Source organism: Erigeron canadensis, chromosome 2 (genome assembly GCF_010389155.1).
Source record: "Erigeron canadensis isolate Cc75 chromosome 2, C_canadensis_v1, whole genome shotgun sequence".
In the NCBI taxonomy this organism is placed as follows: Eukaryota; Viridiplantae; Streptophyta; class Magnoliopsida; order Asterales; family Asteraceae; genus Erigeron; species Erigeron canadensis.
In genome coordinates, this window is record NC_057762.1 from 8,166,546 (window position 1) to 8,310,724 (window position 144,179).

At 32.7% G+C, this 144,179-nt stretch overlaps 9 protein-coding genes and 2 non-coding genes across 14 annotated transcripts; 7 read left to right on the forward strand and 4 right to left on the reverse strand.

The window, feature by feature from the left end:
• The first annotated feature begins 14,548 nt into the window (after positions 1-14,548).
• LOC122589540 (ribonucleoside-diphosphate reductase small chain) lies at positions 14,549-15,746 on the forward strand. Its single transcript, XM_043761838.1, has one exon. It carries the CDS (start codon positions 14,598-14,600, stop codon positions 15,585-15,587), a length of 990 nt encoding a protein of 329 aa, XP_043617773.1. The 5' UTR covers positions 14,549-14,597; the 3' UTR covers positions 15,588-15,746.
• A 10,499-nt stretch (positions 15,747-26,245) lies between these two features.
• On the forward strand, positions 26,246-27,297 carry LOC122587640 (F-box protein At5g65850-like). The gene is made up of 2 exons (XM_043759812.1): positions 26,246-26,705; positions 26,831-27,297. The coding sequence occupies exons 1-2, from the start codon at positions 26,246-26,248 to the stop codon at positions 27,295-27,297; spliced, it is 927 nt and encodes a 308-aa protein (XP_043615747.1).
• Positions 27,298-29,805: 2,508 nt separating this feature from the next.
• TRNAL-AAG lies at positions 29,806-29,886 on the forward strand. The gene has a single exon. It is a non-coding gene; the product is annotated as a tRNA-Leu (tRNA).
• Positions 29,887-31,318: 1,432 nt separating this feature from the next.
• Positions 31,319-31,400, forward strand: TRNAS-UGA. Its single transcript has one exon. It is a non-coding gene; the product is annotated as a tRNA-Ser (tRNA).
• A 1,608-nt stretch (positions 31,401-33,008) lies between these two features.
• Positions 33,009-35,781, forward strand: LOC122588842 (nuclear transport factor 2B). Its single transcript, XM_043761054.1, has 2 exons — positions 33,009-33,384; positions 35,438-35,781. Exons 1-2 carry the CDS (start codon positions 33,088-33,090, stop codon positions 35,510-35,512), a joined length of 372 nt encoding a protein of 123 aa, XP_043616989.1. The 5' UTR covers positions 33,009-33,087; the 3' UTR covers positions 35,513-35,781.
• Positions 35,782-48,291: 12,510 nt separating this feature from the next.
• Positions 48,292-51,626, reverse strand: LOC122588614 (squamosa promoter-binding-like protein 13A). Of its 4 annotated transcripts, XM_043760764.1 has the most exons (5): positions 51,173-51,626; positions 50,329-50,691; positions 49,991-50,127; positions 49,327-49,896; positions 48,621-48,710 (listed from the first exon to the last, which is right to left on the reverse strand). In XM_043760764.1, the coding sequence occupies exons 2-4, from the start codon at positions 50,676-50,678 to the stop codon at positions 49,361-49,363; spliced, it is 1,023 nt and encodes a 340-aa protein (XP_043616699.1). In that variant the 5' UTR covers positions 50,679-50,691; positions 51,173-51,626; the 3' UTR covers positions 48,621-48,710; positions 49,327-49,360. The 4 variants fall into 4 exon arrangements, with proteins under 4 accessions (XP_043616700.1, XP_043616701.1, XP_043616702.1 ...); XM_043760765.1 differs by lacking the exons at positions 49,991-50,127; positions 50,329-50,691; positions 51,173-51,626 and having other exon boundaries at positions 48,292-48,710; positions 49,327-49,409; XM_043760766.1 differs by lacking the exons at positions 49,327-49,896; positions 49,991-50,127; positions 50,329-50,691; positions 51,173-51,626 and adding an exon at positions 48,808-48,863 and having other exon boundaries at positions 48,292-48,710.
• Positions 51,627-70,260: 18,634 nt separating this feature from the next.
• Positions 70,261-73,202, reverse strand: LOC122589814. The gene is made up of 9 exons (XM_043762136.1): positions 73,098-73,202; positions 72,787-73,016; positions 72,063-72,483; positions 71,885-71,976; positions 71,686-71,797; positions 71,528-71,601; positions 71,328-71,442; positions 71,135-71,226; positions 70,261-71,038 (listed from the first exon to the last, which is right to left on the reverse strand). The coding sequence occupies exons 5-9, from the start codon at positions 71,768-71,770 to the stop codon at positions 70,610-70,612; spliced, it is 795 nt and encodes a 264-aa protein (XP_043618071.1). The 5' UTR covers positions 71,771-71,797; positions 71,885-71,976; positions 72,063-72,483; positions 72,787-73,016; positions 73,098-73,202; the 3' UTR covers positions 70,261-70,609.
• LOC122587642 lies at positions 71,876-74,990 on the reverse strand. Its single transcript, XM_043759813.1, has 9 exons — positions 74,746-74,990; positions 73,847-74,054; positions 73,668-73,756; positions 73,461-73,584; positions 73,295-73,368; positions 73,183-73,210; positions 72,925-73,016; positions 72,096-72,483; positions 71,876-71,976 (listed from the first exon to the last, which is right to left on the reverse strand). Exons 1-9 carry the CDS (start codon positions 74,884-74,886, stop codon positions 71,876-71,878), a joined length of 1,245 nt encoding a protein of 414 aa, XP_043615748.1. The 5' UTR covers positions 74,887-74,990.
• An 11,013-nt stretch (positions 74,991-86,003) lies between these two features.
• Positions 86,004-88,851, forward strand: LOC122589629 (probable metal-nicotianamine transporter YSL6). The gene is made up of 7 exons (XM_043761943.1): positions 86,004-86,410; positions 86,675-86,847; positions 86,926-87,023; positions 87,169-87,306; positions 87,396-87,585; positions 87,705-87,834; positions 87,917-88,851. Exons 1-7 carry the CDS (start codon positions 86,032-86,034, stop codon positions 88,849-88,851), a joined length of 2,043 nt encoding a protein of 680 aa, XP_043617878.1. The 5' UTR covers positions 86,004-86,031.
• Positions 88,852-93,961: 5,110 nt separating this feature from the next.
• On the reverse strand, positions 93,962-95,225 carry LOC122587643 (protein ALP1-like). The gene is made up of 2 exons (XM_043759814.1): positions 94,840-95,225; positions 93,962-94,739 (listed from the first exon to the last, which is right to left on the reverse strand). Exons 1-2 carry the CDS (start codon positions 95,223-95,225, stop codon positions 93,962-93,964), a joined length of 1,164 nt encoding a protein of 387 aa, XP_043615749.1.
• A 7,082-nt stretch (positions 95,226-102,307) lies between these two features.
• Positions 102,308-103,865, forward strand: LOC122588993 (transcription factor TCP20-like). Its single transcript, XM_043761221.1, has one exon. It carries the CDS (start codon positions 102,346-102,348, stop codon positions 103,396-103,398), a length of 1,053 nt encoding a protein of 350 aa, XP_043617156.1. The 5' UTR covers positions 102,308-102,345; the 3' UTR covers positions 103,399-103,865.
• The last annotated feature ends 40,314 nt before the right edge of the window (positions 103,866-144,179 follow it).

The following is a 144,179-nucleotide window of genomic DNA, read 5'->3' on the forward strand; positions in this document are numbered from 1 at the left end:
TATGGGATTTCTATTACTTGGATTTCAATAGTTTAGGAATTAGATATTTGATATTCCTAAACGTAGATGACTATAATTATCCCCGTAATTTCTAGACGCGTAGTTGTTAGTCATATTTATTTATAGACTTTGATAAATCTCTATACACTACTAAGTGGGTTAAAGTCTATAATCATCAAATAAATGATTATATGTAGTAGAAATAATAACATTTTCTACTTATAAGTTAAATAGATAAATAATTAAAACAATTAAAAAGATCATATGCAATTAATCTTATATCAAATATCAATACACATTTTTAAAAACCTCATGGCATGATTACGGCTAAAGGGATGACAATCCCATCCCATTTACAATTCTTGTATATAGTAATTTATCAATTCTAATTACAAGTCAATTCAAACACTTATACACATATAAAGTATAGGCAATCTTAATTATTAACAATTTAAAACAAAACTCATCCTATCTTTGCTCTGCCGTCGAAAAGAGGAAAACACCACCACAAAAACAAAGTTTTTATCACACCATTCATCTCAAAGATTTTTAGAAGTTTGGTAAGTAAATATAATTTTCATTATGATTTTTTTTTAAGAGGATCTTTTATATAACAATCTACGGTTAAAATTCTTATCGATTATATTTTATTTTGTTAAGGTATCTAAGGAGTGATCATCTATCTTGGGGTAAAAAAAAAATTACTTATCTTTTCTTTTCATATATATATATATATATATATATATATATATATATTTTTGATCTTTTATTATAAGTAACCTATTTGATGTATATATATTTATTATGGCAAAATATATAATAATGAATGAAAGGTGTTTTTTTTAGGGTTAAATCAAAAGCTTGAAGTATAAATCATATTAATGTTAAAAGTTTATGTATTTATTGTATTATAATAATTAATGTAATTAGAGAAATTCAATTATGAAGGCATGAAAATCATAATAACAGATGTAAATAGGTGTTGGAAAGATTTGAAAGTTTATATATGAATATTAGTTATAGTAGTCTTTAAAACAGTAAGTTTGGGTTATTTTTGAATCTGGACAGATTCGGTTTGTTAACTTTGAAAGGTCGTATCTTGGTCATGGAAGATGGTTAAGTCATGTTTTTGGTGTCTAAAATTAAATTCAGGAAGTCTACTTTATGATGAAATTAGTTTCGTGTAAAAATATGAAGTTTAAGGTTGTCAAACGAATTTTATAACAAAACTGCGCAAAGCTGAGTTTTCCGAACAGATTTAGGTCAACTTCAAACAGTCATATCTTGGTCGATTTTATGAACTGGAAGATTATTTTTTTTCAGAAACATTTTTAAGATGTTAAGAGTGTACGAAATAAATTAAGTAAAAATTCATGTAAGTTTATAACACTCTAAGGTTACAGTAGTTAAGATTTGAAAACTTGAATTGTTTGTCTCATCTTAATAAAAAAAAAAATAGATAAGGTTATCAAAAATTTCAGCGAATAAGAGCTTGTAGAACTAAATCATATATCATTAAAAACAAATACTCTATATTAAGTTATGTGACTTGTAACTTAATAATAGATGACAAATCAGTTGGGAATATTTTGAAAGTAGCCATATATGTATATATCATCAAATACGGGTTACAATGGATGGTTCTTGACCATGTCCATAATTGTAACTTGTTCATATATATGTTGTGTAGATTCTAGCGACCTTGTTGGACTTTGCATAACTACTTGCTTGTTGAGGTGAGTTTCGTGGCCCCTTTTTATATTATTTCTTTGGGGGAAAATGATGCTCAAAACACTTTTCATTTCTTTACTAGCTGTGCCAAAACTTGTTTGTTTTCATGGACAAATACGTGTAATTATGAAATTGTGTATGCTAGCTTGCTTGTATTGATTTCTTTGATGCAATAGATGTTTGTTGATATCTATTGAAGACTATTTGATATCTATCGACCAACTATATACTACAGCTGGTAGTTGTTGGTATTTAAAGCATGATTGAGTTGTTGGTAGGAGTGATGAGGATTGTGTTGTTGGATAACTATGATGGCATTGATCAGTATTTGGATTGCATACAAGCTGCTACATGTTTATATTTACACTATTGTCCAAACCTCATATATATCATGCACAGCAAATTCATTTGTATTACTTTAAACCTACGAACTCACCAACATTATGTTGACATTTTCGAGCATTCATTTTCAGGTAATAACAATGCTTAAGGAGATTGAGCATAAGGACTTTAGGAAGACTAATAAAGAGATCCTTCATGGACTCCTAGTTGCATTTAATCATTGAACTCTATTTGCTATTTGTTACATCTTTTGATATTTGAGGCGTGTTGCCTAGACTTATCCCGCTTGTGGGAATTACATTTATTTTGATTTCATTTAGTATGACTCTATTGTAAAGTCCATGTGCTATTGCTATATTTTTTTGTCATATCCTACGATTCCGCCTAAGATGGGGTGTGATAAATTAAAATATAAACATACTTGTAATCATGCACTTGACATTCAAGTATATGTCTTTGTTTATAATATGGGCCCATAACACGAATATGTTATTTTCAATCACTTGTTCTATGATAAATAGATAACAAATAGGATTGTTTTCAGTTCTTTGATAACAATTAAAACTCTTGATTTGAGTGACAATTGTAACTTTAAACATTAATATGCAAACCTAATATATAAAAAGGGAGAAATTTTTATACCTTTTTGTTTGAGAGATAGAATGAATCTTGAATGAAGTTCATATTGATTTGGATTTAGTATTCAAGTCAACCTCTGTTGTAAATCGTGTTTTGTTTAGTGATCGTCTCATGTTCTGCGAAATCTATTGTGTTTAAGATAAGGATGTTGTATATCGTCATTTGTTATTGTGTTTGGATAGGTATCTAGGGTTCATTTGTGTTTATATTAAATATTAAGTATAATAATATTTATAATTTATAAAAATATGATCTAATATATTATTAAATTGGACGAATTATCAAAATTGTATTGACATACATCTATAGGTATCAATTTATACTATTTTATAATATTTACTTATAAATTAATATTTATCTTTAGTCATGTTGTCGACATGGATATGTATATGTGTACACATTTATTTATAAGATAAAAAGTTAATAAAAGTCAAAATTACATTAAATACATATACTGTATTTCATCTTTTGAATTAACTTTTTATAGACTATTTTATATGTTAATTTTTTTAAAAATTATTTAATTGATTAAAATCTTCTTAAGTTGATGGCTAAAAATAAATATAAATTAAGTATTTATGACTAAAAAGTGTAAATTATTGATAGAAAACAAAAATGTGTAAAATAATGAGACTTTTTTACAAATATTAATATAAATTCTAGAGTAATTAGAAGAGAGTATTAAGCCTAAAAAGAGATTTTAATTGTGTCAGGTGTACCTCCAATTTCATTTTTTAGTTATATTATAGATATCCATTATTAAATATTTTAAAGTTTTTTGCGTCAATTTTCATGAATTGTCATCCATCTATTTTAAAGTTCTTTCTCAAACTCAGCCCCCATCACCATCATCGTCACCTGTCGTCGCCTCCACTATCCTTACCGCCATCATATTTTACAGGCATACGTATAGTATTTTCATAAATTTCTCAATTGATTACTTCCAATTGTTTTTTTTTTAAAGTTTGTTTAAAATATTGCTGGAAATTAAAGTGCAACAATGTTTTTAGTCACATACAATTAACAAACAAACAAATTAATTGTTACTAGTACTTGTATTTGCTTATTATTTATGCATGACTTACAAACCTACTTATTGTAATCTCATTAAAGGCGAGCCCAATGAACAGTGCCACGTGCCACGTGGCACTGTTCTATTGGTCCACCTGTACCTCGCATTTTTTCCCCAGATTTTGTCATATTGGATTCCGTTAAAGTTATTTTTTGTTCGGTTTTTCTTGGTTTCCTACATAGTTTTTTTTCTTTTGTGTTTTCTTTCTATTGGTCCACCTATACCCCTCGTTTTTTCAGATTTTGCCATATCAGATCTCGTGTACATTATATACGAATGAGTATGACATAACAAAATGACATTCTTGTCTATTACTTGTAAAAACACCCTACTACTTGTAAAAATATTAGATGTCGCACGATGTAAAGATGATGGCATTATACATAATAAGCAACTAGATTAATACCCGGTCGGTGACCGGGTTACCAAGTAAATTTAAAAACTTTTTACTTAAAACCCATTTGACTTTAAACCAACCGTCAACCCATATGACCCGAGACCAGTCCACAAACTCATTTAACACGCCAACCTAACAGCCTATATGACCTGAAATCACCAACCCATCTAACTCTTAAACCCGATTTTTTTTTTTGGGTTGGTGGTTTGGTTTAGGTTGATGGATTGACGGGTTTTGGTTGAGATTTCGAAGTCGATTTTCATATCAAGTCGAGTTCGGGTTGAGTATTTCAACCCGCTAACCCGGACCCGTTAGCGTAACCCCGTTATAACTATATTATAATTAAACTTATGCATCTTAGTTATTGATCTATAAAAAGTTATTTACCCGCGCATTCAATATTTTAAAATCAACGATTGATGAAGTGGACTGTTGTCACCCACCCATTTTCTCAAATACACCTAGATAAGAGTACGAATAATAACTTTAATTCTATAAAACATGAAATTGTTAGTGGGTTGACTTAATGTCAGAGAGTCTTAACCCAATATCTGAACCCCGAGTCAACCTGATTGATGGTTATACTCTAAGGTACAATATATGAATCGTAACTTTCAAATCCTTAATATAATAATTTTACCATATTAACCCCCCATACCCCCACCTTACTTTTTTTTTTCTTTCTATATTATATATTATTTATACAATTTATTTTACATATTTATTTTTATTTTTAAATACTTCACCAACAAATATCTATTTATATTATGTATTCAATTTTATTTTACATAATTATTTTTATCTTTAAATATTTCATCAACAAATATCTATTTATATCTATTGAAGTCTAAAACTAACTAACGACACATTACCTATTTTTTTAAAAGGCTAATAGACGACCCAAGTCGAACACAGTGGTGTTAGGTGACCACCTCACCAACATACAATATTGATCTAATTTTTACCATAAACATTTTTGGATTTGTAAATTTAAAAGTTCCAATATAAGCTTGTATTACAATTGTATTATGGTAAAAAATTATAATGAGTACATAAAATGAGAAAAAAAACTTGTATTACAATTGAAAAATCAATCTAAGCTTTATAACTTTCGACAACATTTTTCGTATATTCATTACTCACCATTTTTAAGGCATGCGAGATAAATTGAGAATTCCATGTATGTGATTGCTGTTGTTTTTAGATCAATGTCCAAATATAGATAGCATAAAAATGCTTTTCGGTACAATTGTAATAGAGGTTTATAATTAATAATAGCATTAAAACTACCATTTCCAAGTTTATATAGCCATAATTGACTTTCATTTTTTACGTTCAAGATTGATTTGTGTTTTAATTTCAATGATTTAGATTAAAATGATTTGTATTTTTTTCCTCTTAGTTCTACCAACAAAATATATATATATATATAATAACCTTATACCAATATTATTACCCTAATTGAGAATTCCATGTATGTGATTGCTGTTGTTTTTAGATCAATGTCCAAATATAGATAGCATAAAAATGCTTTTCGGTACAATTGTAATAGAGGTTTATAATTAATAATAGCATTAAAACTACCATTTCCAAGTTTATAATAGCCATAATTAACTTTCCTTTTTTACGTTCAAGATTGATCTGTGTTTTAATTTCAATGATTTAGATTAAAATTATTTGTATTTTTTTCCTCTTAGTTCTACCAACAAAAAATATATATATATATAATAACCTTATACCAATATTATTACCCTAATTAATTTCGTAGAAAATGTTATTATACATGATATTGTTTTATAGCAAAATTTTGCCTTCTAATCTATCAAGAAAGTCGTACGCTTTTCAAAACCACCTAAAAGCGAAATGGATGAAATGTGGAAGTGGTCATTTATTTATTATTTTGTAAGTTTATTTACTTCTACTTTTTTTTTTAACAACTTTTACTTCTACTTTAGTACATGTGGACATGAATCTTTAATTTGTTAAATTATTAAGCACACCAACTATCGATCGATACTATGGTGTAAAAACACTTTGTTTCTCATTCTTATAATTTTAGAAACTTGTAATGTCCCAAATATCTTCTTATTATATTATTATCCCTCCTTTAAAAGACCTATACTATCATCATTTTTATCGGTGTAATATCGTAAAAATGAAACTCTTATTATGCATCTATGAATAACTAAAACAATTCACTCTACCCAAATCTCGCAGTCGCCTCCGTAACCAGTCATCACTCACCTCACAGGCTCACATATCTTGTCGTTGCCCTCTATCACTGTGAATTTTGATTGTTTTGTCGCATTACATGGTGACTTGCTAGTTTTTTGAATTCTTACAAGTCATTATTGCATTTCTTCACCTAATCTTCTTCCGATCCATTACAACAACAACAACAACAACAGGACCCAATCCCTGCGCGGGGTATGGGGGGGTAAGCTGTAGACAGTCTTACCTCTACACAAAGGTAGAGAGACTGTTTCCATAGGGACCTCCGGCCACAAAGGAGTGCAAGACGGAAAATGAGAAATGTTTAGAAAATCATACCTGTCTGCCGAGAATCTGAAAAGCAGAAATACCTGTCCGCTGGGTCCGGTTACTATGAGGGTCGAATGTTTATCAATCATGCGTCCTACCGATATCTTAGAAACATGTTTGACAATACAAATACCAATACGAAAGCAACCATATTAGGCATATTAAACAACATAAAAGTAGCAAACTACTACCTAACTCGAACCATTCTTAAGGTTTATTTGAACTCTTACACGTCATTTTTGGCTGTTTTCCATCATTTTACATCCAATGAACCTAGGGCCGTCTCAAAAAATGTTAAAAATATTTGAGGCCGTCTCCAAAAATGTTAAAATTTCAATTGGAAGCTTTTCAAATCTATATGATTTCATAATAACTTTGTGAAAAAATAAACGTAACTAATCTTATGATCGTAAAGGATATTAAAATAAACATACTTGGAATATAGAACTAACATACTTGATGCACAAATCTATATTGACCGTGGTAATAATGGAAGTCTTTTTGCTATGTTATAGATTTTTTGGTACATCGCTAGTACAACTTAGTTATTTATGGACTTAACTATAGCTAATACCCGTACGATGTACGGTAACTATATAATTTGTATCATAAAGAAATTCGAATATGCCTCATACATGATTCGTGAGTATGAAATTAATTGTAGTTAAAAATTAACCGATGATCGAAGCTAAAATTTTAAACCGAGCGTACGGCTAAGACATTTGACTATCATACTCTATAACTTGACCTATCACCCCCACCATCTTACCGTCACAACGCACAGACACTGTTGCTCGTAGATTATAAAGTGCAAGGAATAACTTGTCCTTGACTGAGTACACAATATTGATATTCAAACAATAATTCTCTTAAATCGTGGTTTCTACTATCCATCATGCATGCTTTTCAAAAACGACAAATTATATTGTCAGTTATTTATTTTGTTGTGGTTTAAATACTTGTTGCAACTGCAATAGAAAGTTGTGATCTAAAATACGTAAATTGATAATTAATTATAGTGTTTTTGGGTAAAAGAAAACAAAAAAAAATGTGACTGCTTAATAACCAATAAATTATACGAATGTGTAGGATGCATGAAAATTATGGTTGCGTTTAGTTGAAAAAAACATTTTTGTATATTCATTTGCATTTTTCAGAAAAACATAAAATCAAAAAACACAATCGAATAAACATAGTTTTTATATATACTTTCTTTACTCTCTTATAAAGAAAACAACCTCTTTTTATTTTAGGTACTTCTACATTTGAATTACCAGAATTACTCATAACTTTTTATGTTTTGGCCTTAATAAATTATAATTTACACTCTAAACCTTTATTTTAATAATTAACACTTTAAACCTATATCTTTTAAAAATTACCACTATCACAATTACATCAACCTACACCACTTGACACCGCCACCACCACCAATAGTACCATCACCGACACCATTAGACCGCCTTCCGCACCACCATCGCCGCATTGCGTAGGTACCATGCTCGTTTAAAAAAATATAGAAAACACTGTGTTTTACTTTTCAATGAAAAATTAGAATTTTTTTTTAATATTGGTTTTCACTTTTCTTTTCCATTTTAGAAATCTCGGATATATTAACTTCCCCGACCCCGTCCTACACCACCAAACAGATTAAACATGTATTTTAATATGAAAATTGAAAAAAATTATTTTTTAGCTTTGAACGCGTTTTCAATTTTCATATTAAAAACATGTTTTAATATGTTTGGTGGTATGGGGCGGGGGCGGGGAAGTTAACATATTTGAGGTTTTCAAATTTTGAAACGGTAAAAGAAAAGTGAAAGATTAAAAAAAAAACTTTGAAAACGTGTACCCGTTTTGGAAACTCTATGGGAACAGAAACGCATGTGAAACAGTATGAAACGTATCTTTGAATTTTTCTATACCTTTTCTAATTAATATTAGGGTTTTAATAAGTTTTTCTATTCCAAAACCGATTGCTATCTTAATACTATACATATATCTTCCAACCCGAATCAACTATATCATACCATTCGATCACCATCAGGCTTTCTATTCCAAACCAATTAGTATATCACCATGAAGCATATATTAATATATTATACAATTGATTTGGGTGAATTGATTTGGGAAGATTCAAATGGGAAGGAAAGGAAGTTCTCTACTACTATGGTTTGGGATACAATCCGTGTTCGTGTTATAGAGATTGACAGGGTTAATCTGGTTTGGTTTCCTCAAGCCATTCCTAAACATGCACTCACCATGTGGCTCATTATGAAGGAAAAACTCAAAACTCAGGATCGTCTCAAGCTTTGGGAAGTTGGTAGCGCAACCAAGCCTATTGACTTTTGTGCTGCTTGTTATGCAAGCATGGACCAGACTCTCCTAACCACTTATTCTTTGAATGTTCTTTCTCTAGGCATGTTTGGGATCTCGTTAAACTTTTAGCAGGCATGCAGTGGGTTTCACATCAATGGAAAGATATAGTTGATTGGCTTAATTCTATCTCGAAGTCGGCCTCAATCAAAAGCGTGATTGGAAGGTTATTAGTGCCCGCTACAACTTATGTCATTTGGCAAGAAATAAACACTCGTCTGTTCTCCAACAAAAAAAGAAATGCAACTCAAATTAAAGAAATCATTGTCAACACAGTTCGTATGAAGCTGGCAACCATTACATTCAAGTGCACCGCTAAGGATGCTTCTCTTCTTTCATATTGGCATATTCCAGATGTTTCCAAGACTTAGGGGGTGCATGGTAGATGGTATTTGGGGGTGGGGAATGGGTTTTATTATAATAGATTACGGTTGGTTAAAAATAAAAGAGGTAATCAATACCAAAAATAGGTAATACCCCATTATAGACTAAATTGGGGAGAATGGTAATCGATATCCCGCTAATTTTCCCGCACAATCGTCTTTCCCCCATTATAATCCATCATTATCTTCTCCCTACCTTTTATTTTATCTCTTATCTATCAATCTATTCTTCCTTCTTTAAAGTAAAAGATCATCATAGTATACATCGAATCAAACATCACCCTCAAGGTAGATCCATCGATTCTAGCAAGAAAACTACTACAAATCCTTCCAGGTATGTCTTATTTTATAACTTATCTCTATCATTTTTTTATTTATTTTTATTGTTTGAGTTTTATCACAATATTATATTTTGCAATTGTTTTTAAGAATGACTTGATTATAAGTATTATTCTAGAAATAATAGTTCCTGAAATACAAGTTATACAACAAAGTATTAACATGTAGTTTTTGTGGTTTCATGATTAGAATTATTTCTTTTTTTCTTGTTATTATATACATATATTTATATATATGAATATAAATGGATATTGCAATTGAAGGTTACATCAGTCTGAAGTTTTGATTTCAATATTACATGTGAATTAGTTGATTGTTGATCGATCTGTAGCTTTATAAATTTAAGCAAGTTTCATTTTCATTTATTCTAGTGTTTGCAATGTAAAATACTCATGCTTTGCTTTTTCCATTCTATTAAATATGTATTTTTGCGTAGCATATGATGATGGCAGTTTAACTATACTTTTGTAGAGCAAAATGCCTCGTCGTCTTATAAACAAAAAACAACGCAAATTAAGGAAACTTTTGTTGATTCATCAAATAACGTCTACTGTGATGGTGTTAATATTTTCTTTTTACTATTTTATTATTTCTTCATCCTTTCTAGCTAAAATTTGTGGCATTAAGACAAAGGAAGAAAAAAGGATAGAACGGATGAATTTGATGTTGATCTTGACTCAACAAAGTGACCGTGTGTGCATTAGTGAGCTTCGTATGGATAGAGCTACTTTTAGAGTGCTATGTGATATGGTAAGAGACATCGGTGGTTTGAAGCCTACTAGAAACACAACCATAGAAGAAGTAGTAGCAATGTTCTTGTATACTTTGGCTCACCACAAAAAGAGTAGGTCGATTGGATATCTTTTTTTACGCAGTAGGGAGACGGTGAGTCGGCAATTCCATCAAGTTCTTTTATCCATTTTGAAATTACATCATATATTATTAAAGAAACCCGTCCCTATTACCGAAGATTGCCAAGATGGAAAATGGAGATGTTTTCAGGTATAATAATTCAGTAGCTCATCTACTAAGTTAATACATGGGCTGATCTAAGCATAAGATAATAAATAATCTTTACATTTTCTTTAAACTTGTAGGGCTGTTTAGGAGCTTTGGATGGAACTTTAATAAAAGTTACACCCCCTAGTGATGAGAAGTCTAGATACCGCACAAGAAAGGGTTGCATCTCAACTAATATTTTAGGTGTTTGTTGTCCGAATATGCAATTCATATATGTATTGCCTGGTTGGGAAGGTTCAGCACATGATGGTCGTGTGCTTCGAGATGCAATCTCAAGGAATCAAGGTCTAAGAGTCCCTCTCGGTTGTTATTATCTAGTTGATTCTGCTTATTGCAATGCAAATGGATTTCTTGCTCCATACCGAGGACAACGATATCACCTTAAAGAGTTTGATGGTCATCAACCAGAGACTCCTCAAGAATATTTCAACATGAAACACTCCAAGGCAAGGAATGTGATGGAGAGATGTTTTGGATTGTTAAAAGGAAGATGGAAGATCCTTGCATCCCCTTCTTTTTTCTCAATCCAAACTCAAGTTCGAGTTATCATGGCATGTTGTTTGTTACACAATCTGATCCGTAAATATATGAGCCATGATCCTCAAGAAGATGAGGAGGAAGAGGAAGAAGAAGAATCAGAAACGGAGGACGAAAGTGAGGATATGGAATACGTTACCAACATTAGTCCAAGCGATGAGTGGTCGGAATTTAGAAATAATTTGTCAACCAATATGTTCAATGAATGGAGAAATAGATAGATTTATCTACACTTGTTTACTTTTATTTTAGTTTTTGCTATTGTATTAAAGTTCGTAACATGGTTTCTTGTATGTTTTCAAAGTGCAACTTTGCAAATAATATAAACACCTATTGATGCATGCATAGTCACTTTCTACTTTACATATAATATTTCATGATCTTGTGCTTATGTATCTTTTCTTTTTTATCTGTCAAATTTTATCAAATGGGTACCACTAATATTTCCTTGAACATTTTCAGTGAGAAATGGCTACATCTTCATGTGGTGACCGTGGTAGGGGAAAAAACAAGCAATATTGGAAGGATGAGGAAGTTGATGTTTTGGTCGATGTATTGCAAGAACTTGCTTCTGATCCTTTATAGAAGGTAGATGGAGGATTTAGGAATAACTACATGGTTGAAGTAAAAAAAAGGATGGTCAAAAAGATTCCTAATTTTGATAAAGACGTTAATCCTCATATCGACTCTAAGATCAAATATCTTAGAAACAAGTACAATCCAATTTCAGAGATGTTGATGCAAAGTGGATGTCAATGGGATTCCGTTGAGTGCAAAATTGCTTGTGAGAGGCAATGGTACGATGACTGGTGTAAGGTATGCACATTTTTTTTCTCTGAATTGTGACATTGTAGTCTGTTTGCACTATATATATATATATTTGCTATATTATATACAATTAGGATCTCACATTCATCCCTGATTACTAATAGTAGCTTTACACTTAACTCATTAACTCAAAGTTGTTTTTTATACAGAATCATAAAAATGCAGCTGGTTTATGGAACTTCAAGTTCCCGTATCTACAGAAATTGGACTCCGTGTGGGGTAGAGATCGGGCAACAGGGCTACAAGCTGAAGATATATCAGAAGCATGTGACGATGCTAATAACAAAACAGATGTAGTGTTATCCTCTTCCTCTGATAGTGAAGATGAAGTTGTGAAAGTCACAAATACACCGATCATTCCAAGCATAAAGAAACGGAAAAGAGTATCACCTCCAACAGAAAGTTCTCACAAGAAAAAGAAACCAACGACTCTTCAAGAGACCATGGAAACAAAGTTAGATTCATTTGCTTCTGATTTCAAGTCTGTTTGTGGTGAAATGGTAGAAAAGATTGGTGTTGCTGCTAATGCTTTGATTGTAGACAATAATAAATCTGAATCGGTGACTGAAGAAAAGATGCAAGAGGTAATGAATGAACTCCTCAACATCGGAATTTCCCACTTGGATGTTGGCAAGGTTGTTGAGGCTTGCTACAACGACCCCATTAAAGTGAAGACCTTGTTCACCTTGCCAACATATATGAGGAAAGCATACGTTCTGGGGTTCTTACATCCTCAAGTTTAGTTCACGAGTCGTAATTTGTTTTATGTTTTTCTAGCATAAAAGACGCCTTATGGTTTTCTTGTAAGTTGCATTATGGATGTTATTTTATGTCTTTTTAACTTTGGGGATCTTTGTAAGGTGGTTTGGAGTGATTACTTGCAGCTGGATTTTTTTGGTTTGATGCATTCACTAGGTGAGAATGACACTGGATTTTTTTTGGTCTGATGCATTCAATAAGTGAAAATGACACTGATATGTTGTTTGGAGTGATTACTTGCAGCTGGATTTTTTGCTGTTGTTAATGTTCCAACTGAAATGGAATGTTGCTTTTAGAGGCTAAGCGATAGCACTGATGTGTTGATAATAGCTTTTTCTTGCTTTTCTTATGCTTGTATATATATTATATTATTACTCATATTACATAGGAACTTTCTACATCTGTAACTAATGATTTTTAAATTGCACGTGGAGAAAAGTGCAACACTCTTTACGCCAGAAGTGATAATTGGATTGTTGCAAGTGGGTGTTATTGAATTTTTGGTATTTCATCATGGAAGCAACAATTATAAATTTATCAATAATAATAATAATAACTATAAGTTGCATAAATGTGATAAATTTATGATTTGTCGGAGAAAATTGAGAAAAAATAAGCTTACATATATTATAGTATATTTTTAAGAACCAAGCAGTATCAATGACAACGATAATGATTGTCTTGTATGAACCAAGCAATAATAATGCAATGGTAGTATTCCCTAGTAATTCATTCCATTCCCTTTCCCATTCCCTTTTCTATTCCCTAATGTGAACCAGACACACCCTTACCATTAGTGCTGTTTTTTTTCCTATGCTATGATCAATCACTTATAGTGTAAGATATGGATTTTCTTATTGGTCATGCTAGATAGCTTGTTTATTGTAACCTCACATGCATCATGTTGCATGGTAACTAGTGTGGTATATCAGCCACATTACTTGTACTTTATTATTTGGGTGTTATAAAATTTATAGGTATAATAACCATTTTCCAAAAAAAATTAATTTATTATACAATTATAAATATACAATTCAATATATTTTTATTTTAAATAACTTTTTTATTGTCGTATTTTTGCCGTGTCTATATCTTAAATTTTTTAATTTTTCCTTTTTTTGTTTTTATATTGTTCTTGTACCCCCTGGTCGACCCGTTTTGGTGCTATATAACTCTCACTCTCTAACCAAAAAAATCTCAAATTGTACGTTAAACAAAAATAGATTGTATTGGTATCGATTAATTCAGTGTAATTTTCAACTATATTTCGACAACCAATTAACCAGAAAGTTAACAAAGATGGCAAAAATGTCACAATCGATAGGACTCTTTCCCGAATTTGAATTTTAAATTGATTCAATAACTAAATATTTAAAATTCAATTCAAATCAAAATCAAACCATACATACAAACAAAAAACAAAAAAGCGGCAAATCGAATAAATTGAAAAAATTGGCCCCAAAAAATTTGCAATTGAATTCTCCCGCAAGCTTCCCCTAAATTTCAAATTCTCCCGCTTTTCAAATTTCCATTTAAATACACCTTCAATTCCTCTCTCATTTCTCACCCCCAATTCTCCCCCAAATCAATTCTCTCAAAAACAAACCCTAATTTTTTCAATCAAATCAAAATCATGCCTTCAATTCCTGAAGAACCACTTTTGGCACCAAACCCAGATCGATTCTGTATGTTCCCAATTCAATACCCACAAATCTGGGAAATGTATAAAAAAGCCGAAGCCTCATTTTGGACCGCTGAAGAAGTCGATTTATCCGAAGATCAACGTCACTGGGACGCCTTAACCGACGGCGAACGCCACTTCATTACTCACGTCCTCGCTTTTTTCGCCGCGTCAGACGGCATCGTTCTCGAAAACCTCGCTGGTCGGTTTATGAAAGAAGTCCAAGTCGCCGAGGCGCGTGCGTTTTACGGATTCCAAATCGCGATTGAGAATATTCATTCTGAAATGTATAGTTTGTTGTTGGAATCTTATATTAAAGATTCTAATGAAAAAAACCGGTTATTTCGGGCTATTGAAACGATTCCTTGTGTTGAGAAAAAAGCCAACTGGGCTTTGAAATGGATTGATGGATCCGAAACTTTCGCAGAACGGATTATCGCGTTTGCTTGCGTTGAAGGGATATTTTTTTCGGGGAGTTTTTGCGCCATTTTTTGGTTGAAAAAACGTGGGTTAATGCCGGGTTTAACGTTTTCAAACGAGTTGATATCGAGAGACGAGGGTTTACATTGCGATTTTGCGTGTTTGTTATACAGTTTGTTGAAAATGAAGTTGAGTGAGGAACGCGTAAAAGGGATTATCGCAGACGCTGTAAACATCGAAAGGGAGTTCGTTTGCGAGGCGTTGCCGTGTGCTTTGGTTGGGATGAATGGGGATTTGATGAGTGTTTATATTGAGTATGTCGCGGATAGGTTGTTGGGGGCGTTGGGTTATTCGAAAATGTATAATGTGCAGAATCCGTTTGATTGGATGGAGTTGATCTCGTTGCAGGGGAAGACTAATTTTTTTGAGAAAAGGGTTGGGGAGTATCAGAAAGCGTCGGTGATGTCGAATTTGAATGGGAATGGAGATGGGCATGTATTCAAGATGGATGAAGATTTCTAGATTGTTTTTTTATTTTTTTATTTTTTTTTTATTTTTTATTGTGTAGATTAGTTTAGGTTAACGTTTTATTACGGTTTTTATCATAAGTGTTTGTTATGTTGTGGTTTCTGAATTTACTATTTGTATGTTATCAATATGATATGCAGTTGTTTTAACAAATGGATGGATTTTCAATTCTGAAGTTTTTATGTAATAATTTTAAGATATTCAGTTTAAACTTGATCTATATATATACATCTGTTACATGTTTCATTTGTATAAGTTTTTTGGTAACTTTGTTTTGTGAAATCTTTTGCGGTACTAATGTAACTATGAGCCTGACTACTGTCATGTTTGTTTCTGTAAGATGAAAGAACAATTTCATGCCCATCTTATTTCATATTCATGTCTGTTTCCGTTTAGTGTGTGTCGTTTCTGTATAACCGGGACAGATAGAGATGAAATTTGCTAAAAGAATGGCCTCTAAGCCTATTGACCTTATGCTATGCTGCCTATTGACATCTGCAACTGCTGAACCAATATGGGCGTGTGATTCTGTTTGTCTTAGCATAAATTGTTGATAAGAGTTTGAAAGAGCCTTACTTGTATAACTATGAGTCTGACTATTGCTTATTGTGTTTGCAGTCATGCCAACTGATGAAGTAAACTAATTTGAGAGTGAGCCATCACTTTAGTCAATGTAGCAGAACGGGCATTGTTCAAAATGATTATTTGGTGCCTAAATTTATCTCAAGTTAGCTGAGTTGTTGGAGCTGTTGTTTCACCTCTTCAATCATTTTTAACTTCTCATCTCTCAACCTGGTATTGTTTATCTTTTATCTGACGAGCTACAGTTTAAGTTACTGAAATGTAATCTATGTTTAAAATGCTTTAAGATGTTAAAAAATCGCATTGCAGAGATTGTACCTCCTAACTTGGTTTCAAACATAATCAGGCAATCCTCTTCCTTATCTATTATCTTGTTAATTAGTTTCAAACTTAAGCTTCTTCATCAGCTTGCAGTTAATACTTCAAGTGGTTACATAATCTTTTAAAGTCAATGTTAATTGTGCCTACTTTAGTTTTTTAGACTAGGACACAGTCACAATAAGCAAACTTTTACTAAAAACTAGCCTCATAATATTGGAAATTAAAACAAATTGTTAGGCTGTCAACAATTCACTAATACTTACTTTGTAAATTGAAACCCCTTTAGTCCAAAATGATACCCCATCTTGAATTTCATTGATACATTGAAATTACTAATGGTGAATCAGACACCACTTTCTTCCTTCCAAATGTCTGCCCTTTTGTGTAGCATATGGGTCTTACACGGTTCTTATAAGTACTTATATATGCACTTGCATATGGGACAACCAATTCATGTCACTTTTTTCACGCAAATTTATGCAGTTTCATTGTACTTATCGACGGCTCAAACTTTGACTTTGGCAAACTCATCTCTTATGATTTGGCCTATTTTCGTCTACAGGGCAAATTTGGTGTCAGAAATGTTTTCTAGTAAAGGTTTTCATGGTATCTATATTTGTGCCATTATCATAACCTGATGTAGATCTAGTCCTCCTTTGACTGTTCTTAAAGTTTCGAAAAATATCTTCATCTCATTATTTGTTAGTTCTCCTATAAGTGACCTTTCTGTTGGACACCATATGATCACTTAATGTGGCATATTATTGATATCCCTGTTCCCACTGATTTTCAAAGAACATTACTCGTCAAAATTGCATATCCTTGTAACGGATATTACTGAAGTACACTGCTTTCTGCTTTTGAAGTTATGTGAAGTGGGTGGACAAAACGAATATTCAGAGTGCTGTAATAGTTCACTTGATCTGTTACATGTTTCGTTTATTTAACTGTTTTGGTAACTTTGTTTTGTGAAATCTTTTGCAATACTTGTGTAAGTATGACTGGTATACTATATTACTATGCTATGACCACAGATGTAAATCATATTCAAGTATTGCTTATAAAACTTGTATGACATTTAGACAATAATTGTAGTCTCTTTGATAGTTTGATTGATTTCCATTTTGTAAGGATGGTTAGAAAGCATGAAACAGGACTATGTCGTACAAGCGGAATCGTAAGTTATTGCATGAGCTGTTAGAAAGCTCTATGTTTTACTGTGTAACATACTTGACAGTTAAGTTAGGTTTGCTAATGGAAACAAAGCTTTCTGCTGTCATGTTTGTTTATGTAAGGTAAAAGACCAATTTTCATGTCCTTTTTATTTCGTATTCATGTATTTCGTATTCATGTCCATTTCCATTTCCATTTTGTATGTGTCTTTTCTGTAAAACCAGGACACATGGAGATGAAATGGGCTAAAAGAATGGCCAATAAGCCTATTGACTTTATGTTGTGCTGCATATTGAAATCTGCAACTGCTGAACCAAAATGGGCATGCAATTCGTTGTCTTGGCATAATGTTGATAAGAGTTTGATAGAAGCTGACTGTCATATTTGCACTGGAACTGCAACATGAAACTTCCATAAGCAGGTATGTTAATAGGTTTGGGGTCGGTAAAGCTTGACTATCACAATTTCCGTGGCTAGTGAAGAAAAATAAAATTTCAATATGTCGGTTTGGACAGGACTTGTACTTGCACTAATTAGAGATTTTGAATGACATGCATGACTTTCATCAGGATTGACCAATTTGTGATCTTGGAGATGTTTATGAACTTATATTTGATTCTGTTGATTCATTGCACGTAACCACCCTAATGGGTAATGGTTTCTCATATAGTCATATTGAATTCTCTTGTGAAAGAACTTGTAGGATGACCATCAAATAGTATAGGAAGCTGTACTGCTATTCAAAGGAAGTATTTCAGGAGATCAGAATTGGTAATACAGTTTTCTTTGATTGTCCAGACTCCAGATAAGATGGATAGCAATAAACTGGAACTAGTTACTAGAAATGTGTTCATCTAAGTATTACACATTTAAAAAGACCCCCGACTACACCCTTTTAATTAGCACTTATAAATGCGTTTGCATATGGTGCTACTGGTTCTGTTTTCCTACAGATGTCACTTCTATCATCAGAGCTACACAATTTAGTGGTATCTGTCCGCATCTCATTTTTTTTTATATTAATTCTCTTTGTTGTACACCACATAGCTTTAGCACCAGATAAGAGGAGGGGAGGGGGACTTATTTTTGCTGCAAGTAGAGATGTTGAAACACGCACGAGTATTTAGTTCCATATCGGTGAATGCTCCAATTATATTATCACCATCACTATATATTACATATACTTCAGATACTTGATTACTAATAAAGTAACTAAATGAAGATTACAAGTAAATGCTCACATTATATTATCAGAAGGCATCTGTATGCCAAATTTGAAGTGGAATGGAGATGTACATGTGTTCAATATGGTTTGACTTCATGTGTAGCTGCTTAACCATTGGTGATGGTTGTTATCTACTCTTCATATTTATGTGTGAAAAACCTTATAGGTTATTGTATTTGATTTGTGATTAATGAGGGTTACAAGAGGTTGTATTTATAGAGTCTATTAACCTAATACATGGAAACTAATAATTTGTAAACTAACTAATATGGAAACTAATACTATCTTAATACGCCCCCTCAAGCTAAGGCCGTTGTGCGACTCTTAGCTTAGATCGCAATAGCATGAACCGATCTGAAGATAAGGCCTTTGTAAAAACATCCGCAATCTGATCATGTGAAGATATGAACTTTACTGACAAATTTCCTTGAGCAACCTTTTCTCGTACAAAATGAAAGTCAATTTCCACATGCTTTGTGCGTGCATGAAAGACGGGATTAGCTGACAAATAAGTAGCGCCTAGATTGTCACACCACAATGTTGGAGTAGTCCGTATAGGAATGCGCAATTCATGAAGTAGAGATTGAAGCCATGTAAGTTCGGCGACAGTGTCAGCCATAGCCTTGTACTCAGCCTCTGTGGATGACCGAGATACAGTGCGTTGTTTTCTAGCAGACCAAGAGACAATATTAGATCCTAGATATATAGCAAATCCCTTCGTGGATCGACGGTCATCTGGGCAACCAGCCCAATCAGCATCAGAGTAGGCATTAATATCATTGAAGGAGGCATCTGCATAAGCATGTAACTGAGTTGAGGAGTTGCTAGAGATGCGTAATCCGTAACTGGATGTCCCTTGTAAGTAACGGAGAATACGCTTAACAGCGGACCAATGATTCTCAGTCGGGGAATGCATGTATTGACAAACTTTGTTCACAGCAAATGCAATATCAGGCCTAGAAAGAGTAGCATACTGGAGACCCCCAACAATACTCCGGTATTTTACTGGATCTGAGAAAGCAGTGCTATCACCATTAGACAACACGACAGATGTAGAAAGTGGAGATGGAACTGGTTTGGCATTGGACAAATTTGCACGTTCCAAGAGGTCTGTAATATATTTGGATTGAGATAGAAACAAATCTGAACCTGTACGTGTGATTTCCACACCCAGAAAATAGGACAGATGCCCCATGTCTTGAATCGCGAAGGCACGGCTAAGCTGATGAACAACCCTATCAAGCATCAAAAGGTTGTTACCTGTCAAAATAATATCATCAACGTACACTAGCATATATAGCACTGTACCACGAGCACAATAGATAAAAAGCAAGGGATCGGTTTTGGAATCCCTTATACCAATGCGATAAAGAGCCTGAGAGAGCCGATGAAACCACGCTCTCGGTGCTTGCTTTAGACCGTACAATGATTTGTGCAATAAACACACATGATCAGGTTTTGACCTGTCAACAAAACCTGGCGGTTGTTGTAGGTACACTGTTTCCTTAAGATCACCATGTAAGAAAGCATTCTGGACATCTAATTGTCTCAAGGGCCAATGGTTAGCTGTAGCAATAGATAAAACAACCCGGATAGTGGTATCTTTGACAACAGGGCTAAAGGTGTCAGTATAGTCAATGCCTGGCTGCTGGTGAAACCCCTTAGCAACAAGTCTTGCTTTATAGCGAGTGATAATTCCCCGTTGATCACGTTTAACTTTATATACCCATTTGCAATCAACAACATTTTTTCCTAGAACACGTGGCACTAATGACCATGTGTCGTTTCTCATGAGAGCTGAATATTCATCCTCTATGGCTTTGCGCCATAGAGGGTTCTTGTTAGCAATAGCAAAGGTAGCGGGTTCAGATTCAGAAAGAGATGTAGAGGTATGATTCGCGGATGGATCAAAAATTTTTGTTTTAGGAGGATTTTGGCGAAAATTTGAAGGACGTGCGCGTGTAGTGGGTTGGGGTGGTGATGATGGTCTAGAAGAGGGAATATGATCGATGAGTTGTGCGGGTTCGGATGAATGTTGTACTGGTTGGAGAGGAGGAACGAACGTAGTTGTGGGCTCAGGTGAAGGAGGTGAATCAACATTTACAGCTGACTCATTGGAAACTGGGTTGATCGTAGGAGGTGGAGGTGATGGATAAGACGAGAAGTATTCGTCTGGTTGGGAGGTAGGTGTCGGTGGCGAGGTGGGTTGACGAAATGGGAAGAAGTGTTCATTAAAGCGGACATGACGAGCAATATAGAGACGTTCAGACTCTTGGTCAAAACACCGATACCCATGATGGGAGGTGCTATACCCCAAGAATGTGCAAGGAGTAGACCAAAAATCCATTTTGTGTGGATTATAGGATCGTAGGTGGGGAAAACATTGACAACCAAAAACACGAAGAAAAGTGTAATTGGGTGTCCGTTTGAACAAAAACTCGAAGGGAGAGGTGCGTGATGTGTTTGAAGAGGGCATGCGATTGATAAGGTAGATTGCAGTGTCAAAAGCAAAATGCCAGTATTTAGATGGGACACCGGATTGAGAAAGAAGAGTGAGACCAGTTTCAACGACATGTCGGTGTCGTCTTTCAACAAGGCCATTTTGTTCACTTGTGTGAGGACAAGAGAATCTGTGGATGATTCCTAGATTTGAGAAAAAAAGAGACAATTTGCGAAATTCACCCCCACCATCGGTTTGGACTGATTTCAGTTTTGTTTTAAATTGACGTTCTGCCATAGCAACAAATTGAGTAAATATATGATAAACATCAGATTTACGTTTCAAGGGAAAGAACCACATGTAACGTGAAAAGGCATCAACACACAACAAAAAATAAGAATGACCATCAAAAGAAGGTACGGGTGAAGGACCCCAAACATCACAATAAATAAGATCAAGAATATTTGAAGCTTTATTTCGAGATAATGGTAAATGCAGTTTAGAAGACTTGCCAATAGAGCAAGCAGTACAATGACTTAAAAAACTATTACTAGAAAGCGGTAAATTAAATCTTGATAACTTAGAAGAAAATAATTTTGAATGAGGGTGACCCAGTCTTTGATGCCACACGTCCGGAGAGACTCGAACAGTGGTGAACACAAATTTTTGGATAGGTTGGTAGCTCGGTAGACAAAATGAGTAGAGACCTCCATTACTTAGACCAGTGAGGAGGGCAGAACGGGTGACTTTGTCCTTTATAGAAAAGAAAGTTGCATGAAATTCAAAAAACACATTGTTGTCTAAGCAAAACTTTTGAACGGAAAGAAGATTTTGTTTAATTTCAAGGACATGAAGGATATCTCGTAAAGAAAATCTTTTATTAGGTGAATAAAACGTTGAAGAGCCAATATGTAAAATAGGAAGACCCTTACCATTGCCAACATGAACATTGTCATCTCCAAAGTACGGCTGAAACGTGTCAAAACTAGAAAGACTAGGAGTAACATGGAAATTAGAACCTGAGTCAGGAAGTTATGAAGTTGATGCAGGAGAGCGAGAATATGCAGCATAGTTCGTCTGAGCAAAGTTAGCATACGGCTGCCTATTACGCATTGTAGAGGGGTCCCGATTTGGGCATTGTGACGGGAGATGACTAATTCCACACTTGTTACAAGTACCATATATAGTGTTTTGATTAGTTGCCCAAGAAAATAGATTTCGATTACCTCCACCGTGATTTTGGGAATTCTGATAATTTCCGCGGGCTCTACGGTTGTTTTGATTGTTACCTCGGTTATTGTTCGACCTATTTGATACAAAGCTTGTAGCGATTGGTTGGATGATGGCTGAAGTTGAAAACCAAGACGAGCAACTAGTTGTTGAAGGGCTTCCATAATATCACTGGGAAGCGAAGATGAATTTCCACTAGTGCTCGAAGATTGTGGCAATGTAGCAGTCGAGAAAGTTTGAGCAGGTGTTTAATCGGCCACAGGTTTCTTCACCATGTAGTCAAGATCTAAGAGAAGCCCGTGCAGTTCGGAGAATGCCAAGGGGGTCGGCCGGCCAAGTATTGTTGATTTCAAGTTGTTGTAATCATCAGGAAGACCTGTAATAACATGCATCACAAGATCTTTGTCTTTCACTAGTTCGCCAATATTTGCAAGGGCATCAGCATACTCTTGTGCTCGAGTAAGATAATTAGACGTTGATTCACCTTCCTTTATCTGAAGTCGAAAAAGTTGAGATTTAAGGGTATATTCCCGAGATGAGGTTTGTGGGGCATATGCGCGAGCAAGGGATAACCATAGTTCACGTGAAGTACTTCCTTGTACATGTTGGTATATTCCCGAGACGAGGTTTGTGGGGCATATGCGCGAGCATGCGTATATGGGCATCATTAGATGACCAAATCGGATGATTCGGGTTTGGTTGTGAAGTGGAAGCAACATCTTTGTCTTTGTCATTGTCTTTTTCTTGTATTGTTGGAGACGGACACGGAATTGTGCCATTTATGTACCCAAAAAGACCATGTGTGGTGAAGAAAGCCTCAAGCATGGATTTCCAATATCCATAATTCGTTGGTGATAATTTGAAAGCAAACTTGTGAGAATTGTGAGTTGTTTTCTCTTGTTGAGTAATGGAAGCAAGCATTGCCATGGGATTTTTGTAATGGCTTTTTTTTTATAAAAGGTTTGAATTCTGGAAAAAAAAAAAATTTGGAAAAATTAGGGTTTCGGCGACGGCAGTCAACGGCGGTCAATGGTGGTCAACGGCGGTCAATGGTGGTCAACGGCAGTCAACGGCGGCGAATGTAAAATCAAATTGGTGGGTTTTGACCGGAATTCTTCAAGGATAACAGTGGTGGTGGCGGTGAGGGATGAATTGCCGGAATTTGGGAGTAATTGCCGAATTAATGAAAATTCCGGCGGGGATGATGGCGGCGCGTGGAGGCGTGTGGGTGGTCCGACGGCTGAGAAATTTTGTAGGGTTTATCGGATTGTTATTCCGAAGCTAATGGTGGTGGAGGTGTTATCTAATTCGACGATTAAAGAAGAAAATTAAAGAGTGACAGATTGTATATAAATTTAGGGTTTTGGTGACCGGAATTGTGGCCGGAATTTTGGTGGTCGGATTATGGCTCTGATACCATGAAAAACCTTATAGATTATTGTATTTGATTTGTGATTAATGAGGGTTACAAGAGGTTGTATTTATAGAGTCTATTAACCTAATACATGGAAATTAATAATTTGTAAACTAACTAATATGGAAACTAATACTATCTTAATAATGTGATATGAATTTAACCAGTTCACGAATTTTCAATATTGAAGTTGTTAGTAATGATTTGGGAGTATTTGATGGAAACTTGCTCTGTATACGTGTCACATTTTTAATTTTTATTTGTCTTTTTGGCATATTTCTTTGTGTTCTATAACTTGTATAGACTTTTTGAGATTTCTTGTGTAAGTATTCGATGCATATTGGCATTTTTAAGGACTTCAGATGATAATCAGGTAATCATTTTCCTATTTTTCTTAGCTTTCAAACTTAAGTTTCTTCATCAGCTTGCAGTTAATTCATAAAGTGGTTACATAATCTTTCGAAGTTAATGTTAATCGTGTCTACTTTAGTTTTTTCGACTAGGACACAGTCACAATAAGCAACTTTTACTAACAATTAGCCTCATAATATAGGAAAATAAATTGTTGGTCGTCTGTCAATATTTCACTTATTCTTACTTTGTAAATTGTAACCCCTTTAGTCGGAAATGGTACCTCATTTTGAATTTCATGGATATACATATCTTTTAAATATATCATATTATAATTCGAATTATATTCGGTAAAGATAATACTACCATCTAAAAATCAAAAAACATTTTAGCTAAAAAATAGATTGAAAGACGATCAAGGATTATATATAGTTTTCAAACTTAGCAAAATAAAAAAAAGAAGAAGTTAAACTCTAATTATATAAAAGGGCTATTTGATTGGAAAATACTTCAACTTGTTCCGAATTTTTTTTTTAGGACCGAACTTTTAAAATATCTATTCAAAGGATTCAAACCGGCAAAAACTTCTATTCAGAGACTTTACCGGATAAACGCTGATGTGGAGCAGGTTATTGCTTATATGGCAACCATGTGTCTTAGGACCCCATTTAAATATAATATATATCAATATCAGTTCAATCTATACCCGTAAATCTATGCATATTTATGTGTGGAAAAATAAAAAGTGATCCATTAATCATCATACATTTTGATATCCTCATGTCTTCACAATCTCTTCCACAAAAGATATCCAGATTCGCACATATATATGTGTTTAGATTAGATCTTTTATCACTCCCAAAATAATCACTCACCAAATAATATCATTCCTAAATTTCAATTTTTCTAACAAAAAATCTTATCATTAAAACAATAATCATTCAAATTAATACTCGTATTAGTTGTATATGATACAATCTATGAATTCTCATTAAATCGAGATCTCATGAAATAAACAAAATCTCATTAAAACCCACTATTTGTTGTGGGTTTCCATCCCCAATATTAATATTAAACAAGAAAAAGAAGAGAAGATGAAAGATAACCAGAAGGGAAGGGATGATGGTGATGATGGTTGGGCCGACGGCGGTGGTTATGGTGGTGGCAACGGTGGTTTATGGTGGCGGAGGTTGGGCCTGCAGAAAATGATGGTGGTGGCATTTGTTGAGCCAACAATGGTTATGGTGGTGGTGGTAAGGTTGGGAAGGAGATGGTGATGATGACATTGTTGAAGTGGGTTTATCAAAAAATAAAATCTTGATGTGCGTGTTTGTGTGGAGATGATGATGATGATGATGAGATTGTCGAAATATATTGTGATGGTGCAAATTGTATTGTGATGTTTTCTTCTCTTCACTGTTTGTCAGGGATTCATTGGCAATAAAACAAGTTAATTACTCGTATGTTGACTTGGGATTAGTTAAACAAGCTAACATTTATTGGTGCTGCAAGTGCAAGCGAAAAATGATTAAATATGATATAATGACATGGAATATCCACATAAGTAATAATAAAAATAGAAAATGAAATTAAAAATAAAAGATAACCGGCTACTTGATCACGGGCCCGTTTTTGCCGGTTTGAACCCTTTAAATAGACATTTTAAAAGTTCGGTCCTAAAAAAGATATCCGGAGCAATTTGGAGTACTTTCCAATCAAATAGCCGTGTATAAAACATAGAAGATAATCAAAGTTTATCAAAAGAAACAATAATCTTATCTTATTATTATTAAAGATATCAAATCTTAACTAATCGTATGATAAACAATCCGACGCATCCTATTTAACAGGATTTAATTTTGAACTTCAGAGAAATTAACCGTAAAACAAGAAGAGCAAAAACCACCTTTTGAACTATGACAAATGATGATCATGATGATCAACAACCACCTCAAAAAACAGCAAAAAATTCAATACCAATGCCAACCGAAATCATCGAAGAGATTGTGTTAAGACTCCCTGTCAAATCCATTCTCCGATTCAGCGCAGTTTCGAAACAATGGCTATCGTTCATATCCCATCCATCTTTCGCTGAACTCCACTTCACTCGCAAAAGCAACCACACATCTCTCTTAATTACTGCTTACGACTGCACAAGCAAACGACACTATCTCCAGACTGCCCCTCATAACGGTGGACCGGTCATTGACTTCTTGACCGATTATTGCATTCCTAACAGGTCTGAATCCCAACATCTGAATGGTTTAGTCTTATTTACTAGCAACAAGACTCCCCATGCCAATTACCCTTATGTTATCAATCCTAGCACGCGTAAATCTTACGAGCTGACTTTCCCTTATAGCACTTACGATACTCGTACTTTATATTTTTTTGGTTTCGACGAGTCCATAAACAAGCATAAGATTTTGAACTATGTGCAATCAAATACCTCACCGCCTGAGTTTATGGTATACTCTTTTTCAAATTATTCGTGGGAAAAGATCAATCTTTTCCCACGAATAATTTGAAAAAGCTTCCTGTTGGTATGACTGCAAAGATGCATTGCTTCCCTGAATCTATAAATAGTGTTTGTGTCAATAATGTAATACATATGACAATGTTCATGGGACTTCGTGTAATCTTAGCGTTTGACTTGAGAACAGAGACTTTTTCTGTAATGAACGTTCCACGTGAATTGGATTTGGAGGAGGGTAATGTGATACAACCATACCTCATGAACATCAATGGCTTGTTAGGAGTTGTTTGTTTTCGTAAAACCAATGAATTACATATTTGGATGTTACAAGACTATGAAAATCGTACTTGGGTCAGAGAAATTGTTCCTCTATACGTGCCATGGAATAGTACTTTGGGTTGCCGCCCTTACCCATTAGGCTCTACTAATTTGGAAGAGATTGTGTTTTCCCAGATTATGTGTTTTCCCAGACTAGATGTACTAAGTGGGTAAAATTCACTCTTGGTGATGAATTTCGACATTACAACAGTGTTGTAATATTCGATCAAGTTAAAAGTTATGTTGAAAGCATGTTTCCTGTAAGAGAGGAATGAAACAAGGACTAATTAGCGTCCTACATTATAAGGTATTCCATCAGCAAATGATCAACTGCTAATTAAGGAGGGTTCTCAAAGTACCTAACTAATTTGCTGTCAAGTTTTCATCTTGTTTGATTAGATATTGTTTTAATAAGATGATACTGAGTCTTAATTATTAAATCATGTTTTATTTGAACTTTTTAATATTTGAGGATTAAATATAAGATGATTTTCTTGGAATAATTACAATATGTATTTTTGGGTTTGCGCTTTAACTCCTCTGCTCTTACCAACAGGTATGTTACTTACACCCTCTTACTTAACGTTTTTTCCCATTTTGGCCAGAGGTCCTATGGAAGTAGCCTCTCTACCTACCTTCTAGGTAGGGGCAAGACTTTCTACGTCGTACCTCCCCCATACCGCGATTGCAGGGATTGGGCCTTGTTGTTGTTGTTGTCGCACGTGTATATCTAAAATATAAGATAATTAATCTGCATCTCGGAGTTTTATATTTGATTATGGGTTTTGTTCATCTGTTTGCTTATTGGTAACATATTTACAAACTTGTTCACAATGAGATTTGCAAGCACAACTTTTTGGTTTCACGATTACCTCGAACAATGCTAGACCAAAGTCCCTTCGGTCCTACGCTACCTTTGAGATATCAACTCAATGAAATCGATACAAATGCTACAGAATGAAATCTCACCATAGCAAAAGACTTTTGGCTAATGTCGAGCAAGAAGTCTTTGAAGGCGACATATCCTTAATGGCCTTACTTTTCACCTACCAGACGTCTTATATCCGAAAAATATGTCCCTTCTTCATTGTCAAAGGAGCTTCCAAGAAAAATACAGAACAACAAAGTCACTTTCTTCATTCTTCTAACATACATGTCCTTTTCTTCTGTGGCCTTTTAATTTCTTAATTATTATTATTATCACTTTTGATACTTTGCCTTTATATCTTTCACTTACAAATTATTAAGAACTATTTTGCTTTTGTTGTAAACCCTAGCACTCGTAAGGTTTACAAACTTCCTGATTTGACTTCTGTGTATGGTGAGGTGCATATATGTTACTTCTTTGGATTCCGTGAGTGATAAAAATGAACATAAGATTTTGAATATCAGAATGCTTGGGATTTAATCCTTAAGACCTTTTAAATTGACTACTATAAGATAATGATTCTCTATGTCAAACCATTCATGGAGAAAGATAGATGTGGATCTTCCTTTTGATGTTATGTTAGTGGTGAGCATTGGTACCAAACATAGTATTTAAGAAAATGAATCTGCCTCCGAATGCCATTCCTCGTGAAATGTTGAAACAATACTCTAAGAAAGGTATGAATTTGGTGAAATCCAACCAGCCCTTTCCTCATGAAAATCAATGGCTTATTACTTATCAGGAGTAGTTTGTCATGATCGTGTGAGGGAAACCACGAATAGCATATTTTCTCCAACTCTTGGTTTTTATTAGATGGCCCTTTCCCGTTAAAATCTAATGTTACCGAAGGACATTATATATCACAATGGTCGATTGACTACGGATGTGACCAATGTACCTATCTATGATATGGAGAATAGAAGTATGAAGCAATTGGTGTTCATTCTCGGCCATCAAGTTCTCCACTCTTTTAGCCTTCGGTTTGATCTTGTTAGGAGTTATGTCGAACGCATCTGGCCTTTATAGAGGACTTCATGATCCACTATAGGTTCATCCATCTAATCAATCAATCAGATAAAACGTTTGTAGTTCTTAGTTGTAATATTGTTGTTTGTCAAGGCAACTAATCCAAGTTATCCGCATTTTAAGTTTTAGATATATTAGTCTATTACCCATTTTTTGGAGGGGGCCAGATTGTAAGTTTTAAACTTTATTATACTAAATTACCTTTTTTACCTTGAACTATTGAAAGTGTCGGAAAAATTTTCACCCTTGTGAAGAAAATTTCGTTGCGAAAAATGTGTCGCAGAAAAGTGGACGCAAAAATCTTGCGATGAATTTTGCGACTAAACTTTCATGGGTCCCACTTTTTGCAAGAAAATGGGAAAAAAAAATGAAAATACTTTGCGTCGCATAGCTAATTGCAGATCCGTTCACCTTGTCATTGTTCATGCCATCTCTATTCAAGTCGTCGATATTGTAGCCCCTTTTGTATATCCACGTTTATATTGTCTTGTTTTATAGATGTAGATAAATTTATCTTTTGGAGATGGTTGAAGTATCCAAATGGTGATTGATGAAATTTCAAAAGTGGATCAGAAACAAGGTCACTAGTTAACATTAAAAGTTAGTTTAAGTATCGTTTTGACAGCTTTTCATACTCTAATTCAATTTTTACACGTTGCGTTTCATAGGTTCAACTTGCTATACTCAAGACTGTTCATATGTAATCTCTTTAAAGAAACTAATAAAAAGTCGAGATGGCCGAGTTGGTCTAAGGCGCCAGATTAAGGTTCTGGTCCGAAAGGGCGTGGGTTCAAATCCCACTCTCGACAAACAATTTTGTCTAGCTATATTGTTTCCGATAGCTTCCATTGTATAAATTGATTAATCTCTTTTTATGATTCTACTCTTTTATATCTTGTGTGATTAAACTTTTATGTCTATCCCTTTTATGTGACAACATTCTTATCTTCACGACTAGATCACGTACTAAATTTATTTCTCTTTTTAATCTCTATCGATATTTCATTATTTTTTCATCAAATAGTTATCCCGTTTATTTTTCAAAAATAGAGAGATACTTTTGCATTTTTGTTAAAACCAATAATTACATATTAAAAAGAGTATTTTAAACATCTTATCGAATAACTTTATCTAAGCTACAATACGAATAAAGTAAAAACAATTTATTTTTTGATTGATGAATTAAATTGACAGTTACAAAAGAAATAACAATTTATATGCAATGAGCCAATGAGTCATTTTATTCCAAGTTATATCATATAAAACAAACATGTTTGTTTTCCGTTGTAATATATAATTGGTGGTAGAACCAGACTCAAAGCAACTCGTATCATGATTTCTTTACCACTAGCGATGTATCGGTGTAAACTAAAGATAATGACTACATTATTACGTTTTTAGCAATTTTTTAGGATTTTTGGCCTTATTTAACGGTTTTAAGAGTATTTGACACTTTTGATCATTTATTTATCTCAAATGGTTGCACAAGTACATCTTTATAACTTTTGTACTTAGAAAATCTTTCAAAGTTTTAGTTACATTGACACGTATCACATTTTTGCTTGACTAGTAAAACTAATAAAAAATACATTATTTTCAAAAGAAAAAGTTAAACTAAATGGAAATAACTAACCCGTAGTCCAGTCTACCCCTATATATATGCTATGTAGTTTCGACATTAATAATAACTTTTTCCATACTACTTTTATTGCCACATTGGGATGACATTCGGTATTGAATCTAAGTAAACCTTACCGATACTGTTTAGTACTAATCCCAAATTATCACCAAACTCAAAGCCAATACCGAACTAATTAGACAGGTTCTATACCATTGTTTTTAGGTGCTATACTGTTTTGTACCTAAGTTCCCGTTCATACGGATACGAAGTTGTAAACTCCATAACATGAATAAACCACCATAAACAGGAATGGAAGAACTGAACCAAATACCAACAATATTAATATCGGCTTGGTTTTATAATTTGGGATTTTCACTTATCCCTACCATATATGAGATTATTTCAACAGCCACTAATAATTTGTAATTTTCTGTGTCAAAATAATTTATTGTGAAAAAGCTATTTAACTTCATTTAATACGAAAAATAAATGATTATAATTATCCTTACATGTGTAAAAGGTTAATCTTCTAACCAATAATTGGACATAACGACTTGAACAAAAGTTATGGTCCTTTTCAGTCAATAAGATAATTTAGTTTTCACTATGGAATCAACAAAGTCGATATGTCCGAGTGGTTAAGGAGACAGACTTGAAATCTGTTGGGCTTCGCCCGCGCAGGTTCGAACCCTGCTGTCGACGTTTTCTTTTAAAAACTGTCATTTTCCATTTTCATAATTCCCATCTCATCTTTTAATTATGAAAAATTTGTTTAAAAGTAATTTCTTTACTTTAAAAAACTTTTGCATTTTCTCAGTATACTTTACATCATCATGTTTTATCCACCTAATAACGTATTCTAATTTAATTATGTTTCTAATCAAATTGTGTGAAGTAGTACACATATTATTCATGTGACATATGGTATAACAATCCACTGATGATTAATTATAAAATAACTTCTAACTTTCTAAGCAAACCTATGCAATCGAACACTCTATACAACAAATCAGAAAATAACATAACTAAACTTAAACTGTCATTAACATATGAAAAAAAATATTACTAAATAAATTACGTCAATTATGCATTATGTGCGGATGATCTTTAGTTCATAAGTTGATGTTTATTAAATTATCATGTTGACCATACCTTAGCCGGGCAGTCAGCTGGCTACTACAACCTCTGGCTTCGTGTGATGGTCGAAATTATCAAATCGTTGATTGTTGTTTATCGTACGGATAAGATTCATAAATATAGAATGAGAGATAATAAACATAACACCGTTTTAAATTTATTTATTATGATATATACATTTTAAAGTACTTGTTGTATCTTTGAAATCTAACATCTTGCTGTATGGTCGCTTTTAATAATATCTTTTACATCGTTTAAAGAAAAAAAAAAGCTAACTATACAAAACGATTTTACATGATTGTAATATAAATTTTTATTAATAGTTAAGTATTTAACAGTAAATTTGAGTTCAACAATTCTTTTTCCCCATATATACAACTTAAATTGTAGAAGAAACTTAACTATTTTCAAAAGACTCTTGTCTTGATTTCGGATAATATTCGACTCACATGCATATAAATTTGAAAATGTTTTAAGTTCTTACAAATATCAGTTTAATAATGATTATCTTACACACATCACTTTCCATATATCACCTTTCATATATAATTTCCAAGAAGCATATAAAGAGTCCGGATTCCGGAAATATGACGGTTAAATAAAAAAAATGATAATGTTTGTTAAACAATCTTTTGATGTTATTATAACATTTGATGGAATCAAAAGCTATAATTAAGATAGAAAATAAGTAAATTATACTTGTTAGCTTTTAACGTTTTCAAAAAGCTAATTATTAGAAGAATATATAATTTTTTTAAAGGATTAGTACTTCTAAATGTAAACAACTTTACATGGATTGTATGTATTCAACTTTTATCATATGTTGTAATAAACTTTCAAATTTTGTGCATTGTATGTATTCAATCAATCAAAGATTTATAAACAGCAACTAATGTGATTGTCACATATACTCAAATACATATAATGCACAACATTTGAAAGTTTGTTATATATAATGTAGTTGTTTATATTTTGAAGTAATAATCCTTAGAAAAAAAAAAATATAAAAACAAACATAACAAAGAGTAGAATAGTGGGCATGAGTAAATAAAAAGAGGACCCACAGCCAACTCAGCCTCACTTCACCTCAAAATCAAATCAGGGTTAGCTTATTTTTTCAGCCAAGTTTTTACATACACACATATACATACAACATATATATATTATATACAGAGAGAAGAGAGGGGGGAGGGAAAAGGGCAGAGGGGGAGTTCAACTGTAAGGCGAAAAATTCCAAAAAAATCAAAGGGGGATGGATCCAGACGCGTTATCGAAAGCATTCGTGGAACATTACTACTCAACATTCGACACAAATCGGGTTGGGTTGGGTAACCTGTACCAGGATGCTTCAATGTTGACTTTTGAAGGTCAAAAGATCCAAGGGTCAGCAAACATCGTCGCCAAGCTAACTTCCCTTCCTTTCCAGCAATGTAAACATAACATCACGACCGTTGATTGCCAGCCATCTGGTCCCGCTGGTGGTATGCTTGTTTTCGTTAGTGGTAATCTTCAACTCGCCGGTGAACAACACGCTCTTAACTTCAGCCAGGTATTTCACTCTTCTTATACATTTTTTTTTTTTTTGTTTGCGATTTTGATCTGATAAATTTCTTACTATTATTATTATTATTGAATATTTATGGTATTTGCTAGATGTTTAGGACTAGTGGCCAGAATTTTATATGTTAGACTCGATTAAGTTTTCGGTATAATGAGATTGTATATAATTATATACAATAACAAAAACTGTACCCAAAACCATGTAGCGGGGTATGGGGTAGTGACACTGCTTCCAGAAGGACCTTCGGCCAGAATAATGTATGTGTGTGCAAGTGCGTTTGGGTGAAAGTGGTAAAAAGCGGAAATGAAGTATATGACAAAAATGGAATAAAAGTATCCTCGGCGCACTTTATTGTTTGTAAATAAATGTGGCTGAATTTTTGTTTCTGTTACAAGTCACCAACGTTTCTATATATGAATGACCGCTCAAATCTATTTGTTTTTTGATGGATTGGCAATCTCATTGACTAGCCTTAATGTGGTATTTACTTACTGTTACGTGTTCTTAGAACTTAGAAGGACCCACCGGTAGACTAATTTCATCTGTAAAGGCTTGCTAGGATTTCCATAATAGTATAATATGGGAATGGTGGCTCTGAAATGGGTTGTATCGTCAGACATATGAACTGTAGTTTTGGGAGAATGATGAGCCTTTTTGAGCTGCCTTAGATAGCTTTAGATATTTATGCTTTTGTCTTTTTGAGGTGTGGTATGTTGTAAAGTGATCATTTAGAGCTTGTCAAAGTATCAAACACTTAATAATTTTGTCCATTGATACACATCTGTTGATTAGTCCAGACTCCATATTAATATTTAAGTTATGGATAATGTGATATTGCTCATTGATTACCATACACGAAGAAAATGTTTTCCAGCATACTATATATAGAGACGTGTAGTCCTGTTTTTGCTATTGTGTCTACTGCCCGCTATTGTGCACATTGACAAATATTTTTAATACATCTGTTTAATTCTGTATCATCAAAGTTTGGAATTGTTTTCATTGTATGGCCCTGCTGACAATATTAGCAGCAGCAGCCGCCACCCGCCAGTTTAGGCAGTTACAGATAGTCAGATACCAAGGAGTTTAGGCATTAGACTAATGTTGGTGGAAGGATCAGAGGTGTTGCCAAAAAATCACATACTCATTGCAAAAGAAACTTTAGTCGCATTACTAGATGAATTTGGTTACTAAATTGATATACTGTGTTTGTTATGTTGAATTTCTTGTTTGGTTCCAAACATTTTTTGGGTCCTATGCCTCAATACTGTGATAATTAGTATACTGTTTATATTGAAATGGATGTGACAGAAGAAAGACGGTCAAAGTAACACTCCTTTTACATTTGTATACTGTTCATCATGATTTTACATTTGTAATTTGCATGAGTGCGGAATAAAGTTAGCGGCTATTGTTAGCTATTGACCTATTGTGGTACTTTCATTCCTGATAACTTAATTAGTATCAAGTTGCAACGTCATTAAATTATGTCGTTTGCTGATATCATTTGATAAATCTTGGAATGGTGTGCATGTTATTACTGGTATATTGAGCTGTTATATGTTCCCCCTTTTCAAATTGTTTTCTTGACAAATGCAAGATTAAAAGGTGAACCAGCCATTGTATCAGTCGTCATTTTAGACCAACAACCTATGTCCAGTTGTCCACCAAAAGATTAGCCATCGATATGCTATAATAGAATTAGATTTTAGCATATACTCTTTGTTATGGCTTATGATAGACTCTTGAGGATATTGTTATTTGAGTTTCCTGTTAAAGTTTGTTTATTAAATGATCTTGATTAACAAATGGCCATATGCCTGATCTCTTCCCAGAGATTACCCGAAACTTTATTTATTTAATAATTTAAAGAGATTACAGTATGTTTATCTTCATCTCATATTCACTCCTTGATACGAGAATAGAAGAAGTCATATGTGACAAATGACAACAGTAACATGGATTAGGAAGTTGTATATATGCAGCTGATGCTTCTAAACTTCTAGTTTTATAACCTTTTATGTATCATTGTTATGTGCAGATGTTCCATTTGATGCCTACACCACAAGGAAGCTTTTATGTTTACAATGACGTATTCCGCCTGAACTATGCATGAGGAGAGGTGTGTCCTTACAACTACAGTGTGTTGGTTAAACACAAAACGTGCTTGTCAACATTTGTTTACCTTTTCGTGTTAAAATATTTTAAATCATTTGAATGCTGCTTTGCCTTTCCCTCCTTGATAACAAGGAAATGGTGTTTCTTGCTAAGAAATATCCTTATGACTAGCTATATTGATTGTCTGATATTTGTAATTGGATGGATTGGTTGTATATGGCAGATTGGCATCTTAAAAATGTCGATTAAAAATTTAAAATTGAGCTATAAGCCTGTGATGTCCTATATGATTACTTCCTTGGCCCTTCATAAGTCTCCTTTAAGCCAGGAACTTGGTACCACAGTGAATGAAGTAATGCAGCCATCATTATTTGACTGAACGCTTTCATGCTCTCATAACTGGCCTTGGTTTTTCCATAATTGAAGGCTTGAAGCTCCATCTGCAATTCTGCACAACTACATGATAGGCATGAAAAGATGAAATTTATCTTGGTCTATCATGTGTAATTTTTTAAGGAGAATTTGTTAAAGATGAACCATCTTGGGGAGTTGCTTCCATCATTGTTCTTTGAAATTACCCCTCCAGCAAGGGATGGGATCTTGTTAGTAGAGATTAAAACAAGGCTATATCAAATTTAGAGCACTCAGCATTGCTCGCTTAAAGCTCGTATGTTCGTGAGGGAGAGTGCCCATGACGTTTGCTCTTATATCTTAATGCGTATCATGTCTCACTATCTGCTGTGCATCTGATAACTAGCCTAATATATATGTTGCACAAATCACCACACATTTGAGAATTGGGGAACTCCATATTCATCTTATGGGGGAGAACTCAAACTCTTAATTACCTCTTCATCCATTCGACCTCCCGATCTCATCTTCATCTTCACATCTCTTTCTCATTACTCGAAAATATAATGTTAATCCAGTTTCAAGATATTGATTAATCACTATTTCTTAGTGAGGATTAGTGATAACAGTAATAGTCTTCAAGTTATTATATATATATATATGGCTATAGCCAAGAGAAAAAAAATCATTTTAAGAGTAGATCTTGACCATTGAAAATATAAATAAAAACAATTTAAGTCATTGAAATAAAAGTGAAAGTCAATGTTATATAAATGCAGAAACTTTGTCAACTTATACACAACTTTAACTCATACGCATACAATCTAACTCAATGTCTTAGTGCCACGAGATTGACCCCTCCAAATAGAAAATTCAATTGCAATTTTTATCAATATAAGACAACTATAATTTTGGTTACAAATATTAATTGTAAACGCGTATATATTCTTGCAGACAACCATACATGCTAATGATAATTATGTAATTAATTCCCATTCCCATTATAATATATAATATATAATATTATACGAGTATTATTTTGCAATTTGCACTATAAAAAGCACCATCTTTCTTCTCATTTGAATGCAACATATTTTTTAACCAAAAGATCAAGAAATTTTCAAGCAACAAAATGAAGAATATAATGTGTTTTTACATTCATAAGATGTTACTCATGTTTTTTTATAGGACTCCGCAAACATCGACGACATAAAAAATGAAAAGAAAAATGAAGATTCATTTGATTTTAATGAAAACATCCTGAACGACGACACCAACTTTTTGAAGAATGATCATTTAAATAAGAAATCGAGGGTTCATTACAAGACAAATTAAGAAACCGTGATGCAAACCTCGAATCAATGAAATTGCAACAAATCGTCAATGTTAAGGATCGAGGCGATGAAAAGGTAACATTATATAAACTAATACTTTTAGTAAAAAAGAATAATGTGTAACTTAGTTTTTTATCCTTTCTTTTGTAGGATGAGGTTGATCGTCATAAGATTTTAGATGAACATTCTTATGTAAAATGTATCTAATTCTTTATTATCTCTCTTACTTTTATATGATGATTTTGATTGGGATTCGCTTTCAGATGATGATCATATTCCATTGATCAAACGTAAGAACAATAAGCTCAAGAGGAAGAATGTATTCCGCCTAATAGACGAAGACTAATATATCATTTTTTATGTTAATTAATAAGTTTGTTAACTTTTGATTTCATATTGTTTTTGATTTTTTTATTGTTGATGGTTTAATTTTTTAAGTATTTTTATTTTCAATGAAACAAAGTTTGGCTGTTTTAGTATCTTAATTTTTAATGCTCTAATGATTTTTATGTAATATATTTTAAGCATTTGTTGTTTCCTTTATATATTTATATATCATTCTAATTTGATCCGTGTAACAAGATTCATAAACATTTACAAGCCAAGTAGAGAAAGAAAATAACCCCATTATTGAAAGTTACATGACAGAAATTGTCTAAAATGTCTTTAATGGTTTAATTACACTATGAGTCCTTTATCTTTTAAAATATATCAAGTAATCATTTACATCATCAATTATCTACACCACTCGACGTCGTCTCTACCACCAACAGTCACCTCCACCACCACACCCTCGCCGCCATAACCACTGCCGCATTGCGCGGGTAACGTGTCAATATATACTAATTAACTTTAGAAGTCAACTTAAGTTTGATTTAGAAATCATGCCATGTACAACGTAATAATGGATAGTAAAAATCAATTAATTTGTTATTTAAATGATGATTGTATTTAATACACTTTGTTAATTACAGAAAATAGTTGAATAAAATATATTTAATACATACATCCTTATTTACACAAAAAGTTGAATAAAATATATCACATCCATTCTAAATTCAAATCGAACCATTATTTTCTTTAAAATATCTAAATTTATTTACGTCCACTTTACGTATAATACAAACATTGTATTGATAACAACAAAACATAGACAACATAAAAGATATTAATTTAAAATTATGTTTTTTTACACTTGAAAGATTTTATCTAAACGTTAATAAAATACCTATAGGCAAAATTCTTATAAATCTATTTAATGTCTACAACATTTTTAGAAATTATTTACATCAATGTAATTGACATCTACATTCAAAAAAGAGTCAACGTTACCAAAACAAACAATATAAAAATACTGTCAATAAATTTACTATATTTAAATAAATTAGACAACTATACTATGAAATCCATATTTCAAATAAAATCAATTATCTTATTAATTACTTCATCCGTCCCAATTTAAATGTCCAATTTTGACTTTTGAAGTCTTTCTTTCATAATTTTGACTGTAAATTGTTTCGTGTGTGTTATACCATAATTGATGTAAAATATATGAATAGATTAAGTTTTAGATGTACTTTTCGTTGATATAACTTTTATTAAGTATTATATTATACAAACAAAAATACTTACGGTCAAAATTAGAAAATAAAGACTCAACAAGTCAAATTTAGACATTTAAATTAGGACGCAAGAGTAGAAAATATGTACCTTAACTAAACAATTGGTTTTACGACAATTCCTGCTTCAATTAAAATCAAAATTACACTAATACAATTAGTCAATACATGTAGTCAATTAGTAAAAGTGTTCCCACCAAAAAATTTTATTTACTACAAAGTAAAAATTTCCCACCACAAGGTTATATATATATTGTGTTAATTCATTTTTATATTTACTTATCAATAAAGACTGTCATTCTCTTTCAAGCTTTAAGCACCAAAGCTCATATTCATTTACAATTAAAGTTCTTTTTTATAACTGATTTTTATCAAATGTTTAAATGCTATTTTGATATGTATGACATTGCAAAATTGTAATTTTTTTCATAAGGTTAGTGTTTCTTTACATCTAAGTTTCTTTTTTAAACTTTATTTCTATACATAACATTTGTAATAAGTTTTTGTGGGAATACCATCTATATGTTACCATTGTAATTGTAAAAAGTGATATCATTTAAGAATTGAAAATATGTATATGTATATGTATAACATGTTAGACTTTACTACTTACATGAACGAGTTGAACATCTTTTAGACACTTAGATTACTAATTAAAATTGCAAAGATTGTCATTATGTGAAATACGACAACTTTTTAATTATATTATTAATTAATCAAATTTTAAAGGTAACTTTGTATTTATTAATCATTTAATAAGATCGGTGAATGTACATGATTAGTAATGTTACTATGGAAGGTGAAAATTCATATGTTGGAGATATTATTGACGATATAGATAATAAGATAATTGATGATGCTAATGATTCCATGGTTGAAGTTACTATAGAAGTTGGCGGTTCTAATGATATGCTTGAAAGTACGTAGCCTTATATATTTTTCATTTACTTTTTGCACCGTCAATTTATTTGTTTGAACTTCTATAATTTATATGTTTTTCACTCATCTTACGTTTGGGTGTGCAACGTTTTATGTTACGCGTTATTAATAAAAGTTGGATCTTTACATTTTTGTTATTTATTTCATATTTATATATAAAGTTCAATATGTTTTGTCTACTCTTAACTATATATAATTATATATTGTTTCGAACCCGGTCAACGACCGGGTATAGATCTAGTTGATCAAGCTTGAAGGTCTAATTTGATGAAGTTACTACTTCAACCTCCCACGTCAAAAGTGGCTGAAGAGTTGGTGACTTGGTCTTTCCTACGTATCAGAGGATCCCTATTATCATGTTTATTTTATGCATTATTTATGTTTTGAATAAGTATTCTAGTTAGTGGAGTAGTAGGCCTCTTTTTAAGGATAGACAATTACATTATCTTATTATAAATAGGGACTCTATATTACGTTTTTTCAATTAAGCAATAAAATCATAAAATCATTCCACCATTACTTCATTCCTTCAAACTATAACTTTTATTAGTTGCAAATTCTAAACTATCATAATTAAGGGGTCTTTGGATCATAATTAAGGATAAAGTAAAGGATTAAGAACTTGGATTTTGTTATTGCCATATCCATTGGAGTAAAATCCGTAACCTTGTTAAGCTATGATCATAATTCATATAAATTATATTATGAGGAAGTTGAATATGGGTTGTCCCTCATTCAAGCTTAGATGATAAATCATTCACAATCCGATATTTTTATCGTAAAATTCATGGGGGTCTATCGGGGGTCATAAAATTCATGTGCAATTCTGTACAAGCTGACATGTGAGGTTCTTCATCAAACTTTGAATAAGGGACAACCTCATATTCACATTTGCCTTATATTTTTGTGTTTTGCTAAATATATATAATTAATGATAATGATAATGATTATGAAAAAAGTATTGTCGGCTTAATATAATCAACTTTTATAGCCGATAAAGAATGATATTATGAGATGATTTGATAAGCCAAACACAATAGTACATTTGGTATACATAGGGTTGGGCTAGTGAAATTCAGATTGCATGAATTAGATGACTTCATGACTTAGAATGTGTTGATAGGTGTTTTGGAAAAGAGATTGTATAGAGATATACTCCGTATTACCTTTATTTCCCCATTGTCACTGCAAGTACTAATTATGGTTCGTTATTGTCAATTGAGCTATTGTGTTTGCCATGTGGGCTATTGTTGCCTTTTGGGCTTTTGTTATATTTGTACGGTCTATTATTGCCATACAGGCTATTGATGCAGATTTATCATTTTCTTTTGTGTTTTATTGATGGGCTTGAGTGTTTTCTCTTTCTTGGGCTGAGTTGTCTTATTTTGGGCTTGCTTCAGTTTACATATATAACGAGATACGTTATCCGGGCAACATTATATTTATTGTATTCCGTACTATGTAAAAATTATTACATGCTTTTAGAAACATTATATAGTTCAAAACCTGAGTTGATATTGATTTTTTAATGAGTAAGCAATTATAAATTAGAAAAAATCGACAGTATAATTTTATAACAGATTAATATATTATATAAATTCTAAAAGATAATAAGTATGAACGTAAAATATTTAAAATAAAAAAGCAAATTAATAATACAAACATAATTAAAGCTAATTTCCCAAATCATTGAAAATAAAAAGTGAAACAAAAATAATCCATAATAATAAAACATCAACCGAAATAAACATCGAAACTAATAAGTATTGCAAACAAATTTTTCGGAGATGGTTAGGTGTATATATTCAAAACATACACCTTATTGTTATGTATATATATACTATGTAATAGTTCACTTGTAATAAGATGAGATAATCTTAAAAATGTTACAAACTTAAAAAATAATAATATACAATTAAAATAAGTGATCTTTTGTAAACAAATTGAAAGCAATTTAAAAGATCAAAACATAATTTGTCAAGCCCAAAACATAAGAAAATCAAGTGGCCCATTAAGAAAATGAAAACGGGCCCAAAGAAATAAAATGGCCCGTTACTATTCTTTGCACGTATTTCCGTACCTTTGTTTTTAATATATATATTAATGTATCAAAATTGATGAAAAATTTCTTGAAATGGTAAATTTTACCATCACTTTTGTCAAACAAGTTTTCACCAAATTTTTTTTTATGAAATATGATAATCTGGCAGTGCCAAGGCCGGACTCGCTATTTTTAAGCGAGTCCGGCCTTGGCAATGCCGGATTACCCTATTTCATAAATTTTTTTGGTTGAAAACTTGTTTGACAAAAGTGATGATAAAATTTACTATTTCAAGAAATTTTTCCTAAATTGATAGAGTGGCGCTACCTTTGTCACTCATACCGTCCTATAACGTACGTTGGATCAGCCATATATCCGCCTTTTCTCTGGACGTTAGGATTACTTTCATATTTAATGATTGTTAGTATTTACTAAGCTTAATCATGATATTAACCTGTCGATCAGTAGAGATTGTTAGTCTTAAGTAGCTAGGGCCCTTTTTTTTTTATATATATATATAAATGTATATTCAACTTGAGTGTACGTGTTGGATTCATTTTGATTGATTGGTGATTTATTTTTTGACTTTTAAATCTAACTAGTTGGTGTTTTCCTCATATATATATGTTCTGTATTGTATGCGCAGGCACCTTGAAGAATCATATTCATATTCATGGCGGGTTCCCGAGGTTTGTATTAATCTGTATTCATCTCCATTCCTTTCTAGCTTTTTATAATTATGATTCATGCTATCAATCAATTTCAAATTAAAAACAATACTGTATATCTATATATATGTACGCAGGGTGTTTTTGATTCTATTAACCGTGCCCCTTTCTCAGGAATAACTTTCGGACAAGGTGAGTTGAACCTTAGTCGTGGGTTAGCATTTTCCCGCCTTCCTCTTCTACGTTGGATTGATCTCCCGGATAAAAGTACACTGTTGAGTCTCACGACTGTCATACACAAACAAGGATTCTTCTTTTTGTTGGAGGGTATGTATTTCTTATTACGAGTATTTATATAGCGTGCGTGTGTCTCTGTATATATTCTATTAATCTTATATATTCTGAATTGGGCCCTAAACAAGCATCTTTCGTTCTGTGATGTATTTCGTGGTTTGGAGTGTACATGATCAACCTCCATGCATCGTGTGAGCACACATTGTCACACCCCGACTAAGGCGGAAAAATCGGGATGCGACGGATAGTACACGCGTCATGGATATTACATAGGAAGACTAAATGAAACCACAAAAATAGTCGAATTCTTAACATAGATTAACATAAGCATTCAACATCAATCCAACACAAATAAAACATAATCCAACTCCCACGTAGGGGATTAAGGGTTAGGCATAATGCCATACTAACACAAAAGAGATTATAAGATAACATAGCAGCAACAAGGAATCCTAGAGTCCAAAGTCTGCTATAAGGGCTCCATGCTACTCTTCTCAGCCACCTCTAGCCTGTGCACCTGAAAGGATACTTAAAAACGTCAACACAATGGTTGGTGGGTTCATAGGTTTGTTGTCAATGTTATCAGGTTAGCGTGATGCAATTCATGTATACTCAATGTGGCCATGTCACAATGTTGCCATAATCACAAGGTTGCCATGGACTTATCAAGGTTGACTATGTAGGGCCTTACGGTTCAATAACCAGCCAATGCATTTAGTGTAGTCAGGACTTACAGTTCAATAACCAGCCGATGCATCTAGTGTAGTCAAATGTCAGGCCTTACGGTTTAACAACCTGCCGATGCTCAAGAACATGTATCCAATGCATCCAAATGTACCCATAATGTAAATCAACAAGTATTCAAGTTATGAAATCATATATGTATCTTGTATCCAAAATATGCTATCAATCATGTATTCAAAATAGGTCGTCACAATATCATATCAAATAAATACAGTTTTACAAGAAAACATTTCGTATCCTTTCAGCCCCAAGAAAACATGTAAAAAGGAGACTACAAAGCTCACCTGAATGCTAGCAACAAGGTGAAGCTACGCAAGATATCAGAAAGCATGTAACCGACACGCAACAATCTGTTTCAAGTTATCACAATTAGGTATGTGTTCATTATAGGTAAACGTGCTCATAACGTGCCGCCAAGTGTTGACTATGTTGTCCAAAAGCATACTAGTTTGTATTTGACCAAATTTTACAAGTTTGACCAATTAGGTATGTGTTCATTATAGGTAAACTTGCTCATAACGTGCCGCTAAGTGTTGACTATGTTGTCCAAAAGCATACTAGTTTGTCTTTGACCAAATTTTATAAGTTTGACCCATGTTGACCAAATTACGAGTTTGACTAAGTTGACCAACTCGACTAAAGTTGACGAAAGTTGACGACCAAAGTTGACCAAGGTTGACCAAATCGAGGTAGTAATCGAAGTCCGAGGTCTCAATTGAATATTGAGGTCTTAAATTGAATATGGAGTCTTATTTCACTAAAAGACAAAATTGAAATTGAGAGATTATATTTGAGAGGCTAAATTTGAGAGACTAGTAAATCTGGGGTCTCAATTGGAAATACAAGGTCACAAATGAAATACTAGGTCACATTTGATATACGAGGTAAAATTTGAAATACGAGATCACAAATGAAATACGATGTCACGTTTGAAATACGAGGCCACATCTGAAATACGAGGTCGCAAATTGGCGGGGTCGCAAACTGAGCTGTTCTTCCCCAAAATTCATTCTAGAAAACCCTATCGTTTCTTTCAATCTGAAAGGTGTTTTTAGCATCAGATTGTACTTTTAGACCCACAAATGTGATAGAAAAACAATACTAAAGTTGGAAACTTGGAAACGGACTTAAACTCGAAAACCCATTTGAACAAAGTTTATAAAAAGTGTACAAAAATTCTTATATCTCAAAGATTTTGTTAACGAAATCACACGAAACTTTAACAAAGGTTGTAGTAAATGATTCTAAACGTTTTGGACGTAAAAAGTTTGATACTTGGTGGGTGTAGTGTGTGTATTAAGAGAAAAGCCGAAAATATTCAAAAGAAGAGCAAAAAAGGGTCTGATTCTTACATCAAATCCGACCAAAATAGATGTTTGTAATGATGTTAAGATGGTAGAAACTCAGTTTTTGACACTAAATTTAAATAAAGTAAGGTTGGATTTCATTAAAACTTGATATTTATGGGGTAGCAAAGGTGAGGTAGTAAAGTGAGATAGCAAATATGGGGTAGCAAAAGCCAAAAGGGGAGGTAGTAAGAGTATATGTGTGTTTTGCTTAGAGGCTAAGTTGGTGGAATGAGGAATTGTGAAAGAAAAAGAGTATTTATATGTAGGGTAAAATAGAAGATTCCATACAAGGCTTTATTACTAGGCCGTCCCAAATACGAGGCGGCTAACCGAAATACCAGGCCAACTCCAAATACGAGGCTACTCCAAATACGATGCCAAAACTAATTTATGATGCCGAATTAAAATTACAGTGTTGACTTAAAATACGAGGCTGAAAACGATTTACGAGGTCGTGTTTACTGAAAGGTTTATTTTGACTCGAAAGCTTAAATGGTCAACTCACGGGTGTTACACACATCTAGTTTAAATTTTGTGTATATGTATAGATAAACATTTTTGCTAACTAATTTTGTGCATTTTTTGGCTCTGCCAGTCTTACAAATATGAGTAAAGATGATGCTGAAGTATTTGCAGAAGAATTAAGCAAGTTGGGTGTCGCTGTTGATATTGTCAACTTCTATCTAGGTGAAACCCTCGATCGAGGAGAATAGAAAGAAGATTGTTGATGGTTATTACTGATATGGGAGGAGTGAGCTTTATGAGTTTTTTAAATTCTGCAATAAGAAAAGCCACTTTTTAGACGTTTAACCCAGATCTTCTGATATTTGTCAACAAATATCTGATACCATGTTTGAAAAGACACTGCGAAGTTTCTCCGAGAAACAGAATGATAATGTTGAAGAGTTGGAGCCATCTTGCAAGAAAAATCGCCTCTCCGAGAAACAGAATGATACTCGTAAGTCGTAATGTTGAAGAGTTGGAGCAGTCTTGCAACAAAAGTCACCTAGAAGTCACTATAGATGATGAAATGTGGTTTTCCGATAATGTTGAAGAGTTGGAGTCGTCTTGCAAGGAGGAAAGTGGCTGAGTAACCGTCATAGATGCTGATATGTGGTATAATGATGATTAGATTAAATTTATGTTGATGTTTATCTGAATTGTTTATGTTAGAGCAGTATTAAGTGTATGCTGCTGAATTGTTTATGTTTTGTCGCATCATTATATTCATCAATCACTGTAGTTTGTCTTGTTATCATCACATAGGATACTTTTGTACCTCCATGAATTTGTAAACTTGCCAGGATAATATGGAAGTCGAAGTATCACATACTAAGATTCAGATTTTAGTAATCAGACTGTATCTTGCTGTTGAAGCCTACATCTATCTTTCATGCTGAACTTCTCATATGTATTGAATGTTATCAATTAAAAATTGGTCATATGCCCGATCTCTTCCCAAAGATTACCAGAAACTTTAACTATATTATAATGGCATAATCTTTATTTTCTTTTCACGTTCACACTTTTATATGAGAATAAATGAAGCATTGAAGGCATATTGGACAAATGAAAACACGAACATGGTCACAGAAGTTTTAGATGCTTCATAATTTATTTACTTTTTTCTTCTTTCCATTTTTGGGTGCAGAGCTTCCATTTGATGCTGACACCACAAGGAAGCTTTTGTGTGTATGATGATGTATTCCGCCTGAACTATGCTTGAGGAGAGGTGTGTTTCTACAACTAAGGGCCTTGGTTACACACAGGATGTGCTTGCCAAGATTTGTTTACCTTGTCGTGTTAAAAGATTTTAATCCATTTGAATGCTGCTTTGGCTTTCCCCTCCTTGATATCAAATAAATGGAGTTTCTTGCTAAGAAATGTTGTTATGATTGTTTGATAAGTATAATTGGATGGAATGGTTGTTTCTGGTATCTTAAATGTTGATTAAGTTTGAGCTATAAGCCTGCGATTTCTCTCTTTTCCCCCAATACATTGTGCTATGTGATAAGTTCCTTTGTCCTTTACGAGTCTTCTTTCAGCCATGAAGGCAGGAACTTGGTACTACAGTGAATGTAATATATGCAGTGATAATTGTCTGACAGAACAGCCTATTAGGCTGTTTGGAGTGGGGGCCCCTTCAGCCCGCCGCCGCCGTCTACACCGCCTCGGCGGGCGGAAAATGCCAAAAACACCCCCTTCCGATCAATATTGATCGCTTGGTTGTGTGGGTTTTTCAAAAAAATGTGCCGTTCCACGGCTACTTTTTCATAAAAACTTTGATTTTTTTTTTAATTAAACCGTTCCCATACATTATATACCACTTACTCACTTCTCATTTTTTATACTTCTTTCTTTCATTTTTCTCTCTACAATTATAAAAATCACTCAAATGACATGAGTTTAGACCCAGTCCGAAGAAATAAATTTGGCACGAGCTTGGGTCGATGTGTCAAACGACTCGTTGTGGGGGAACTATCAAAGGGATCTTACGTTCTGGGCGAAAGTAACCCGTCTTTTTCTCGCATATGAAAACCAACCATCGACATATCGAGATTCTGATGCGGTGGCCGCTAAATGGCGCTGCATGCGCACAAGCATTCACGTATTCCATATGATGTTTATCCGTGTGAACCAAGGTCACGACGATGGACACGATGCAATGGTTGCAAGGGCTTTGATCGAGTACAATGCGGTATCTCGACACAACGGTTTTCAATACTTGGAGGAGTGGGAATTGGTCCGAGACCATCCGAAATTTAGAGATAATTAGTCGTTTAGTTGTGTTGTGTGTTTTTATGTTTTATTTTGTGACGTTTGGAATAATTTTTAGTTGTGTTGTTTGTTTTTTATTTGAAATAAAGTGTTGAAAAGTGTTTTTTATATTTTAGTATATGTTTTTTATATATAAATTTACAAAACTAAAAAAAATAATAATAATAATAAAATAAGGGGAGGGCTGGAGCCTCACTCCCACAAAAAGGAGGGCTCCCTTAGGGAGCCTCCGCCACGTGTCACATGCCGCCCCCAATTGTTGGTTCAGAACTTCAGATTCATATGTCACCAATTGTTGGTGCCAATAACATTTCTGGGTTTGAGCCATTATCTGATAACCTTGGATTTTATGTCTCAACTATAAAATGGCATTCATACACCATCTAGCAAGATCAACATTAGTGTTACTCAAGAAGGAAAAAAAACGGATCTTATTTTCTTCTTGTAAGTTTTAATCTGTTGGGAACTCTCAGTTTCAGAGTTGTCTTTACTTTATTCACTTTTAGACATTTTATTCTACTGGCTTTTTGGGCAAAAAATGTTGACCTTTTTTTATTATTAGTAAAATTTCTCCGAATGATAGTTCTGTGTGTGGGTGGCATAGATTGAGTTGAAGCAAATATAGCCTCAACACTTGCTCCTGAAGAGATGTACAACTTGTAATCGTAGTTGGCCTAAGAATTTGATTAGCATATATAGATGTAAGGCCAGGGTTGGGAGTTTATATCTGTAGCAAAAGAAAATAACACGCAAACAAAAATGGATTTAAGGTACTAAGTTGATATCAAAGTTGCAAAAACATGAAACTAAATCTTGAGCGACTACATAGAAGTCTGAATACTAACCATAAATATGTATATCCAGTATTACAAGAAGCAAAATAAGGAACAAACCATAGAGCACTGTGTGCAGTAACATGGAGATTACACTTGTTTTCATATTCAAGAAACCAATCGGCGAGTCATTTCCAGGCATCTGAAACACAAGTCCTGGTGCTAGAAACGCAAACAGTGCTGAAGCTATGATCGGAGCCGCCCAGTCTTGCATTTCCTTGTCTGATAATAAGAAAAATAGCTAGTCTGCAGAAGAAAGATGAAGAAAATGGCTTAGATGCTACTTCAAAGATGAGGGAATTTAATTCTCATAAAGCTATAGAATAAAAGCACCAACGTTTACATGTTTTATGGTGGTAGGATAAGGCATTATCTGTCAAAAGCATCAATTTGGGACAAAAGGTGCCTTTTTTTTCTTTATCTTTTTTGCTACTTACAATTTTTTAGTTAGTGATGCATTCGACATAAAACGTCGGCATCAGAAAGCATACTAAGTGACTAGTTGGGCCCTCTAGTTCTTTTCCCACTACCCCCCAGATTTCTTTTCAAATCAAATCACTAGTATTATAATATACAGATAACAGCATCATGCATGATTCTATGTTTTATGGCAGTTTCCATTGGTCATAAATCTTGAAAATCAAGTGTCATCCACCTGAAAATGACCCCATAATCTTCTAGGAACCAATCAAATGATCACATATACAATCAAACTAAATACTAAATGGTAAATACAGCTAATAAGTTGAAACATCAGTTATTTAGCTATCTTGCCTGCTTCTAATTACGATTAACCGTCATCAAAACTACATAACAAAAGAGAAATGATTTAATTTGATAGTTTCAATTTACAAGCTCTCACTTTTGAGGGCAGTAGCCAAGTTTTGAGACAATGATTATTCCCAAGAAAAAGAAAGAACTTCTGCTGCTTCATTTTCCAACAACCCTTTGGCCCGAACATGAATCATTCCAATCATATGATTATTGGTGTGGCTACTATTCAGTCGTGTTACATCTCTTAATGGAAGATCTGAATACGAATGCTGACTCAATGAACTATTGAACTGCAGAGTGGTCCTTGAAGGCTGCACCAAGTTTGTCGGGCCAGAATATGAAGTATGTTGTGTTGTGTGTTTTGACAGAAGAGAGAGAGCGCCCGTGGGTTCAACCAGAAGATAGGCCGATTCATCTGCGCTGATAACCCCTTGCTGAAAAGAGGCTTCAGAGAATGTTTGGTTGACTTTTTCAGAGTCATTGTCCAACAGAAATGGGAACTTTCTTTCCCTTGCGCTACGATAATGGGTGTACGAGTGTGATGGTATGCTCTGTTCAACTGTAAGATGCAATTTTTGGTTCAACCTTTTGTTATCGGGCCAGGTCCCGAATGTAGTCATGTGCGTTGGTGAACCACCAAAGCTCAGCAGTTTGGTACCTAAAGTATATACCACGGTATATCAAATATCATTAAACCATCTGCAACTTTTAAAAAACATAGATATAATATGTCTTAGAGTTCGATCACAAACCTTGATCACTTGTGAAAAAGCTCCCATAATTCAGGTACATGGGTTCAGCCCTAGGTTTTCTTCTACGCCTGTTGTGTCCATCAAGACGTTTCCTGCAACTCCTCTTCACTTCATCAAACTCCCCAAGTGAATGAAACCTATCAAAATGGCTTAACGGGTTAAAGACCATGCTTGTAATTAACAAAAGTAAACGTTTTATTAAACAAGTCTCTGACTCAACTCTCATTGGTGAAAGTGACTATCCCTCTAGTGTAGTAAGCATACAAATTATCAAAAACTGATCAAGTTTGATTTAAACACAATATTTATATCTAACTAAAGGAATAATGAGAGCATACCTACTGCATTGTTGGCAAAACCTTTGTTCTTTGCCATCAATAGTGACAACCGGAGTTTTAGAATGAGTTTCACAAACCCTATGGCGGCGATGATAGTCTCTGCAACCATTAAGGTCTGTTCTGCACCCGTCCACTAAACAAGATACACGTGCCTCACTAGCAATCCCCCGTTGCTTCTTGGATGAACCAGAAGGAGAAGATGACATTGTAGGAAGTTTTTGCTCACTCCAGTTATTCATTGTCCCTATATCCGCCTCCATAGATTGATTCTTTCCCATGATGACATTATCATCCAGCACATCGAGTCCAGTCAAGTCCCATGGCGATGAAGCATTGAAAACCCAATCCATAATCTCTTGCCTTCTACGAGTATATCACAACTCACAAGGAGGTTAGTTAAACTATATTAATAATACTTACATAAACATTCAATATTACAGTAGTAATATATAAACTACTAATAGTTATAAACTAAGATATGTTTACCTTCTATTTCTATGTTTTATTTTATATTAGTAATAAACTAAGATAGACAAACATGAGAATAATCAATTAAACAACAGTACAAAACACAATAGAATCTCATCTAATATGATTATCACATGGTAGCTACGGCACGCCCACAATCAGCAACCCACACGGGTGGTGCTAGACACATTGTTAGAAGAACAGAACACCCTTTTATGTGTATGCATATGTGTAAACTAACATCTAAGGAAAAAAAAGCTGGAAAAGGCAAAAACTAGCTAGAGAACATGGGAGCAACTAATAAAAGTAGACAATCAGAAATTGAAAAAATAAAATCAACTTTGCTTTGTAACAAAAGGAGCCATAAAGCACTTACATAAGCAAAGGAAAGTTGGTTTTGGCAGTTGATTCTTTATTGAAAACTGGTAATTAACAACACCACCTGACATGGATTTCCATAACACAAAGACAATGGACTATTTAATAAGGTCTCGACTCAATGATGGGTTGTGATTACCAACATATTTTTAATGTAACAACATGCAGAAGAAGGTTGAAGGAGGACCATTTTGAGAAAGAGATTTTTGTAATGTTGTTCTCTGTCTTCCAAAAAATGGTCCCCCTTATTCTATGGTGATTCACAAGCAGTTTATAGATGGTGATGTTAATGATTATCAAAAGCAACACTCAAACACAAAAACACACACATACACACACACAATTGAATTCACAAAAAGGTGAAAACTTTGATCATCTTTTTCCACAAAGACCAAGTCCCATTTTCAGAAATCTATTCTTTACCGAACCCTTTTGTGGTTATGATTTTATATATGATCTCTATACAATATGACCCTTTTGATTAAGATGACTAGACAACTGATCTAGTATATATTATCTGATTTTCTTAATTTACAAGTATTTATTACAATAAATTCTTGGAAGATATGATACTAGTGCAAAAAGACAGAAACTAATCAATCTCTGATCTCACTCCAACTCAGTTGTCCTCCACTTGCTTACTTGGTGTCCTTGTCAATGTCATGATCAACAACATAAATAACAAACAGAAAGATTGCAACAAAATACGTCTTTGCCTCTTCCTATTAAACATATTTTACTTTTCTAAATAGGATTTCGTTAACGGGATAAGTTGTACACGGTGGTCGATAATTATTTTTAGTATGCCATTATTCAAATTTACTAATCACCGGCGGTAATAGCCCACAACCGCCACTTCCTGAGTTCGAGTCTTGCCAAAGGCAAATTTAAGATAATCAAGGATTATGAGTTAGTTGAGATTCACTTGGATACTAGCCCGGGGGATTAATGAGTACCAAATAACAAACGGAATCAAAGGGTTCCTATCTAATTACCTTATTTATTTATTTATTTAAATTTAATAATACTTTTAGATGTGTTAACTACAGCCTAAAGAGCTGTGGTTATAAACATGGGTACTACAGTTAGGGGTGTTCATCAGTTCGGTTTTCAGTTATTTGATTTATTTGGTTCGGTTTTTTCGGGTTTTTTATTTTTATTTTTCAAAACCAAAACCTAATTCAAAATAGAAAAACCAAACCGAAAACCAAATTAGAATTCGGTTTGATTTTGGTTTAAAACCGAAAAACCAAATATGAAAAACACAAATTTACCATTTCTTTTTGTCTAAGTTGTGTTTAACCAAAATAGGTTCATAATTTCAATTTTCACTAAAGTAGTAAATTTAAACTTCAAGCACCATATGGATAAAACAAATAACATAAGTGAAACAACTAAACTCTTGTTTGACATCGTTATTAAAAATTATTCATCAAAATTGAATTTATCTAATTTCAGAAAAATGTTACTCATAATAAATAAACAAATAGACATAAAAAGTAAAAAATACATTAATAGTTGTCCATAAAAAAAGATATGAATTAAATATTTTTAATACTACATAATAGTAATACTAAATTTTAGACCCGTGTCCAACACTGGACACGAGACTTACGACATTATTAAAAATAGATATTAATACATGTAACTCATAAAAGCTTATATGTTCAAAGTTGAAGATATATGTAGATTTTATGTGTTTAAATCAAATGTCAAGAATGTTAAGCTAATAGAAAGAAAACTAATGTAAAAAAATAATATTGGAAGCATGTAGCCTCATTCGGTAGTTGAAAAACTTTTTTATAGACGAAATTTATTGTAATGTCTTTTCTCTTCTCATATTTGTCACATATTAACACCTTAGACCCCTTCTCGACTTAACTCGAGATACTGCGATGTACAATTATTCTTGTGTGAAAGCTGGACTTTGTAGATAGAAACCAATTTTAATAACATTGTAAAATAACTATTTTAGTTATTTGTTTTTTTTTTAATTAAATAAAATTATATAAAAAACTAAATGGTGACATTATCGAGAGTCAATTTGATGAAATCGAGCGATATAATTGGCTAATAAGTCATAAGTTCAACTGTGTCTATTAATATTAAAATATTACAATTAGTCAATTACTATTAAGATCTTGATATATTTACATTAAATTTAATTTATTATTAATTATATATATATATATATATATATATAATATAATAGAACATATTATTGGATATATATTAGTTATTATTTTATTGAATAATATTAGATATTATTCTATCGGATATATATTAGATATTATTATTTATTTATTATATCGAAATTATTGGGTAAAAAGTGTAAATTTGTTATAGAAAACAAAAAAGTGTAAATTAAAGTCAAAATTGAAAATAAAAGTCAACATTAAGAAATCGAGAGCTATGATTGGTCGATAAATTATTAGAGCAACTATGCTTTAGTATAATAAAAGATAAGTTATTCGGTTTTTTCGGTTTAATCAAATTCATTATCCTTTACCCATGACCAACCAAAAACCGAATATATAATTCGGTTTTGGTTACAAACCAAACCTAAAACCAAATTCAAAAATGGTTTGGTCTTTTTAGATTTTTTAAACGGTTCGGTTTACAGTTTAACCGGGTAAAAACCAAACCGCGAACACCCCTAACTACAGTACTAGATGGTCAAGAGTTACAATAAGATTGTTTAGTATGGAACATTTACTCACACCACTAGTTTATAATCTAATTATCTTTAATCTAATTGACCCAAAAGAGGTACAATACTTTGATTCTTATATACTTGTTCAAATCATACCTCATTCGCATCATCTTCAAATCTAACAAATTAATTCCTGTCATACATTTTCAAATGTTAGGGTGATATGCTCATTCCTCCAATCAAACACCCTAAACTAACAACAGTTCTTTACCATTCTTCGATCACATTTATTCAAGAGTCAAGACTGGTATGATGTCAACCCTTCTTGTCTTAGAAGCCTGTACCTCCAAAAGTTCACAGTAGATAATGTAATTTAAAGTAAAGTTTGAGGACTAATATGTAATATAAGTTAAAATGAAACTTACAACCTGACCCGTCCAAAAAATGGATAATACGCTTGGGCCTTGCAAAAAATGGATAATACGCTTGGGCCTTGCAATAAATTATTGATTACATCTAAATTGTTATGATTTTTTAAAAATAATTTCTATCTTGACATGTTTAAAGAGTTTTTGCACATTTGGTCGTATTCATTTCACATTTGCACAAAAACATGTTTATAAGTTATATTGATAAAAAAAAACCTTTTGAAAGTTTAAAGTTAATTACATTGACCGGTATTTCATATTTATTTCACCGATAACACCAACAAAAAATACATTATTTTTCAAAAGATTTACAATAAAAAATTTTAGTGAACCCGTAGCTCGGTCTACCTCTCATTTGTATGTGGTTCTAATAGTGATAGTGATAGTGATGTGAACAAATTTGATCACGAATACTATTTCACATATAAACATTAAATTATAATTTAAAGGTTCTTGTAGTTCTTTCATTCAAATGGTAATCACATAAACTTTTTCCCTATAAATACAATATAAAAATTTGAGCACAATGTTAAATAGATACTTATTTTTAATATTTGAAATTACTACTTTAGTTTTACTCTAGCAAAATCTTGACTATTACTTATCTTATATATTTTGTCAACTTTCACGTCTTAAATATTAATTAAATATATACTTTATTATACTTTTTATTTCTATAATTATATTTGTTTACAACGAATTGTTATACGATATATCTAAATCCGTCACATTTCAGCAGTAAAAACTGAAGCGAAACACATTCACACTGAATAACAATGTGAAAATATTGGAAACTCAATATGTATGCAAAAGTCAAAATATTCCTCCCTTCATTCCACTAAAAATATCATGTTTTGAATTTTCAAAGTTTAACGATTGCAACTTTGACATTAAATATTTTTTTTTTTGTGTTAGATGATACTTGATGAAAGTTACATGAATCTATTGTGTTTTAGAAGTATTTTTCAATGATATAATTTTCATCAAATTTTATATAACACAAAAAAATATATTTAAGGTCAAAGTTTAAAGATTAAGACTTTGAATATTCAAAGTAAGACATTTGTAATAAGATGAAGGCGGAAGGGAGTAATGTTTTTTATCCAAACTAACTTGTATGTATGTTTTTTTATTAATTATTTATTGATAGGCTTCACACTATTAGTTTTTATATTAATGTGTGTGTGGCTTGAATCCCTCTACGTACTGTAGTCCAAGTTTGATTGAAAACTCGCTTTTCTTTTTTCCAATACATATTTTTTTTCTCTAAGGGAAGAGCGCTTGAGATGGTTTGGCCATGTTAGGAGAAAGGATGAAACTGCACCACTAAGGAGAGCGGAGTCTATTCATGTGGACGGCATACGAAGAAGGGGACGACCAAAGATGAGGTGGGAGGATCGATTAGCGAAGGATCTAATTGAACTTGGTCTGTCGGAGGACATGACATCGGATAGGACGGCATGGAGAACTAGGATTAGAGTAGAATAGTAGGTTTAGGTAGGACTTTTGGACGACCTAGATAGTCTTCTTTTCCCATATTGCCTTGCCAAAGGAGGTTTGTGAGGGTTTGGCCTAGAGAAATGGCTTAGCTACGCTACAGAGGACTTTGACGTGACAGGAAGAGTGGTAGGTAGATGGAGGTGGAAGTACGGAATTCCGAATGCGTTAGAGGAGCTTCCAGGTAAATGTAGTGGAATGAGAGGGTAAGGCATATGGGTTTTAGATTAAGTAGACTTTTTATTTAGATTTTGGTTCTCTGTGACCTTTCGTAGGGGTTTTTGGCCTTGAGTCTCGAGAGGCCTAAACCGAGGGGGGAGGTTACTCTTGTGTTTGTTTCCCCCAAGATGGCTGTCGGAGGACATGACCAATGAGAGTTTATCTAGAGGACCAGGGGTTTAGGACTAGTTTATTGGTTTAGAAGAGCAGGTGAGAGGATTAGGATTAGGATAGCTAGGTGGCCTAAGGTCCTTTTTTCCATAGGTTGTTTAGAAGTAGTTACTGCCTTGGCTCAATCGGGATCTTTTCAGGTTTTGTCTTTTCTTATTTATTTGTATGTTTGTCTTGTTGTTTCCCACTACTTGTTCGAGTTACGTATTAGTTTGCTACTTTTATGTTGTTTAATATGCCTAATATGGTTGCTTTCGTATTTGTATTTGTATTGTCAAACATGTTTATAAGATATCAGTAGGACGCATGAGTGATAAACGTTCGACCCGCATAGTAGCCGGACCCAACAGACAGGTATTGCTTCTTTTCAGATTCTCGGCAGACAGGTATGATTTTCTAAACATTTCTCATTTTCCGTCTTGCACTCCTTTGTGACCGGAGGTCCCTATGGAAGCAGTCTCTCTACCTTTGTGTTTGAGGTAAGACTGTCTACAGCTTACCTCCCCCATACCCCGCGCAGAGATTGGGTCCTGTTGTTGTTGTTGTGATATTTTTTTCTCTAGTTCTTAGTTATCTTTTGTGTCAACAAGTTAGTAATAAAAATCTTATGAGTTATAAGGTTTTTATCTAATGTTCCACCACATACTTCGCTATTAATTTTGTAGATTCTTCTAGTTATGGTAATGATTATTCAGCTAAATTGGTTGAAAAAATTTGGGTTAATTGATTTAGCTGGTTGAAATACGTGAAAGACTAAAGAAACTGTTTCGAAAAAAGTCTGCAAATCGGTATGATATATAATGTTAACTTTGACTAGTGTTAGAGATCAAACCAACAGATTTGTGTATGTCAAACCCAAGTGTTACGTACGGTGGCCCATAGCTCAAAGAGTTTTTAGTGTGTAGACTCGAGTTCAACCCGTTGTATCTTTAATATGGCTCGAGTTTGGCTCGGAAAGCTCGAAAAAGGCTCAAGTTTAACTTATGTTTATAAACATGACTCGAGCTCGGCTCGATAAGCTCGGAAATATATATACAATACAATTTAAATAAATCATATCTTAAAAAATCAAAACAAAGTGTCAGACATATTAGAGTTAACATATTAAATATATCAAGTATAACAAAATTTGTATAATAGCCTTGTAAAATTAGAAATTTACTATTTAAGAATTATATATAAAAATTTACATAATATATAGAAAGCTTGAAAAACTCGATAAGTATTCGAGACGAGCTATGTAAAGCTCGAGTTCGACACGATAATTATTTCGAGCCTGGATTTAGGGCTTGGTTTGGGACTCGTGCTTGATAATAGTTCGACTCGATCGAGTCAAGCTCAAGTTGCTCAAAAAAAGCTCGACTCGATGGCAGCCAGCCATAAGCCCATAATGATACCAAGAAAAATCAAGATTCAAAACAAACATCCCCTAAATTGACTTTTCAAATTGACTTTTATATACCGTAAAAAAACAAAAGATTTTTCAAAAAAATAGTCATTTCCTATAATTATAGTAGCTAATTACACCCGAGTAATACTTGGATACTTTTAAAATATGTTGTCATATTACAATATAAAAGAATAGTGGTAAATAAAATTTGATAAACTATTTATATCTATATCTGTATCTATACTACTCTATAAAGCAAAAAGAAATGTTGACTCATATTTTACAAACGGTTTCTTACTAACTGACGTGGAAACTTGTGTGGCCCATCCACATCATCCAGTATTAACTAAATAAGATTAACCTAGGTGAAATAACCCTACACTAATTTTCCCTCTAATAATATGGGTTACAGCATAATGGTCGACACAAATTTACCTATCAACATGAATCACGCTTCAACTCTTTCTTCTCCGTTACATGATGAAGAGCTATTATCGGATTGCTCATCCTTTCTTTCTTCCCCCGTTAGATGATGATCATGGGTTGTTAACAGGTTTCGATAAAGGATTATTTTTGGATTCTGATCAAGAGATATTAACTGATTGTTGGTGCATTTCCGGGTGACAACTTCATTATAAAAGTTTATCTTGAGTCATTTGTATATGTAATTATTAAACGTTTTGTTTTGTATGTAATAAGGTCAAAAACGACCAAATTAATCGAAACGGTAACTAGATCGGTCTAGGATGATCTAGGTTGGTCTAGGTCGACCTTGGAGGTCTAGCTAGACCTCAATGGGCCGAAATATTCATGGATTCGTGTCTTGAGGTATAGGTTCGGTCCATATTAGATTAGTATAAATAGGAGATTAAAACTTATGCTTAACGTGAATCTCTCTAGTTCGTTTTTTCGGTATTTTGTAAGCTCGTGTGTTAATTGTAATCGGTATTACCGAATTAATACAAGGCTTTGTTTTTATCATTCGTATATTGTTCATTGTTCGTGTATTCGGTTTACCGATTATTGTTGATTGGTAGTGTTCGAGATTTTCCGCACTCAAACACTAGTTATCTAATCTCGTAGATCCGGTGGCTAAGGGACTTTCAATTGGTATCAGAGCTTCAGATCGTGTATTGGTTCGGGGTAAGAATTTCAACAATAGTGAGCCGCTCGTACAAACTCAAGTTCGACCAAGGTTTAGCTCGTGCTAGGTCTAGCTCGACCAAGGTCTAGCTCGACCTTCTTGCCGATCAAGTTATCTTCCTTTCGATTCCTTGTCCTATATATACTAATCGACTCATTTTGTAATTTCTTTAGAAGGTTTGGTTTAAGTTAAAATCTTTGAAACTCTTAGACTTGGTTTTTAAATTCAAAACTTTCTTGAGTTCGGATTTGAAGCTTCGTCTTTCGAATTTTGAACTTGTGTACTTAAACAATCTTAAGTTCTTACAACGTTACGGTTTTTATGTTTCGGTTTTTATGGTATGTTCGACCAAGGTCTAGCTAGACCAAGGTCTAGCTTGACCGAGGTCTAGCTCGACCAAGGTCCAGTTCGGTTTAATTGGCTAATGAATCTTTCGGTTTTGCTCAAGTTTAGGTCTGAAATTCTCCGACTATTTTCTTGAACTCATAAACTCACATGAGTTAAGGTTTGAAATGTGTCTTTTGAGTTTTGGACATGTAAACTTGAACATCGTTACGTTCTGAAATTATCCTTGAATTGAGGAACTTGTAATCTTGGTTAGCTTAGGTCAAACTTGTTTGAGTTTTAAACTTGAAAACTCATTTGAGTTTTGGTTTGAAACTTTGTATTCGAGTTTGGGACTTGTAAGCTTGGTCAAGTTTAGGTTCTAAACTTATCCTTTTAAATCATTGATGGCTCGAGGTCTATCTTCAATAGAAGATTCTAGGAAATCTCAGAGAAAAATCAAGATCAGGCCAAAAAGGTTGTTCTGACAAGTAGCTACTGGGTTACCTCTTGATTACATATGTGAACAACCATGGGAAGATAAGAATGAGAGATCAGCTGAAACCAAAAACAAACATACTGGTTGTTTTAAGAATTTTGTAGAGAAAATGGGGGGGGGGGATAAAAATTTATAATCTTCCATGTTTTTTATACAAAATTTTGGTTGTTAATTTGAAATAAAGAAGATCATGAAGTTTTGACAGAGTTCAATCATGGTATCTTTCTGGTTTTGAATTCGTGTGACATGTGTCTGACCTAATTTTTGGATCAAAGGCGCCTGATTATAGATTAGGTGATTCAGATGAAGATTGAAGACAAGGGTTGAAAGTCGATTAAACTGTAGATGATCTTTGTTGAGCTTGTGTTTAGGATTTTGTCTTAGAGCTTTTGGGATGAAATTAATCATATGTAGCCAAGTAGTTGATGATCAAACCTTTAATTTATGCCAATGATGTAGAGATGATTAATCTGGGAACTGTGAAGGGGTTGCAGATTAAGTGGTTCTGTATGTATTTTGGAGATGCTTACCTCGAGGGGGAGATTTGATACAAAAGACGTCAGGTGATTGGTGGATTCGTGAAGTTACAAGACAAAGTCAGACACTATGGGTTGAAGACATAGATCTTGTGAGTGTTGCGTATCTGAATTTCAGGTTACGAAATTACTTATCTTTGTGGGAGCTGATTAAATTCCATACTGATTGTTAGAGATTCAACTTCTCTGTCATATGCCGGTTAAGCTTGAAGATCAAATGGATTGAGCTATGTTGTCTTGCATGATATTTGTTATTGCTCGAAGAATTGATGATATCTGGATTGCTTGGAAGCAATGATTTATGGATTACTTTGAAGTAATGATATTTGGCATGATAATATTGCTTGGAGCTTACATTGGAGGAGGTTACAGTTGAGGGGGAGAGTTACAATCTGTGTATTGGATTTGTTAGTTGTCATAAGGATACAAAAATTTTGTAGTTTGAAGATTAGTGTGCAGCGCAAGAAGATTAAGTCTTACCGAAAAAAAAGGCCTGATATCATTGGTTAAATGGAAGTCTGTTGATGCAGATTTTTTAACTAATGATTGTCAGAATTGGTGTCCGTTTCTGTTATTATTGCTTATGCATTACAAGTGAAGACTTTGAAGATCGATAAAACTTCTAAATGCTGATGTCAAGGGGGAGTTTGTTGGTGCATTTCCGGGTGACAACATCATTATAGAAGTTTATCTTGAGTCATTTGTATATATAATTATTAAACATTTTGTTTTGTATGTAATAAGGTCAAAAACGATCAAATTAATCAAAACGGTAACTAGATCGGTCTAGGATGATCTAGGTTGGTCTAGGTCGACCTTGGAGGTCTAGCTAGACCTCAATGGGCCGAAATATTCATGGATTCGTGTCTTGAGGTATAGGTTCGGTCCATATTAGATTAGTATAATTAGGAGATTAAACCTTATGCTTAAGGTGAATCTCTCTAGTTCGTTTTTTCGGTATTTTGTAAGCTCGTGTGTTAATTGTAATCAGTATTACCGAATTAATACAAGGCTTTGTTTTTATCATTCGTATATTGTTCATTGTTCGTGTATTCGGTTTACCGAATATTGTTGATTGCTAGTGTTCGAGATTTTCCGCACTCAAACACTAGTTATCTTATCTCGTAGATCCAGTGGCTAAGAGACTTTCACTGATCAAGGGTTACAGCATGATGATCGAGCACCAATATCAGAGTTGTCATCAAAAGTTAAGAATATTCAGAACTTTGAGGATGATACTGAGTTAGTTATATCAATTGTTTTGAACGGAAGTTATATCTATTATAGGCTGCTGTTGAATTATTATCAATAAAAATATTGTAGCTTTAGATTAAAAATGCATATGAAAGATTCGTGTTAAAAAAAACTTGTTTTATATAATACTGAGTAATGTCACAACGTTGAAATGGGCTAGATTTTTCTTCGTTTGATCATAATTTAAATGTTTTAATTCTTGTTGGTTGTAAGCAAAAAGAAACCAACTGTGATTTTACTTTAGATGAAGGCAAATATCGTGAAAACGTGTTTTCCCCCACTTAAGGTTAAAGTAACTTATAGTGATTGGGTTGGTTTAGATGAGGGTCGTCATTATGATAGAATGTGTAGTGCTTTCTCACAAGTGGCGGACTTGGCATCTGAATTAAAAGAAAAATGTAGTCTTGTACTTAACCGAGTCAGTGAAATAATGAGTGAAGTTACAGGCAAAAAAAGTGTTCCTGATAGCTTCATATGTACCCCAGGGCGTAGTAATTCTACTAAGAATAGCATAAAGATTCTCGATCCCTTGGTAGCTAGTGTGAAGAAAAGGTCGTCCTTCGAGTAAGAGATTCAAGTCCAATGTTTGAAGAAATGATTAAAAAAAGCCGAAAAGAAGAAGGTATGTTAGTAAATCATGTATATTTCACTTTCAAAGAATAAGAGTATCTTTTGATTATGTCCGATTATGATTTCAGAATTTGAAAGATGCTGAAAATGAGGAATTTGGTTGTGAAGTTGATAATATAGCAAATAAAAAGCGTTCGGGGAAGAAAAAAAAGGGTAATCATGTTAAACTAATATTTAATTAAAAAGTTGTGTGATTAATATGTACATTTAAGCAATAATTTTTTCAAGTATCTAAGGGGTACTATTTTTCTTGTAGGAAATTCATAATGAGAATGCATACTCTGTTTCGGTATGCCAATTTCCAGCCTCACTATGATGGATTATTGCCAAGTTATTGAAAGGACCAAACTCGACTTGATCACGTTATAACAATTTTTTTTAAGAATGTACTCAACTATAAATCTCGACAAATACATTTATCAAAACTCTTTGTAAAAGAAAAAGTATAAAAATTAGAAATTTTGGCATTACCTTTAAGTAAAATCGGTATCATAAACCTGTTAAGGATAATGAATTTTCAAAAGACACTTAATCATAATTATTATATTACTATTACAAAATGACCCATTATAAATAACTAAAAACTTCTTCACTCCAACACTTTACATAAAAATAACTTTAACAAAATGACATATCACGAGCCAAGATCAAGAGGGCCACTACGGGTTCTAGCCACAATACCATTTTACCGCGAATATGATATGCTTCAAACTTTACAACCTATAAAAAAGGGTAAACAACTAAAAAGTAAGCAAAACTTAGTGAATAATCTTGCATACGTTTATACACACGAAGGAGGGCAACACACAAATGACTATTACATGTAGCATATGGCACCGCCGTACCATATCTACATGCTCACCTTTGTACTTTAACGTATTACATGGATCCATATAAGCTAATCAACACAATCAATAGCAATAATCTTGGGGTTCTTAGGCCCCATTCACAAGAGGTTGGCCTCATACATCATATCTCAAGAGGTTCTTATGCCTCATAATCATACTATCCCAAATTGGGCTCTAACCCCAAATTGAGTACCATACATGAAATCCATCATCATATGGTAACCGACCCTACGTATATATAAAGGTATGCAAGAATACTCACCTCCTTTGCGACAACCAAAATTATAAATCAAGATGACCGCAAGAATACAAAATATGTATGCTTCAACCTAGCAACAAATCACAAACGCATATAGGATCATCAATCACATACTAGGCCGTCTAGCCATAATCACTAGCATTTCAACACCCAACCCATCATTTACAATCTTATATTAATCTTGGGTTATTTCACATAACATGTATCTCTTATATCATTATCATAATGTCAAACTCACTTTTATAACAAAATCCCCATTTTTATATTTGACTAGGCTGCCTTCAAACGAGCATAACTCAAGTTCTAATAACTCTTTTTACTTGATTCCAGTGGCTAAATTTATATGACCCATAAAACTACATTTTATATTTAGTGACCAATATGTGAGTTGTCCTTCAAAGATGACTTCTGGTCGTTTTAAAAACCAACACTGTTGATGTTTTCATTAACAAAACAGTTTTGACCTTACTGACTTCAAATGACCGTAACTTGAGTTCTACACCATATTTTGACCTCATTCCAGTGGCCACTTCTACTTAACACATTTAGGTACATTTTATCTTCAGTGACCAACACAATATTTGACCCGTATAAGTGTGATATACTCGTTTTAAAAACTGACACATAATCGTTTTTGCTGAAAATTCAGAATGACCACACTTACTTCAAAAATTCATATCTCGAGTTCTACTCCACATTTTAAACTCATTCCAGTAGCCACTTCAACTTAACACATATACCTACATTTTCTTTTTAGGAATCAACAAGTGAATAATCTGATACAGGGGTGTTTTACTCGTCACAAAATCAGAGACAAAATCTGTCAATTTCTTTCTTCTCACTAACATTCATCAAAACCTTGATGCAACCCAACTTTGATTAAATTATAAGAACTCTAACTTGTATTGAAGCAATTAACTCAATATAAAGAAAACCCCAAATTTCCAAATTCAAAACTAATTCTTAAAGAAATTAAAATTAGGTTAAAGGAATCATTACCTTGATGGAGTAATTTTACTAGAATGGAATTGAACAACAAGAAACAAAAGTCTTTTTTCCTCATTTTTCTTGTAAAAATTCAGCCCATGCACCATATTTTACCATCTCAAATTCAATTTTTAGAAACTTGAAATGGTGATGTTGATTATCACTTGTAAAAGGAATTTGATATAGATGTAAATAAGAACTAACAAGCTTGGAAGATTCAAGAATAGATGATGGATGAGAAAATCGATATGAGTTTGATAATGGAACAAGGAGTAAGGAGAATACATGGCTAACATCTCCTAAAGATGCTACGCCCTTAATTGATTTTAGGTGGGTAAATACCCGTTATTTGCTAATGTTCCAACCAAATTAACCCCGTATCCAAAAACAAAATACTAAGAAATTAATTTAATGTCAAAAATATGATAAAAATAATTTTTATTGGTCTTAAAAATTCGGGATGTTACAGTTATCCTATGCAACATCAACAATGTCATGTGCAAGGAGATATGTTTCACCAACTTTCTCCACAGTCGCAAGATGTAGGAGAATATCAAGTTCAGAAATCATCACAAGTTGCCCTTGCAGATGCATCATTTAACCCTCCAAATACAACAATTAGCTTTTCATTTAGAGTTTTTCTATTTTTGTTGTCCGTCACATTTTTAGTGTGTTTTCATTATTTCACTTTGTTTTTGGTTGGTTTTAGAAATTGGAGTATTGTTTGAGTAAAAGATGAGGACCTATTTTGTGTGAGACATTTGTTTTAATTATTAGCCTAGTGATGTTTCATAATGAAAGAATACCTTATTAGAAGGAGATTTCCTCAAGTTGAAAACAACTTGAGTCAAGTTAGAAGGATTATGGCCTTTGATTATAATTAAGGACCAAGATTCAAAAATAATTATTAAATCTTGGCCCTTGATTTTAATCCAATAGTCATAATTTTTCTAACTAACTTTAAAAAAAAAAAAAAAAAAATTTGTAAAAATATATGTCTTAATATTTAAATTTAAAAAACTAACAATAATAAAACCATTAATTAAAAAAACTAGTGTAAAGATATATAAAAATCCACTCTCATTTAATGCAAAAGAATTAATTACAATTAATCTATGTTGTTAAATGTTAAATGTTAATGTTTAATTGTATTGAAAAATGAAATGAATTAAAATAATAGGAGTACTAAGGGTGCCTTTAGATAATGAGGTATCAATAACAGGTCCCTTGATATTTTCTAGTGTCAAAGTTTTGTTCTTTTAAACAAAAGCTCTTCTACTGAAGTGATTTGGTTACTACTAAATACTAATGTTGATAGTCATTTTCAGCTGGTTTTATATGACTTTAAATGTTTCTAGGTTAATATTGTCTATAGATTTATTGGTTTATCAAGATTTTGGTCTAGAGTACAGCCTTGTAACCCCTTTTATAGATGTGATACTATGGTCTTTTGCGGATTTGGTCCAGGAGTCTAAAACAATTCCAAATATAGGTGCGAGAGTTGGAGTCCCTAAATTCCAACTAATCTTTAATGAAGCCTACGTGCCTCCTTAAACCCAAACGGGCTTGTCGCAACGACACTAAATGTTGCAGAGATGCAGAATGAATTTTCTTCTACATATCTAATGTTAATTGACGACTTAGATTTAATGATGATTTCTGTAAAGTTGGTTCATGTGGTGTGCTATTATGATTTCTAGAGATTCAAGCATACCGTTTATCCTATATGATAGCAACATTGTTTGACAAACACATGTTATAGGTATGTTTAAATTCATTTATATGCCTTCAAATGAATATGAAAACAAGTACAGAGATTCACCTACTACTCAAATTGTGAACTCGTATATACATGAATTTACATCAATACAACCAATTATAAAAACAAATCTTTTTATCTAATTCTGCTGTGCTATGCTCTTATGCTCCACTTCACCATATACTAAATCATTCACTTCATGCAAGAGTCATGCTTAGGCGAATAACACTCTTTCTCAAGCTACAACCTTTTCTCATTATCTTCAACAAAAATCGTACGATTACAAAAACTCAAGCGAATTCCTCTGAATAATTTATAACTTACAAATCATAAATAGCAAGATAATCAAACTTGATCGAATATAATGAAATTTCCTCAAACACATGGTGTACAATCTATAACTTTTCTTCAATCCATTAATAAAACTTCAATAGAAAATTGTATATACATGTTTATATACCCGTAGGATAAGGAAAAGGATCAGCAATATAGAAATTCGGGCATCGAGACCCAAACCCACAACAATCAACATCGCTACTTCGTAGTGTTATATTAAGTTGCATATTTGAACAGATCTTGATTTCACAAATTTTATAAAAATCGGAGTCAAAAAATAACCATATACGATTGATATAGAGGATCTACCTTCTGGGTTAAGTTTATATTAACTTGCAAGTTAATATTGGATGATGTGGATGAGCCACACAAGTTTCCACGTCAGTAAGAAAACGTTTGTAAAATATGAATCACTATAGCATTTCTCCTAAATTTATAAAGGATTTTTGCATTGATCAAAAAAATTACAATGAGAAGAAATAACTGTCAGATGGGTGGATCAAGATGTGTGCATTAATGAAGTACTCATATAATAATCAAATCATAAATCGAACATCAATAATAAAATCACGAATGATTTGAAAATAAAAAGGAAAAAGAAAGAGATAACAGCAAACCCAGACAAATTACATCGAGAAAGCAATAATAAGAAACACATCATCTCCAGCAAAGACAATTACATCATCTCAAACCAAGCCTATAATATATACAGATTTTGTAATTTATTGTATACCATGAGAAACTATAGCATATTAATGGTTTATCTACTTAAATTTTTATAAAAAACACATATAGCTAATTTTACATTTAAAAAAATACAGTAGAATATAAAAACTTACATGACATCAGAACAGATATAAGCAAAAACAAGTCCATATTCTAATATATTAACCAATGGGATATAAACAATTTAACTAACTCCACAAGCAGATAATCAATCAACTTAAACATTATTCCAGAAAGATATGGGGGTCAAAATAAAAACACATATTGTAAGCAGATTCATAAATAAATTAAGAGTCTATCAACTTAAACTAACCTAGTAAGCGGTTATCAAAACTCTCGTGTATGTATGTATAATCCTAGTATAAGATCAATTCTAAAAAGCTATAGGAAACAATCGAATAGAAAATAGACTTACATAGACAATTATCACCAAATCATGAAAGCATATAATATCAAGTAAAAAGCATGAGATCATATACAAAAAGTGTTCTTCTGTATCCTATAAATACACTGAAAGCATACTAACAAGTGTATAGAAACATATATCCTTACGAGAAAAATAGAAATGAATTTAATGAGGTTTAAAGGCCATAACGAGTCTATAAACTCTAAGAAGCCTCTATTAACCTATTGTGCAAACTTCTACACATGGAGTGGCAGTCTCTCTTACCACCGAAGTCATGCATGACTTGAAAACATGAGAACCAAGTCAAATAGGTATATGAAACACATACTTGACAGAAAAAAGTCTAACAGGACACATTATGTGCACGTTTAACTTAAGATGTAATGTAATGACTATATAGCGAACCTATTAACAACCTTGACAAGCGATAACTTAAACTACATATTCAATGGATCCACAAAATCACATATATGTTATATGTGTTCAAATGAGCGGAAATAAATAATCATAAAATAAAACATAGAAGCTAAGCATCAGTAAATAACATTAATATATACCATAGTCATCAACTGAAACTATTAGTCTATTAGATAGATCTACAAGTTATATCTATGACGTCCGTTTATATGTTCAAATAGGTAAAAGGAAATAACAGTAAGAACAACAAGAAACTATATAATAGATCTACAAGTTAAAACAACAAGAACTTGGTTCATCGAAAACACAAATTTTAAAAGGATAGAAAGAAATTCAATGAATATCACAACTAATAAAGGATATCTCAAACAAACCTAGTCTGATTAAACGATTCTACAAACTAAAACTTATGTGGGCACATTTATGTGTTCTTATAAACTAAATTCAGATAAAACACATAACAACCAGATAACAAGACTACAAACCAAAATGAATCAAACTGAAAACCAACTATAACAAGCAAAAGACTAGTCTGTCAACTCTTTTACGAAAACACAAATACTTACCAAGTTATTCTATTAATGGTTCATTTAGCATAAGCTATTATATTAACATCCCCAAGAAGTTGGACATATCGGGTGCATCTATGTTTGCGTAAAATCCTGGTCAATATAAAACATAGAAACCACGCAAGACTCGATAACATGAGAACATGCATAAATGAAATTCAGTAAGACCAAAATATTGGCAAGCAAAATCCAGTCCATGGAGTCCCATGAGTAAACACATACAAAGATAAAACTACTATAGCAAGCAAAAGTGTAATCCAAAAACTAATTTAGGAAAACACAGATACATATGCTATGAACAGAAAAACTTATTATGTTTCACCAGCAAAAACTAGTTAATCAACTAAATGTATTTCTATTAGCACCAAGTTGGATATATTAGGGTTTATGTATATATCTATATTCCAAAGCTAGAGTGACATGAGAACATGCCAATATGAATTTTATGACATTCAAAAACTGGTCTATCAAGTACCAACTCATAAGAAAACTTGTACCCTAACTGAATGCATAAGTGCAAGGAAATTTACAAGTAAAACATGATCAATCAACTCAGAGTCAATTTAATGGGGTGGGAGGGGAGGGGATGAGTCATGGTGAGTGGGAGTGGAGAAAGTAATCATAGGAGGGAGGGGTGAAAAGACATGAATGTGTTCTTACACTCTGACCCTAAAAGAAAACATAAAAATTACATAAGACGCATAACAGAGAACTTTGACAGCAAATAATGTAAGAACATTGGTATATCAAGGGCCAGCTGATTATAGTAATTTTAACGAACTTCACAAGCAAAAAAAAACAGAAAACTACAAATCAACTCATAGTAGACTATGGTTTTTCAACCAAGTTTAATATATGGGGGTGCCAAATCTAAAACAGAGGCCAAACAAGATACAAACTTTATATTCAGTTTATATCAACCAAGTAAAATGACAATTGCAGGAAACTGGAAAGGGGGTAGGTGCTAAAAACCCAATCTAGATTGGCCCGTCAGACAGGGAAATGGCCGCGGTCATGGTTCTAGTTGAATGGTTACACGACTTGTAACCGGACCAGTCAAAATTGGCAGGTTGCTCAAACCCAAAACAAGCAGTGAACCAGTTCAAGCTTTTTGGACAGATAGAGCTTAATCCACCGATATGAATACACTTTCCTTATTAAGCTAGAACTCAAGAATAAGGAAAGATTTCGCAGTTTGCAAGCCATAACAGTATATTTTTTCACTCTTCTGTTCTAACTGGTCAGACTTTTGGGATTTGTGAACCTAGATTCATTAGACCAGACTCATATCCAAACTAAAAGTGCCTAATAAGAGCTATAAGCTACATGTAACATCTATGACTTGCCAATACCTACTAACAAGCAATAAAAGACCAGAAATTATGAATCTAGGCACCAGCAAATAGAACAAACTACCACTCAACCAAATCTACATTACCTTTGAGCTCAATAAACAAAGTATCTAGGGTTAACCAACCCCATAAGTAAAAAAGGAACCAATTAAAGACTTACCCAAATGGCACGAGGAAAATTTGCATGAGCCTAGAAATTAATACAACAGAGTAGCATACCCAAAACCCACCGAGCTGAAACCAACTTACTACAGACCTGGGTCGAAACTGAAAAGGGTCAATCCATCAGATAAAACAATGAGGGCTCAGATTTGTAAAAAAGAATCAGTGCAAAGTGGATAAAACCGCCATGGCTGCAATACAAAAGTTACCCTGCCAAGATACGGTTAATCTCAAACTTCACCCAATTTTGTCTCATCACAGCCCATATACCATACATATATAGTTCGGTAGGAAACATAAAAAATTAACTACACGAATAATTCCCGTGGTGAGCAGCAGCACAATTAATGATGAATTTACTTAACTAAAGGACTGTTCTATGTGTTAAGGGGTTTTCTTTTGGGTGGTGGTTGTTGGTTGGGGGGTTATGATGGATGTGAGTTATGATGGGTGGGAGTTGTGGGTGGGGGTTATGATGGGTGGGTGTAGAAGGGGGGGGGGGGGGGGGGGTGGGGGGGGGGTCTTGATGGGTGGGAGTTGGGGTCATGGTGGGTGGAAGTCTGTTTTAATATACCTGTACCTTCGCAATGCATACAGTAAAAACAATCCACTCAATGGTTAATGGTCTTTTTGATATTCGACATACCTTTACCCTTGCAACTGCTTAGCTTTATTTACAGCTTGCCTCACAATTAAAAACTGGAGATAATCTGTTAAGTTGTTGCACTCTTTGTAACCTGCATACACAACTAGAAAATTAAGTTTTTAGCAACTAATATCAACTGAATATAAAAAGATCATGTACCGAAACATCCCTGGCTGTATAGATTGTATGGCTTTGCTCGTAGCTCTTGGTCACCGTCTTGACCCTAGAATCTCCATTGAGGTTTGAGCTCAGAAGAACGGATTTTGCCACCTTTATAAGGTGGAACTTGAGGAACAGTTTTAACATTCCTCTGTTTAGATACAGATTGAAGAGACCTCTCATCAACAAAATCGTTACGTGTACCCACAACCTTAATATCATTTAGCCTGCTTGGATCGATGTTTCCTGGAATCCTTTTGCATACCGACTGAAGAGACCTCTCATAAACCAAATCTTTACGTGTACCCACAACCTTTATATCAACTTTCATGCTTGGGTCGAATTTTCCTGGTTTCTTTTTGGATACTGACTTAAGAGACCTCTCATCAACAACATCTTTACACCCTACAACCTTTATATCATTTTTCCTGCTTGAGCTGATGATCCCTGGCTTCTTACTCTGTACAACAGAACTTAATAGTTTCTCGGATCCCTGTAAGTATTCACATTGGTCTAGCTTAGCGAAATCACACACACACGCGCGCGCGCGCACACATACACATTAATATATAAAAAAAATTTAACTGACCTGGAGTTTCTTAGACCCAATCAACTTGCTATCCTTTTGAATGAGAATTGATCGTTCAAACCTTGATCGGACAGCTGGTATATGTCCTTGAGCTGCATATATACAAAACAATACATAGAAATTTCAGCACTAACGCAATCATATTATCCACTAATGCAATCATATTATCCTCTACTGCCATATTCAGACTTACCTGGGACAACACGTGTAATGGTTCTTAGGGTACCCACTGCTTGTTTACGTTTTTTCCTCACCAATCCAGTATTGGTTCTATTCTCCATAACAGAAATTAATTGTTTTTTCTGTGCCTGTAACCATACAAATAAAATCTAACTTAGAAACAACACAATGAACACACAATAATCCAATGAATGGAAAGAATCAAAATTTTACCTTGTGTTTCAGAGATTCAATCGGCTTGCCACCCTTCGAGATAAAAATTGGCTGTTCACACTCGGAAAGAGAAGCTGCAAATATGCATAATAACAAATAAAAGAAATATGAGCGCTGTAGAAATAAAAAATTATCACAGTCCAATTATATATGCCTACCTGAGACAACAAGAGGAGTCATCTTATGAATGTTCACAGCATTTATACTTTGGTTCCTAGTTAAGTCAACTTTGTGCGATTCCATGGCAGAAGTTAATAGCTTATCTTTACCCTGTATATATAAACATGAAGTATAGCTTAAAAAAAAAAAAAAACTGTACAGTATTAACGCATAACTTACACAAAGATTCTAACTGACCTGCTGATTCTCACAACCAATCAACTTGTCATCATGAATAAGGGTAGGCTGGAGAAACCCTGATCGAACAATAACTGATGCATCACCTTGAACTGTAAACATGCAAAAGAAAACATTGCAAGAGTTTTAGAAGTGTACATATAAAATTATCATACATTGTACTATTAAATAAACCCACCTGGGGCAAGACATGGAGACGTTCAATGAATACCATCAACCTTTCTATCTTGTTTACACCTCAAGTGAATATTTGTTGAATTTTTACTCTCACCAATAGGCCCGGGCTTACTGTTGCTCTCAAAAACGAGATTAGGTTGTTCACTCTCAAATAGATGGTTCGTACGTATCAAATAATTCTTCCCCTTGCTGAAAAACGACTTTTGACTTTCTTTCTCAAAAACGATATTTGATCGTTTACTCTCAAATAGAGTAATCATCTGATATACATACCCCTTGCTCAAAAATGAAACTTGACTTCCTTTCTCGACAACATCTGTACTCTCAAAATTGTTAGCAACTCCATGACAACCGGCTGCTGTTTTGGTCGTTTCTTCAATCTTGTCGGTATCTTCATTTCGAATTGGTTTCATGCTCAGCGCCTAACAATAAAAGAATAGACAAGGAAAGTTATCATCACTAGATATAACCATAGTAAACACATGATCACTAAACATAGATCACAACCAATGGGTCATATTACAAAACGGGTCAGATAAGATTATGTTTTATTAATACTTCATTCAGAATCTTTAGTTAATGAACAAAATAATATCATACTAATTTTATTACAATTCCAAAAATCAAATCTTAATGAATATTATGACATCCACAGTTATAATTAAATATAGATTATAACTTTATATATATATATATATATAAACAAAAAGAGTAAAGAATCATACATGCTGTTGAAGATGATGAAAGGATGAATCATCAGACAATGATGGTGATGGTGATGATGATGGTGGTGGTGGTGGTGATGATGATGATGATGATGATGATGATGATGATGATGAACCGGAAAAGAATTTTAATGTGACCTGAGGTTTCTTAAACCCAACCGACTTGCTATGCTTCTGAATGAGAGTAGATCGTTCAAACCCTGATCGAACAGCTGATATATGTCCTCGAGCTGCATACGTAAAGAATAGCACAAAGAAATTTCAGCACTTTTGTTAACATAATATCCTCTACTGCCAATTCAGAGACCTACCTGGGACAACACCGGTAATGGATCTTTGGGTACCGACTACTTGTTTATCCTGTTTTCTCACCAAGCCGGTAATTGTTCTACTCACCACAAGAGAGCTTAATCGTTTTATGTCCCTGTAACCATACAAATAAAAATCTAGTTTAGTAACAACACAATGTACATACAAAATTTCATACATAGAAGATTCAGTATTTTACCTTGTGTTTCTGAGACTCAATTGGCTTGCCACCCTTTGAGATGAAAGTTGACAGGACAAACTCTGAAAGATAATCTGCAAATATGCATAATAAGAATTAAAACAAAGAACTATGAGAGCAGTAGAAATAAATTTTTATCCCATCCAGTCCAATTATATATGCCTACCTGAGAGAGCATGTGGAATCATCTTATGAATGTTCACAACATTTATGTAGTGTTTCCTAGTGAAGTCAACTTTTTGTGATTTCTCGTTAGTCTCCATGACAAAAGTTAATTGCTTATCTTTTCCCTGTATACATACACATTAAGTATAGCTTAGAGACAACAAACTCTACATATCACGAATAACTCAAACGAAGATTCAAAACTGACCTGCCGATTCACACACCCAGTCAACTTTCCATCCTGAATAAGAGCAGGCCAGACACACCCCGATTGAACAACAATTGCATCGCCTCGAGCTGTAAATATGCAAAATAAAACATTGTAGGAAGTTTACAAACTGTAGACCTAAAAGTGTCATCATGTATTGTACAATTATATAAACCTACCTGGGGCAATACACGGAAACCATCTATGAGTACCCACAGCCTTTTTATCAGGGAAAGGCGATAAAAGAGTTACTATCCCTTGATCAACAGCCCTTTGACTACTCTTCTTAGGAATGGGAATCCTACCCATCAAACCAACCAGCACACAGACAAGAGTTCCAACCGGACTACCACAATCCTCGGAAATGATACCTATCCTTGCCAAAGCCTAAAAGATTGACAAGAAACATCGTCAAAAAACATATATGGACAACATGTGGAACAAACAGAATGTACAAACTTGAACATTGATTCTCTCGATGTTTCAATTAGTATATTTGAGTTCTGACAAAAACCGGTTAAAGATTTTGAGTAAGAAAATCGAGGGCTTTGTTTTTGTTTCAAAAGAACCCATTGACTCGAAGTAATACATATGTCCTGAGTAAAAAAATCATCACCATTCATTCATATATATAAAGATTTCGGGTGATATTACTAGTGTTGAAATGAGGTTCCAAGACGATAAAAATTTCAGTAATTTTTTATATAAAGATTCATATATATAAAAATTTCATGGAATCTTGAATAATGGTAAGAATTACAAGACGATAAAAATTTCATTACAAACCCTATAATCAAAATCTTTAATATGAAATCATGTTTTTGGACCCAGAACATCCACATATAGATACATTATAGATATAGATTATAGATACATACAGATCCACAATAAATAATTTATATATTTATTTATTAAAGAACAGAAAGATTATAGAATCATCTTTAACAAACATTAAAATTTTTAAATATACAAATCCACAATTATTATATATAAAAAACAGAAAGAATAAAGAATCATCCACAGTTATAATTATATATATATATATATATTTAAGAACAGAAAGAATAAAGAATCATACATGCTCTCGAAAAGAATCAGACAATGATGATGATGGTGATGATGATGATGATGATGGTGATGATGACGATGATGATGACGATGGTGATGATGACGATGATGACGACGATGAACCGAAAAAGAATTTTTTAATTGCATCCATAATGAAAAAGAAAAGAAAATACAGACAATAATAAAGAATATTATTGTGATTACCAACAAACAAACAGAATGAAAGAAAAAAAGATTATTGTGAATGATTTTTGATCGATATGATAATGATTTCATTGTGAGAACAACGATAACCAACTTCGATTATATACCTTTCTCAATTAATGGCGGTGGCGGTAGCGTTTGCCGGGTCGGGTCGGGTCGGGTTATAACTATTCACCACGTGTCTTAAATATAAATATTAAAAAAATACCCTTATTTAGATTATTTATTTTTATTTCTTTGATAATAAGTATTATATAAAACAAGTTTCTTTTTAACACCAATCTTTCATATGCATTTGTAATTTAAAGCTGCAATATTTCCATTGATAATTATTCAAAAGCAACCTATAATAGATATAACTTCCGTTTAAAAAAAAAATAGATATAACTTACTTAATATCATCCTCATAATTTTGAATATTCTTAACTTTTGATGACGACTCTGATATTGGTGTTTGATCATCATGTTGTAACCCTTAATCAGTTAATATCTCTTGATTAGAATCCAAAAATAATCCTTTATTGGAACTTGATAACAACCCGTGATCATCATCTAACGGGGAAGAAAGAAAGGATGAGCAATCCGATAATATCTCTTCATCATGTAACGGAGAAGAAAGAGTTGAAGCGTGATTCATGTTGATAGGTAATTTTGTGTCGATCATTATGCTGTAACCCGTAATATTAGAGGGGAAATTAGTGTAGAGTTATTTAACCTAGGTTAATCTTATTTAGGTAATATTGGATGATGTGGATAGGACACATAAGTTTCCACATCAGTCACTAAGAAACCGTTTGTAAAATATGAGTCAATATATCATTTCTCTAAAGCAAAGTACCTCGTCAAGTAATTAAGATTTTGAAATAAAAAAAAAAAAGAAGATTTCGCCCTTCTATAAAGAAATATTAAAATGATTAAAATCTTATATAATGCCGTCAAGATTTTAGTGTATTTTTTTAACATTAAAAATTTAGTGTGTTATTTTATCATATTAAAGATTTAATGGGTATCTACTTCTATCTAACTTCATATTAATGATGATACATTTCAAACACATTTCAAACATAAATGGATATTTTGCAATTTTAAATGTGTAAATTACACATAATAATTTAGAAAACTTGTTATAAAAAGTATGTCATAATTAGATTAAAAGATACTAAATAGATGACAATAAAGATGTGTGGAATTGACACATAAATCAATTCAAAAAAAATCTTATGTTATTACAATCTTTCTTTATTTATATAGAGATTTAGATTTTAATAGCATATATCAAAAGCCCACCTATTAATTTTAGGGAGTGATAAATCTACAACATATTTAGATATGTACAACAAATGTACATACTATATAGCACAATGTACTGTATAAAGCTTGCATTGTTGTAGATGGCTAAACATTGTTGTAGATTTATTACTCCCTTTAATTTTTTGATAAATGTACAATTACTTAACACATTTTAACTAAAAGTTGTTTGGTTTCTAATTTTTTTAGGAAAATGATGGATATGACTAAAACATATATCTAAAGAGATATGCTTAATGTCTTATATATTTAATACATGTATCATGTGTTTTTTCTCTCTGATAATGTTTACCATTCATCATGCGCAATTTGTCATGAATTTATTACTAAGCTTTTTAGTTTTTAAACAAATCAATCAGGCTTATTTATCATTACCTATTATTTTATAACTTTAATATCTTGTTTATTTATTTACCTACGGCTCAATTGTCATGAAAAGAGCTGTCGTTTGATGCCATTTTATGTCGTTTTATACACTCTTCACGATGGCCATTTTGTAATATTGTCCAACTTTGTGGTCATTTTAACAACTGTTCACAGTGGAAGAAATGTAAATAGTGGGAAACATTTGCCTATATACGCAAACAGAAAAACAAAATGACTAACGAGGATTCAGGTTGCCATCAACCAAAGAACACCAATGACAGATAAAGCACTCCGCAAACATCCAAAAACAAAGGCCGCTGGCTGTAAACTAAAAAGGGTCATTCTTTACCTGGGTTAATAAATTTCTGGCCGATAAAAAATGAAAACAAAACCATCCTTCATTTGCGTTAAAAAGGTCATCCGATCATATGTGCTCGTAATTAATTGTATTCTTTTCATGCTTTCAACCATTGTCACCGCCATTTTTCCCGATCAGCTCCATCGCTAAAAACTTTCGGCGGAGAAAACAAACACAGTGAACCGTCTTATGATTACGTGTTGAATATGTATACATCACAAAGCATTTAATTGTTTTGGAAATGAGACACATATTTTTATGAGAAACTGAGAGAAATGAACAAAAAAAATATCAGGGTGGATTAGAATGTGAGATAGATAGATGTATGTACACTTGAGTAAAACCACCCCCTTGTTTCATTTTGACATCTAATCAGATACGTGTATCTTTTATCTTTTTAGAACACCCATCCTTTGAATTTGTTTTCTTTTAGGGTTAAGTCACAAAGTATTTTTCCTTATTACATGGTTGTCCATTGAATTGGATTATTAATGTGTATTACTCATAGACTTTTCAATTTTTTACATAGTTGGTCAACTGATGACCTACGATAACAGATTAAACTATTTTTCTTTTTATAAAAACATTTTTAATTAAGAAACATTATAATCTGGGTTGTTTTATTGATTGGAACTTTGGAAGTTCATTTATAAAATAATTTCAAATACATATTAGAAAGAAAAGATGAGATTATATTGATCTTGGAAATAAATATGAGTTCTCAAAACCCCCCAAATCCAAACGAAATTCCATACATATGAATCTGATATACATACAAGTAATTCATTCCCCAATTCCAAACTTAGTGTTTTCAAAAACCCCCAAATCCAAACTAGATTCACATGCAAATCCTAAACAAATCAATGACTGATGAAAATTTACCCACGATGTTGCTGCTGATGATGATGAATCCAACCACTCACCAGAAAGTGATGATAAACCCACGATGATGATGATGATATTGCTGCTGTCGATGAAAAGATGATGATGATGGATAGTTAATGATGTTGCTGGTGTATATTATGTATGTAATATAAGTACGGGAGTAATAATGATGCTAATAATGGATAATTAATGATGTTGATGGGTAATTATGTATGTAATATATGCTTCGTTTCTTTTTTTCTACACATCAACAACATCTTTGGTGTATGCTTTGTTTTTTCTTTTCTTTTTGCTTATGTGTTAGTTTTATTTAATACAAGAGCTTTTATATATATATATATATTATATTTATGTTATATACTGACAGATATATTTAGAGTGTACATATATTATATATTGATAGATATATTAGAGTGTATGCATAAAATTAGAATGTGGATGATGATTGACAGAAATGAAGGAGAAACATGAGAGAAGCAGAAATTTGTTATTTATATATATAAAAAATAAAAAAAAATTAGAGTTTGACCTATTATTGTAGGTCATCAAGTCATCAGTTGGTCAACCATGTAAAAAATTGAAAAGTAAATGGGTGATACATATCAATAATCCAGTTCAATGGGTAACCATATAAATGAGGAAAAATACATTGTTTATCGAGTGACTTAACTTTTTTTTAGTTCTAACGATGAGATGGTATTCGATATTAAAATACGTGTAAGTTTCACAACATGTCACTCTGAATAAAAATTTAATATATAATTTATTTGTGGAATTTATTTTATAATATAACATATTCAACTAAATTGAGTCATCCTATGTTTTTTGATTTTATATAACCGATTAAATGTTTAAGGCAAATTCATCGTCATTGGAAAAGACGTCATTAAAAGGGAAAAAAATGGTTTACGATATTATCAATATTAGATGTTCATACATTTAAGTCATAAAAGCTTATATTGTTGAAGAAATACGGTTCTAAGTGTTATATTTTGCAAGTTGTAGTATAATAATCATATGTTTGTCACTCTCATTATTAGCCTCGACATATTGATGAAATTGTTTACCGTAGTCATTCCACAAGTCACATGCTATATATAATAATTTCTCTATTATAGAATATTTTGAAACCAGTTGTACTCATAATGTGATATTATTATGAAAGATAATTAAGAATAAAAGATATAAACATATTTGTGATCTTGTACTTGACATTCAAGTATATGTATTTAATCATGTTGCGCGTCCATAACACGCATAGGTTTATTTTCAATCACTTATTCTATGATAATATGATAACAATTAGGATTGATTTTATATATTTGATAACAATTAGGACTCTTGATTTGAGTGACAACTGTAACTTTAAATATTAATATGCAAAACTAATATATAAATAGGAGAAAATTATGCACCTTTCTGATTGAGTGATAGAATTAACCTTTTTGATTTGGATTTATGATTCAAGTAACCCGGTGTTATAAATCGTGTTTGGGATATGTATCTAGATGTCACATTGTATTTATATCAAATATTAAACTAAATATTAATATTTATAACTATAAAATTCTAATCTAATATTTGTTAATAAGTCATTAGGTTTTGAAAAAAAAAATTGTAGAAAATATTTCATATGTTAAAATTTTTTTATCTATACTCTATTATAATAATAATCAACCCCCTATTTTTGAAAAGTGTTAAAAAATTGTTAGATGCAAAAATACTAAATTAGCCTTAATAAACACCTCTTATAGAAAGAGTTATAAGAGATTATCAAATTTGTCCTTAATGAATTAATTTACACTTTAAACTCTTATCTTGCTAATTTACACTCTAAGTCCTTATATTCTAAAAATTTTTCACTATCACCATTACATCAACTTACACGGTTACACCACTCGACATAAATTGTCGATATCATCACCACCCGTCACCAACACCACTAAACCGCCGCCGCCATCACCGTCGCCGCATTGCGCGGGAACCATGCTAGTTTAATTAAATGATTGTAAATTTTAAAAAACTCTTTCAAGTTAAGGTACACATGATAGTTTGATGTGTATTGATACATACATTCCAACGTTGTGTGTATAATCGTAGAGAGGTTTAATTCAAACCTTATCATAAAGGTTTCTTGCTTATTCTCTCCAATTTAAGGTACACGTTTTCTATCTTGGTTAATTAATTAAACTACATAGATCTTGTCTTCCGTTGCGTGCTTTGTGATTTGTTTGATAGTAGTTATATAACTCAATAGTATGAACCGAACAATATGTGTACTATTCTTTTGTTCACACCGGATTAAATGTACATTTTTGATTTGACATTATTTGTTGTTAGAAGTTGTCTATCAACATACCCTTTGTAAGTTAGATTGGTAAGCGTAGCAGGTTAGGAGATACATTAGAACGGATTTGCTATGATATAAATTGTACAATATTAATGATCCATGAGCCAATAGTAGAAGAGTATATCTTGTTAAGGGATTAGTGTCCTTGAATGTAATGAAATATGCACAAATTTTATCTTGTGTGATGAATAAATCGAGTATCTATTGTATGTGATAGAACTATTATTTTTTCCACTTTGTCATACCCTACCTATGGTGGAAATATGGGATAAAACTGAAAGTGAAACACACATGGATATTACATAGAGATCACTGTATGAACAAACATCAAAACTCAAATGAAATAGATAAGTATATAAATTGTCAATACATAAGTATTTTCCATCGGTAGGAGTACACATAACTTTGAGTCCGTTTAATAATATATCAAGGGATGCTAAGAAAAGCGCTTGTATATCTCTGATCCTAACTAACAAAAGAAGCGCAAATATCCCTTGAATCTAGTCCAGCTCTAGCAATCTCTTTCCTGATTTGCTTAATTACCTATAAAGTATACTAAAATGTCAACACAAGGTTGTTGAGTTTGTTGAACAATAATAGTCAATTTGTGTCGATATAAGTCAAACAATGGGTGTACAATATAATGAGTAATAGAATGGTACGTAACACACATAGAGACCAACTGTTGAACTAAACAAATATGACGCACTCATCCCAAGTTGTACCTGACACACATAAATAAGATGTACTATAGAGGGCGAACACATCCCATATGGTACCTGGCGAATGTATGTTAATGGTGTCGGACGAACTTGTTCCATAAGGCACTAGTAAGCAAGTAACTATATAAACGACTCACACTATCTACACTTTTATATCTATATCTATACTTCTATACTACTCCGTATATTATAAAGAAAATAACTTCCTTGTTGAAAGTTACATTAGGAGAATTGTTTAAAATGCCTTTAATAGTTAAATTAAACTATGAGTCCTTTATCTTTTAAAATATCCCAGTAACCCTTTACATTATCAATTATCTACATTCTACCACCAACAGTCGCCTCCACCACCACACTGTCGCCACCATAACCACCGCCAAATTACGCGAATAACGTGCTAGTCATATTGTACGGTCATAATAAGCCATCAAACACATTATTGAAAACCATTACACTTTTATTCCAAAAGTACAACAAAAAAGGTGCTACAAAACTCACCTGACGTCTCTCAAATAAATAAGTTGCACAAATAGTCTGATAAGCACAAAAAATTTAGACGTCTCAATTAATCAACAAGTCAAAAAATAATCACCTAAAATTGTACCTCATTAGTCTATACCAATTACTAGGGTCTAAAGAGATGTAATTATGTTTTGCGTGAAAAATATTTTAATACTCTTCTTTTATAAAATCTTGCTTGATGGCTAAAAATAAATATAAATTAAGTATTGAGGGTTAAAAATGTAAATTATTGATGGAAAACAAAGAAGTGTAAATTAATGAGACTTATTCTACAAATTAATATAAATACTAATATAATAATATATTTGGATAATGATTATTAGGATTTTTTTATTTGTAGTTTATCTAAGTGATGACATCGTCAAAAGTTAATTTGATGAAATCGAGCATTGTGATTGGTTAATAAGTCATTAGTTCAACTGTCTTATAGTATATATTAAGATTAAGATAAGATTATTATTATTATTATTATAATTATTATTATTATTATTATTATTATTACTATTACTATTATTATTATAATAAAAAAATTATTATCTCGCGTAATACACAGATGGTTATCTGTATATATATATGTAATGGTTAAGTGCATGTAAATGTAATTAATTAACTACGGTCAAAAAGTTATTGTGTGCATGACCTTATAAAACATCTATCATATGCATGAACTTTGTAAAAATATTTAAGTTATGTAACTAAATATAATTGACCAATAAAAAATTTGCACATGGCAGCTCATATGAGGTGTCACGTACACATGTTACATATTTAAGAAATTCTTTAATTATTTTCGTTTTATAATTATTTTAAGTTATATTAAGTGTTAAATAATACAAAATATTTAATAAAACGAAAACTTACACTTTATTAATATTTAATTTAGAAAAGCTGTAACAAATTAATATATATTATTAGTTAGTTGTTTTCGATAAAGTATATTCACGATAAATGTAAATTTGACGTAAACAAAAATCAAACATAACAAAACCGTGGCGAAGCACGGAAAATATTCTCGTTGATAATCATTAGAGATGAAAAAATCTGTTGCTTAACAACGGGGCATAAGATTCATACGGGTCATTTTTAAAAATTTTGAAACGGGCCCAATCTGGTTGGGCACTTGGGCTGACCTGCAAACGATTTTTTAAAAAATTTGAAACAGGCCCAATCTATGGACGCTAGAAGATCACGAAGTGGTTTATTTGTTATTACTTGTTTTAATCATATACGTACTATATATGTAGTTTTTGTTAAGGACCAACAATTATATGTCATCTGTTCTCCTATGAATCCCATGGTCCATGGCAGTATGGTATAAAGTTAGTTTTTGGTGCAAAGTAACTCCCCTCTTCTTTTTTCTTTTTTCTTTTTCTATCAAAGACTTGTTCGAGATCGAAAAGCATGTGGGACTTGGAAGACCAGCTAGGAAAGTTTTAAAGACATTGTTTTTGTTACTTATTGGTGTATTTGGAAGAAAATGAACGAAAAGAAGTTCAATGACGGGACGACTTGTGTAGAGAAGGTATTTCTAGACATCAAGTCGATAAGCATTCTATGGTTTAAGAATAGATCTAGAAGCTGTAATATTAATTGGAAGCAATGGATTAGGTATACTGATGTAAGTTGTTGCCACTCCGAATTTGTGATGGGTCGGCTTTGTGAATAATAGTTACTTTAAAAAAAAAAACAAAAATCCCATGGTCCAATTTGAACTCAGCAAATGGTTGAATCTAAGTTCTTGATTTCTTCATTATTATAAGTATAAATCTTATATGCAAGTAATCTTGTATAGAAAGACTAGATTGGTGTCCGCGCAATGCAGCGGCGACGAAACGGTGTGATTATTAATGTAAAAGTAATTTCATTGCGGTCGACGATGTGATAAGTTTTGCGGTGGGATGTGAAAGAGATAAGAAGGGAGTCGAATTGTGAATTAGGGTTTTTTGTTATGTGTTTATACGTGAAGGAAAGATAGAGATTGATTTATTTTTTAACGGTATTTTACTCGCAATCTATAAAATAGAAATAAGAATGTATTAAGATGGTGGGTAAATTAAACATATCAGATTCTTAAAGCTAAGAGTGGAGAGTTCAGCTTCTTTTATTAGGGGTATAGATATAGGTATGGGAAATGATATATCTACAACATAATTTAACCATCTACAATAAAAATACATATTTTACTGCACAGTGTACAACTACGTAAAGCACGTATTGTTGTAGATAACTAAAATGTGTTGTAGATATATTACTCCCCATTGGTATAGATTATATATTAAAAAACAAGTGTAAATATAGTCCATTCTTTTTATAATACTCCGTATTTGCTTTGATTCAAGTAAATGTCTTATAATACATTGAAAAGGAGAGCTCATAAGTAATCAAGGAGTTGAAATGAGACATTCCAATGAAATCTATAATATCCTAAATTGTTCTAACACAAAATGAGTAAAACCTAAGGGTGCGTTTAGAGGAAGGGTTTTAGGATTGGGTTTAAGGTATTGGAAATGCAGTGGTCGTGTTTATTTTCTCCGAACTCACCATTAGAAATGCTTGTTCTCTTTTTTAATTTCTCGGTTATGCTCGAGTCTCAGAGGGAGACTAGGAGGCTGCATTAATGTTCACATCACTGTACGTCATTCTCATATATCATGACATCATGTAAACGCCCATTGCTCTTTATTTCAAATTTTGTTGAATCTCCTTTCATAACTTATCTGAGTTGCCTAAATGGTAGGAAAGACCCTCTAACCTTCGCATAAGATGGAAATTGAACCCATAACCTATGTATCCAGAGGCCATGGTGTTTAACATTGATTCAACCATGCTGCTTAACTATGTAAGTAAACATAGACATGTCCTTGAGCATTAGCTCAATGGTTGAAAAACCATCCCCCTATGTAAGAGGTCTTGGGTTCAAGCCTTGGGGAGGACATAGGAAGTCTCTTAATGAGGGCTTGGCTTGGGTATACTCATGTTCAAGTCTGAAGGGGCAGGGTTTACCCCTATTAATCGTTGTGCCTTCGGGCGGGTTAGTAGAAGGTTTTCCCCCCATCGGGTATTTGAAATAGGCATTTCTACTTCGAGTGAGCTCTCTAGCGCGGACCCGGTTAAGACAACGTAAGCTAGACCTTCCGCTGTCGAATCGCGACACGAAGTTTTCATCGAAATTCACCTTTCAAAAAAAAAGGAAACATAGACATATAATCCTTCATTTGCATGCCTTTAGAAGCAATGAAGCTTCAAACTTATATGTTCACTACAACAAAAATCTCATTTATTCACACTTACCTTAAAGAAGTGTGAAGAAATTTCTTAATTTGTTTACACTTAAAAATGTTTAAAAAGTATTCATATTTAAAAGTGTAAAGAAATTTGAAAAATCATAAAATTTTCACACTTATATATGTGAGAAAAAAAAGTTCACACTTCCAAGTGTGTAAAACTATATTAATTGTTCACACTTAGAAGTGTAAGGAATAATTTATAACACCAAATTTCTTCACACAAGGAAGGTGGGGAGAAATTAGGTGTTACAATTTAAGTTTCATACTTTTAAGTGTGAATATATTTGACATTTGTTCACACTTTTAGGTGTGAAATTTTTCTTTATATATATATATATATATAACTGTGAAAAAATTATAATTTTTCAAAAATTTTCACACTTTTATGTATACTTTTTAAACATTTTTAAGCGTGAATAAATTAAGAAATTTCTTCACACTTAGTGTAAATAAATAAATTTTTTTTCAGTGGTTGTTAGAAACATATAAATTACGCCCTATTTATGGGGAATATATAACCTATATGCTTCTAGCAGCATATAACTTAGATACTTCCAAAACAAACTTGTAATAGAAGTTTATATTTTTGGTCCTCCGGCTATTTTAATCATATACACATAATTCTTCATTTTCCTTTGGAAGCATCCAAGAGTTATATGCTACTAGAAGCATATAAGTTATATATTCCCTTATCTTAATTTCTAACAGCTTGGAGTCTGCTCAAATTTGCAATTGTTGCAAGTTTTCTTTTGCTTGTTGAGTTCTTGAATGGAGTTGCCTGTATGTAGAGGTTGAGCCAAGGTTCAAATCTTAATAACTTAAAATCTTAGTGACCAACTCAAATCTTGGCATAGGCATTTGGGGTACTTTATAAGTAGAGTAGAATTGGTGTAATATTTAGTGTTAAAAAAAAAAAAAAGATAAATAATGTCACGACTCACGACATATAAAAATTGAAATCAGATTAATTTTTATGTCATTTATGGATTTTGGTTTAGAAAATTATGAAAAATGGACAAAGTTTTACAAGTACAATCAAGATGAAAAAAACATTATAACATTTTTGCTAACCATATTTTCTCAAAGTTCTTTATAAGAATATCAACACATTATACAAATATGATATGACTTGGTAAAGGAAATGAAAGTTGATGGATATGAACATTCATAAGATTATGCAAATATCCCTGATTCCCTGAATATAGCCGTAAGTTTTAATATCCATTCTATCTTTGTCAAAAAATCAATATTCTTGGCAATGTTTTATCGTTCCTTCCTGTTTTGATTCCTAAAAATGGGCACGGAGACCAGGAAAACAAGCGATGAAATTTCACAATTGCTACACGAATCACCACCATCATCCGGAGGACAAAAAGTTGTTGAATATACCGTTCCAGAAACCATACCCGAATGGAAACATCAAATAACATCAAGAGGTTTATTTGTGAGTTCTTTCTTAGGGTCCCTTTTTTGTATCATCACACACAGAATCAATCTTACCGTCGGAATCATTCCTTCTTTAAACGTCGCTGCTGGTTTGCTTGGATTTTTCTTTATCAAATCATGGACCACTTTCCTAGAAAAATTAGGCTTCCATGCTCCCCCTTTCACCAGGCAAGAGAACACTGTTATTCAGACTTGCGTTGTTGCTTGTTATGGCATCGCTTCTAGCGGTAATGTATATATATCCTCTTGGTATTATGTTCTTTATATATCCAGATAATAATACTTATATAAGAATTATATATATACATTACCGCTAGAAGTGATTATAAAAACAATTATTATGTTGATTTCAGAGATAAGAACGATTATAACGAACAGTTATTTGATTCTATCTGTTAGGTTTAGGTCATGTAATAATGGTTTTGGATTAATCTTGTAATTAAGTATGTTGAATGTTATGGTATTACAATGTGTTTTACATGCTGTAATAGCTGGATTTGGATCGTATTTGCTGGCAATGGACGAGAGAACATACAACTTAATAGGCCCGGATTACCCTGGTAATCGGGCTGAGGATGTTAAGAATCCAGGATTGTTGTGGATGACTGGCTTTATTATCGTTGTCAGCTTTCTAGGCCTATTTAGCGTTGTTCCCCTTCGTAAGGTAATAACATTGTATGGTTCAATTACGCTTTTTGGCTAAATGTTACATATCTGATTATCACTTTGTGTGTGATTTCAGGTCATGGTGATGGATTTTAAGCTTACATACCCTAGTGGAACTGCCACGGCCATGCTAATCAATAGTTTCCACACGATTTCTGGTGCTGAGCTAGCAAGGTAAGCTAGATAAGCATGAAATACTCTTCAAAGAGTTCATGAGATATGTCTTAAAAAATACTTGTGTTTGTTTGAAAGAGATAACTGTGGTCGCTTTCCAAGTCATTGAACTATTCTAAAATGCCATGATGTTTTTTTTCTTCAGTAAACAGGTAAGATGTCTTGGGAGGTTTCTTAGTATCAGCTTCGCCTGGAGTGTCTTTAAATGGTTCTTTAGCGGTATTGGGAATTCATGTGGATTTGATAAATTTCCAAGTCTTGGCTTGACACTATATAGAAACACGTAAGTTGTTATTTAGATTTATGTGTCTTTACTAAAACCTTAAGCATTATAAACTACATGGGAGCTAATTACTTTCTTAGTATGCGCAGATTTTACTTTGACTTTAATCTTACTTATGTTGGATGTGGTCTTATCTGCCCACACATTGTTAACTGCTCGGTCCTTTTTGGAGCTCTTGTGTCATGGGGCTTGCTTTGGCCCTTCATTGCCACACGGGCCGGAGACTGGTATCCAGATAATTTGGGCACCAAGGATTTCAAAGGTCTCTATGGATACAAGGTACACATTTCTCGTTATATAGGTCTGTTTCTTTTCTTTCTCAAATGTTTTTGCATTTGAACTATACTCAGACCGTTAACTTTTAGTACTTTTCTTTCCTACAATTGTTGTCTATGCAGGTTTTTATAGCTATTTCCCTTATTCTCGGTGACGGGTTATACAATTTGTTAAAGATTGTATTTATCTCCATCAAGACTATTTTGAACAGCACCAAACAACAAGATCTTCCTGTAATAAAGGAATTAGCAGGTGACAATACACTTCCATCGCCATTATTTATATTTTTGGTTTACGTTAATTTGTTATCCATATTGTGCAAAAACTTATGCAGGCCCTGAAGCATCCAAATCACAATTGGAGCAGCAGAAACGAGATGAAGTTTTTCTGAAAGACGGGATACCAACATGGTTTGCGGCTTCTGGATATGTAGGTTTGGCTGCAATATCAATAGCGATAATGCCACTTATTTTCCCACCACTCAAATGGTACCTAGTATTGTGCTCTTACATAATCGCCCCTGCTCTTGCGTTCTGCAATTCTTATGGAACCGGTCTCACAGACTGGAGTTTAGCTTCAACATATGGCAAAATCGGTCTATTTATAATTTCTTCATTTGTTGGAAGCAATGGAGGTGTCTTAGCAGGTTTAGCATCATGCGGGGCTATGATGTCCATTGTATCAACCGCTGCTGATTTAATGCAAGATTTTAAAACCGGTTACTTGACTTTATCATCAGCCAAATCAATGTTTGTGAGTCAGATCGTGGGGACCGCCATAGGGTGCATTATTGCACCCCTCACATTTTGGATGTTTTGGACCGCCTTCGAGATTGGGACTCCAGACAGTCCATATAAAGCGCCTTATGCTGTTGTATACAGAGAAATGGCTATTCTTGCAGTTGAGGGGTTCTCTGAACTTCCAAAACATTGTTTGGCTTTATGTTACGGGTTCTTTGTTGTGGCATTGGTTTTGAACCTGTTACGTGATTGTGTTCCATCAAACGTGTCTTGGTTCATTCCCATTCCTATGGCAATGGCTGTGCCGTTTTATATTGGAGCATACTTTGCAATCGATATGTTTATGGGGACGGTTATTTTATTTATATGGGAAAGAATAAATAAAAAAGACTCGGAAGATTATGCAGGTGCAGTTGCTTCCGGGTTAATATGTGGAGATGGGATATGGACGATCCCATCTGCAATATTATCCCTTCTCAAGGTCGAACCGCCCATCTGTATGTCCTTTGGACCTTCGATACGCAACTGAGCAGGTACGCTATACTGCTGTAGGTTACAAACAGCACAAGAGATACCGATCTGCCAACTAAAATGTAAATATGTATTTGCCATTTCCTGTAAATTATGTTATTTATCTAGCTGTAGACATTATTCTTTTTTTACATCTTTGTCTCAAAGATAAAGTTGCTAAAGTTAGTGATTTAGGCCTCCGAGTTTTTGCAAAAAGAAAAAGATTAAGTTTATTTTCGAGATTTTAATTTGCTTTTATTTTTTAGACAAACCGTAGATAAACAAGAGAAAGTACCCGCGAGTTGCGTCGGTGAGATGGTTAGAGTAATAGGTCATAAAGCGTGATAAGTAATAGGAGGTGATAGATCATAGAGTGTCATAGCCAAATTCCTTAGGCGTACGGGCTCCGGTCTCGGATTTAAAATTCGTTGAAAGTATATCGAATGACCTCGATCTCTAATAAAAGAGCATGGAATTTTAAAAGCACACGTACAATTTTTATAATTTATCGATGTACGGTTTTTGAGATAAAATATTTTGAATGAATTAAAGGGATAAAATGATTTATGCAGGAGAAAGAAAAAAAATGAGTGATTAAGATTTGAGGAGAGAGATGAAAATGAGTAACTGAAGTTTCCTCTAAAAGTATTATAGTTATTTTAGGTAAATATATTTAAATTAATGAACAAATAATAAAGGCATTGTAGGGTTTTCAAAAACTTAGTTGAAAGTTTAAAAAAATTTGACGGGAACAAGTGTTTTAGTGGTTAAGATTTGAGGAGAGATGAAAATGTGTGATTGAGATTTAAAGGTATTATAAGTATATTAGGTGATGATAGTCAAACTAATGACTAAAAAAGAGAGTCAAATTTTGTTTTTTTAAGAAAGTGAGAGGGGATAAGTGTTTTATAAAGTAGTTTAGGCTATACGGAGTGGTCCGATTAAGCCCCTTTTTCGCCCCTTTTTTCGCCCCCCACACCAATCCCCGTAGCCGATTAAGCCCCTCCCCCCCCTCCCCCCCCTTTTGGCGATAAATATTTCTCGACCAAAATTTTGATTCTCCCAAAAAATCCCGCCGTTGTAACGGCACAATCAATAAAAAAAAAGAAATTACCTTTTAAATTTAAATTTACCATCTATATATACATACACTTTTTACACAAATTCATATACTCTTTCTTCTTCTCTTTTCTTTACACTTTCTTCTTCTTCTTTTTTTAACAATGTTTCCAAATAATAACTTTAACCCTTTTAATAATAATAATAATAATAATAATAATAATCGTTTTATCCGTCCTAACAATCAAAATCAACAAGACGATCCTAATATGCTATCAAACGCGATGTTGTTCCAAATGATCCAACAAATGGGTTCTACGCCACTACAAATGCCGGGTTTTACACCATACTTTGCGCCACGACAAGATGGTTACGGTTTTAGTGGGTTTACGCCACCACAAAACACGCCACGTTCATTTTAAAAACTGTTAGTTTGTTTAATTTTAGTTTGTTTAATTTGTTTAAGTATTGGACTTTCTTATGTTTAATTTTAGTTTGTTTAAGTTGTTTAAAAATTGTTATGTAATGAACTTGTTTTTTTAAATTATGTCGGATGTTTTAAATATGGATGTGTTATGTTTTGAAGTAAAAAAGTTAAAAAGAATAAGTAAAAAGAAAAAAAAAACAAAATGCTAGGTGAAACATGGATGACACATGACATTTATCCCCCCACCCTTAAATATGCCTCACTCCCTCCTTTCCCACCAAAACTCTCTTGCCTACTTGGCGTCACATGACATTTATCCCCACTTCCCCTTATAGGCCCACTCCTTTTAGCCTTAGGTTTAGATTTGGATTAGATAGAGAGATAGAGACATGAAGCAAGTCGATCTTAATTCTTATGCCAACAACTTGTTTTTTTTTATTATTATTATTATTATTATTATTATTATTATTTTTGGCACAACATCAATTTGGACTTTTTTTTTTTTCTTAATAAAAACAAAATGTTACATCTTTGATTGAACAATTTAAAAGCTACGTTTCAGAAGAAAAAGAAAATGCTATTTTTAATTTAAAAATTACTGAAATTGATTATCTTAAGTAGCGTTGTTGTAGAGCAATTTGATGAGAAAAGGAATAATATAGATTGGTGAATGGTGATTGTTAATTTCGATTGAAAGTGAGTGAGACAGAAAGTTGAAAACCTAAATCCACATCATTGAGATTACGACCCTCTTCTTATGTGTCGTTTACATATTTCTAATTTTATTAGTTAATCAACCTGGGTTCAACCCCCGAGTTAACTTATAAACGCTTTACAAATAAACCGAATTCTACCCAGTTAGCTTTAAAATATGTCATCATGTTACTCGTAAAATGTATAATAACACGTTAAATAAATTGAAATGTTGTGGTAACTTATTATGTAAATAACGAAACTAAACGGAAACAAAATTTATGTAGATGTAGAAACATGTTGAAACACAAACCGGTGGAAAAAACATAAAGTAAAACCTATCCTAAAAGATACCATAGTTTTTGGTCTATTATAATGGAAAATTAAGGTGATTAAAATCTTACATAATAGTGTGGTCATTTAATAAAAATCTATATTAGTGAGATATATTTAAAAAGGAAAGGATAATTTAAATTTAAATCAATAAAGTATGTGATGTCATAATTAATTAAAATAATGCATTTTATATCCTTGTATTTGTATTATATAGAAAATGTTAAATGCAAAATTTAAAGTTGTATTTAACGTATATAAAAGATTTGTATCTTTTATATTAAAATCTTTACTTTTAATAAATAAGTTTTTTACCTTTTAAAATATTTTCACTACCTCTTTATATCAATTACATTTACATCAATTAACATTACCATTCGTCGCCACCACCATTACCACTCACCGCCATCACCACATCAATGCCGCATTGAGTGGGTATCTTTTTATTTTCTAAAATATATCCACCACCACATATACATAATTTCTATTTACATCAACCTACATCATTCGACACTGTCACCACTAATAGTCTCTCCATCACTACTCGTCGCGGACATCACCAAACCATCGTCGTAGCCACCAACGCCGCTTCATGCGGGTATTGTATTAATCCTTTAAAACTTATTCAAAGTTTTGAACATTTCCTTTATAGTATTTTTTGTTTGATTAAAGAAAAAAGATAGGCATATTTGTTAGGCATGGATTAAAAGTATGAATTTCAAAGTGATGTGTTGGATACTTTGGATGTGGGCAATATGGAAACATTTGTGACAAATAAGTCAACCAACCACATTAATTCCGTTTCCAACTTCTAACATGAATTGCGAATCATTTTCGACCATTCTATAGACCCCTTAGAAAAACAGATCATTTTTCATTCAATTTACGCTAATCTTTTAACGATTTGGTAATATATACTTATCACCCTTTTATCCATTTACCAAAATTATGCATCACTAACTTAGCACATTTCATTATAAAAATTGTACATCTCAAGTTCGGGAATGAAAAAATGTTGTTTGCGAATTCTAATGTTTTCTGTATGAATATATATATATAAATATATAAAATAGAGATCAAATGAGAAGGTACCTTAAGGAGATAAGGGAGAGAATGTTCGTTTTTTTTTTTTTTTTTTAGTTTGTTTTTTTGACTTTTATTTTTTTTCCACCTTTTTTATTCTCTCTTTAATTAACTTATTTCATATAAAAAAATTTAAATATATATATTTTTTTCAAAAGGCATAGCCCGTAAGCTATAGGCGAAGCCTTTCGGCTTATAGCGGATTCATAATAGCTAAGGGCGAAGCCCGTTAGGTAGATCACCTCATCACCGATCACCCCCTATGACCTATCACCCTCTATGACCTATCACTCCTACCAGCTACCCTTATTAATATCCTTAAGGGCGAAGCCCGTACCGTACCCTTACATGTATAACTCACTAACTCGTGTTAGAAAAAAAAATTTATTTATTTTTTAAAATTTTTTTATAGATTGAATTAATTAAAAAAAAGAATAAGAAAAGTGAAAAAAAAGAATGAAAGTCATAAAAACAAGCTAAAAAAAAATAAAAAAAATGAACATTCTCTTCTTAAGAACCTTCTTTCTGGATCTCTACCATATATATATATATATATATATATATTATGTTAAAAATAAGTTAATTATTTCAGTCTTATTAGCCATTTAAGATGGTTAAAGTACAAAGAGAAAGAAAATACATATAGGTCATGGTAGATGCAAGTAAGCTAGGGTTAAGGATTAGATGAGGATCAGTATTCTTTTTATTTAACGTCAATGAGAAGTTGGGGGTACCAAATCAAATAATTCGGTTTTGAATTATTGTTAAAGTGTTACCTTTTGTCTTTACTTTTGTTCTTTTTACACCAAGTTTTAACCAACCAATTAAACAAAGAAGGTAACAAGTCATAGTTTTGTTTCATGTACTTATATTTGTTGTACAATGAAATTGATAATACTCTTTGTACTTTGTAAGAAGATTAATCTTGCATACGCGCCAGACTACGTGCCTGAACAAAATACACTAACTGACAAGTAAAGACGAAGATGGGGAAAATGCATGTGAGAAATGAGAAATCCATCAATGTAATTATTTAATTTTCTTTTTTATTTTTAAACATTCAAAAACTTTTATTGATATATGAATAGTAGCAAGATGTTATTAAGATTATTCTAGTAGTACATATGATTTAGTTAAGCCGGTTGTAATTAAAAAGTTTAGTTGATTAAGTTATTTCTAGAAGAACTTAAAAATTTAAGTTTAGAAATTATGTGTATATATATATATCTACTAATAGGGTTGGCAACCCACCTTCCATCTCCTTTTTCACCACTCACTTCTAACCAATCACAGCATACCACCTCAACCCCACCACTCACTCACCACTCATCCAAATTTCATTGGCATCCGACCACTCACTTCACCACTCATTTTACAATTTTCATTTTATTTAAACATTAAATTTCATTAAACTAAAAATATTCAAATACATAAACATTACATAATAGTTCTTGGAAACCTTAAAACAAATTTAAAAAAAAAAACATACTAGAAATACTTAAAAGACATAACATAAATAATAGAAATACGACTACTACTCATCTTTCGGCTGGAGGTGTGGTAAGTTTAGACCCGCTAGATGCTCTGTCAGATCATACCGGGGACGGAAATGTGTCTCCTCGTCCTGTATCTCCGGTAAGGCGTCCCGATTACTACTTGGGTGGACAACTGGATCTCCTATATGAACTGGGCAAATCGCACGACCACTATCCTGAATGATCATGTTGTGCAGAATCACACATGCATACACCAAATTCCTTATTGTTCCTAGTGGTCGTTTTCGAAACAGTCGATCAATGATATGCCATTTTCCTTTTAGAACACCAAATGCCCGTTCAATATCTTTGCGAGCCGCCTCTTGTGCCGTTTTGAACATTTTTTCTTTCGGGTCGGTAGGGTATTTGTACGCTTTAACAAACGTAGACCATGTAAGATATATGTCATTGACTAGATAGTAGCCACGTCTATAAGTACGCCCATTTACAGTGAATGGACAGTAAGGAGCAGTGCCCAAACGCTCGGAGAGGAACAAGGAAGATTGTTGCAGCACATTGATGTCGTTTAGAGCACCCGGAGGACCAAAAAAGGCGTGCCATATCCATAAATCCTGAGACGCCGTTGCTTCCAGCATAATAGTGGGGTATTCATGATTACCCCTTTTGTATTGACCCCTCCACTCCATTGGACACATCTTCCAAACAAGATGTGTACAATCTAGACTACCGATCATTCCAGGCAAGTGATGCCTCTCTTCGTTTGCTTCAAACAAACAATGGAGATCATGTGTTGTTGGTTTACGCAGATATTCGGTACTGTAAGTGTCAACGATAGCGTCACAAAAAAGTTGAAGACTTTCACGTGATGTTCTCTCGGCCATCTCTAAGTACTCGTAGTACTCATCTGGTGGATTACCGATTGCAAGTTGCCGGATGGCAGATGTGCACTTCTGTATCGGTGTAAAAACTCTTGGCTAACCGGGCATCATACGAGTCCTGAAAATACTCATATCTGGACTCAAGATCATGCACGATCTTTAAAAATAGTCGTTTAGGCATACGATACCTATCTTCAAAAAAATAATCGTCATATTTCGGTTCTTCACAAAAGTAGTCGCGGTGCAACTTTTGTGAAGCGGTCCAACGGTTGCGGTTCACGACTTTACGCTTTGCCCGTGACCGCGCCGTGGAACTTTCGACATCTTCGGACTTAATGGCGTTCGCAAACACCTCTAAACTACTATCGTCAAACCATTCGAACGGCTCATCGATGATTGTGGTGGAACCAATATGTTTTTCCATTTTTTTTAGTGTGTATATGTTTGAGTTGTAGTGTGTTTTTTGAAAGAGAAAGTGAATGTGTTGTGAATTGTAATGTGTGTGTTTTGTAGTTGTATGTATATATATAAGTTAATAAAGTATTTTAAAAAAAAAAGTCGTTAACTAGTCGTTGCACACAAACCAAGTAGCGAAATTCGAGTGGTGGACCGCGTGGTGTGACCACACATTTTCACCTCACCACGCATGGTAAGACGTTAGCGGCGGCGTTCCGTGATGGTGCCGCAGTGACCACTCGTTGATAACGCACCCGTTGCCAAACCACCCCCCTAAAGGAGTACTTATCAAACTTATTTAAATCTCATTAAACCTTTATTTCCATCCAAACTACCCTATAGAATTGAAAATTTATTAAATAAAAAACCTTAAATATATTTTGATAAATCGAATTGAAAATTTATTAAATAAAAAACCTTAAATATATTTTGATAAATCAAACCACATATGTGATGTAGGGATGGGCATGAGACCAGTCTCGTCCCGTACCATCTTGGTACCGATGGTACCAGTCCCATTTCCCATTCGGTACCATTTCACGGTACCAAATCCCGGTACCGCGGTCCCAAGTCTCATGAACTAAGAAAAATGGGTACCGGTCCCAGTGATGAGAAAATCTGCTCATCCTAATGTGATGAGAAAATTAGGTTGTAAAATTTTTATTTTTTTTAATAATATGTGAATGTCGGTAAATTTAGTATATATTTATTTTTACTCCTTAAGGGTGGGGGGAGAGCTTCCCCACTCCTCCCCTCACCTCCCCAATTTTTCTTCTCTTACCCCTTTTGCTAGGAGCACCTCGCCACCCCTCCCCTCCCCACCCTTTTCTATTTAATTTAATTTCTATTTATTTTTATTTTAAATATTAACTAAAACTATTTTTAAATAATAATAATAGTAATGATAATAATAATAATATAATGTATAAAAAACAAAAATAAAAACAAAGAGGACTTTTGAACCAATATTATAAACTTTAGGGTATAAATTGTAAAATTGAATTTAATCAATTAATATTAATAGTGTACTGATGGACATGTGGGGCATCTGTCTTGTTTCTCCTGCAACATCTACATACAAAAATGTGTATATATGTATGAAAATGACAGCTTGTTAAAAAAAATAAAAAAAATAGAAAAAACAGAACCAACGTTCACAACATCGGCAGCAAAACCGGCACCACCCTCCCCACCCCACCGGTACCGGAGGGTCGGCGCGGTGTGCCAACCGGTACCGGTTTCCTCCCCTACCCACTCCGTCCACCCTAATAAAGCAAATCTACTCCTCTATTAAATATTTCTGTCTTTAAAATATCTTATTTGCCCCTAGACTTTTTTTTTCTTTACGTAACTACCCAAAATCATTAATAAAACATACCGTCTTCTCCACTACTATCGCCGTATACCATACTTGTATTGTCTTACATGTTACAACTCCACATAAAAAAGCCCATTGCAAAATACATCTCAACTTTAACCCTTAATGAGAAACGTTTCACGGTTTCACCCGGGACTCAAATAAACTCACCCGAATCTATGATAAGTGGTAAAAAACATACTAAATTCATGGAAATGGAGAGTGGCGATTGCTTACCCACTCATTATGCCTTCTCGATCTTTAATTAATAATTATATATATAGTTTCTTCCTATCAATTATTGCTAACATCATTATATATTCTTAACCAACAATTTTCAAATTCATAGGCATAGGCTTATCGTTACGAATTCTTCTTTCAATTATTGAGTATTTTCAATTTTCAATTCGTTCATAGAATAGTAATGATTGGACAAATATAATAACAAAAAAAACGGCTTAACAACTCATTTTTATCATAGACTAATACCTAACTAGCTAGGTTTGTTTGGCATCCCAAATCCTATCCTAAAAAACACCCCTAGTATCCCAACCACACTTTTTGGTATTTCAACCAAAAAGTGTAGGCCCCTATGTTTATAATGGTATATATTATAGAGTAAAAAGCGGGCCCCCTGTCATTAATAATCTGGCCGAGTTACCAAAATAATGGTCGGGATACCAGGCGCCCTAAAAAATGCTAATACTTTGACGTATCTTATATTGATATCTAGAGGTTGATTATTGTAAAAAAAAATAAAATAAAATTTTAACCATTAAATATGATAAAGTGATGCATAAAGATCAAAGGGTAAAATGATATTTAGGAGAAAAAAAATACAACCACCACGGATCCATTAATTAACGGAGATTACTACTTCATCAAACAAAGCATCCATGATCCACCCATTAATACACAAATATATACACACATATAGACATCTTGTCTTGTATAATTTTAAAAAAGTATTACTTGACATTACTAGACATTTTATTATTAATTATTTATATTTTATTTAATTAATTTATTACATCATAGTTAAATTTTTATTTTGTTTATTCCTCAATTAAATATTTTCACTTTTAAATATCTTAGTTTGTTATATGTAAATAGGTTTTTTTTTTTAAAGTCACTGAATGAACAACTACTTTCCTCTATTTACATAGTTGCCCATTGAACTGGATTATTGATGCGTATCACCCATATACTTTTCAACTTTTTACATGGTTGACCAAGTACTGACCTAATATAACAGGTTAATCTCTATATACATGGTTGCTCATTGAACTGGATGACTAATGTAATTTTTCTCATTTACATGTTTGCTTATTGAACTGGATTATTAGTATATATCACCAACATACTTTTTTACTTTTTACTTGGTTGGCCAAATGTTGACCTGATAACCTACAATAACAGGTTAAACTCTATATTTACTTTTTATTTTTCTAGAAATTATCTTCATCAACTTTCCAGGCGAAAATTCCGGTAAAATTTCCGACAACCATGTTCTTTCGTTTCAAATTGACCCAAACGTCCATAAACTGGGTCATGCTGGGTCGTCATTTCAGAAATTTAGGTGATACTAGACTTTAAAATATTTTCAGACGGGTCATAACGGATTGAGTTGATTGTTGGGTTGTTAAAGCTTCCAAGATTGAAGATCATAGACTAATTTATCTTACTAGTACAGTTATATTATTATGAAGATCATGTACTATATGCCTGTACAGTTTTTTTATAATATTATAATATAGTTATATAACGAGATATGTCACCGGGGCGTTGCCCCGAGAGACATTACATTTGTTAACGATTTAATAAAAAAATATTATTCAAGAGATAATGTGTCATAAACTTTTTGAAGAAAACATGTATTATTCAAATTATTAAAAACTGACATTTGTCAGTTAGAAAATAAACTGTAAAATTTTTGTGTGAAAGTGAAAGTTGTTCGCGTAAAAGTTTAGTGCTAAAAGTGTAAGAGACTTAAATGTTGTGCTGAAAATAAAAGAAAATCAAAAAGTATAAAAATTTAGTGCTAAAAGTATAAGGGGTTAAAATGTTGTAGTGAAAATAAAATGAACAGAAAGTTTATTATTCTTTACAAGTTTTCCCGTACATTTCTTTTGAATATATGTGTTAGAAAGTTTGTTGTTAAAGTGTAAGAGGTTAAAATGTTGTAGTTAAAATAAAATATTATCTAGGGTAGAAAAATTTAGTGTTAAAAGTGTAAGAAGTTAAGATATTATGGTGAAAATAAAAAGATTAAAAACTTTATTAAGAATTATAAAAGTTTTATTCTAAAAGTGTAAAGAGTGAAACTATTGTGGTGAAAATAAATAATAAAATAAAAAGTTTACTATTCTATACACGCTTTCCCGTACCTTAAAATAAAAGAAAATTAAAAACTATGAAAGTTTAGTGCTAAAAGTGTAAAGAGTTAAAATATTGTAATGAAAATAAAAAGAATACAAAGTTTACTAAAAAATATTATAGTTTAGTGCTAAAAGTGTAAAGATTGAAAGTTTTGTGTTGAAAATAAAAAGAATAAAAAGTTTACTAAAAAGTATTATAGTTTAGTGCTAAAGGTGTAAAGATTAAAACTTCCGTGGTGAAAGTAAAAAGAATAAAAAGTATACTATTACTAAAAAACTATTATAGTTTAGTGCTAAAAGTGTAAAGATTGAAAGTTTTGTGGTGAAAATAAATAGAACAAAAAGTTTATTAAAAAATATTATAGTTTAGTGCTAAAAATGATTGAAACTTATGTGGTGAAAATAAAAAAAATAAAAAATATACTATTCTTTACACGATTTTCGAGACTTTGTTTTTAATATATCGAGATATGTCACCTGGGCGTTGTCTCAGGAGACATTACATTTGTTAACGATTTAATAAAAAATATTATTCAAGAGATAATGTGCCATAAACTTTTTGAAGAAAACATATATTATTCAAATTAATAAAAACTATCTTAAAAAATGAATTGTTAAAGTTTTGTGTGAAAGTGAAAGTCGTTCACATAAAAGTTTAGTGCTAAAAGTATAAGAGACTTAAATGTTGTGGTGAAAATAAAAGAAAATCAAAAAGTATAAAAATTTAGTGCTAAAGTATAAGGGGTTAAAATGTTGTGGTGAAAATAAAATGAATAAAAGTTTATTATTCTTTACAAGTTTTCCCATACATTTCTTTTTAATATATGTGTTAAAAAGTTTGTTGCTAAAGTGTAAGAGGTTAAAATGTTTTAGTTAAAATAAAAGATTATCAAAAAGTAGAAAAATTTAGTGTTAAAAGTGTAAGGGGTTAAGATATTATGGTGAAAATAAAAAGATTAAAAAGTTTACTAAGAATTATAAAAGTTTTGTTCTAAAAGTGTAAAAAGTGAAACTATTGTGGTGAAAATAAAAAATAAAATAAAAAGTATACTATTCTATACACGCTTTCTTGTACCTTAAAATAAAAGAAAATTAAAAATTATGAAAGTTTAGTGCTAAAAGTGTAAAGAGTTAAAATATTGTAGTGAAAATAAAAAAAATACAAAGTTTACTAAAAAATATTATAGTTTAGTGCTAAAAGTGTAAAGATTGAAACTTTTGTGTTTTGAAAATAAAAAGAATAAAAAGTTTACTAAAAAGTATTATAGTTTAGTGCTAAAAATGTAAAGATAGAAACTTCTGTGGTGAAAGTAAAAAGAATAAAAAGTATACTATTATTAAAAAATATTATAGTTTAGTGCTAAAAGTGTAAAGATTGAAAATTTTGTGGCGAAAATAAATAGATCAAAAAGTATACTAAAAATTATAGTTTAGTGTTAGAAAATGTAAAGATTGAAACTTACGTGGTGAAAATAAAAGAAATAAAAAATATACTATTCTTTACACGTTAAAAAGTATTATAGTTTAGTGCTAAAAGTATAAAGATTGAAACTTCTGTGGTGAAAGTAAAAAGAATAAAAAGTATACTATTATTAAAAAATATTATAGTTTAGTGCTAAAAGTGTAAAGATTGAAAGTTTTGTGGTGAAAATAAATAGAACAAAAAGTTTACTAAAAAGTATTATAGTTTATTGTTAAAAATGTAAAGATTGAAACTTATGTGGTGAAAATAAAAAAAAATAAAAAATGTACTATTCTTTACACGCTTTTCGAGACTTGTTTTTAATATATATATTATAATAAGTTTTTATTGAAAATTAATGAAGAGGATGAAGCAAAAATTAATAAATATTTAAAAAAATAAAAATAGAGATTAACTTGTTATTGTAGCTCATATCATGTCAACATTTAGTCAACCATGTAAAAATTAGAAAAATATGCGGGTGATGTATATTAATAATTCAGTTCAATGGGTAACCATGTAAATGAGGGAAAATACATTAGTCATCAAGTTCAATGGGCAACCATGTAAATAGAGCTTAACTTGTTATAGCAGGTCATCAGGTCAGCAGTTGGTCAACCATGTAAAAAACTGAAAAGTATATGGGTGATACACATCAATAATTCAGTCCAGTCCAATGAACAACCATGTAAATGATGAAAAGTACATTGTTCATCCATTAACTTAACTTTTCATTTTCTTTTTAAGTTTTATATATATATATATATATATATTTTTATTATTGACTCCATACATTTAAAAACATTTTATTTGATTTTTCCATGTAATACGCAAGTTATTAAACTAGTCAGAGATAAAACATAGAGTGAGTTAGACGCAATACCTTTTCTATAATGTCTTACATATATGATTCAATCGAGTATCTTGTAAGACCTCCCATATTCATCGCATGTTTCACACCATGCATGCATCATTACTTTCTTTCGTTAAAGTGGCAACAAAATCATCAACATCCAACCTATCTAACATTACTTAATTAACAAAACCACTAACACCTATCTTTATTGATCTTTTCATTTCATTTCATTTAACACACTATAGCTATACCAATATTCATATCATAATCAAGAAAGTTATAACAGGTAAAAGATAAATACTATAGTGTGTTTTTTATGCCTAAAAAATATGTATAAAAACTTGTATACTACCCGTTATAAAATATGTTAAAATTTACACCATTAATTTTTCTCTTTTTTTTTCTTTCTATCTCCCTATTAACATATATATATATCTCTATAGACTATAGTCCAATTAGATGTAACTGTGGTATTTTGAAATCTAACTACAAATTACTAACGACCAACTCGTTTTCAAATAAAAAAGAATAACATAAGTATAACATTAAGTTAAAACTTAATACTCGTATTTATGTACATATACATGTGTGAATATGAATATAATATAATGATATTATATTTATATGTAATACACGATACAGAGGTTGTGGGTTCAATCCTTATGCTCAGCAAGCTAGGCTGGAGGTACTTTTCTACCTTTGATAGGCGAGGTAAGGCTGTCTACATTTTAACTTTCCACATACATCATTCAGGACAGTATTTCAGACCCAAAACCCATAAAAAATGGCATTGGGAGTTACCTTACTTTATAATTTTTCTTTTATGAAATACACGATACAATACTAAATGTAAAAACAAGTAGTCAAGGGAATGTACAGTGAAAAGAAAAAGGGAATTGACAAAAGTCGATCCATCAAAACAAGTCCCTCCATCCACTTTGCACTTTACCTTGGGATTCAACATCTACACTTTTGTCTTCACATTCTTTCATTCATTTTTATTTTATTTTAATACTACCACAAAAAACATCATGTATGTATTTTTGTGGCATACATATATTATTTTATTTAGTAAAAAATACATATATCTCTGTATATACACAAACACACATCCCCCTGAAAATGGATCCCAAAACCTCAACTTCAAACCAACAACATCATAATCATCCTAAACCACACAACAATAACATGGCAGAATCCAACAACAACAACATTAAACTCACCGAAATCAATGATTTCCAGATTATAAAACATAATCAAGATTCCACAACAACATCATCTGTTGCACCAGTAACAACAAAACAATTAGCCCCAAAGCGAACATCAAACAAAGACAGACATACAAAAGTAGAAGGCAGAGGAAGAAGGATACGTATGCCAGCTTTATGTGCTGCAAGAATCTTCCAACTCACAAGAGAACTTGGTCACAAATCAGATGGTGAGACTATTCAATGGCTGTTACAACAAGCAGAGCCATCAATTATTGCTGCAACAGGATCAGGTACAATCCCTGCTTCTGCTTTAGCTGCTGCAGGTGCTGTTTCTGTTTCTGGGGTTTCTATTTCTGTTGGATTACAACAAAAAATAGATGAATTAAGTAGTACTAGTAGTAATGGAAATGGTAGGACCAGTTGTTGGCCTATGGTTAGACCCACCACCACAAATATGGGTGGTCCAGGTCCTATATGGTCTGGTGTGTCCACTACTGGATTTGGGTATCAGTCAAATAGTACAAATGTTAATAACTTGGGTGTTAATATTAATAATATTGATGGTTCGAATTATATGCAACAAAAGATTGCGTTTTCCGGGTTTGATTTGGGTGGGACTAATATGGGTCAGATGAGTTTTTCGTCGATTTTAGGGAATCCTAATCAGTCTACTCATCATCATGATGATAATAGTCAATCACAACATCAGAATCAACATCAGCTTCCTGGATTAGAATTAGGATTATCACAAGATGGTCGTATTGGGGTTTTGAATCAACAAGCTTTGGATCAGATTTATCGAATGAGTCAAACTAGAATGCAACAACAACAACAACAACAGACTTCAAATGATAATTCTCAAGGTTCAGAGGGATAACAATAATGGGATGATAATATATATGATATATAGAAGTGAATTATATTGAAGTTTGTGTAATTTATGTTAATTAAGATTAAAGAAAGTGAGGGTTGAAGATGATGATTTGAGTTTGGGTCTGATTTGCTTCCATTTTCGACTTCATCAAAGTGTTCGGTTACTTACGGATGCTTTGTGGTTTGTTTTTCTGACTCTATCTTCTTCTTTTTTTGTTTGTTTGGTTTTATGTAAATCATAGAGCTTTTGTTTAGATATATGATATAGTATGATGATTTTGATGTTGCTATATCTAGTTCTTCTTGAGCTCTGGTTTTTGCAGGGCCAGCAGACTAGTTTGGACTTGGATTTGAATTTGGATTATAGCATTTTGTTGTTAATTTCCAGATGTGTGTTTCTATATATGACACTATATATACAAAGAGATATTTTGATAAGTAATGACATAATTTTGGTAGTTTTCTTGGCTAGTATTTGTGTTTTCTCATAAGTTTCTTATTCTAGTTGAGAATGGTTTTGGAAAGAATCATTAAACTACTAATGGTGTTCCCTTTTGTCTTCAAAATCTCAAGACCCTCACCAATTGTCTGAATCCTGCATATTCTAGTTTGCTTCTAGCATGTGATACATGTTTTCCTTCTTTCTACTTGATTGGTAACATGACTTTATATGAGTGCTATACTTAAGTCAATATGTAAAGGAACAGTATCTATATGCATCGGCAAAGAAGTGTTCTATATTTGATTTCTAGTGATGGAGATTTAGACCTGTTCTTTTCTTTTCATTCTAGATATATTTCTAATTAAATTCTTATAGAGTTGTTAAAATATTGGTTAGAAGCTTTAAAATCATGCTTAGCACATATTATTCTTTACTGACAAAACCATTGATACCTGGCAACACAAACCAGCTCACAATCGATTGCCAATCCATAATGTACGAGGCATATATACCCGACTCACTAAATGGTTGTGGGCTTGTGGCTATGGTAGTGTTCGGCTTACGATTATTCTTTTCAAGCTTGTACAAGTTTAAAAGAATGGTGTGTTACAGTAGTCTTGTGCCAAAGACTTGTTTAGCATAATAGATAATTCATATATACTTGAGTTTGTTTGATGAGTAACTTTGGCAAAGTGAAGATATTGTAGAGTGGGTTGAGGTGTTGTCCAAGTGTTGCAAGCAGTGTGTTGAAGGACGAATAGATGATAGAAACATGTAGACAAGAGTCCTATAATAACATGTTAATATGGGTGGTTAGTGGACCTTTTTCTTTTTACTTTTTTTCATGATTTGAGTCTTCAAATGGTGGTCCAAAAAACTTCATACAGAATCTGTTATTATTATTATTTTTTAAAGTAACTGAAATAAACTTGATGGAATTGAAACATGCGAGTGTTTGATAGGTCGGATGATGTTTTCTATATATAGTGTTATAAACTTAATACAGTAATACGAGAGTTGAAAATAAAGTTGGAGTGTTAATGATCTTACATCATAACCCAACATACAATATGCTCTTTCTATATAGCTTTGGAACATACTCAATTTGAAAATGAAAATGAAACTATCAAATTAGAGGCACCCTACGCTCTCTTCATTTGCTTTGCGTGTTCTCCTCGTTTTGCCGACACCATTGCTAGTGTAATAGCGTCGTGTCGGGTTGCATCATCACTTAACAGTTGAGCGTTCGACAGCTTGGTGGCTCCACCCATAATCTGAACTGCTAGTTTTTTGTTTTCGTTTTTATTTAAATGGTTGGATAATAGTAAAAATAAAATAAAATGATAAGAAAGTGATGATATGGTATTGGCAGAGATGTAACACTTTAGCAGTGTGTTCTCGAGATAATTTTTAAAGGAAAGGGAAAGAGGAGAAGAGAGATGAATGGAAGAGAAAAGTAGATTTTTCTTCCTTCTAAATCATCCCAAAAATTGAACGAAAGAATGTTAAACAACAAGTATTAAGTTCTCCTTTTAAATCTTTCCCTTTCTTTCCTCTACTGCTCTTAAATAAAACTCAAGAACACAACCAATTTTAAAATCCTTTACAGTCTTTTCCTTTCTTTTCAACCCAAAAAAAACTCAAGAACACATGATAGAAGTTGTGACGTAGTATTAATTTGACAAAACTAACGAGTACTCATCTGGTCACCATTGAAAAGGGTATTAGAGGAAGATGTAAACTAAACTTCTTTCCATTAATTTTCTTTTATTTATCTTCTTAAAACCAGGAAAATTTAGCACAGGGATTAACAATGGAGGGCAATCATAATATAGTAGCACAGAGACAACTCCTATCTTTATAAAATGATGTCAATTTTCAATTATTTTATGTGTATTAACAAGTCAGACCTAAATGGTGCAATTGACTCATTATAAAAAGAGAACACCTCATTTATGCGTACACACTTGTACGGTTTTACTAACCAAACAAAGATATCCAAATTTGTTCATGATTATTCAAGCTTGTCTTTACTCGTTGCACCTAGTCATGCAACTGTAAAGGAGGGGACTTCACGCATGATTGTTCAATGTTGCACCTCCATTGTCCATTTAACGTATACACGTCAAAGGATTTATAAGGACAAGGACGATACTAGAAAAAAACCAAAGCGGGACGAAATTGAAAAATTCATTAGAGAAAAAAAAAAAAAAGAGGGCAAGATTTATAAGTCCATAGAAAAATTTAAATTTCGTTGCACTCTATATATTGAGCAATATGATTATGTTTGGCTTTTCTGAAGCCTTAATTGTAGGGAAGGCTTTGGTGGTGGTTCCCTTAAGTGAGGTTTTCGGATTAAAAAAAAAAAAAAAATTGAAAAAAGAAGCTGGACTGGATCGTCTCTTGGTTGTACTTTACAAAGAGCAACAACGTCATCGGTCGGTCTTCAAGGCAAATGTTTACATGGTTTGTTAAACACTTAGATATATGCTCGCGCGTTGAGGCGGTATAACAGCTATGACAGGTTGTGGTGGCGGCAAAATGGCGATGACAGTGGTAGCGGCGGAGGCGATGTGATTATTATTAATGTAAAAGTAATTAACGTAAAGAAGGAAGTGTATTAATTTTAATGGTTGAAGGATATATGTTGTAAATAATTTTACTAAGGCTATTATAATTATATCACGTAGAGATATTTAAATTAATGAATAAAGAAGAACGATAGTTTGAGTTTATCAAGTTGTTTTTTGAAAAATTTGGAAGGAATAACTAGTTTATCAGGTAGTATGGATATATAATACTTGTTTTACTATGAAAGTAAAATTCGACCAAAAACTAACGGACTGTGCGGCGAAGCAGTTCGCACATGTCAAAAAACCGTAACAAAAAAAAACCATATATTCTCTCTGTCAAACTAGAAGTGTCATGTTTTGAATTTTTAAAGTCAAACATTTATAACTTTGACTTTAAATAATTTTATCTATGTTAGATAATATTTGTAAAAAGGTATATGTATTGATTTTGTTTTATACGTGTTTTTGATGGTATAACTTTTATCAAGTTTAATGAAACACATGCAACAAAATATATTTAAGACCAAAGTTTAAAAATAAAGACTTTGAATATTCAAAGTAGGATACTTCTAGTGGTACGAAGAGAGTACCTCTACTTGTAATAGTTGGGTTTACTGACTTTTAGGTTTGACAATAATTTTACGGGAGTGATATTTGTATAATCATTTTTGATTAATGTATCATAATGCATAAATTGTGTAGATACTTGAGGTATTGGGCTCAAAACTTACGGAAGACGTTACTGAGCAGTTTCCTTCTTTTCTTTATTTGAATTTGATGTATAATTTTAGTTCCAACTGATTTTCCAACTAAAACATCTTGAACTTCCCCTTCCCATGGTTCATTTTTAGGAGGACTCTAATGGGCTTGATGGTTTGTTAGCCCAACTATTTTATATAGAAGCCGATGTTTCTTATCGTCTTTACTCTTTAGCGTACAGACTAATAGAGTACCATTTAGTTCATGTGAACTTGTGTAATGTAATTAACCCAAACGTTACTTTTCTCCGGATTCCAATTTAATATACTGTTTAATTATATCACCCTGGTTAATGTTATTAAGATATTATATATATCACCCTGGTTAATGCTACTAAGATATTATATCACCCTGGTTAATGTTACTAAGAATAAGAATCAGGTTGGCTAAAGCTAAAGTTTTTTTAAACTTTATCTTAAAGAAGCTATTCCGAAATAATTTAAGACCTAATCCTTGATTTGGCCAGAGGAAAGACCACACTACTTTAGGCCCAGGAAGCGTTTTAAAAGTTTTCCGGACCGGAACTTTTATTGTCAATATCATATCCAAATGAGGTTATATATACTTGAAAACAAGTTAATTTTACTTCGGGTTTTAAGCTTTTAAATGCCTTTCAAAACCCCCTTGTGAAAGATATTAGCGTGTTTTGAATAGCTGTCTTGAAGCTGTATATTTATGCATGTAGGCTTGTAGGTAGGCTACAAAGTATTTTAGATTAAGGACAATGACGAGTCGATAATATTGACAAACATTATTGTATCTTTTGTGCTGGTTATTTAATGGGCTGCAACAAAGATAACAAGATGAGAAAGTAGATACAAATCGTAAACATATGTGATACCAAAATTTTTTAAATAAAGCGTCAGCTTATCCGAATAACTAATGACATCAATTCCAATTCTAATTCCACCCACACATTTCTACAACTTTGGACTTAATTTACTCCACTGGCTTATCTAGCGGAGCGAGCTAGTAATTTAAAACACAGTTGTTCGGAAATGTAAAAAAGGATTGTAAAATACCATATATGTATTAGTATTAAAATTTTCAAATAAGAATAAAAATTTCTTTTCCAAAAAATGTGACATTTACACTGTATAAGAAAAATATAAATGAAATAAATTTTAAATATATTAAATAATGGAAAATTCAAATGATGGATTTAACTAAAACTTATACTAGCATCGTACATGCGCAATGCGACAGTGGTCGTCGCGACAATGGTGTGGACACCTGAGTGATGTAAATTATTGATGTAAAGGTTTAATATATGAAGATATTTTAAAAAATAGAGATTTGATAGTATAATTTAATATTTAATGTAAAAGCGGTAGTGTATGTGAAATATTTTAATGTGTGATCGGTGAAAAAGGGAGATTTACATATATATCCCAATTTTAAGACATAATTATATATCTATCCAAAGCTTGCTTTAAAAGCATTGTATTAATGCATTAAAAACTTGCACTTTCAATGAATATGTAATTATGTCTCTTAAGTAGGATATATATGTAAATTTTCCGTGAAAATAATATACTAGTTTCAACCTTCCCAAAAATTAGAAGGTATTGTTTTTTTATATTATAGTATAGATTATGTATGGCTAGTGTTTAGAATGTTGAAAATTATGACATCATAAATTAATTAAATAAAAAAAAATAACATGTAAGAAAAAATTTAAAAGTTGTCAAAGAAGCTACTTTTATAAATTAATAATTTAATCACAATATTCTTTTATTTATTATAAAGATATAAAGATTCTATTTGATTTGGATTTCTTTTATTTTTTTAATAAATTTTTGCCTAGTAGTCTAAAGAAAAGATAAGACGTTTCTAAAACCTCGAATTTAAATTCGAACATTAATGTTTCATGACTTATTTAGAACGAGCATAGTGTCTGCGCTTTGCAGCGGCTAGAAGGTGATGCCAATATAATAGGAAGGCGGTGGAGAAGGAGGCCGGCGGTGGAGAAGGAGGCCGACGGTGGAGGGTGATAGAAGGTCGATGAGAGTGTGTAATGATTAAAGGGGATGGAGAAAGGATGGTATATAAGAGTTTATGTTTACGTAGGGGTATTTTGGGAAGAAAAAAAATGTTGAATTTAAGAAATTCAATATTCTTTATAAGGGAATATAGAAAAAAAATGATACATCTTTTTCAAAAATAGCCTAAAAGTCCTCCTAAATCATAAAATTAAGACATGTGAATTCCACAAAATTTTTATTTTAACCTTATCTTTTGATTTTATCACTTATCATCATGTTATGATTAATAAGATTTTTAAGCTATTAGTTAAAAAGATTAATCATTTTTCCAGTAAAAACAACTACGAGTAACAACTAACCTTTACCGTTAAAAACAAATTGTTTTAGACTTTTAGTAATTTGATTTGTCAATAGTGATTTTGCCATCAATTAATCAATCATCCATCCATCCAAGTTTAGCAATCAACCAATTATAATCTGATCTAATCTAATTACGAATAAATTACATATAAATGGTGCATCTTGCATGTTTAGCAATCAACCAATGAACACGTTGTAGATTACTTAATAGTTAAATGAATCATGTATCATCTAAACCTACATATAAACAGAATAGTCTCTTTTATTTATGAAAATATTGAAATAACTCTATGCAAAATGACTATAATATCCTTACTTTTTTTTATTCATTAATTTAATTATATGCACTAATATAACTAAAATACTCTTAACGAAATAAATTACACTAACAGTCTCTCAACACTTAAAATAACTACACTAAACACTATATTAATTATATTTACATCAATATCCTACACTATTCGTCGTCACCACCATTAGTCACCACCACTTATCACCACCGCATGCCGTCACCGCCGTTGCATTGTGCGGACAAGATGCTAGTTTAATAAAAAGAAGTTGTCATCATTTTGAAGCACGCCATCTCACATTAATTTCTTTCACAGAAAAATGAAAAGTTTCCATCAAAGATTTTAGAAAAGCTGAATATGGGTTGGTTATAAAGGCTAAAGATGGATTCAATGGAATCCCAACTGCCCTCATGTTATTCAAATCTTCTAATACTTCTCTTTATTTATTCCATCGATTCCTTTTCCTTATTCAATCTATTTCTTTTCCTTACCACCAATAGCATCACCACCACCAAAGAAAATTGACCACTCAATTTTTTTTACAATCACCAACACCAACACCAAGACCTGCAAAATGAAAATAGATATTGGAGTGAAACTCTGAATGTTGAAGACCAAAACGATTATGGTATTTGTTAGGTGTTAGCGAAACAATAAACATTCAGTATCGACGGCGGTACAAGGATGACCCTGTAAAAAAATGATATTGTTGCCCCAGACACTAATCGATTTAAGGTGTGGCAGTAATCCTTGTCGGTTTCCTAGAGAGCCATATGGGCTTCAAAGAATACAAGCATACTTGTTTTACGTGGATCAAGCCCGATTGTGCTCTCGACGTGGTTTTGCTTTACAATGCAGATAAACCGAGGTATTATAACTCATCAATTAAAAATTACCAATAGCATGAGAGGTCGATTTGAATAATATACTAGAGCGCATCTTTGGTAATCAAGGCGAAAAACTCCCTTTGATCGGCTCTTTGTTCCTGAGCCAATATGGAAATTAAAAGAAATTTTGATTGGTAATCGTTGATAGAGCCAATCAAAGAGAGTTTTTCATCCTGATCACCAAAGTTGTGCTCTAGTATATCTTTAAACTCGGACCTCTAATGGTATTGGTAATCTTTGATACATGAAATATAATACCTCGGTTCATTTTCATTGTAAAGTGAAACCACGTCGAGAGCACGGTCGGGCTTGATCCACATTACCGGGTGCGCTTCTATTCTTTGAAGCCCATATGGCTTACTAAGAAACTGACTAGGATTACTGCCACACCTGAAATCGATTAGTGGTTGTGACGACAACATCATTTTTTATTAAGAGGGTCATCCTACCGTCGTCAATACTCAATGCTCATTATTTTCCTAACACGGAATGCATGACAAATACCATAATCCCTTTGATTTTCAAGATTGAGAGTTTCACTCCTTAAATTTACTTTCATTTTGCTGGTAGTGGTGGTTGTAAAAGATATGGGTGGTTAATTTTCTTTTATGGTGGTGGTGGTGATGATGGTGTTGATAAATTGCTCTTATATAAGAGAAGGGAATGTTTGAAAAAATGAAGCAAAGTATTATAAATCCATGAGAGAAGATTTGAATAGCATGAGGGGAGTTAGGATTCCATTAAACCTATTTTTAGCTTAAAATATTCATAACCCATATTCAGCTTTTTTTCGAATCCTCTGATGAGAACTTTTCATTTTTTGGTGAAAGAAATCAATGTGAGATGGTGATGGTATGCGTCAGGATGATAACAACTTCTTTCTATAAATCATCGGATGAGAACTTTTTTAGTTTGTTTGGTTTATGTAAATCATAGATCTATTGTTTATGCGGTGAACTAGTAAGAATTAGGTCTGCAATCCAATTTGGATGATCCGTCGAATCCATTGCTGACTTCACCATGATCTATATATTAGGTGAAATGGTTCTGCAAAGCTTGTTTGTTCATAAAAGCAGCGTGCTTATAGTGGTCAGAATTGTGTCAGCCATGCAATTCGTACTAAATGGAGGCTCGATAAGCCATGCAATTCGTACTATATGGAGGCTCGATAAGTGTCTGATATAGTATGACTTTGATATTACCATATCTAGTTCTTCTTGCGCTCTGGTTTTTGCGGGCCAGCTGACTAGTTTGGGACTTGGATTTGATTTTGGACTATAGTATTTTGCTGTTAATTTTCCAGATGTGTGTTTCCTTAAAACACTATGTATACAAAGAGATATTTTGATGAGTATATTTTGGTAGTTTTCTTGGTAAGTATTTGTGTTTTCTCATAAGTTTCTTATGCTAGTTAGAGAATGATTTTGGAAAAAATCAATAAAACTTCCAATGGTTTTTCCTTTTGTCTTCAAAATCTCAAGGCCCTCAACAATTGTCTGAATCCTGCATATTCTAGTTTGCTTCTAGCATCTGATACAAATTTTACTTCCTTCTACTTGATTGGTAACATGACTGTTATATGAGTGTTGTATACAAGTCGGTATGTAAAAGGAACAATAGCTATATGCATGGGCAAAAGGAAATACTCTATATCATAGTTGTCAAACTCGTACGAGTTACGAGTCGACTCGTACGAGTCGAGTCAAAATCAAGTGAAACCGAGGCGACTCGGTGGATAACTTGTTTTGATCCAGACTCGTAGCATGACTCGTGTTTTGTTTTACGAGTCGGTACGAGTCCAACTCCAAGTCACGAGTCACGAAAATAATTTTTTATTTTTAGTTTATTTATATTTTTTTAAAAACATAACTATTTTATATGTTTTCAAATTTGATTTTAATTTAATAATATATACTATTTTTAGCATAATATATCAATATAATATTATATTTTTACAATAAAAATTTATATATAATTATAAAATTATATAACATCAAATATCTTGACTCTTACGATTCGAGTCACGTTTTGATTCACGAGTCGAAAAATCAGATTTCGAGTCGAGTTAAAATTACCCAGTCGATAACTATGCTCTATATATGATTGCCAGTGATGAAGATTTGGACCTTTGACCTTTCCTTTTCTTTTTTTTTCATTGTAGATATTATAAGAGAACGTAAGGTGGAGAGTTTTAGCCATTAACTTTTAACTCTTTAAGGTTATATCTAATTTCATAATGAGTTGTTAGGATATTGGTTAAAAGCTTTCAAATCATGTTTAGCACATATTATTCAGTGGTGACGGAACATGGTGATGTTGGCAAAGATGTCCCACCCCCACCCATTACCAATTGGGTTATAAAGTCATTGACCGGTGAGAATTAAGAACATATTTTATGACTTCGGATTATTCTTTTCAAGCTTATACAAGCATGAGAATGGTGTGTTAAAGTAGTTTTGTACCTAAGACTTGTTTAGCATATATAATAAATGATTCATATATACTTTTGAGTTAGTTGGAAATCACCCCCCTTGAACACACACTCAACCTCACTCAATATACCTCACTCAATATATGTAATGTATATGATAATATAATATGGAGAAAAGGACACATAAAAGAAAATTGCATAGAAAATTTGCAAGTTCTAATTCACTAAATAAAACATAGATGGCTATATATAGCCTACTGACTCAACTGACTTTTCTTAAGCATGGAATAAAAATAAAAGTAGCTCTTGTCATATTGAAGATATGCATGGATTTTAGTTGGTTTTGTTTAGGCGGCTGGTATCCCGACCAGACTTTTGATAATTAAATCAGATTATTTGCAGCGATTATCGCTGCAAATAGTAGTGTTTTGTCCATATCCAACTATTTGCAGCGATTACTGACAAGGGGCCCGCTATTTTTTGTCAGATTTGCCACTACAGACAGGGGGACCCGCACTATTTGCAGCGACTATCGCTGCAAATAGTAGGTGTGGTCGAGATACCAAAAAAGCTTGGTTGGGATACGGTGGGCGTTTGTTTATTTGCACGTTTATTAGTCTTTGAATGGGTATCTGGTATGACCAAGTTAAGTAGAAATATCCGTTGGTTATTAGCATGTTATAAGTTGTTTTTTTTTTTTCCCAAACGACATTAAGTTTAAAATTTGATTAAAAATGCTAGTAAAAAGTTAACAATTACAAGATACGATCCAACAAACAAAACATGCGGATGTTTGATAGGTGGGGGTGATGTTTCCTAGTGTTAAAAATATGAGAGTTGAAAATAACGTTGGAGTGTTAATGATATCACATCACAATCCATCATACAACATGGTCTTTGTATAGTTTTTTTAATTTATTTATTAATTTAATAAATAGTTGGATAATAAATATAAATATAAATATATTAAAATAAAATGATAAGGAAGTGATAGATAGAGGTGTCACTATAGAATTTGGTCACCACTGAGGAGGGTCTAAAAAAAAGATGTAAGCTCAACCTTTTTCCATTAATTTTTAATTTATATCTTCTTAAAACAAATGAAAATTTAGCCCAGGGGTCAACATTATGTAAGGCAAATATAAATTAGCAGCACACAAGCAACTTCTATCTTTATAAAATGATGCAATTTTTTTTTTTTTTTAATGTGGATTAACAAGTCAACTTAGAAGGTGCGATTGACATTTTAAACAGAAAACACCTTATTTATAAACACATAACCATGAATTATAATAGAACACCCATTTTGGTTTGACTAACCAAACAAAGATATCCAAAATTGTTTATGGCTATCCAAATCTTTCTTTACACTTTGCACCTTGTCTTGCAGGTTAAATGGGATGCTTCACCTCAATTCATTCGATGTTGCACTTCATTGACCAGTCACCGTATACGCGTCAAAGAATTCACATGGAGACATGCATATATCATGGGGACTATATGTTTTAAGTGGTTATATATGTTCCACTTTTAGGGTAAATTGTTGAAAACTGTTTGGTCTCATGTACCATCATGGTAACTAGAACGTAGGTTATACAGAACTCATGACCAATGACTCATCATTCTCACACATATCTCACAAGATTAGTTATTTGATTTCCCTTTACTAAGGTTTAAACCTGTAAGTTGCAATCTTTATCTGTAAGCACGCTACTTGATCTATGATCAATTATATATGTTCCGCATTTCTGTAGCCTTAATTGTACTAATGAAACCTTATGGGTCAAGCCTGGCCCATTCCAAGTATTTCGGAGCCCTGAGCTACAATTATAAAGTAGACCCTTACAAGTCGAAATATTAATCTTAAACAAATGTATAATTGAACATTAAATAAAGAAAAACTATTACTGCATATAGTTCAATAAACGAAGTTTGTAATTTTATAATGAATAGGCACTTAATTAGTAAATTTTTTGTTCATTTTAAAAAATATATTGTATTCATTTGCAAATGAATACTTGTGTGCAAATGAAGAACTTAATTCTAGCCATTTCGTCAATTCAATCTTATGGTCAAGATTTAACCCCGCTCTCTCTCGCTCTTCATATCTTTCCTTCTCTCTGTCCACCACCGGCAATTCACACACACAATCTCCAACGGCACCACCATCTCCGTTCACACCACCGTCATTTACGGCGACGGCTATAACCACCGTCATCTTCGGCGATGGCGACGACAAGGGCGGGGCCCATACCGTATCCAACAACCACCATCTCTTGGATCGCCACCTATCAAATCCATACCTTTCCCATATGCATTCGGTGACAACCTCTTTAGAATGGATAAGAGCAACGCCCAGACCGTATCCACAGGAAAACAAAACTAATTGTCGTCGGAGATGTCGCTGGAGATGATGTTGCCGCTGCCGGAGATATCGCCAAAGATGACGAAGGAGGATGATCGGAGAAGAAGATCGGAGACACCTATAAGTTTTATTTTGATCTTAATTGTTGATCCAATGGCTAGAAGTTATCTCTTCATTTTCACATAAATTTTGATTTGCAAGTGAATACAACCCTGGAAATATAATTTAAACAATTATAAAAAAACATATCTAAGTTCTTGTAAGATACAGTAATATAGATCACCATTTATTTAATTAGAGGAAAAGGAAGGATCATATTTGTAGATAAATAAATAAAAAGGCTCGAAAACACAAAAAAGAAAATAAATAATAGAAGTTGGTCAGACTAGGGGTGGGAATTGAGCCAAGTTGTTCACGAGCTGCTCGAGCTCGAACTCGTTTAAGCCGGGTTCAAGTTTAACTATTTCGAGTTCTAGTCGAACCCGAATCAAAAAAACGAGCTCGATTAGTTAGACGAGTCGAGCTTTAGAAGAAAAAATTGGACTCGGCTCGAAATATCGTTTACTTTTTCGATCCGAACGAGCCTTACGAGCTACTCGACTAGTCGAGCCTTGCTATACATGGTTTAAAATATCACTTATACGTTACTAAGGAGATTTGAACCCATGACCTACAAGTTAATGGATGACACTTTAACCACTAAAGACAACCATCTTTTTATTGTTATCTTTGCATATATTTTATATAAAGGATCAAACCTTTAACTCTTTAACCATTACTATCCATTCCACTTATGTATTACTTAAGTAAATAAAAAAACGAGACTTAATACTTTAATAGTGTATCAAACATAGTTGCTTTTCAATTTAATTCAACTTTCAAGTAATATGATATGTCGCTTGCTCTTAACATATTAACTTTTTTTAACTTATTATTTTGATAACGAATATATATTCTTTAAAAAAATGTAAATATATATATATATATATATTAAAAATAGCATCTTATTATTCATTTTAATTTTTGTGAGATAACTTGTTTTAGGATAAATGCAAAACTACAGACAAGCTTTTCATCATATTACCATGAATAAAAACGATCTATCAAAATGATGATTTGTACTTTTGAACTCTTTTTCTAAATTAAATCCTAAATTTATTATTAAATCTGTTAAACCATTTAAGTGTATGTTATCTGTATGTAAACTATGTTTACACTTATTATTAAATTTGCAATTAACTTTATAATTATCTAAAGATGTAATATTGTTATTAAGTTTTTCGTCTTATTCTAAATTTAAGAATTCAAGTCTTTTTAATTTAGATGTGTTTGGATCAATGATTTCTTAAAACTCCTATCTCTTAATCCTCTCCTTGTTCCTCACTCCTTTTCATAATATAGTCATATATTCCTTTATTGATTTTTAACAAAACATATTAAAATTATAAATTAAATTTTTAAATAACAAGTGTGTGGTTTAATTTTGACTTTTGAAACCATCATAACTCTCTTTTTAATATTAAAACACAAAGCCAATTTTATTGTCTTCAGCTAAGCGGGTTTGTCTTAGTCTTTTAGATTCTAGAAACGGATTTATGCTCTGATACCATTAAGAGGGGTATGGCGGATTTTTTGGGTTTCTGTTAAACCACATTAAGAGGGGTATGGCGGATTTTTTGGGTTTCCGTTAAACCACTTATTTAGTTTTATTTTTTTACTATTTTTTACTACTACCTATATATATAATAGTAACTAATAAAAATACTACTAATAATCACTAGATATTTGTACATACACATATTTATTATTATAATCTATATATTATATTTATTAACTTATATAATATGTATTATTTTATATACAAAATCTAAATATAATATTATGTATCTATCATTATATTTCTACACTATCTATTATTATATACATCTACACAATATGTATTATTTTATATACACAATTATGTATCTATTATTACATTTCTATACTACTAAATATAATACGTACATGACAATTTTACACTAAAATATGAAACATGATTGCAATAAAATAATTCAAAGCTATAATCTATATTTATTTGCAATACCTAATGTAATATATATTTTTAGTTTTATATTAATGTATAATTTAACATAAATATAAGTATTTAATATAATATATTGTTTAACACAAATATACATAGAAGAAAAAAGAGATACAATTTATAAGAGGAAAATTTAGTGTGGGAAGCACCAATTTGTACAACGGCAAGCACAATATCAACGCACTTATACAAAACAGTAAATAAAACCAAGATTTTTTTTTTATTTTTATAGTTTTTTTTATTTTTAATGGTTTTTGTAAGGAATATAATATGAAGTATTTAGGAGTGTAAGGAGATAAAGATTTAGATAAAGAGAGTCGGAGAGAGGGAGTTTTAGAATGCTATAATATTTGAATAGAAAACTTGTTGTATTGAAATTTCGGTGTACTTACAACTAAGAATATGAAGGCTTTTTATAGAGCCTTAAAGATACATGAGGCTACAATATTTTATAATATTTTGACTACATGATTACAACGGACAAAAACACAATCAATACAAATTTAAAATGATTTGAATATTTACAATAAATTATTTGTTGAAATGAAAGGCATCTTCTTTATTATTTGTCTACAATTATTCATCTTCTTTATTTCTTGTCAACAATTATTGCTTTTGATATTGTCATTGCTTATGTCTTCCTTCTAAAAATCTCTGTGTGTGTTGTCGATTGAAACTGGAGATGGAGGATCATCTTGTGTGTCTTCAATATCATCTGTATTTCTGATATCCCATATGCTTACTAGTTCACCTTCTCCGGCAAAGGGAAGATATATCTCCCAGTTATTATGTGTCCAAATCTGCATGAAATGTCCTTCTGCTACTAATTTGTATTGGCTTCTGGAAATTTGCAGGGAGTAATGGTGTTTTCTGTGCTTCTTCCATCCATGATCTTCTTAATTCTTCTCGCTGTTCTTGATATTGTGCTAGATGTATGTTGTTTAGTAATTCATTCATATCAAAATCTGTATAACAATTCATTCTTTTTAATTGTTTTATAGAGTCTTCTATATGACTGATGAATATTCTTTTTCTTGCTGGTCTATAAGTGTGACCATCTGCTTTGGGGAATGAAGAGAAGATTTTACATCCAATTGGTCGTTCTGAATGAGCTGCTATATTTCCTGCTATAAACACTATTTTTTCTCCTAATCTGTTAAGTATGAGTTCTGTTTTGTGACTGTAACTAAATTCTAAATAATCAATCATGCTATTATGGTAAAGATCAATTATTTTTTTTCTGGTATGTTTGTCTTGTCTAGATTAATTTGAATTAATAGAATATGTCATGTTCTTGGACTATTACTTCTTGCTACTACTGTAACACCTTCAAATTGCCATTCTCTAAATACTATATTAACCAAATCTTGTTGTAGTTCATAGAAAATTGAAGGGAACTCTCTTCGTACTTTGTCTTCTATAATCTGTTCTACTTCTGGAAACTATTCTATAAGTGGTTGTAGAGTATGTTGCCATGGAACATCTAGGATTCTGGCTTTGAAGCTGTTGAGATCTCTGTAAATATAATTTCCTGTTACTTTCTCTGCTTCATAAAGTTTCTTCTGCAAAATCCTTATTTTCTCTAAGAGAACTTTTTCTTTTAATAATGTATTTTCAATTTTTAACTGCAAAGAATCTGTATCTGTTTTCTGTTTGAGTACTGCTGTTGAAGTTTTGCAATAGTCTCTTCCTGAGATTTAATAAGTTGATCAGGATGAGTCTTTGCTACTTCTGAAAAGGACTTAACATTTTTCTGGTTCTATGGAATAAAAAGTTACTCCGAACTGTAATCTTGCTGCTTCTATTGCCTCTGTAAAATTGTAATATCCTTTAAAAAGAGGTTTTGGACATTGCATATACTGTGTAACTGTTTCCCATTTATTGAAAATTCCGAGTTTGGTTCCTCGAAATATTACATAATGGGTGAATTTCTTTTTCTTTTCTAGGAGCCTTATGCTTTGTTCACTAAAATAAATGCTTAGAGCATTCAAAATCTGTACTTTATTTGGACCTGTATTTGGTAATGTCTGTAAATGCCAAAGATTATCTAGGAGGCACTGTTGTTTTTCTGTTAATTCTATCCCAATAAGGGATTTGAATCAACTGTTTTTGTCTAGACATTTTTGAAGTGCATAATTTCCATAGAACAATATGGAATTTGTTGGTGAAAGCGAAGGCTGTATACTTTGTGAAATATTATATACAGGGAAAAGTTATTTTGAGTCCAAAAAGGGTCTATTGATTTTATTTCATCTCCTCAAATCCCAACCACTTCCTACCACCACCACCATTATCTCCGACTACCACCATGATTTTCCGGCGATGGCGACCACCGCCACCACGACTTACACATGTGTAAGCACCACCACCATCATCTCCGACCACCACCACGACTTACACATGTGTAAATTAACTTATACATGTGTAAGTTATATGGACCTCTTTTAGACTCAAAATAAGCTGAATTCTAAATAACCTGCCCCTATATATATATATATATATATATTATACATAGTTAAATTGTCCAAAGCTTGGCCTATAATGATAACATATTACTACATGTATGTTGCGAATAACTTTATTTCAATAGTGATCATTTTAATAGATCATTTTTATTCATAGTAATATGATCAAAGTTTCGATTATACACGAATAAGGATTGATAAATGTTCAATGTAACATGTATCGCTTTATAAGACGAGCTAATCGAGCTCGAGCTCCTAAACATGGAAACGAAACTCGAACTAAGTTAATCCTGCAAGTATTCAAATAACTATACGAGATTCGAGCTCGATATCAAACACTAATGGGTCGGGTCGAGCTCGAGCTCAATTTTGAATATTTATACGAGCTCGAGCTCGATTCGAGTAATAAATAAACAAACAAGCCTAAATATCCTGAAACTCGACTCGACTCGGCTCATTCCCACCCTTAGGCGGGAGTCAGGGATCTATGTCTGTAACTATGAAAAGAAATAGCAACACCATTACCTAGATTCCAAGGCAATCGGTCCGCGTTGCGGGACCTCAATTTTTGTTTTGAAATGATTGTGTTGTGTTAGAGTACTTATGTTAAACCTTCAAACGCTTAAAATCATTCTGTCAGAGATAAGTTTGTTTCAAATATATATTTATTTAATGGCAGAACCGCATTAGCTTTCATCTGAGTGTTGTGGACTGTCAATTATTGTGATTATATTTTGTTACTTATGATGTGTCGCTATATATGTTAGCTTAAAACTTTTACCATATGAAATATATATTTATTTAAACATTACCACAAACGTATCTAAAAGTATATAGTATCGAATGCATATTTTAAATATGCACAAAGAAAAAAGTCGAATGAAAGTTTTCAATATATTAGTTGAAATCACAAATAAGAAAGTGTGTAAAAGCTAAATAAGGGTACAAAACGTTAGGGGATATGACCATTAAAAGTTGCAACATACTGTTTGAAAACCCAAACGGAAAAAAAAGTGTGAAAAACCAATAAGTAACCCGTAATAGGAAGCTCAAACGGGTTGCGATGTGACAAAATCCAAATAATGGTAATGATAGGAGATAGAGACATAAAAAAGTTGCAATATATTGTTTGAGAACCCAAAAGGAAATAAAGTGTGCAAAAACCAATAAATATCCCGTAATAAAAAAATCAGACGGGATGCAATTTGACAAAGTTTTACAAGATGTTACGTGGACGAATAGTAAATCGCCACCTATACATCCTTTAATTCCTCTTAATATAACATAATATATAATTCGTTAATTTTATTTGTTTTTTTTCTTAATCTATACCCCCTTATAATACAAATAGAAATCTATTTTAAGATATTTAAGTAATTTTTTCAATATTATAATATTGCCCCTAATTAACACATCAACTCTAATTATATATTTCTAAACACAATCAGACAAACACCTTACTAAGATCTAACACACAATCATTTCTTTATCTCCTTTCTATTTACACACACACATATCTAATCATCCCCCACTGTTTTATATTACCGTCACCGTTTAACATCACAACGCACTGGCACCAACCCTCATTATACATTTGAGAATTGGTCACCCACAAACTAAAGAGTCATGCTAGGTGAAACAGCTCACGCAGGTCCAAAACCAGGCCTGGTTCGAGCCTTAAATAAAACGAAAGTCTAAAATAAACCGTACTTGTGAATTTCTGATAAGTTGGGTTTAACAACTCTCAGGTTGGACTATAATTTCATACTATACATTTAAATCTGTTGTATAATTTCCAATTGATATTCCAAGTTTCCAACTAAACAATCTAGAACAGTAGAACTTCCCTTTCCAAGTACGATTCCATTTTGGGAGGACTCCAATGGGCTTGAGGGTTTGTTAGCCCAACTAATATTGTCTTATAGTATAGTTACTATAGGAGTCCGATGTCTTATAATCTTTATTTTTATTTTTATTTTTACTTTTATTTTTATCTTTATTACCATATTAAATTTTAGACCCGTGTCAAATACATGGGTTTTAATGTTTTATAACATTATCAAGATAAAAAATAGTATATAGAACAAAAAATACTTACACTTTAAAATGTAAAAATGTACTTAAAAAATAATTGAGATTACTAAATGCTAAATCATATCAAGCTATTATGGTGTAGCAGAGTTTCATCTATACAAACTCTTACAGAGAAACAATATCTTAACCTTGATTACATAATTAACCGAGTTCTCATTGATGTCTTGCAAAAAAGTAATTTTATTTTCATTAGTCATGGTTCTTAAGAACAATAAAAGTAGCAATTGGTTTGTAGGTTTTCATGATTTCGTGTCCGATGTCTTAAATCTTTACTTTTATTTTTGTTTTCATCTTTATTACTATATAGAAATTCTTCACACTCTCATATTTAGAAATAATTATAATGAAGTTTGTTATAAATTGACCAAAGTACTCTTAATGGACCCCTTTTGCATTAAGTTAGATGCGAAATGATCATTCGATTTTTAATTAATTACACCACAAGTCCCTTATCTCTTAAAATATCTTCAATATCCCTTTAGATCAATTATCTTTACGTCAATTACCTGCACCACTTGTAGATCGCCACCACCACCAGTCGTCGTCACCACCACACTGCCTTCCCCGCCACTGCCCGCGTAATATACAGATCCTGTGCTAGTTTACTGCACATGGTATTTTTTTTTTAAATGATAAACTATTATATTCTAACTTTTAAATTATATTAATACATGAAAAAATTCAAGATTTTAGAAAAATATCCATTAATCAATCCGCTTAAAATGAAAAGTGAGTGTTAACGCTTGATAAAAAAATCCATAAGATCAACGATCTTATAGTTAAGCCATCAAGCTCATTGGTTACATAAAAATATAGAATACTATTTAGTTACATGTGAACGTGCGTATTGTCATCAAACCTATGGTTATTTCCATCTGATTCAAGTTTGTATACTATCTACTTTATAACTAGATTTTAAACTCTTATCATATACACGAATGTTACAACATTATTAATATAAGAATTAGCATATGAAACACAAAAAGTACATATACGTTACATGTAAAAATATATTTAAAAATAAATTGAGATATTTACATGTAAATACTGAATGATAATTAAATCATATCAAGGTTGGATGGAGTACCAGAGTTTCTTTTATACAAACTCAGAGAATCAATATCTTAACTTTTATTACATAATTAACCGAGTTTTCATTGAATTCTTACAAAAAAATAATTTTATTTTCGTTAGCCATGATTATTAAGAACATTAAAAGTATCAGCTACCTCGTGAGGTTTTCAATAATTTTGTATATTGTGATTTTATTTGTAGTTTTCAGTTTATATAAGAAAAATTTGTATCATAAATATAATTTGAATTTAATTACTAATAACAACAATGTCTGATTACAATTACTAATAACAACAATATTACGATTAATTTGATAACAGTCAATAATATAAAATAAAATATTGATATAAATATGTAACCTCCCTAACTTCTACCTAAATTTTGTTATTAGATAGACATTATGAAATAAAATATTAATTATTTTTAAATTGGGTTAAAAGTGTAAATTGGTGATGAAAAACAAAAAAAATGTAAATTAATTTAGACATGTTTTATTTAATTAATTTTGAAAAATTAAGAGCTGTGATTGGTAAACTAGGGTTAGATCAGTTGTCTTTTAGTATATATATTAAGATATATCACCCTAGTTAATGTTATTACAAGTAAAAGCATCAGGTATGGATGCATGATACAAATGTTGAAATAATTATGATTCGTATTGTAAATATAATGAAAATATGATAATAATAATATGTACCTGACGATCTAGAGGACCTTGTAAGAGCAAGAATGTTTGCCATTGATGTCGGGTTCCCAAAACAAGATGATTGTTATTAGATGGGTATGAGTATGGAAAGAAAACACACATAAAGATGGAGGAAGATTAGGTAAAAATGGTTGCAAATGACTCTTTATTTATAGAGAGAACATTTACAACTTTAGCCCCTGGTGTTTAGTATGTGCAATATAAGTCCCCGTAGTTCCAATCATCTAATGGGAAACCCCTATAGTATGTCTTTAAGAGTAAATACGCCCATCGTATATTTACTAGACATAGGGATTTCAGTTATCGTCAATTATCATATCACGAATAATAAATGATCAGTGATGGTCACATTTAACGTGGTTCCAACATTCTTCCACTTGACCAAGCGATCATTTATCTATGAGTATTCAATAAGTTCGGCCGGGATAATACTCATTTTGTTTTAAACTGAAATCATAGTCAATAAGTATAGTCGTAGAGAAGAATATCAACTCAGGACCCCCACTAGTCAAACTATGACTGAAATTTAAAACTAATAAGCAATGATCAATTGACTAAGACAAATTTTGTTATAATAATGTCTATACACCATTATGAGCTCAAAGTGTAACTAATAGACAAACAAAATCTGAATATAGAGGAAAATTTTTTATTAAGATAATAATGACCAATAAGTACAACATGCTATTATAATAGGTCCTTTAATTAGCCCCATCTTCAACACGTGTCCTACGAAGATTTTAGGAGGAAGACCTTCAGTCATTGGATCCACTAGCATATTATGTGTACTTATGTACACAATACAAAGAACATTTCCTCAATCCGTTATCTTACAAACAGATACTTTGTATCGAGATACATCTCAACACCAGTTGAACTGTTACTGTTCAAATAATTACGGTAGCTGAGTTATCACAGTAAAGCTTCAATGGTCTAATAATTAAGTTGACGACTTTCGAGTCCACTGACCAGGTTCTTTAACAACATCCCATGACGTGAAAATTATGAACGTTCAACCATCATGGTAGAGGTTGTAGTCAGTTTCTATTTATGACTCCGTCAAAAGATAGGTTTGCCAGCTAATCATAAATATACATTCAGAAGTAGATTTCTTATTAGAATTAGAACATCCCACTAATTCTAAGATGTCACATCTTCTTCTATAAGTAAATGTGTAGTCTTTGGTCCTTAGCAGATATCGTAGAACCTTTTAAGTGTTATCCAACATGTTGATTCGGGATTAAATAGTTAACTCCCAAGCATACCGGTGATATAAGCGATATCTGGACGAATACGACCTTAACATACATAATGCTCTTAACTACTTATGAGTAAGGTATAATCCTCATTTGCTCCTATTCAATGTTTGGACTTTGGAAACAATTACATACGTTTCCTTTTACTACTAGAGTTATAGTGGGTGTGTAGTGCTGCATGTTATGGCGTTCTAAGATCTGTTCAATATAAGTCTTTCGAGAAAGAACCAAAACATCATTACGCCTGTCTCGATTATTTTGATACCTGTGACATAAGAGGCATCATCGAGATTTTATGTCAACATTCTGCCAAAGTAAACACTTCAACTTACGCAACATATCCAAGTTGTAACTTGCAAGTATAATATCATCCACGTGCAAAACAAGGATTGTAAATTTACTCCCACTGATCTTGAGATAGGTGCATTAATCCACTTGATTCTTTAGGAAGTCTTGTCCTTTTATGACTTCATCAAACTTAAGGTACCAATTTTAGTGATGCTTGCTTTAACCCATATATGGACTTAGTCAACTTGCAGACCATGTGCTCTTTACCTTCTGGAATGAGTCCTTCAGGTTGTCTCATGTATTCTTATTGCAAGTTTCCATTCAGGAAAGTGGACTTGACAACCATCTAATGTAACTCTAAATGATAATGAGCTACAAGTGTCATGACGATCCTTAAGGAATCTTTGTGAGAGACGGGACAAAAAGGTCTTTTGATAATCGATTCCTTCCTTTTGAGTAAAGCCCTTCGCAACCAGTTTGGCCTTATAGCGTTTGACGTTTCCATTCGGGTCTAATTTTGGTTTTGAAGATCCATTTTCAACCTACAGGTTTGGATTCTTAAGGAAATTCAACCAAGTCCCAAACGTCATTATGCTACATGGAATTAAGCTCTTAAGTCATGGCTTCATTCCACTAAGTGGCCCGATTGCTATTAATGGCTTCTTGATAAGAGGTGGGATCAATAAGCTTTCCAATATCCTCAACTTTAGTTAAATAAGTTATGAAATCATCAAAAGTTTGTGGCCCTGCATAACCTAGATGATCTCCTGAGTTGATTTTTAGGTTTAGTAGTATCTTGATTTTGATTAGGAGAAGGTAGATCAGTAATATTAGGAGCAGCGTTAAGTACAAGATGAGTTATCGGAGGAGTAATAATAACCGACGAGTGGTTCCCCCCGCGTCTTGTACTTCCTGCAAATCTTAAGTTATGATTTGTCGTGCTCCCACTGGTTTCTTAGTTCTCAAAAAACGTGGCATAATGCGTGTCAATAATGCTAGTAGTGTAGGAAAGACAGTAAAACTAATAACCGATAAAGAAACAAGTAAAGGATGTAGGATCCAGTTTCTTTAAGTTAGGGTTATAGAGTTATGCTTTGGCAGAACAGCCTCATACGTTCATATATTTTAGACTCAGTTTCTTACCTGTCCAAGAGTCTTAAGGACAGATTCTAATGGAACTCTTATTGAGTATATGAATGGCTATGTGTAAGGCCTCAGTCCAAAAGAAAGTAGGTAAGTTAGTGTTGACAAACACATTTTTCACCATGTCCATTAAGGTTCTATTTCTCCTTTTAGCAACATAAAATTTTGAGGAGAACCAAATATGGTGTATTGGTTAGTTATGTTTTGTTCCTTTCAAAAATTATGGAAAGAACCGGCAGCTTAACCAATATCAGTATGTCAACCATAATACTCACATCCTCTATCTGATCTCACAACATTTATTTTATGATTAATTTGGTTTAAAACCAAAGATTTAAGATCAATAAAAGTCTCTAAGGGATCAGATCAGATATAGGTGCACATAACGTGAATAAACGTTAATGAACATAATAAATGAAGCATGTCTTGAGATGGATACGGGATATGGGCCACTAACAACAGAGTGAATTATTTCCAACAAGTTGGAACTTCTAGTGGCTCCTTTCTTAATCCCTTAAGCCATTAAATACATGTTTCAAAATCACTAAAGTTAAGATAATGTAATATTCCATCCTTATGAGTCGTATCATGCAAACTCGTGAGATGTGGCCAAAATGTTTATGCCACATTATAGAGGAGTTCTCTAATTATTTAGGTGATTTTATCTTTGTTTTAGTTATGTCATCAATATTAGGAGACGACAAAGACTGTGAGAAATTATGATCTAGTTCTAACTTATACAACAATCCATTCAAGAAACTACAACCTAGGAATTCATTATTATGAGTAATGGCAATCTTGTCGTAACCATGAATTATTACACAACTTTCAAGGTCTTAGACTAGAGAAATAGATACAAGGTTCCAAGAAATTCTCGGTACACATAAAGTATCCACTAGTCTAATAGACTTTTAAGTATTTATATGTGATATGTCCATTTATATGCATATTCCCATATCGTTTCTAAGTCGTTTTAAGCCTAATTATGTGTAAATTATATGTATATTCGATGCTTTAATGGTGTTGTTAGTGATTTCAGGCTTAGAACAGGTAAAATGGTTAGAAATAGCTTTTGGGAGACTAGAAGATGCATTAGTATGATTCGTGGACGCATACGAGTGAAGATGGAATGAAAACTACAAGTTTTGGCTAAAAATAGGTCAGGTGCGTCGCACCATGTGAAGTGGTGCGGAGCATTTTCTAATCAGAAACTTGGAAGCTGTTGGAAAGCAGGGAGGTGCGACGCACCAACCCTGTGGTGCGTCGCATATCAGGCAGAATTAATTTTGGTAACAAGGCCAGGTGTCGCACCTGAAGCTTGGTGCGTCGCACCTGTAGGTTGGTTTGTGAAGACCTTTTGCAAACTCTATAAGTACAAGACCATAACCCTCCCATTCGACACACAATCACTTCTAGTCGATTTTAGGGTTCTTTGGGGCTATTCTCAACAGCTTTTTCGTCCATCAAGGTCTAAGGGCTGTTCGTGAGCTTCAAAGCATTCAGTTGTCGATTTTCTTAGCGTTTACTTGTTTTCTACACATTGGTACAATATGTTCTTCTATATTTTTACTCTTTGTGCTTTGTTTTTTATTATGAGTAGCTAAATAATTCGTCATCCACTGAGATGAAGTGATACATTGAATAATGGTTGCATAAATCTTTTGAATTCAAGTTGATTTGATTTAACGTTGTGTCGTAATCTTAGGTTATTAATTCTTTGTTATTTAATTCTTAATTACGGATAGTTTTTGCATAATCTCAGTGGTAACTTAGGTTGTGTAGAAGTTATTTTGATTGCTTGGTTAGAAGCAATTGTTTCTATGACGGGTACGGTAGGAAGTAATTAATAGTTAATAAGGGTTAACGGGTTAATGATTGGGTACAATCAATAGACACAATTGTTATCTAAATAACCAAAACAATTACTTGGCTAGGAAAGTTATGAAAGGCGTCTTGGGGTACCGGTCTTAGTAATGGAACTAGTTAATTAAGGGAATTGAATAAAGTAACGAACTTGACGGGTACGGGGTGAGTCTTTGTTTAGTTCTCGGTTATAAAATCAACATAATTGAATTGGTACTTTAAATATATGCAACCTAAATAATGTGTATCATGGAGTCGAAGTGGATGATCTTCTCATCCTATTTGATTTAAAACAATTCTCTTTTCGATAAATTCTATGGAATTTCTAACTCTTTCAATCAACTAACTTTCAATTTAAATCAAGATGACGTGGTGTCTTTAAAAACCAAACTCTTTCTAAATTACTTAAAACTCGCTAGCTCTTATTAGTCTCCGTGGAACGAACCTTTACTTACTTTAATCTATATTGCATACGAACGGGTCCACTGCCCGATTATGTGTGGTATTCGATTCGGAGTATTTATAGGATTTTAATTTAACTAGATTTTCACACATCAAGTTTTTGGCGCTGCTACCGGGGACTAATTTAAGAGCTTAAGTTTGAGATTTCGTAGTTGATCCTTTCTTGTACTCACGTGCAAGAGAGTTACTTGCTTTCTTAGATTAGTTTTATTTTAATATTTGTTTTTTGTTTTATTTTTGTTTAGTTTAAATTTTCTTCCATCGGTGCTTTTCACGGGTTGTGCTAGTGTCTATTTTGCAGGATTGACATTACCAATGGCATATCAAGTTTATGATTCGGAAGAAGAATATCCTTATGAGCTTCGGAACTTTGAGCAGTTTGCTGATGAAACTTACGAGGAAGCTTGGTTAAGGATAAGAAAAATAGTTGAAAAGTTTGGAATGTACGGGCTTACCATTCGTCAAGTAGTTTCGGTATATTGTTGTGGGTTGGAAGAAGAAACAAGGGAAATACTTGGTGACGAATTCTTCTCGATGAATCCGGATGAGATGTTTGACTATATGGAAAAATATGCTCAACCGGAAGAGGACGAAACAAGGGAAGATCATCAAATGCCGCCATCTGAATCACACGAGTTATTATCCATTAGCAATGAGCATGAGGATAACGTGGATGAGGAGCATGATTTTGAGACACACGAGATACCTTCCATGAGCGCTGAGGATTTTTATGACATTGTTTACATGAAGGAACTGCACGAGTCAAGCAATGAGCATGGAAGTGATCGTGTTGATGTGGAATTGGAGAAAAAAAGTGAAGTCGTTTGGGATGAAGGTGAATGGGAAGAAGAGCTTGAAATCATATGGGATGAAAAGATAGTGACTACTCCAACCATGGGAAGCAAGCTTATATCCACCATAAGGAATTTTTCACCCGTCAGTGAAGCTAATAATGGAGATACGAGAGACGTCATTTGGGAGAAATCCAATGCCTTGCTTGAGGGTTTCTCACTTTTCAAGTTTAGACCACCCAACACTTTAAGTGTGGGGGAGTCTATGATTCCACCAAAGAGAGCCGAAGAGATTTTAATTCTCACTCATGCAAGAGTGCCAAAACCGCTAAATCTATTTAAGATGATCATGGCACGAAAGAAGGAGCCGGATAAGGATGCTAAGCTTCTTGAGGACACGAGTCAAGATCATTTGCAACCCAAGTCGGGTTATTCAGGGAGCTTTCTAACTTCTTCTGCTTTAAACAGTTTTAAATGCATTAGTATAGTTAGTTTAAGGGCTAGTAGTAATTATATGCACTACTTCTTATATTTAACGCTAGCTTCGGACCCCTTAGCTCCTGATCCTTTTGAATGGACGGATATAAGCCTTGACATGAATTACTTGAAGATTCCGTGCCATAACAAAAGTCTAGAAATTTTGTATGTTCGGATGAAAGGTTGGATTTTTAAGATGAATTTTGAAAAGAAAAAAAATGTCTTTAACATCTTAAAATGCAATTGTGACAAGGTAAAAGAAATGGTTTGGGTTATGGTTAAGATCAAATTCACATTCTATTCACCTTATTCGTGTAAACCGCCCGACACTTTAAGTGTGGGGGCGTTTAAGACCTAACCATGGTGATTGTAGGATTGAGTCTAGCTAACGACTCCTTAATAAATTAAGCGCTTCTCGGGAGGCAACCCGTGTGTTTTTAATTTTAGTTTATTTCATTTGTTGTTCCTTATATTGAAAAAACCCAAAAACATTTGAAAAATCGAAAAAACCAAAAAGATTTTTATTTTGTTAGTTTAGTTTTGTTTATTTTTTGGTTTTGTAGCTTTTTGTTGAGATGTGCAGGTTCCAAAGTGTCCAAAAGTGTTACGGTAAGTCATAACGAGCCAAGGTAAGTGCGAAAGGTAAGTTTGGCTAGTGGTGCGCCGCACCAGAAGGCAAGTGATATGTCGTATTTTATACCCATTTCCCACGGTTTATATAGTTAAGTTAGCATGTTTAATGAGTCGTTTCGTATACATTTGTTGCGTTTATGGTATTTGTTAGTGTTTCAGGTTAGTAGTAGATATTTGAGCGTATTTCTTAAGAAAACGACACTCTTGGAGTGAAATAAGTGCTTACGGATGATTTCCGAGTCGTTTGGATGAAGTTTGGCGAAGGTCAACAAAAGTCAAACTTGAATCAAGTCAAGCTGCGCAGCAGCTAAGAGCTGCGCCGCAGCTTTCAAACAGAAGATCCAAGCTGCGCAGCAGCTTATAAGCTGCGCAACAGCTGTAAAACAGGGGGCCGAAGCTGCGCAGCAGCTCGTCTAGTGGGTTTCCAGCAAAGTCAATGAAAGTCAAACGGTCAACTGCGGTCAATGGGAGCTGCGCAGCAGCTTAAGATCGATTCTGCACATGTTTTTTTGGGAAACATATAAATAGCTTGTTTTTCATTCCAAAACCCTATGTTACATTTTCCAGCCGTTTTGTAGACCCTTGGAGGAGACTTTTGATCAGATTTCTCATCCTTGAAGATCGATATTACGATTGGATTATTCTCGTTATTTCCGTTCAATTCTTTCTACTCGGTAACGATGAACTCCTTCATTTTGATTTGTTATTTGTATTTCAATATGAGTGGCTAATCACCTTTTCATCCATCTTGATGGAGTGAGACATTATGTAGGGATTGCACAATATTTATTAATTCAAGTGATTTGATTTAACATTTTGTCGTGAACTTAATCTATTAATTCTTTGTAATTCAATTATTGATTGCGGATGATTTGTACTCATTGCTTGGTGACGACTAGGATTTGGGTGTAAGTTATTTTGATTGCTTAGCTAGAAGCGATTAGTTCTATGACGGGTACGGTAGAGGGTGGTCAATATTTGATAACAATTAACGGGTTGACGGTTGGGTACAATCGATGGGCAAAATTGTTATCTGAAATGATCAAAACCATTGTTTAACTAGGGAAGTTATAAAAAGGCGTCTCGGGGTACCGGTCTTAATAATGAAACTAGTTTATACAAGAGAGTCGAATAAGTAGTTAACTTGACGGGTACGGGGTTAACGATTAATTTGAGTCTCGGTCATTAAATCACTAAATTGAATTTGAACTTCATCAAATGTGCAATCCTAACATTCTGTTGAGCGAAATCAAGATGGGTGACTTTTAAATTCTTGTCTTAAACTACAAACTCTTTTTCGATTAATCCTTTGGGATTACTAATTTTCAACTAACTACTTGCATCGTGGCAGTTCGGCCACAAAACCCCCATTTTACTTGAATCATTAAACGTTGTTACAAATGCTTGTTTAAGTCCTTGCGAACGATCTCGGCTTACCAGTTTTTTTTCACTATACTGCATGCGATCAGGTACATTGCCTGTGAGTGTGTAGTAATCAGTATTTTCGGTAAATCGTGTTTGTAAATTTAAAGCTAGATTTCGCACATCAGCAGGTGCGCCGCACCTGAAGGTGTTTCAGGAGAAGGCAGTTTCTGAAGAGAAAATGCAACGCACCAAGTATGGGGGTGCGCCGCACCACCTATGTTTTTGACCAGTTTGACTTGCATTGACTTATTGGATTGGGTTGGGATTCTTGTAGGCCCGAAAATCTGAGAAATAAGCCTACCCATTTGTTCTCTTTTCTTCTCCTGGAACGACACAAAACACACACATACTCATAGCTTTTTGCTTCTAAAAGATTTCAAATTCTTAAAACAAATTCCTATTTCTCTTTATTACTTCATATTTCTTTCAAAGATGGTTAGGGGATTGTTCTCCAGGGTAAGTATTCTTCCATTGTTCTCCATTTTTCATCTCTAATCCGAATTCAAAAGGTGTTTTTCAAAATTAATGAGTTTAAGACGAAATTACTTGAATCCTTTGAATGGGTTTTGTATTTTTCATTGTTTTCACTGTTAATGTACTAATAATTTCATTCAATTTGAAGAAATTCGGATTAGGATTCTTGAGAAGTTTGGAAATAATTTGGGGCTTTTGTTGTTAAATAGGTTAGGATGGTATGTTGATGCTTAAATTAGTGTTTAATCGCTTTAATTTTGAGTAATTTTGTGTTGCTTGTTTGGATTGTGATTAAGGAGTTTTTGACAGTGAAAAATGTTTGAAATTAAGAAGGAAGTTTATTTGTTTGTTCATGGAATTTCTGGAATTAATTTGAAAAGAAAAAAATTTTCTGCAGGAGGTGCGCCGCAGCATGTATGGGGTGCGACGCATATCAGGGGGGGGGGGGGTTCAGGATTTCTTAACTGAAGCAGGTGCGCCGCACCAGGTTGTCTGAAATTTTTGTTTTTGTTCGTTCTTGTTTCTCATGACTTATGCTCGCTTGCTTTGTTGTTTTTGTCTATTTTCACAGAAAGGGAAGCAGGTGGAGGGCTCCAGCAGCAGTGAGGAGTTTGTTCCGGGCATAAGGCGTGGTTATGACTTTGGAGAACCCGACCTAAGTGACAACCACCGTTTCACAGATAGTGCGCTTACCATGAGTGCCAAAACCCATCCCGCTGAACCACATGAGTGGTTACGCTTCCCTAGAGTTACAGGGGGCTGTTTTTGGTCTTCAGGGGTCTACGGACATGTTGCTCGATAATGCCCGAACGGCTAACAGTATGCTTCACCGAGTGCTTGGTCAACAAGAGCACTTCCGTTCGATGTGGGAGAGGCAATATGAGCAGTTTCACCAGCAGCAATACAGTCAGGTTGATGAGGATGAGCGCCTTGAGATCCCTACTTTTACTCCTCATGAGATAGTGCCTCCTAGCCAAAGTACTTTTGATTATCTCTTTCCTTCGCAGGGTTATCAGCAGGACACATACTCGTACAGACCTCCCGAGTTTGATTCAGCTACCCATACTTCGGGTTATGGGATGTATACCGGTGCTCCTCGATATGGAGGAGATTTCTTTAGTTACTCTACACTGGGTGGAGGTGAGACTAGAGGACACACGGGTATGGGTACTCCTCATGTTGCTCCGGGAGATGATTGGTTTGCTGCTGAACGTAATCCTGACGGTGCTGACAGTGTTCCCTCTGTGTTCCCCGACCCTTGATTTTGTTGATGCTATGGTGATGAGATGGCGGTGCCGGATTCCGTGGGCATTTAGTCATCATGATTATATTGGTTCACTTCGGTTGATGGTTATTTGAAACATTGCACACTATTTTATTTTTCGATTTGGTTTTAATGCCCTTTGTTGGCAATCATACATTTTTACTTTTCCGTATTTAGGTTAGTTTATTTGGTATGTAGGGTAAACGCTAAGTATGGTGGGGGGGGGGGGGGGGGGGGTTGGATGGTTATTTCATTTGCTAATAATCTAATGCTTATTATGTTTGAGTTTTTTTTGGTTGTGTTTTATGCTTTTGGAGAGGAGTAATTCATATGCATATGCTGGCAGTAAGTTCAGCGCCCATTCATTGTGATGATTCTACCTAGCATACCAACATTTACCCAACATCCGGCAAGTTTTCGTAATTCTTTTCTTTTGTTTTGATTTTCTTTTTCTTATTTCACATAGATTGTTTTTAAGTTCATTGTACAATGAGGACATGGTACAACTCAAGTATGGGGGGGGGGGGTAGGTAAATAGGAAAAAGCCGGGTGAAATTGAGACTCTTTTGATAAGATTGAATAGATTTTTAACTTTTTATTGTTTGTCCTATAGTTTAATTACTTTTGTCACATAGGTTTAATCATATTAGTGAGTAATTGAACTATATTCCCTTTGGTAATTTTAATTTGTGAAATGTGTTTTGAATGATCGTGAAGGCAAATCCATTTGGGATTGATTACATAACTAGCACACTCTACCACAAAACACCCAAATTTGTGAGCTCTTGATTCATTTAGAAATTTGATAGGTGTTACGGTTTTGGTTTAGTTGGCCTTGTAAATTTGTCCCTTTTATAGGCTTTTGGATTTATCCGGAAGTAAAAGTCTCTTTTAGAGCTTTGAACTATGATGTGCAAGTTTGAGGTTAATTTATTCCATTTCCGCTTATTCTTTCTTTAATATGAGTGTGCCGGTGATAGCGTTGATTCTAGAACTTGTCTTGGTTGATCGTCCCGTAGTTTGCTAAATGATAAAGAGGTAAATTTAGGATTAAACCCTTTTTCTTTGTTCATTCACCCTTTGTTTATGTTTATCATTGTTTAACCATGTTTGTATGCATGTGTTTTAGTAGCTAATCACATTGGTTAGTGAATTTCCTTTGTTAAACCCTTGTTTGTACTCATTTTTAGTGCAAGATACAATTAGAAAACATGTTGAGCCTAACCTTTCGTTTGTTTTAAATCCATTTAAATATATAACCTTTTCTCGCCATACCGATAGTCGAAATCCTTGGTTGATCATTAGTTGCCTATGCTAGTTGGATGGTTTGGGGTTATCTTGATAGTGTCGGGTTGGTGTATTCTCTATTGGGGGTAAATTGATGTCGTCATAATCATGGATTAAGTCTAGATTATTCGGATTAGCATGATTGTTTATGATTTGTCAACAAATTTCAAAATTGTAAAAAGGGGATACCAATTAGATAGGGTAAGAGTAGTTCATTGAAAAGAAAAGGAGAATGAAAAGAATGAAAAACAGAAAAAATGAAAGAAAAAGAAGAACTTGGACTATCAATTGGTATTTCCCAAATTTTTAGCAAATAAATGTAGAGTTGGTACATAAGCTTTAACCAACAAAGTGTTCCTTAATTGATTATAATTTTCATTTGGAGTTAGCAAAGTTCGTTAAAGCTAACATTGGTATGTCATGGTGGTTAGAAGTCGTTTTGAAGGTCATATACCACAATGGTGTCGATATTAATCGTTCTATTAAGGGAGTAATGTCGGAAGTACGTCTTTTGGGTTGTGGATAGATGGCAACTAGTGATATGGGTTGTGTTGGACTAGACTATATGTAAAACTTTGTGTTATTTCTTTTTACACCAATTATATCCTTAAAATTCCCAAACACATTACCTTGTAAGCCTTTGTACATTTCAACCATGTTAATTACCTCTTTTGATAGACGTTATATGGTGCTTGCGCCATGGCGACATAGGGACGATTCTATTACAAGCCTATGGTTAAAATATATGCATCATGACTAGGCTTTGAGTGATTGATATGATATTTCAACCCAATAGTTTGTTAGTTAGAGAAAGTTAGTTGAGATGTTCTTCTTTCATTTGATTAAAGTGCTTAGTCGTGTTTTCAAGGCTTGTGGATCATTCAAATATTGTCAAACATTTCAATTTTCATTTAAGATTAAAACTACTTAACCATTCTCATTGGTTTTCTAACTTTCATGGTTTAGCTTCTTTTTGATTATTGTCATGTTTTCAAATCAAGAACCAAGGGAAAGGTTGTTTTGAAATCTGAATTTGCTTGAGGACAAGCAAGGGTTAAGTATGGGGGGATTTGATATGTCCATTTATATGCATATTCTCATATCGTTTCTAAGTCATTTTAAACCTAATTATGTGTAAATTATATGTATATTCGATGCTTTGATGGTGTTGTTAGTGATTTCAGGCTTAGAACAGGTAAAATGGTTAGAAATAGCTTTTGGGAGACTAGAAGATGCATTAGGATGGTTCGTGGACGCATACGAGTGAAGATGGAATGAAAACTACAAGTTTTGGCTGAAAATAGGTTAGGTGCGTCGCACCATGTGAAGTGGTGCGGAGCATTTTCTAATCAGAAACTTGGAAGCTGTTGGAAAGCAGGGAGGTGCGACGCACCAACCCTGTGGTGCGTTGCATATCGGGCAGAATTAATTTTGGTAACAAGGCCAGGTGCGCCGCACCTGAAGCTTGGTGCGTCGCACCTGTAGGTCGGTTTGTGAAGACCTTTTGCAAACTCTATAAGTACAAGACCATAACCCTCCCATTCGACACACAATCACTTCTAGTCGATTTTAGGGTTCTTTGGGGCTATTCTCAGCAGCTTTTTCGTCCATCAAGGTCTAAGGGTTGTTCGTGAGCTTCAAAGCATTCGGTTGTCGATTTTCTTAGCGTTTACTTGTTTTCTACACATTGGTACAATATGTTCTTCTATATTTTTACTCTTTGTGCTTTGTTTTTTATTATGAGTAGCTAAATAATTCGTCATCCACTGAGATGAAGTGATACATTGAATAATGGTTGCATAAATCTTTTGAATTCAAGTTGATTTGATTTAACGTTGTGTCGTAATCTTAGGTTATTAATTCTTTGTTATTTAACTCTTAATTACGGATAGTTTTTGCATAATCTCAGTGGTAACTTAGGTTGTGTAGAAGTTATTTTGATTGCTTGGTTAGAAGCAATTGTTTCTATGACGGGTACGGTAGGAAGTAATTAATAGTTAATAAGGGTTAACGGGTTAATGATTGGGTACAATCAATAGACACAATTGTTATCTAAATAACCAAAACAATTACTTGGCTAGGAAAGTTATGAAAGGCGTCTTGGGGTACCGGTCTTAGTAATGGAACTAGTTAATTAAGGGAATTGAATAAAGTAACGAACTTGACGGGTACGGGGTGAGTCTTTGTTTAGTTCTCGGTTATAAAATCAACATAATTGAATTGGTACTTTAAATATATGCAACCTAAATAATGTGTATCATGGAGTCGAAGTGGATGATCTTCTCATCCTATTTGATTTAAAACAATTCTCTTTTCGATAAATTCTATGGAATTTCTAACTCTTTCAATCAACTAACTTTCAATTTAAAATCAAGATGACGTGGTGTCTTTAAAAACCAAACTCTTTCTAAATTACTTAAAACTCGCTAGCTCTTATTAGTCTCCGTGGAACGAACCTTTACTTACTTTAATCTATATTGCATACGAACGGGTCCACTGCCCGATTGTGTGTGGTATTCGATTCGGAGTATTTATAGGATTTTAATTTAACTAGATTTTCAGATATCAATATGTAAATCATAAGTCTCCATGGTTTCGACATATAATAGATCAACCCTTCCGACTCTAAGTTTTCTTTGGTCATTTGATGGCTTATGAATTGTATGGAATCCTTAAGTTGAGTTAATCACATGAACCATAGAACTAAAATCACTCACACATGTATTAATAGATACATCAAACATAAAAGAATCAAATATTTCATAAAGTAATTTACCTTTCTTAGCTAGCAACACCTTGAATTTAGGGCAATCTGAGCACTATCAAAATTTGCAGTTAGAATTTCTCATCAAGGACTTAAAGCTAGAGGCAATAGCACCATGATTAACCCTTTTGAACTGTACTTAAAGTCTTATTATTGCTGTTATTATCCTTCCTCTTAATGGAATTAGCAGTGGTAGTAAGGTGAACAACTTTAGGTTGGCCCAACTTAAGGCGACCATTTTCTTGAACACACATTGCTATTAGTTCACTCATCGACAGTTAATCCTTCACAGTGTTATAATTATATTTGAAGGTGTAGAAATGAGCAAGCAATGCGTCGGTATAAAGTATACCAGAAAGATGTCAGAGACTTCCATTTTTAGGACTCTAAAGCTTATGAGTCATGTCAGTCATCTTCATTATGTGTTCACGAATACTGCTATTTCCTTTATATTAAGCTACTTGCATACGCTTTAGACTTTCGCTTGAAGTGATATCTCCTCGGATACTGAGATTTAAGGAGTTCTTAACCATTATAATTGACAAGCGATTCGCCCTATTCCACTTAAAAATTCGCTTTTTTAGCTGCACAAAAGTTAGCAGTAATAGCAATGGGTTCATTATGGCGAATGACACAGTCAAGGTCTAGCATATCTAAAGTTAGAGGTAATTAATCTTTTCATGAAGCAAAGTTTGCACCGGTAAATGACTCAATGCCTAAATTAGGTACTATAGTGGAGATAAGGAGGATATAAATTTATGATACAAGTGATAGAAGATTATTATAGTAATGCCTATAATAAGTAGGCTTAATAGTAATGTTCTTATAGTGACATGATTAACTATCTAAGGCAGACTAAGTACTGTCTCTTAATAGTAATGGAACTAAAGTAATGCCTAAAATAAGTAGACTTAATAGTAATGTTCTTTAGAATAATGAGACTATGACCATTATTATAGCAATAAAGCTAGTGATAGGTAAACTTATTGTAAACACCAAAACAATAAGCTAAAGTAAGGCTCTACTTAGATGTTACATCACATTTGGGCAGAAATAACTAATATCTAAGAATAAATGAGCATTAGGGTCATGCAACACAACGCTTATCTTTTGACCTTTGGGCACAAAATTAAGAATCGTGTATATTATGCATGCAAATAGTCCTTTTGACACACAAAGCATATTAAATCACCTTTGGGCAGAATTAATACACTTAGTGTTCATTATGTAAAAGGAAAAGATCGCAACATGAGAATCACATTTAACCTTTGGGCACAAATGATAAAACCATGTATATTAGTGCGAAGCCCCTAAATTATGGGGTTAAAATTTTAGGGACAAATTTTGCCATAAATTTTTTTTAATTTTTATTTTCCCTTTTTTAATGGAAAAATCATATTTGATAAGAAGAACTCAACAAGTTATGATTTAACTCGACAAGGTCGAAATCAATAAAAGTTGGTCTTGATTTTTAGCAAAAATGAATGATGCCGAGATCAACACATTAGTAGTCGAACTCAACTTGTAAATTAGGTTGAACTCAACATATGATATAGGTTCAAAACATATTTTATTCATAGTTGAAATATCACAATGTATTGTTAATTAATAAACCATATTCAACTAGTATATGTTTGAAGATTTCTGACAATAAGTATAATAATTATTGCTCATGGATACTGAGTCAATCATGAACTTTTGAAGTCAACCTACCTTATAGTCGAACTCGACTTTTATAGCTAGATTAAGCAAGTCGAACTCTACCAAGAGAAAATTAATTAAGGTTGATCTCGACTTAAGTATATGTAAGGTCGAATTCAATAAAGACTAAATCAAAAAACGACTTGAAATAAGGTCGAATTTAATAAAGACTAAATCAAAAAACGACTTGAAATAAGGTCGAATTCAATAAAGTCTACATCAAAATCTTAATATAAGGTCTTATACAATAATGCAATAAGGTTGAATTCAATAAAGACTAAATCAAAAACCGACTTGAAATAAGGTCGAATTCAATAAAGACTAAATAAAAAAACGACTTGAAATAAGGTCGAATTCAATAAAGACTAAATCAAAATCGACTTAAAATAACGTCGATCGAATTCAATAAAGCCTAAATCAAATACTAACTTATTTCATCGAATTCAATAAAGCCTAAATCAAAAATCTAACTTATTTCATCGAATTCAATAAAGTCTAAATCAAAAATCAACAATTTATTTCATCGAATTCAATAAAGTGTAAATCAAAATCGACTTAGAATAATGTCGATTTCAATAATTAAATATCACATATATAATATATTATCAGTATAATAAGATTGACAGCCGCAAATAAGAATCAACACTATTCTTGGCTCTCGGTCGAAATCAACCAAAACGGTTAAAGTTATTTTTCTTATATAGCACCCGAAAAGTCAAACAAATTTTTTGAAGAATTAAAGAAACAAAAGTCTTGTTTGCTTCTCGGTTAAATCATATGGTAAAGATATAATATTATATCTAAAACTTGTTAATATAATTCATGATATCATATGTTTTGGTTGCTTATGGTTTTGCGGCGGCAGGTAAAACAAAAAATGGATTCATCCATTATCAAGATCATATTTTCAATATCAGATCCAGAGAATTTACGGAACAAAAAAGTTACAAATACAAATCATTAGATCGAGTAAACCAATGACTTTGATACCACAAGTTGGAATAATTATGATTCGTATTGTAAATATAATGAAAATATGATAATAATAATATGTACTCGACGATCTAGAGGACCTTGTAAGAGCAAGAATGTTTGTCATTGATGTCGGGTTCCCCAAACAAGATGATTGTTATTAGATGGGTATGAGTATGGAGTGAAAACACACATAAAGATGGAGGAAGATTAGGTTAAAATGGTTGCAAATGACTCTCTATTTATAGAGATAACATTTACAACTTTAGCCCCTGATGTTTAGTATGTGCAATATAAGTCCCCGTAGTTCCAATCATCTAATGGGAAACCCTATAGTATGTCTTTAAGAGTAAATACGCTCATCGTATATTTACTAGACATAGGGATTTCAGTTATCGTCAATTATCATATCACGAATAATAAATGATCAGTGATTCTCACATTTAACGTGGTTCCAACAACAAAACCATCCTGTTACTTTAAAGGCACACCAACTTTTACTATTTTATTGGTTTTAGGCAGTTATGGATATAGAACCATCCAGAATTGAGCTAAGTGCGCTTTGAAAGTTGTCTTGAACTTCTATACTTATATATATTTGTAGTTAGGCTGCAAACTATTTTTAGATTAAGGACAATGACAAGATTAAGGACAATGACAAGATGATAATATTGACAAACATTGTTATATCTTTTGCGGTGGTTATTTAATGGGTTGCAAAACAAAAGATAACAAGATGAGAAAGTACATACAAATCGTAAATATATGTGATTCCAAAAAATCTTGAATAAAGCGTGAAAGATATACTTATCCGAATAATTAAGGACATCAATTCCAATTCTAATTCCACAAACTCACATTTTACAACTTGAACTTTTATTTGTTCCATTTCATTCATTTGATTTCTGAATTTTTGGTGCAAGGAGAACTTGATTGATTTTATCTTAATTGTTGTCGTCTCGAGATCCAGATATTAACAATTATTTATTAACTTAAAAAGATATTTTTTTTAAAAATGAGTTAATAGTTACGAGTAATAATTAACATTTCTCATTCTAGAAACCACATTGACTAATATTTATTAGAGACTAATATTTATTAATGACTAATATTGCTCTTTTAAAAACAATTTAGCTTAGATTTGTAGTAATTTGATTTGTCAACGATTATTGCTCGTCAATGAATCAATCATCCATCCAAGGCGGCATTTTTCATCTCTAATGACAAATAAAGGGGATTCCTTAAGGGAAGGGGGTTCCCTAAATTTACCGGTCGGAAAGATCTTGACTCTAAGATAAAAATCAAGGGTCAAGATTTAAAACTTATCTTTGATCTTTGATTTTCTTTCAAGAGTAAATATCATTCTAACTTGACTAGTTAAGTTGGGATCCAAAGCAGTTTTTTTCATTTCGAATGACAAATAAATGGGGGAGGGGAGAGGGTTCCCTAAAGTTATCAGTTGGGAAGATCTCGACCTTTAGATAAAAATCAAGGGTCAAGATTTAAAACTTATCTTTAAATATTGACCCTTGATATTTATCTAAGGGTTAAGATCTTTCAAACTTGACTAGTCAAGTTGAGATAACTTTAAGTAATCATTCTCTTTCCTTAAGTTACCTAAACATGACTAAATTTTAGGGTAATCTTGACTCTTAAATGAAAATCAAAGGTTAAGATCTAAAGATCATCTTCAAATTTTGGTCTTTGATTTTTATTTAATGGTCAAGATAATTTCTTCAACTTTAATCAAATTAGGGAAATAATTTAAGAGAATCCCCTCCCAATAAATGATGCATGTTTTGCAATCAACTAATAATCAACAATTCAACACGTTATAATTCACTTGAATAATTATTTGAATCATATCAGTCGTTCGTTCTCTACGAAGTATAGTATAAGTGTATCTAATTTTATCATCATTACAAAGGTAATATATAGATTGGTTTTCATTATACATTTTTATATTTATATTTATTTATATATCTCTCTATATAACTAAGAGATGATAGTTTTTTTGATTATTTGACAAATTATGAAAGAATGTCATGTAGAATTTTTCATTTGTGTCATACTTACATTAATTTCTTAATTTCAAGCATTCATTTAAAATTTACTCTTTATCCAAATTATCATTAATAAATAATAATAAAAAAAGTAAAAAAGTAAAAAAAAAAGTTATAATAACAAGTCGTATACGGTGGATATATATATATATACTACCTATATAAGCAAATTACTCCTTCCCCCATTACCTTTGAATTACCTAATCTATCTTCTACATTTAAACTACATCCACACACCTTATCCCTAAAATTTTAAAATTACCCTTAGTAAAAAAAAACCCACAATTACCTAAAACCCTTATTGTTATAAAATCTCCATTAACTCTAAAATTATTGTTGAAGGTATTGTTACGGATAAGAAAAAACATCTTAATTGTCATAGATTATTTTAAAAAGTGTTTAAACAATAATTACCTTTTTATAACTCACGAAATTACGAACCAATTATGTCTTTTGTATGTTCGTATTAAATTTTAATCTTTGGCTATTTATTTTTTTAATTGCCTTAGTCTCCTCCCCTTATTTTTCATGGTTAGTGTTTGTACTTCATTATTTTTTGCACCTAATACGCGACTTATTTTTAGGATGATGTATACGGTTAGATCCTGCATTGACGCATCTCATGAAAGTAAACTGAACGCTATAAACCGTTATGGTGTCTAAAGCATTATAAACCGTCGTCGCTGCAATGAGCAGATACCACTCTAGTCTATTATTATTAATCTCTTAAATTATTCACATTATATTTGTAATCTTTCAATCTATGGCATTTAATTTGGATATATACGTAGGTTGCAATCTCCCACTATTAAACTAAATTTAATGTACATCTATTTTTTTTTACTTTTTTTAACGACTTAATGTGTATTTATTAGCTAATCTATATCTCTCTAATTCTTTATAAGAAAATGTTAAACAAAGTCCTTAGGGCTTCACTTAACGTGCATAAAAAGATTATACATTTCCATATTAAAAGCACACCCCTGAATTTTATGGTAAATATACAACTAATTAATGCACCTTAACGAAAGCTCTTAGAGTTTCGTTTAACAAAATCCTTATTTATATAGCTAAAAAAGGATATGTATTTCCCTAGGTGACATTTTTAATATATTTGCCAAATTAAATTTTTAGTGAGTTGTCATTGTTTTCATTTAGTTTGCTATATTTATGTTGCCATGTATAATTTTAATCTTAATCATAATTATAATCTTAGTCACTAATATTTATTTATTTTTTATTTTCTATATTAGTCTATAATTTTTCTATTAACTCAATGATAATTATCTTTTTTCAAATTAGATTATTTATTATATTATGTTAATTTTTTTAAAAAGTATTTTATATATTTATTAAATATATATATTATAAAAAAGATTTTTATGATTTATATATATTTATTTTTCATTAG

Bases quoted from the DNA above. Each gene is read 5' to 3' on its own strand.
- LOC122589629 (XM_043761943.1), top strand. From the start codon at position 86,032: ATGGGCACGGAGACCAGGAAAACAAGCGATGAAATTTCACAATTGCTA. The intron at 87,024-87,168 runs GTAAGCTAGATA...TTTTTTCTTCAG, and splicing joins TCTGGTGCTGAGCTAGCAAG to TAAACAGGTAAGATGTCTTG. The intron at 87,586-87,704 runs GTACACATTTCT...TTGTCTATGCAG, and splicing joins AAGGTCTCTATGGATACAAG to GTTTTTATAGCTATTTCCCT.
- LOC122589540 (XM_043761838.1), top strand. From the start codon at position 14,598: ATGCCTTCAATTCCTGAAGAACCACTTTTGGCACCAAACCCAGATCGA.
- LOC122589814 (XM_043762136.1), bottom strand. From the start codon at position 71,770: ATGGAATCGCACAAAGTTGACTTAACTAGGAACCAAAGTATAAATGCT. The intron at 71,602-71,685 runs GTAGGCATATAT...GCATATTTGCAG, and splicing joins GACTCCTCTTGTTGTCTCAG to CTTCTCTTTCCGAGTGTGAA. The intron at 71,227-71,327 runs GTAAGTCTGAAT...GTATATATGCAG, and splicing joins CATTACACGTGTTGTCCCAG to CTCAAGGACATATACCAGCT.
- LOC122587640 (XM_043759812.1), top strand. From the start codon at position 26,246: ATGACAAATGATGATCATGATGATCAACAACCACCTCAAAAAACAGCA. The intron at 26,706-26,830 runs GTACTTTATATT...TCGTGGGAAAAG, and splicing joins TTATAGCACTTACGATACTC to ATCAATCTTTTCCCACGAAT.
- LOC122588842 (XM_043761054.1), top strand. From the start codon at position 33,088: ATGGATCCAGACGCGTTATCGAAAGCATTCGTGGAACATTACTACTCA. The intron at 33,385-35,437 runs GTATTTCACTCT...TGTTATGTGCAG, and splicing joins ACGCTCTTAACTTCAGCCAG to ATGTTCCATTTGATGCCTAC.
- LOC122588614 (XM_043760764.1), bottom strand. From the start codon at position 50,678: ATGGATTGGGTTTTCAATGCTTCATCGCCATGGGACTTGACTGGACTC. The intron at 50,128-50,328 runs GTATGCTCTCAT...CCATTTTGATAG, and splicing joins TTTTGCCAACAATGCAGTAG to GTTTCATTCACTTGGGGAGT. The intron at 49,897-49,990 runs GTTTGTGATCGA...TATATACTTTAG, and splicing joins CTTTTTCACAAGTGATCAAG to GTACCAAACTGCTGAGCTTT.
- LOC122587643 (XM_043759814.1), bottom strand. From the start codon at position 95,225: ATGGAAAAACATATTGGTTCCACCACAATCATCGATGAGCCGTTCGAA. The intron at 94,740-94,839 runs GTAATCCACCAG...TGACACTTACAG, and splicing joins CATCCGGCAACTTGCAATCG to TACCGAATATCTGCGTAAAC.
- LOC122587642 (XM_043759813.1), bottom strand. From the start codon at position 74,886: ATGGATGCAATTAAAAAATTCTTTTTCGGTTCATCGTCGTCATCATCG. The intron at 73,757-73,846 runs GTAGGTTTATAT...GCATATTTACAG, and splicing joins GTTTCCGTGTATTGCCCCAG to CTCGAGGCGATGCAATTGTT. The intron at 73,017-73,182 runs GTGAGTAGAACA...TTACGTATGCAG, and splicing joins AACGATTAAGCTCTCTTGTG to CTCGAGGACATATATCAGCT.
- LOC122588993 (XM_043761221.1), top strand. From the start codon at position 102,346: ATGTATTTTTGTGGCATACATATATTATTTTATTTAGTAAAAAATACA.